General features: G+C 36.2%; 2 protein-coding genes and 3 pseudogenes across 5 annotated transcripts; 2 read left to right on the top strand and 3 right to left on the bottom strand.

Annotated features, from left to right (window-relative positions):
• The first annotated feature begins 24,033 nt into the window (after nt 1-24,033).
• Nucleotides 24,034-98,608, top strand: LOC306654138 (AP-1 complex-associated regulatory protein-like; annotated as a pseudogene). The gene is made up of 2 exons: nt 24,034-24,691; nt 97,767-98,608. The product of its transcript is annotated as an AP-1 complex-associated regulatory protein-like (transcript).
• Nucleotides 98,609-112,018: 13,410 nt separating this feature from the next.
• LOC306643785 (PHD finger protein 12-like) lies at nt 112,019-116,168 on the bottom strand. Its single transcript, XM_079110083.1, is given in 7 exon segments — nt 112,019-112,813; nt 112,815-112,987; nt 112,990-113,404; nt 113,406-114,393; nt 114,395-114,695; nt 114,698-115,263; nt 115,487-116,168. Coding segments are annotated over 7 exon segments (3,060 nt in total). The 5' UTR covers nt 115,729-116,168; the 3' UTR covers nt 112,019-112,438.
• Nucleotides 116,169-124,967: 8,799 nt separating this feature from the next.
• Nucleotides 124,968-126,744, bottom strand: LOC306654145 (putative RNA-binding protein 18; annotated as a pseudogene). Its single transcript has 3 exons — nt 126,721-126,744; nt 125,392-125,525; nt 124,968-125,301 (listed from the first exon to the last, which is right to left on the bottom strand). The product of its transcript is annotated as a putative RNA-binding protein 18 (transcript).
• Nucleotides 126,745-130,317: 3,573 nt separating this feature from the next.
• Nucleotides 130,318-135,561, bottom strand: LOC306654148 (DNA excision repair protein ERCC-6-like; annotated as a pseudogene). The gene is made up of 5 exons: nt 135,417-135,561; nt 133,778-135,277; nt 132,589-133,328; nt 131,882-132,512; nt 130,318-131,093 (listed from the first exon to the last, which is right to left on the bottom strand). The product of its transcript is annotated as a DNA excision repair protein ERCC-6-like (transcript).
• A 6,270-nt stretch (nt 135,562-141,831) lies between these two features.
• LOC306660673 (protein tyrosine phosphatase type IVA 2-like) lies at nt 141,832-143,640 on the top strand. The gene has a single exon (XM_079139032.1). The coding sequence runs from the start codon at nt 142,514-142,516 to the stop codon at nt 142,871-142,873; it is 360 nt and encodes a 119-aa protein (XP_078995158.1). The 5' UTR covers nt 141,832-142,513; the 3' UTR covers nt 142,874-143,640.
• Nucleotides 143,641-144,179: the final 539 nt, after the last annotated feature.

The following is a 144,179-nucleotide window of genomic DNA, read 5'->3' on the forward strand; positions in this document are numbered from 1 at the left end:
AATGGGATGGTATCAAACTGAAAAGCTTCTTTGCAGCAAAGGAAACAATCAGGAATGTGAACAGTGATCCTACAAACTGGGAGAAACTCTTTACTACCTGCACCTCAGATAAGGCATTAATTTCCAGGATATACAAAGAATTCAAAAAACTAACACCAGAAAAATAAATAACCCAGTCTATAAATGAACACAGGAACAGAAAAAACACTTCACAGAAGAAATACAAATATTTGACATAGAAAAATTGTTGAACATCTACAGCAATTAGTGGAATGCAAATTAAAACTACCTTGAGATTCCTTCTCACTCCAGTCAGAATGGCAATTATCAAGGATACAAATAACAATAAATGTAGGCAAGGATGTGGGGAGAGAGTTGCTCTCATTCACTGCCGATGGGACTGAAAATTGGTGCAACTACCATGAAAAGCAGTACAGAGATTCCTTAGAAACTTGGAACAACCATTTGACCAAGTTATCACACTCCTTGGTCTATACCCAAAGGACTTAAAACCAACATACTACAGTAATGCAGCCACATCATTGTTTATAACTCACAATAGCCAAGCTATGGAATCAATTTACTTATCCTTCAGTGGATGAATGGACAAAGAAAATGGGGCATATATATACACTATGGAATATTACTCAGCCATAAAGAATAATGGAATAATGGCATTAGCAAGTAAATGGATGGAACTGGAAAGTATCATACGAAGTGAAATAAACCAGTCCCAAAAATCTAAAGGCCAAATGTTCTCTCTGATATGCAGATGCTAATACACAATAAGATGGGTAGTGGACAATGGAAGTTCATTGGATTAGATGAAGGGGAATGAAAGGAAGGGGAGAGAGAGGGGAATAGAAAAAGGAAAAGGAATTCTACCATGTGGTTTTAGCAAATTACACCAAAAAACGTTTCCTCAACTCCATCCACAATTTTCTCAACCTATCACCACTGAGTATCCTTGAATCATTAATGGTGGTGGTGTGGGTAGGTAGAGTTATAATGAGGTAGAAAAAGTTCAGTTTCAAAACACAGAAACAAAAACTACCCAGGAATTAGGCTGAAAATACTGTAAGTGCTAGAAGAAGACTTCAACACCCCAACATATTGTGTAGGTCCTGATTTAATGACTATGACTCTTCAAACAAGAATAAAAACAAGAATCAATAATTTGGATGGTTTCAAATTAAAAACTTCTGTACAGAAAGGGAAAAAAGGGAATGAAAAGAAAGCATATGGAATGGGAGAAAAATCTTTGCCAGCTACTATTCTAACAGAAAACTAATGTCCACAATATATAAAGAACTAAAAAAAAGGAACACCAAAGAGGGAAAAAACAATCAATAAAAGGGGCAACAAACTGAAACAGATATCTTTCAAAAGAGGAAATAAAAAGTGCCAACAAATACTTGAAAAACATATTGAACGTTATTAGCAATCAGGAAGAATGCCAATCAAAACTTCATAGTAATTTCCTCTCACTTTAGTTAGAATGGAAATCATAAAGAATAAAAATAACAACAAATGCTGGTCAGGATGAGGTGGATAAGGAATGCTTATGCATTGATGATAGGACAGAATGAGTACAAGTGTTTTGGAAAGTCGTATGGAGATTCCTCAAAAGAGTGGACTACAATTTGACACTGATATCTACTTCTTATTATTTAACCGAATGAACTAAAATCAGTAAACTATAGTCTTGCTTTCATACCAATGTTTATAATAGCACCATTCACAATAATAAAGTTATGGAACTGGCCCTGGTTCCTCAATAAATGAAGGGATACAGAAAATGTGGTGTACACACACAATGGAATTTTACTCAGTCATAAGGAAGAGTGCAATTATTCATTTGCTAGTAAATGGGTGGAAATGAAGTTCATCATGTTATATGAACTGAGTCAAGACATTAAAAATTAAGTGTTCAATATTTTCTCTCCTATGGGAAGTTAGAGAGAAATTATATAGATCTATACATATACATATATGCGTATGTATATACTATTTTTTAAAAGGGAGTATCTCATGTAAATAGGAAAACAGTGGAATAAGGTAAGGAAGTTGAGGTGACAGGAAGAGTGATGGGAAAGGGGAGGAACTACAGAATGACATTAACCTAATTGCACTACAATTAATTCTGCTTTCATGTATCACTATAATGCACCAATTAAAAAAACAATGAATTAAGCCGGGCTCAGGAGGCTGAGGCAGAAGGATTTTGAGTTCAAAGCCAGGCTCAGAAAACATGAGGCACTAAGCAACTCAGTGAGACCCTGTCTCTAAATAAAATACAAAATAGGGCTGGGGATGTGGCTCACTGGTCAAGTGCCCCTGAGTTTAATCCCTTATATCCCCAAAATAAGAAAACAAACTAATACAAGGGAGACCAATATAGGAATCACAGGTAGGGAAGAGGGACAGGAAGACAGTAGTACTGGGTATTGAAATGGGGCTAATTATGTTGTGTGCATTCATGAATATGTCAAAATTAATCCCACGAGTATGCAAAATTATAACACACTAATAAAAACATGATTTTTTAAGAATTCACTATAGAAAGTTGAATTAATGTAAGATGTAGTACCCTAAAATACAGAAGAAAATCTTTTTGAATATAATGAAATAAAATTATTAATGATAGTAGTGTCTAAAATAAATAGATCAATTAAAATATATAGGGAAATTAGGAGTATTTATGTCATTTTGTACATAAGGGGACATAAAATAGAATTGTTTTTAATGAAAACAAATCATTGGGATAAATTTCAAATTATATGAAAAGAAAACTTAAGAATAAATTTAATTTTATGATTTATTAATATGTTACTGGAAGTGGATATAAGAAGTAAAATTAAGAGTAAATTGAACTAATGAGGAAGTGTTAATTTTTAATAATGTGATCTCTTTGAAGAAACCAAGAATTAAGATAGACTGCAGAGTTTTTATTTATTAATTTTTTATTATTGGAAAAAATAAATTTGACACACTGATTATCCTACATATAATATGTCTTTTTATTTGACAAACTCAGAAAAAGTTAGTACACTTATAATAGTCACTCATCAATTATAAAAAGGAAATAACTATCCATCATAATTACTTAATAGTATGGTTTGGATGTGAGGTGTTCCCAAAAGCTCACGTGTGAGACAATACAAGCAGGCTCAGAGAAGACATGATTGGGTTATGAGAACCTTAACCCAATAGATGAATTAACCACTTGATGGGATTAAGTGGTAACTGAAGGCAGGTGCAGTGTAGCTGTAGGAGGTAGGCATTGCGAGTGTGGCCTTGGAGTACATATTTGTATCAGGCAAGTGGAGACTCTCTGTTTTCTGATCATCATGCAAGCTGCTTCCCTCCTCCATACTGTGATGCTCAGTAACTGCCTTGAGCCCTGAGGAATGGAGCCTGCTGTCTATCTACTGAGACCTCTGAAACCATGAGCCCCCAAATAAACTTCTCCTCCTCTGCAATTGTTCTGTTCAGGTCTTTAAGTCACAGCACCAAAAATCTGCCTAAAATACTTAGATAATATCAATGCAAGTTACCTTGATTTTGCCTACTTTTTATCAAGAAAATCACATATATTTAATAGAATTTATATAGGAAATCTGGTACTGCATTTTAATGAAGTTAACAAATAGCTTCCGAACTCATGTCAACAGAGTGTACTGGTTTAGGCACACTGTTCAACATAAATTATACTTTGAGTCTTGGTAGAGCTAATCAAGATGAAAATCAAGTGCAGGGAGTACTAATCTCCCAGGGGCTGCTAGAGATTGTTCTTAAGAAAACATTGAGTCTGAGGAAAGGCTATGAAATATAGAAAATAAGGGTTAAAATAAATGGATCAGGAAGAGAAAAATATAAAGAGACTAGTTTGATCTAAATAATTTTAAGAACATGCAATTAGGCAAAGTGAGATTATTTTGAAGATAAAATTAATAGAAGGCATTTTAAAAGTCATTTCAAAGTACAATGTTAGAAATAAAGTATTATTTAATTATTATATACATTTATTTTCCTCCCCTCTTCACTTATAAGGGTAATACTGTGATGTTATTCAATATTTCTGTTACTTCCATGGTACCTTAGAATACAAAGGTTGCCCAGAAAAACCTGTCTGTTGTATTAGAATTTGAAATAGTAAAAGGATAATTTTGAAGATTCACCTCCAGTCTCTTGCAGAAGGATTTGGCAGAACTGAGTCAATCATCATTCTTTGCGAGAGTCACTTAAAACACACACACGATACCACATTTTCTTAATAAGGAAAAGGGGGAGGAAGGAAGGAAGGACTTACAAAAGGAAGAAAAAAGTAAAAGAAAAAGAAATTTTACCCTCTCTATATTACTTTTGATGATGTCTACAGTTTATAATATCTCTAATGTTTGTCAGAGAAAAAAGGAACTGGACCAGTTGGAATAGTGGTCGAGGGTAAGACAACAAGTGAAAGACTCTGGCCTCAGTGCCACTGAGCCAGACTTTAAAAGGTAGTGGAAAAGTTCTGGGTTGGCACTGGGAGAGAAGCTGGTCAATGCAATCAGGCCCTATGTTTCTGATTGACACTTTTGAAGATAGTTTCTTACACTTCTTTAAACACTGGGAGGTAGGAGAATTAGCCTTCATTATTGATTGATTGAATTAATATTTTTCAAACAATATAGTAGAAACTACACACATTGATGAGTTACAATGGGAACAACTTATCATTTCTTGGTAATGAAAACATTCAGACTCTTTCCTTGTATCTTTTTGAAGTATGCAATATTGCTTTATTATCCATAGTCTCCATACTAGGCAATCGTACATCAGAACTTCTTACTCCTATCTTTAACGTAGTACTCATTGATGACTTTTACCAATCCCTTCCCACTCCTTCTCTCCCCAGCCTCTGGTAATCATCACTCTGCTCTCCGCTTCTAGAAGAACATGTATGAACGAGATCATGCAGTTCTTTTCTTTCTATGCCTGTCCCATTTCTTTTAACATACTGATCTCCAGTTCCATCCATGTGGCCACAAATGACAGGATTTTATTCTTTGTTATGGCTGAGCAGCATTCCACTGTGTACACATACCATATTTTCTTTATCAAGTTAAGGACAATGAGGGGTTTTCCATTTTATTGCTGTTGTGAATAGTGCTGCAATAAACATGGTAGTGCAGATTTCTTAACATTTAATTTCATTTCCTTTGTGCAAAAACCACAGTCCCCTTGTTAATTTTAAAAGAAACCCCTCATAACCACTTTTCATGACTACACTAAATTGCATTCCTATAATCAGTATTAATTTTATGTCTTTTTTATAATAGCCTTTCTTACTGAAGTGAGGTATTAGCTCATTGTGATTTTGATATGCATTTCATTGATGATTAGTGATTATACCCATTGGTTATTTGGAAGTCTATCTCTTAGATAGTGTCCAAATTAAATCAGATTTTTTTTTTTTTTTTTTTTTTTTTTTTTTTTGCTATTGGGTTTTTGTATTTCCTTAAATATTGTGGCTATCAGCCCTTATCAGATGTATGGTTGGCAAATATTCTCTTCCCTTCTGTAGGTTATCTCTTCACTCTATGAGGACTTTACTGTGAAAAAGCTTTTTGGTTTAATATAAAAGCATGTAAACTAATTAAACAGAGAAAAGTGCCTTGAAGGAAATCCATGGTCTGCAGTCAATGAATTTTCAATAAAGGTTCTGGTAACATGATTGGGGAAAGGACAGGTGTGTTTTGTTTTGTTTCGTTTTAATAAGTGATGCTAGGGGGAAAAAATGAATCCACGTACAGAGTAATGAAACCTGGTCCCCACCTCTCACTAGTTGGAGAAATCAACTCAAGATGAATTCAAGACAAAATATAAGCCATGAAATGATGAATCTAATAGAAAAAATACTTTAGGATCTTGCAATAGACAGGATGATTTGAACAAGTGGCCAAAAGCACTGGAAATAGAAGCAGACACAGGCAAATGGTCACTCCAAATCTTAATGTAATTGACTAGATCCTGAGAAGAAAAATACATTTAAAAGGGGTATAGATAATAAATTGAAATGAAATAAATAACAATATCATGTGTATATGCTCTGTGAAGAGAGAGTCTGGGGCCTGTAATCAGGAAAATATCCATATATAAGTTAGTAAAACAAAGCAATTTAAATTAACAGGTTGCTTTTGTCAGTTTTATACATTCTTTCCTCTTTGAAAATATTCTATTAAATGTACTCATTCCATTTGTGTTATTTTCCCTCTTCTTCATAATTTTTTTCTTGCTTTCATAATGTCTGTCCCTATGATTTCTCTTTTTTGATGAATTTGTTTTCTTCTCACTCTTTCCTTTCTATGTGTGTTCCATTTTAGGTTAGTCTTTCCCTATTAGGTTCTATTAGGCATGTAACTATCATCTATTCTTTTCGATAAATTGCTTAACTGAACTGCTATTTTCTTCACTGACAAGGGCTATTATCAAAACCTTTATACAGGCAAGAAAAAATCAAATATGTTGAAATAACCTTAAAACAGACATTATTACCTCATATATTTATGACTGCATGACCAATGTGATCCTACAGTGTGTAAACTCAGAAAATGAGAGATTACACTCCATTTATATATATCAAAATGTATAAATGCATTCCACTGTCATGCACAACATATTAAATAAAAAATTTAAATAAAAAGATAAGGCATTAAAAAACTATAAAAACAACTGAACTAGGAATCCAAACTTTTAAAAAGTTTATTAGTCATTTTTAGTTATAAATGACAGAAGAATCCATTGGGATATAATTATACAAGCATGGAATCTGTCTTATTCTAGTTAGAAGCTCATTCTTATGGCAGCATTCACTGTGTTCTTTTCATATATGTACTTGGGAAAATTATGTCAGATTCATTCCCCTGTCTTTCCTTTTCCTATCCCCCAACCCTACCCTACATTCCGCATTTTTCAGTCTACTAAATTTCTATTTTTTCCATCACCTCTTCCCCTTGTTGTGTGTTAGCATCTGCCTATTAGGAAGAACACGTGACCTTTAGGTTTGGGGGATTGGCTTATTTCACTTATCATGATATTATCCACTTCTGTTCATTTACCAGCAAATGCCATACTTTCATTCTTCTTTATTCCATGCTCTCTGTATAGATTTTTTTTTTATCTATTCATCTGTTGAAGGGCACCTAGGTTGGTTCCATATGTTAGATATTGTGAATTGAACTGCTATAAACATTGATGTGGCCATATCATTATAGTATGCTGATTTTATGTCCTTTGGGTATATACCAAGTAGTGGGAAAACTGGGTCAAATGGTAGTTCCATTCCAACCTTTCTGAGAAATCTCCCTACTGTTTTCCAGAGTAGTTACATCAATTTACAGTCCCACTAGCAATGTATGAGTTTACCTTTTTCCACATATCCTTGCCAAAATTTATTGTTACTTATATTCTTGATAATTGCCATTATGGCTGGAATGAGCAAGAACCTCAGTGTAGTTTTAATTTGCATTTTTTCATTTATTTTTTGACCATTTGTATTTCTTCTTCAGTGAAGTGTCTCTTCAGTATTTTAAGCCTATTTATTGATTGGGTTACTGTGTGTTTTTGAGTTCTTTATATACCCTAGAGATTGATGTTCTATCTGAGATACAGGTGGCAAAGATTTTCTCCCATTTCATAGGCTCTTTCTACATGTTCTTGAATTTTTCCTTTGATTATAAGAAGCTTTTTAGTTAATGCCATTCCAGTTATTGAATATTGATTTTACTTCTTGCAGTTTAGGAGTCTTGTTAAGGAAGTAAGTTTCTGAGCTGATATATTGGAGTGTTGGGCCTACATTTTCATCTGGTATATGCAGGGCTTCTGGTCTAATACATAGGCAATTGATCTACTTTGGGTTTTGTGCACAGTGAGAGATACAGATTAAATTTTATTCTGCTACATATGAATTTCCAGGTTTCCCAGCATGATTTGTTGAAGAGTCTATCTTTTCTCCAATGTATGATTTTGGCATCTTTGCCCAGTACAACTAATTTTGTGGGTTTGTCTCTGTGTCTTCTATTCTGGTCCTCTGGTCTTCTTGCTTGTTTTGATGCCAATGTCATGCTGGTTTGGGGAGGATTGTGTTGTAGTACATCCAGATTGAACCAGGAGGAGGTAGAAAATTTACACAGATAAACTTCAAATTATGAGATTGAATAAGATATTAAAACCCTCCAACAAAGAAAAACCCAGGATCAGAATGATTCTCTGCCGAGTTCTACAGACCCTTAAAAAGTAACTAATACCAATCTTTCACAAATTATTCCATGAAATAGAAAATGAGGGAACTCTTCCAAACTCATTCTACGAAGTCAATATCACTCTGATACCAAAACCAAAGACACACCAAAGAAAGAAAACTTCAGACCAATATGCTTGACAAACATGGATGCAAAAATTCTCAATAAAATACTGGCAAATTACATACAAAAATATATTAAAAGGATAGTGCGCCATGATCAAGTGGGTTTTATTCCAGAGATGCAAGGTTGGTTCAACAGAAGGAAATCAATAAATATAATTTATTACATCAATAGACTTAAAGACAAGAATCACATGATTATCTTAATAGATGCAGAAAAGGCATTTGACAAAATACAACATCTATTCATGATTAAGACACCAGAAAAAAACAGGGACAAAAGAATCACACCTCAACTTTGTAAAAGTTATGTATGACAAACCCAAGGTTGATGTAATTCTAAACAGTGAAAAACTGAAAGCATTTTCTCTAAAAACAGGAACAAGACAGGAAATGCCATCTTTAACCACATTTATGCAACATAGTCCTCCAATCACTAGCCAGAGCATTTGGGCAAAAGACAGAAATTAAAATAATATGAATAGGAAAAAAGGAGCCGAAGCTTACTCTGCTTGCTGACAATATGATCCTATATTTAGAAGACTCCAAAATTCCACCAGAAAACTTCTAGAATTCATAAATGGATTTGACAAATTAGCAGAATACAAAATTAACATTCATAAATTAATTGTGTTCCTATACTTCAATGACAAATCAGCTGAAAGAAAAATTATTCCATTCACAATACCTTAAAAAAAAAAAACTTAGAAATCAATCTAACAAAAGAGGTGAAAGACCTCTACAATGAAAACTACAGAAGACTAAAGAAAGAAAGTGAGGGAGAACTTAGAAGATGGAAAGACCTCCCATTTCTTGGATAGGAAGAATTAATATTATCAAAATGACCATACTATCAAAAGAGTTATAAAGATTCAATGCAATTCCCATCAAAATTCCAGTGACATTCTTCATGGAAGTAGAAAAAAGCAGTCATGAAATTCATTTGAATAAATAAGAAATCCAGAAGAGCAAAATTAATCCTTAGAGAAAAAGGCAAAACAGGAGACATCACAATAGCAGACCTAATATTTTACTAAAGAACACAAAATTTTAAGGGCTGTCATCTCCTCCTTGACAGGAGATCATATTCTGGGATATAGTTTTCAGTGAAATGTCTTCACAACCAGATTGTTAAATATTTTAAGCATTAAAGTACTTTGAATATACCCTTCCATTTAGCCAAACTTGTGTTTTAAGGACATGTATCAAATAATAAATTAAAACTACTTATGTAACTATATTTAGTCATTCATAGATCAAAGATATACAGTTAAGTATTTTGCAGCATATATATGTTTGCATATGGATAAAATGAGATTTATGTTTTTAATGTACATTACTATTGTAGTAACATAGGTTATATTTATATTAGATAGATACAGTTAAATGTATTAAGTTAATGAATATGTTAACACTTATCTCAGAACCTATATCACAAATATTTTTAACACTCTATTGTGTGTCCATAATAGACTCAGTGAGACTTTCAAAGACTACATTTTTACTTATTGAGCAGTGAGGGAGGGGGACATCTAATATGTCCGTGTTCTCCCCAGGCCTCTCTCAAAGGTTACAGGCTGTTTCTGTTATTGGAGTTTTATAGAAATAAATACCTGTGCTTCTTGCAAAGATCTGGATAGATAAGTGTGAATCAGATTCTAGTCAGACTCTGGCAGAATAAAGCATGACACATTCTTTCAATACATGGCCTTTCTTTCTTTTCTTTTCTTTTTTCTCACCTTTAATATTCCTCATGTGAAGTCTGGCTAAAAACTGAATGAACATTCAGAACTTCCAATGACAGTGGCATGGTCTGTAACAGAAAAATACAACTATTTCACACTCCAATGTTTGCACATAGTCAGGAAGCCAAGCACTTATTCCATAATCTTCTTATTCCAGAACAGTGGTTCTCAAATTAATGTCTAAGAATTTTTTTTTTAAATCTTGATCAACCAGGTTTTAAGTTAAAAATATAACTATGACCCCACTAGACTTCTGAAAAACCTTTAGAATTGAGCTTAATTATTAGTAATTATCTATTAAAAGCCTGGTATTGGGATTTTGTGTATTTATTTTTTTTAATGTATTTATCATGGACTGAGGAAGTCGCTCAGTGGTAGAGCACTTGCCTAGCATCCATAAGGCCCTGGGGTTCTGTCCCCAGTATAGTAAATATATTACATGCAATATAATATAGTTTTACACTTACACTTTTCAGTCCTCTCCATTGCTATATGACCATCAATGTTCATATTAAGAATTGATTTGTTTCAGCTGTTTATATGTTGGCGAGTCTGTGAGATATTTTTAAACTCTATATCTTAAATTCTAAAAATAAATTATTTATTGTATTTTAATTTCTGATAAAAGATCTACTATATACAATGACTAAAATACAGATTGATAATAATTGTTGAATAAAGTTAATCTGATCTATCTAAATGCACATAGGGTTAAAACCTTTTTTTTTCTTTTCTTAAACTACTGTTAAAAGAGCACAACTTTTAAAATCCAGCAAAAGAAAAACAGGTAATTAAATTTCATCCTGATGTATTAAAAATTTCAGCTTAGGCAATTCTTTGAACCTCTCTAAACATCAATAGAAGTGGAAATTATATGACAAAATTGAACTGTTAATGAAATATTTGAATGAATAGCAGAGAATAAAAATACATAAAATGCATATATTAATAACGCACTAATTTACTTACTGAGTAATGAAAATTGCTTTCTTAAATTTCATAATTCATGGTAGAATTAAAAGATGTAAAGGGTTCCAAGTTGAGCTATACTACACACACACACACACACACACACAGTATTCTTCTGAGGCTGCAAGGGCTATAGGTGCATAGAGTGGATGTCAAGTGGAAATAGAATGATAAAATTCATTTTCTGAAATAAGTCACATTTGGACTCACAATTAAAGCCGGTATTTGAACCAAGCATTAAGAACTTGAAAGATAGAAACAATGGGAAGTAGAAGGATGAAAAAAGCAAGATAAGCTGAAACACAAGATTTGAACAAATGCATAGTGCCTAAGAGAAAAGCCAAGTGGTTAAGTAGAATTGCCACAAAACAAAAACAAACAAAAGCAGACCCTGATAGGGAGTCACAGAAACAACTACAGGTGATGTATCATTATGGGGATATTTTGCTTAAGAGTATAGGAAAATTTTGGAATAACAATCTTAGCAGTATTTTAGAATTACAACTATGGTTCTTGTGGGAAAGATGGTCGACAATGTGGAATACTAAAGGTAGACATAGAGTTTCAAACTAAGTTATTTGGTGCTCAAAGGGCACTTTGTTGCAGGCCTGGAATCCCAGTGTCTCAGGAGGCCAAGGCAGGAGGATTGCTAGTTCAAAGCCAGCCTCAGCAACTCAGCAAAGACCCTGTCTCCAAACAAAATATAAAAAAGTGTTGGAGACATGGCTTTGTGGTTAAGTGCCCCCATATTCAATCTCTGGTACCATAAAAAAAAAAAACAAATAAAGAAACAAAACTAAATTCTGGAAACTTCCTATAGTATTACTTCCCCATCCATGTTCTGCTGATTTTAACTTTTAAAGAAACTCATAATTTTTCAATCGTTCCTTCTTCCCATGCCCTGCCAAGCTAATCTAAGTTAGGATAAATCTTTTGAACATAACCAATTTGATTTACCAGTTAAATATTTGTTGTATGCATTAGCCTCTTCCACGCTTAGTCCATTCCTATTCGACAAATGTAAACTGTTTATCTGTCATGCAAAATTAATCATATTTCATATATTCACTATCATCTACAACTGTATACTCACAGGAAGCACCTATTTGAAAATAATTCATGGTTTCTACTGTTAATTTGATCTATAAAAATCTTAATGTACTGATCTGTCATTCCAATGTTCAATAATCTGAGGAGTTTGCCTCTTAGGTACGTCAGACTTCCCCTTGAGGTGTTCTATCTGCTCCCTCCTCTAGTTTTTTGGCTTCCCAAATACCACATCCTTCTTTGCTAGGGTAATTATAGTCATGATGTTCCCTTGCTAAGAAATGTTTATCATTTATCATTTTATTTTCACTTGGTTGACTCTAATATTCCCATCTCAACTAAATTTTAACTTTCTCAGGAAAGGCTTTTTTGCCCACTTGCTAAGTCAAATACTTCATTATAAACTTTGACATCCCTCTTTTGTAGTGCTCCCCTCTATAGTGAGGTGCCATTTATATATGTAATCTCTCCCATACTAAACTAAAACTGTTATGAACATTGTATTCAGCCACTTTTGTATGCTAATACTAGCATAGTGCCTGTCACACAAGGCATCAACAAATAATTATTAAAGTGAGAAGACAGTGCAATTAAAAAGTAGATTAGAAATTCACTGTATATCTTATTTGTTTTATTTTTTTAATTTTACAGACTGTATTTTGATTCATTGTACACAAATGGGGTACATAATTTTATTTTTATGGCTGTGCGCAATGTAGATTCGTACCATTCATGTAATCGTACATGTACAACAACATTAAAAGGGAGAAAAGGAGCTTATACAAGTAAATCGAGAAATTAATGTAATTTCTAACACTGAAGATAAAAGAAGTTCTACTTTAGAAATGCATTTTTATTGAAAAAGTTATAGACCACTGAGATACAGGTTAACAACATTGAAATCATTATACATACATGCATACAGGAATTGAAAATTATGTAAACAGTGAAAGTTTTGACAGGTGCAGTGAGAAGTTACAAATAATCAGGGAAGGAAGCTAGAACAACCTATGTTGTAGTGAATTAGATTTGGAGACATCAGTATGAACCATTGTTTAGCTTAATGTACATACATAGGCATATCTACAGGGCTACATTTATACAAAGGTTAGTCCACACTAATCATTATCCTCCTTCCGTCAGTTGAGGTCACTTAGAAGCAATGGCAAACCAAGCACAATGGACACATATAGCAACCATATTTTGGATACTAATACCATTCATTATCTATTGAGAGGAACCAGAGATACATGTGGAAAGGGATAATTCTATGAATCAGAAACCATGTATAAGAAACTGTGAAAGATGAGTCTGCAGAAACCTTTGGTGCAAGAATATCAGAAGTTATTAGGAGAAAAAGCAATACCTCAATGATGGAGTATGTCTAAGGGACACAGAAGCCAACAGAAAGAGCTCCATTGACTAAAGCCAGAATATTTGAGCAAAAAATTAAGTAATAACTGGGTCAATTAATAGTTCATTCCAAGCTTTCTGAGGACTCTCCATACTGAATTCCATAGTGGTTGCAACAATATACAGTCCCACCAGCAATGCATGAGTGAACCTTTTCCCCACATCCTCACCAACTTTCACTTTGATTCTTGTTACTTGTATTCTTGAAAATTGCCATTCTGACTGGAGTTAGATGGAATCTCAGTGTAGTTTTAATTTCCAATCCTTTAATTCCTAGAGACATTGAACATTTTTTCATACATTTGTTGGCCAATCACAATTATTCTTCTGCAAAGTGCCTGTTCGGTTCCTTTGACAATTCATTTACGTATTTATTTTTTATTAAGTTTTTGAGTTCTTTGTACAAGCCTGGAGATTAATGATCTATCTGAAGTGAAGGTGGCAAAGTTTTTCTCCCATTGTGTAGGCTCTTTCTTCACATTCTTGATCGTTCCTTTTGCCCTGAAGAAGCTTATTAGTTTGATACCATCCCACTTATTGATTCTTGATTTTACTACTCACACTTTTAGGCATCTTATTAGAGAAATAGGTTCCTAAGCCAACATGATGGATAGTTGGGCCTACATTATTTTCTAGTATGTACACGGTCTCTGGTGTAATGCATAGGTCCTTGATCCACTATGAGTTTTCTGTAGGGTGAGAGGTAGGGGTTCAATTTAATTCTACTACATATGGATTTCCAGTTTTCCCAGCACCATTTTTTGAATACCACTCTTTAGTTTATACCCAAAGGACTTAAAATCAGCATTCTACAACCATGCAGCCACATATAAATATTGATTTATAGCAGTTCAATTCGCAATAGCCAAGCTACGGAACCAACCTAGGTGTCCTTCAGCAGATGAATGGATAAAGAAAATATGATATATAATGAATATTACTCAGTCATAAAGAGGAATGAAATTATGGCATTTGCTGTTAAATGGAAGGAACTAGAGAATATCATGCCAAGTGAAATAAGACAGTCCCAACAATCCAAAGGTCAAATGTTCTCTCTGATGTGTGGATGCTAACCTACAACAAGGGAGGATAGAGACAGGGAGAATAGAAGGTCATTGGATTAGACAAAGGAGAATGAAGGGAAGGGAGGGAGAGGGGAATAGGAAAGACAGGAGAATGAATGAACACACAACCAGGGTAACTACACATCATGTACAACCACAAGAATAGGATACTATACTATTAGAGTAAGTTACACTCCCTATATTCACAATATGATATAACACACTTACTGTCATGGATATCTAAACAGAACAAATAAATATATATAAATAATTACATAATAATTGATTATGATCTAAATATACAACATCTCTTAGTGAATTCATATTGATGTATCTAAATGATTGAATAAAAACAAATGGGGGAATGAGACATAATTCATGAAAAAATTCTCTCTCACATTGCGGAGCATAATGCCAGTTTTAAGTGTGGGTTGCTCATAGTTCTGCTTTACAAAAAGGGCAGTAGGTACAGGGAAGGAAAATAAGTAACTTCACGATGGACCAACTTGACAGACGCTTCCTCACCAGGTCAACATCAAACGGTGGTAAGTCCTGTTGATAGTATGTGTCCTTGACATGATGTAATGAAAACATCACGTCTGTGTTTTTCCTTTTTAAAGCACAGGGCTCTATGATGACCATGAGAAAAATATCAGACAAATCTCAATAGAAAATATTCTATAAAATTCCTGAGCAGAACTCCTCAAAAACATCCACGTTATGAGAAAGAAAAAAAGATGGAAAACTTAGAAACTGTCACAGCCAAAACTAAGAAGATATGAAAGTTATAAATAACATATTACCCAGGAAGGGATCCTAAACCATAAAAATAAACCAGGTAAAAATGTAGAATTCTGAATAAAACAAGGATTTTAGTTAATAATTATGAATGAATTTTGATTCATTTGCTATAAGTAGTGTACCAACCCAGTGCATGATATTAATGATAGGAGAAGCTGGGTATAGGATATATATGAACTCCATACATTTCTAAATATTTTTAATATCTAAAACTGTCGTGAGGTTTTCAAGATGGCGGCCTAGAGGGTGGCTGCATTTCATGTTGCTCCAGGACTCAGGATTCAAAAGAGGAGATATTGAGACGCTTGGGACCAACTCAAAGCAGCCGGGTGACTCTCACCCCCTGGGGGGGCATCCCGGATGGGACGGTGGTCCCGGAACGCAGGAAACTTTGTGAAGTAGAACTGCCGGCGAGACGCCCCTCCCCCCGCTGGAGCAGTGAACTCGGACAGCTGGGAGCGCCGTAAAGGAGGCCGCTCAGCACAGCGCTGGGACTCGGAGCAGCCACTGGGGCTCCGGCGGCTGCCCAGGGGAAGAGTGGCGAGGAGAACTGTGTGGACTCAGGACACCGGGGCCTGCCCTGAGGAGGAGGAGAGGAGCGTGGCCACTTGGATTCGGAGAGACTGCACCAGAGCTACAGGCGGTTGCCAGAGGAGAAGCTGCGCGGCGAGCTGTTTGGACTCAGAACGACGCTTCTGAACACCGGGGCCTGCCCTGAGGACGAGGAGGAAGAGGAGCGGCCGCTTGGATTCGGGCGACTACACTAGAGCTACAGGCGGTTGCCAGAGAAGGGGCTGCGTGGCGAGCTGTTTGGACTCTGACCACTTCTGAACCCCGGGGCCTGCCCAGAGGAGTAGGAGAAGGAGGAGAAGGAGCGCGGCGGGTCCTTTGGACTCGCAGTGACTGCATTAGCGCTCCAGGCGGCTGCTCAGAGGAGAAGGCGAGTGGTGAGTTGTTTGGTCTTAAAGTGACAGCTCCTGAACACAGGGGGGCTGCCTGGAGGAGAAGCGTGGTGGGACGCATGGTCCTGAGTGGCCACACCTGAGCTCCAGGTGGTGCCCAGAGGACCCGTGCAGCGGGTCACGTGGATTCAGAGCCACTCAGAGGGACTGCTCCTGAACACCCGGGGGGTTATCTGGAGAAGGAGGAGGAACGGGGAGGGTCACTTCGACTCGGAGTGATTGATTGCCCCGAGCTATGGGTGGTTGGTGGGAGGAGGAGGCACGAAGTGAGTTTCTTGGACTCCTAGTGACCGCACCGGCATACTGGGTGGCTGTCTGGAGGAAGAGGCCTGTGGCGGGACTCTGGGACTCAGAGCGATTGTTCGGGGCCACAGGTGGCTGCTCAGAGGAGGGGCCACGCAGCCAGGCGATTAGGTGCAGAACAGGGTCCCAGGATCGAGGAGGCTTCTGGGTGGAAGAGCCGCACAGAGACAGGCTTAGGGCGGAGCGAAGGTTCCAGGCCTGTGGGCAAATTCTCTGAGGAGGGGCAGTGTAAGGAGATTCATCTGCGAAGGGTGAGGCTCCCAGGCCCAGGAGGTAGAGCCGGGACCCTGGAAACTTTGCAGAGGAAGGCAGCCCAGCCCAGGCAGTAGCTGTAAATTGAGGGGAACCTCTAGGAGGGAACTGACCAGCGAGACCTCCCCACTGGGTGAGTCTTCCCTGCTGGGTGAGGTTTCCCCACAAGGACGGTAAAACCAGAGACACAGGCCCAAACAGGCCTTGCCTCAGCCCACAGCCTAGGTCCCCTTTGGATGACCATTGGTCAACAAGTGGAGGCACCTCTGCCCACTAGCAGGGAATATACCCCACCTGAAGGCCACCACTCCTAGAGAGGCAGCTTCCTTGTGGAGCACCGCATTATCAACTTCCTCCAAGACTTCAGCCTACTGAAGGCTAAGAGGGGATATATATAGAAATCTTCAGGGACATTGTAAATCAACAGAGGAAATCTGCAATATCTCAGCGGTCCACTGATATCTGAACAATATGAGAAAACAAGGAAAGAAAATGCTGCAAACAAATCTAGATGTTACATCAATAAAACCCAATGACAGCATGGCAGAAGAAATGACAGAAAAGGAGTTCAGAATGTACATAATTAAAATGATCAGAGAAGCAAACGATGAGATGAAAGAGCAAATGCAAGCATTGAATGATCGCACCAATCGACAGTTAAAAGAGCAAATACAGGAAGCAAAAGAGCATTTCAATAAAGAGTTAGAGATATTGAAAAAAAAACAAACAGAAATCCTTGACATGAAGGAAACAATAAACCAAATTAAGAACTCCATAGAAAGCATATCCAATAGGATAGAACACCTGGAAGACAGAACCTCAGACATTGAAGACAAAATATTTAACCTTGAAAACAAAGTTGAACAAACAGAGAAGATGGTAAGAAATCATGAACAGAATCTACAAGAACTATGGGATATCATGAAAAGGCCAAATTTAAGAATTATTGGGATTGAGGAAGGTCTGGAGAAACAAGCCAAAGGAATGAACAATCTATTCAATGAAATAATATTAGAAAATTTCCCAAATCTGAAGAATGAAATGGAAAATCAAGTTCAAGAGGCTTATAGGACTCCAAATACACAAAATTACAACAGACCCACACCAAGGCATATTATAATGAAAATACCTAACATACAAAATAAAGACAGAATTTTAAAGGCTGTGAGAGAAAAGAACCAAATTACATTCAGGGGGAAACCAATACGCATATCAGCAGATTTTTCAATCCAGACCCTAAAAGCTAGAAGGTCCTGGAACAACATTTTTCAAGCCCTGAAAGAAAATGGATGCCAACCAAGAATCTTATACCCAGCAAAACTTACCTTCAAATTTGACGATGAAATAAAATCCTTCCATGATAAACAAAAGCTAAAAGAATTTACAAAAAGAAAGCCAGCATTACAGAACATTCTCAACAAAATAGTCCATGAGGAAGAGATGAAAAACAAAGAAGCAAATCAGCAAAGGGAGGAATTATCCTAAAGGAATTGTCAAATAAAGGAGGAAACAAGTTGTGTCAAACAAATAAATAAACAAAATTTTAAAAATGAACCAAATGACCGGGAAACCAAATCATTTCTCTATAATAACCCTGAATGTTAATGGCCTGAATTCATCAATCAAAAGACATAGACTGGCAGACTGGATTAAAAAGAAAGATCCAACAATATGTTGCCTGCAAGAGACTCACCTCATAGAAAAAGATACCCATAGATTAAAGGTGAAAGGATGGGGAAAAACATACCATGCACATGGACTCAGCAAAAAAGCTGGAGTATCCAACCTCATTTCCGATAATGTGGACTTCAAGCCAAAGTTAGTCAGAAGGGATAAAGAAGGTCATTTCATACTGCTTAAGGGAAGCATAAATCAGCAAGATATAACAATCATAAACATCTATGCCCCAAACAGTGGCTCATCTATGTATGTCAAACAAATCCTTCTCAATTTCAGAAACCAAATAGACCACAACACAATAATACTAGGTGATTTTAACACGCCGCTCTCACCACTGGACAGATCTTCCAGACAAAAATTGAATAAAGAAACCATAGATCTCAATAACACAATCAATAATTTAGACTTAACGGACATTTATAGAATATAACATCCAACCAAGAGCGAATACACTTTCTTCTCAGCAGCACATGGATCCTTCTCTAAAATAGACCATCTATTATGCCACAAAGCTAATGTTAGCAAATACAAGAAGATAGAGACACTAGCATGTATTCTATCAGATCATAATGGATTGAAGTTAGAAATAAATGAAAGAGTAAAACACAGAAACAATTCCAACATCTGGAGATTAAACAATATGCTATTATATGATGAATGGATAACAGAAGATATTAGGAAGGAAATTAAAAAATTCTTAGAGGTAAATGAGAACAAAGAAACATCATATCAAAATCTCTGGGACACTATGAAAGCAGTACTTAGAGGGAAATTTATTTCATGGAGCGCATTTAATAAAAGAAGTAAAACTCAACAAATGAACAACCTAACACTACAGCTCAAAGCCCTAGAAAAAGAAGAACAGAACAGCACCAAAAGTAGTAGAAGACAGGAAATAGTTAAACTCAGAGCTGAAATCAATGAAATTGAAACAAAAGAAACAATACAAAAAATTGACAAAATAAATAGTTGGTTCTTCGAAAAAATAAACAAAATTGATAAACCTTTAGCCACACTAACAAAGAGAAGACGAGAGAAAACCCAAATCACTAAAATTCGGAATGAACAAGGAAATATCACAACAGACAGGATGGAAATACAAAACATAATTAGAAGCTATTTTGAAAATCTATACTCCAACAAAATAGAAAATTTCAAAGACATCAACAGGTTTCTAGAGACATATGAATTGCCTAAACTGAATGAGGAGGACATAAACAATTTAAATAGACCAATTTCAAGTACTGAAATAGAAGAAGTCATCAAAAGCCTACCAACAAAGAAAAGTCCGGGACCAGATGGGTTCTCAGCCGAGTTCTACAAAACCTTTAAGGAAGAGCTCATTCCAATACTTCTCAAAGTATTCCATAAAATAGAAGAGGAGGGAACCCTCCCAAACTCATTCTATGAAGCCAATATCACACTGATACCTAAACCAGACAGAGACTCATCAAGGAAAGAAAATTTCAGACCAATATCCTTAATGAACATCGATGCAAAAATTCTCAACAAAATTTTAGCAAATCGCATACAAAAACATATTAAAAAGATAGTGCACCATGATCAAGTGGGTTTCATCCCAGGGATGCAAGGTTGGTTCAACATCAGGAAATCAATAAACGTAATTCACCATATTAATAGACTTAAAGTCAAGAATCACATGATTATTTCAATAGATGCAGAAAAAGCATTTGATAAAATACAGCACCCCTTCATGCTCAAAACACTAGAAAAAATAGGGATAGTGGGAACATTCCTTAACATTGTAAAGGCCATTTATGCTAAGCCCATGGCTAATATCATTCTAAATGGTGAAAAACTGAAAGTATTCCCCCTAAAAACTGGAACAAGGCAGGGATGCCCTCTTTCACCACTTCTATTCAACATCGTTCTTGAGACTCTGGCCAGAGCAATTAGACAAACCAAAGAAATTAAAGGGATACGAATTGGAAAAGAAGAACTCAAACTATCCCTGTTCGCTGATGACATGATTATATATTTAGAGGAACCTGGAAATTCCACCAGAAAACTCTTAGAACTCATAAGTGATTTCAGTAAAGTAGCAGGTTACAAGATCAATGCCCATAAGTCCAACGCATTTTTATACATAAGTGATGAATCTTCAGAAAGAGAAATTAGGAAAACTACCCCATTCACAATAGCCTCGAAAAAAATAAAATACTTGGGAATCAATCTCACAAAAGAGGTGAAAGACCTCTACAATGAGAACTATACAACACTAAAGAAAGAAATTAAAGAACACCTTAGAAGATGGAAAGATCTTCCATGTTCTTGGATAGGAAGAATTAATATTGTCAAAATGGCCATACTACCTAAAGTGCTATACAAATTCAATGCAATTCCAATTAAAATCCCAATTGTGTACCTTACAGAAATAGAGCAAGCAATTATGAAATTCATCTGGAAGAATAAGAAACCCAGAATAGCTAAAGCAATCCTTAGCAGGAAGAGTGAAACAGGGGGTGTTGCAATACCAGATCTTCAACTCTACTACAAAGCAATAGTAACAAAAACGGCATGGTATTGGTACCAAAATAGAAAGGTAGATCAATGGTACAGAATAGAGGACACGGACACAAACCCAAATAAATACAATTTTCTCATACTAGACAAAGGGGCCAAAAATATGCAATGGAGAAAAGATAGCCTCTTCAACAAATGGTGCTGGGAGAATTGGAAATCCATATGCAACAGAATGAAACTAAACCCATATCTCTCACCATGCACGAAACTAAACTCAAAATGGATTAAGGACCTCGGAATCAGACCAGAGACCCTGCAGATTATAGAAGAAAAAGTAGGTCCAAATCTTCACCTTGTTGGTCTAGGACCAGACTTCCTTAACAGGACTCCCATAGCACAAGAAATAAAAGCTAGAATCAACCACTGGGATAGATTCAAACTAAAAAGCTTTCTCTCAGCAAAGGAAACTATCAGCAATGCAAAGAAAGAGCCTACAGAGTGGGAGAATATCTTTGCCAATCATACTTCAGATAGAGCACTAATCTCCAGAATCTATAAAGAACTCAAAAAACTCTACTCCAAGAATTCAAATAGTCCAGTCAACAAATGGGCTAAGGAAATGAATAGACACTTCACAGAAGAAGATCTACAAGCAATCAACAAACATATGGAAAAATGTTCAACATCTCTAGTAATAAGAGAAATGCAAATCAAAACCACCCTAAGATTCCGTCTCACCCCAATTAGAATGGCGATTATCAAGAATACGAGCAACAACAGGTGTTGGCGAGGATGTGGGGAGAAAGGTACACTCATACACTGCTGGTGGGGCTGCAAATTAGTGCAGCCACTCTGGAAAGCAGTGTGGAGATTCCTTAGAAAACTTGGAATGGACCCTCCATTTGACCCAGCTATCCCACTCCTTGGCCTATACCCAAAGGACTTAAAATCTGCATACTACAGAAATACAGCCACATCAATGTTCATAGCTGCTCAATTCACAATAGCCAGACTGTGGAACCAACCTAGATGCCCTTCAATTGATGAGTGGATAAAGAAACTGTGGTATATATATACAATGGAATATTACTCAGCCATAAAGAATGATAAAATTATGACATTTGCAGGCAAATGGATGAAATTGGAGAATATCATGCTAAATGAGATAGGCCGATCTCAAAAAGCCAAAGGACGAATGATATCGCTGATAAGTGGAGGATGACACATAATGGGGGGGAGGGAAGGGTTAGAGTTAGGGTTAGGGACGGGGGCAAGTATGGAGGAAGGAACTACTGTATAGAGGGTAAAGAGGGGTGGGAGTGGTGGGGGGAAGGGAAAAAATAACAGAATGAATCAAACAACATTGCTCTATGTCAATTTATGATTACACAAATGGTATGCCTTTACGCCATGTACAAACAGAGAAACAACATGTATCCCATTTGTTTACAATAAAAAAAATAAAAATAAAAATAAAACTGTCGTGAAAAGTGAAGTTGGTCTTCATGTAATTTCCAGTTCCTTAGTCTGTTAATCAGATCAGTGGACAGGAAGAATGAAGTTTCCTGCAATGTTAGAGACTCACATTTCCAAGAAAACATTTCAGTCGTTCATTAATTTCTCTCTAATTTTATACAAACAGTTTTAGTAATAGCAAACACAATACTAGTACATATTCTCAGACTTTTTATTCACTTTAGTTGTCACATTTGACTAGAAACCTACACCGGACTGTAAAGGAAAGTTGAGTGACTGCACTTGTATGTCATGAGAGTGGTTTTCAATTCTTATTCTCCATTACTGCACTTGTACCTACATAATCAGTAACAGCATTTTGCTGCTTGGACCCAGTTCCTGGAACTGACTTAGAGTAGCACTGTTTTAGATGATGAAACTTGATCCACAGCATCTAAGTATGCATGACTTCTTTACCTAGAACAGATTTTCACTGACTCATTGAGGGCCAACAACATTTCAGTCAAGTAATCAATCATTTACAGAGTTGCTACTTACTCAATAGTTCTGTAATAAAACAGAGATAAACTGAAGAATCAATATAGTGATATATATTAAATGGTAAGGCAATACAAAGGAAGTTTTCAAGTAAGAAGGTGTCCCTATTTGTGTACCTGTCATATTAAAGGATTTCAGCTAAACCTATTAACAAGAGATACGTAACAGATGGACCACCATACATTTTACATAGGGGTCATACATTGAGGGTATGCTTCAAAGTAATTTCCTAGTATTCCTGATAAAAGAAAACCTATCTGACAACATCCACAGGAAGTTTTAGGTACTGGACTATTGTGTAACCCTTTGATTTCTTATTGAAACTCATATTAATACGATGAATAAATAAGTAGAAAATACTTTGAAAACAAGCAACCTGTCACAGTGACAGTTACTTCACTTATAATTTGTCACATAAAATGATAACTGAGATTCTGTTTCAGAGTACTACATTTTTGGTAATGCAATTTGTGACTCGATAAATACTGTCATAAAATCTACTTTTTCTAGTGAAAACAAAATGTGAATTGAGCATTAAAAACACTATTTAGTTAATCCAACTCACACTCAACAAAGTTGCTATGACCTTAAAACATTCAATAATATACCATAAGAGAGCTTTCCATGGACTTCAAGCTTTTTGATTTTATTTTCTGTTTGTTTTAATGACATGAATCAAATTATTCACTAGTGATTTTTCCCCTTTAGGTAAACTGTGTTCTTTGAAAAGTGAATATGCCATATTAAAATGGAATTTCCAGTGCTCAGAACCCGGTGACAACTTCTTTATGTAACAATGGGGCGGGGCCTTCCGATGACTCCCACTGGTGTCCAGATTAGTGGGTGAGTTCATTGTTTCCAGAGCCATAGGCCTGGTAACAACGCTCACCCTCATGGATTCGCAGGAGGAGGACTTTAGCCTTTCAGGCACTTGGATCCTCCTCTACTTTGGATGCATGGGGCTATGTTCTGTGCTAACAATCTGCTGCATGGTGTTTCTCCATTGGAGGAAGAAGGTGCGGCGGGAGAGGCGTGCCCAGCAGTGGGCAGAGGTGATGAAGGCTGCCAGCTTCACGTACTGTCCACACCTCTATTGGATAAACAAGAGGCGGCGTTGCGGTTTGAATGCGGCTATAACCATAGCCCCTCCGGAGGCTGCTACCAACCCTGACTTTAAAGTGGACATTCCGGATTCGATGTGGGGGTCAGACACCTCTGAAGGCGACGGTTATGCCTCCAGAGGAAGAAGCCCCTACACGGAGTCCCCTGGTCTGCATCAACCTGCTCTGGTGGTCCCAGAGCAGCCCCTGTTTAATAGGACGCCACAGCGCCGGATCAGATCCCCACTCCCGATTCCCACCTTTTGGGAGAGACCCGTTACCCCACCCCTCCGCAACCTAGCTCCGCGGCTTCACCACTCTGCCTCCTACCTGTTGGACGTGTGTCCTCAAAGGAACGTGCACTTCTATTCCCTTCCCACGCTGGACTATGGGGTGAACTGTTTCGATGAGAAGCCTTTTGCGCCAGACCCTCAGCTTCCTCCCTCCGAAGGTGGGAGCTGCAGGGAAGAAGACTATTAGTAGAAAATGGGGAATGAGAGCCCATTTGTATGTTATGTTATTAAAGGTTTGTGAAAAGTAAAAAAATAAATAAATAAAACTTTTCTTTGAAAAACTGCAGTGTAATATTTAAAAACTTATGTATTTTCTTTATTCTTGGTGCTTTTTAAACTTACAGTGCTGTCCATGCTCCTTACCTAGTCATTTTGTGGCAGCATATTTCTAGGAATAAAAATCAATATGTACAATAAATGAGGCTAGGGACTGAGTTTTCACAAAGAACAATGTCCAGCATAAACATTGCTCAATGAATATTTGTTGAGTGACTAATGAATGGGTTTGAATACTGGTTCTATTGCTGAGTAGTAATAGTAATATCTGTCTTATCAAGACATTTTGGAAAGCTCTTGCATATATAACTCCATCCATCATACTCCCTTTGGTATTCCTTTAGATAATTATTCTTTAAAGTTGCATTTTCTGCCTGTTACCACCTGTGGTACTTTCAACTATCATTTTTTATCTGTTATACATCTTTGTCTGAGTCTGTGAACTTCATTTAATTAGTTTACTATTTCCAAGATTCTTCAAAGAAGTCTCTTTGCACTTGGTCCTTAGTTGATCCAAGGCAGTTTTGTGCTTTTTAGAATCCCATACCTAAAAAGGTGTGTGTGTGTGTGTGTGTGTGTGTGTGTGTAGGTGTGTGTGTGTGATCTATCTTTATATACCACTACCTCATATATAGCGATATATTAACATAGATATAAGAAAATAAATATTGATTGAGGAAAAATGTGGTTTTCTTTAAGCAAGGGATAGAATGAACCATACCCTAATCTTGAATTTTACTATCTTTAGAGACATGAAATTTGAGTATAGCCAACTCATTCAAGTCCATTTTTTAGTAATAAAATCAAATAATTTGTATAGAAGTTAAAAAACAAAATGGGGTTACCTTGTGGGAATTAAACATGCAATATTTTCATGATGATTCAAAGATCCACTTGAGATGAAAACAACGGTGTTGCTGAAAATGTAGTGGACAAATTCAGAATCCTGCTTCTGTTATGATATTTTAGTACAATATTTTTAAATCCTTTAAAAAGTATCAGTAATTAAATATAATCAATTATAGTCTAGATTACTGATTCAAATGAAAAAAAAAGTAGGGTGACTGGAGGAAGAAATGCCTGAAGAAAAATGTGACTCTACAACACACACGCACTGCTATGGCTCAAGATGAATTTATTCTGCTTCTAGAGAAAGGACATAAATGTTAACATAAGAAATAATTATTTATGGTAACTGTTCCTTTCTAGACATCTTGTAATCCTGCCATGTCCTAAGTTCATTTATTTCTGCAGTCTTAATTTAAAGTATTCAAAAACAGGGATCTTTTAAGTATGCCTCACTGAAACTTTGAAGATATATACACAATATGTGAAGCAAACTGTAAAGATTTATGTTGTTCAGTGGTATTGCTGAATCAAGGTGACATCTTGATAAATTAAAGGTTTCACAACAGCTCAGTTATCACTCTTAATGAACTTTGTATCCAAGAGACTCATGTAATTCATACCTTCTTGGAGTACCTGACAGAGGAGGAAAGAAGGCATTGGGACCATCACAATTCACATTGCAAGGTTTTGTTTAGTTTTTACCAATTTTTTCTTGCTACAAATTAACAGATATTTATTGAGGTCTCATTATATTCCTAGGTTCCATGCTGAGGGCTTTATATACATTCTCTCACTTAAGAAAGTTAAAATTCTGAAGATAAAAGTGTTGGACGAAACTAAGTCTATATATTTTTTAATTTTATTTTTTTATTTTTTATTATTACAGACTACATTTTGATTCACTATGCACAAATGGGGTACATCATTTCGTTTCTATTTTTGTGCACAATGTAGATTCATACCATTTTTGTAATCATACAAGTACATAGGCTAATGATGTCTGTCTCATTTCACCATTTTTCATACCCCTTTCGTTTCCCTCTGTATAACCTAATGGTCCTCTATTCTTCTCTCAACCCCTATCTCCCCACCCCCATTATATATCATCAACCAGTTATCATGGAAAATATTTGGCCTTTGATTTTATGGGACTGATTTATTTCACTAAGCATGATATTCTCCAATTCCATCCACGTTTATCAGCAAATGCCATAATATCATTCTCCTTTAAGGCTAATAATATTCCATTGTGTATATATACCACAGTTTCTTTGTCTATTCATCTGTTGAAGGGCATCTAGGTTGGTTCTACAATCTAGCTATTGTGAATTGAGTTGCTATAAACATTGATGTGGCAGTGTTACTATAGTATGCTAATTTTAAGTCCTTTGGGTATAAACTAAGGAGTGGGATAACTGGGTCAAAAGTTGGGTCCATTCCAAGTTTTCTGAGGATTCTCCACACTGCTTTCCAGAGTGGCTGCACCAAATTTGCAACTCCACTGGCAAAGTAAAAGTGTGCGTTTTCCCCACATCTACACCAACATCTATTATTGTTTGCGTTCTTCATAATAGCCATTCTAATTGGAATAAAACAAAATCTTAGAGCTATTTTAATTTGCATTCCTCTAATTGCTAGAGATGTTGAACATTTTTTCATTTATTTATTAATCATCTGTATATCTTCTTCTGTAAAGTATCTGTCCAGTTCCTTGGCCCATTTATTGATTGGGTTATTTGTACTTTTGGTGTAAAGTTTTATAAGTTCTTTATAAATTTTGGATATTAGTGCTCTGTCTGAGGTACATGTGGAAAAGATTTTCTACCTCTATTCAGACTTTCTTTTCACATTCTTGATTATATCCTTTGCCTAGATAAATCCATCCCATTGATTGATTCTCGTTTTGATTTCTTTTGCTTTGGGAGTCTTGTTAAGGAAGTCTGATCCTAAGCCAACATCATGAAGATTTGGACCTAGTTTGTTTTCTATTTGGTGCAGAATCTCTGGTCTAATTCCTAAGTTCTTGATCCATTTTGAGTTGAGTTTCGTGCAGGGTGAGAGGTAGAAGTTTAATTTCATTTTACTTCCTATGATTTTCCAGTTTTCCCAGCACCATTTGTTGAATAGGCTATCTTTTCTCCATTGTAGTTTTGTGGCACCTCTGTCTAGTATGAGGTAACTCTATTTATATGGGTCTGTCTCTGTGTCTTCTATTCTGTACCATTGATCTGCCTGTCTATTTTGGTGTCAATACCATGATGTTTTTGTTACTATTGCTCTGGAGTATAGTTTAGGGTCTAGTATTGTGATACCCACTTTACTTTTCCTGTTCAGGATGGTTTTGGCTATTTGAGGTCTTTTATTCTTCCAAATGAAGTTCATGATTGCTTTTTCTATTTCTGTGAGGAATGTCATTGGGATTCTATTTGGAATTGCATTGAATCTGTATATCACCATTGGTAGAATGGCCATTTTGAAAATATTAATTCTGCCTATCCAAGAACATGGGCGATCTTTCCATCTTCTAATGTTTTCTGCAATTTCTTCTTTAGTGTTCCGTAGTTTTCATTTTAGACATCTTTCAACTCTTTTGTTAGATTGATTCCCAAGTATTTTTTTTTTTTTGAAGCTATTGTGAATGGAGTGACTTTCCTAATTTCTCTTTCAGAGGATTCATCACTTATGAATAGAAGTGCATTAGATTTATGTATATTGATTTTATATCCTTCTACTTTGCTGAATTCATTTATGAGTTCTAGAAGTTTTCCACTCGAGTTTTTTTGGTTCATCTAAATATAGAATCATGTCATCAGCAAATACTGACAGCTTGAGTTCCTCTTTTTCCATTCATATCCCTTTAATTTCTTTGGTCTGTCTAATTGCTATGGCTAGTGTTTCAAGGAAGATGCTGAATAGAAATGGTGGAAGAGGGCATCCTTGTCTTGTTCCAGTTTTTAGAGGGAATGCTTTCAGTTTTTCTCCATTTAGAATGATGTTGGCTGTGTGCTTAGCTTAGATAGCCTTTATAATGTTGAGGTAGGTTCATACTATCCCTATTTTTTCTAGCGTTTTGAGCATGAACTGGCGCTGTGTTTTATCAAATGCTTTCTTAGCATCTATTGAAATAATCATGTGGTTCTTAACTTTAAGTCTATTTATATGATGAATTACATTTATTAATTTCTGGATGTTGAACCAAACTTACTTCCCTGGGGTGAACCCCACTTGATCACAGTGCACTACCTTTTTGATACATTTTTGTGTGCAATTTGCCAGAATTTTGTTAAGGATTTTTGTGTCTATGTTCTTCAGGGATACTGGTCTAAAGTTTTCTTTCCTTGTTGCATCTTTGTCTGGTTTTGGGATCAGGGTGATACTAGCTTCATAGAATGAATTTGGAAGTGTTCCCTCCTTTTCTATTTTCTGGAATACCTTGAGGAGTATTGGTATTAGTTCTTCTTTAAGGTCTTGTAGAATTCAGCTGAGAATCCATCTAGATCTGGACTTTTCTTGGTTGGTAACCTTTTGATGGTTTCTTCTATTTCAGTGGTTGAAATTGATCTGTCTAAATTGTGTATGTCTTCCTGATTCAGTTTGGGAAGATCATATGTCCCTAAAAATTTGTCAAAGTTTTTGATATCTATTTTGTTGGTGTATAGATTTTCAAAGTAGCTTCTAATCATGTTGTGTATTTCAATGGTGTCTGTCGTGATCTTTCCTTTTTCATCTCAAATTCTAGTAATTTGAGTTTTCTCTCTTTTTCACTTCATTAGTGTGGCTAAGGGTTTATCAATTTTGTTTACTTTTTCAAAGAACCAACTTTTTGTCTTGTCAATTGTTTGAATTGTTTCTCTTGTTTCAAATTCATTGATTATAGTTCTGATTTTAATTATTTCCTGTCCTCTACTATTTTTGTTGTTGATCTATTCTTTTTCTAGGACTTTGAGGTGTAATGTTAGGTCATTTAGTTGTTGACTTTATTTTTTTAATGTATGAGCTCAATGCAATGAACCTTTCTCTTAGTACTACTTTCAGAGTGTCCCAGAGATTTCAATATGCTGTGTTGTTGTTCTCATTTACCTCTAAGAATTTTTTTATGTCTTCCCTGATATCTTCTGTTATCATTGCATCATTCAGTACCATATTATTTAGTCTCCAGATGTAGGAGTAGTATTTCATCATTGATTTCTAATTATATTCCATTATGCTCTGATAGAATACAAGGTAGTATTTCTATTTTTATATTTCTAATGGCTTCTTTCTGGCATAGCATATTGTCTATTTTGGAGAAGGATCCATGAACTGCTAAGAAGAATATATAGTCACACGATGATGGATGAAATAATCTGTATATGTCCATTAAGCCTCTATCATGGATTGTATTATTTATTTCTATAGTTTCTCTGTTCAATTTTTGTTTGGAGGATCTATGCATTGGTGAGAGCAATGTGTTAAAGTCTTTCACTATTATTGTGTTTTGGTTTATTTGATTCTTAACATTGAGAAGGGTTTGTTTGATGTACATAGATGCTCCATTATTTGGGGCATAAATATTTAAAATCATTATGTCTTGCTGGTTTATGGTTCCCTGGAGCAGTATGAAACATCATTCTTTATCCCTTCTGACTAACTTAGGTTTGAAGTCCACTTTATCTGAAGATGGAGACCCCTGCTTTTTTACCGAATCCATGTGCATGGTATGTTTTTCCCCCATCCTTTCACCTTTAGTCTGTGGATGTATTTTTCTATGAGATGAGTCTCTTGAAGGCAGAATATTGTTGGGTCTTTCTTTCTAATCCAATGTGCCAGTCTGTGTCTTTTGATTAATGAGTTTAAGCCATTAACATTAAGGGTTATTATTGAGATACGATTTGTATTACTGGTCATTTGGGCTTATTTTTGGTTTTTAACTTGATTTGGTTTCTCCTTTGATTGGCTTTTCCTTCAGGATAGTTCCTTCCTTTATTGAATTGCATTGTTGTTTTTCACTTTCTCTTCATGAAATATTTTGCTGAGAATGTTCTGTAGTGCATGCTTTCTATTTGTAAATTCTTTTAACTTTTGTTTATCATGGAAAGATTTTATTTCATCGTCAAATCTGAAGGTTAGTTTTGTTGGGTATAGGATTCTTGGTTGGTATCCACGTTCTTTCAGACTTTGAATTATATCATTCTAGGCCCTTCTAGTTTTTATGTTCTGGGCTGATAAATATGCCAATTTTCATATTGGTTTCTCCTTACAAGTAGTCTGGTGCTTTTTTCTCTCTGTCTTTAAAATCCTATCTTTATTTTTGTATGTTAGTTATTTTTATTATAATGTGCCTTGGTGCAGATATGTTGTAATTTTGTGAATTTGGTGTTCTGTAAGCCTCTTATATTTGACTTTCCATTTCATTTTTCAGGTTTGGGAAATTTTTTGTATTATTTTATTGAACAGGTTGTTCATTCCTTTGGTTTGTATCTCTGTGCCTTTCTCAATCCCAGTAGTCCTTAAATTTGGTCTTTTCATTATGTTCCATAATTCCTGGAGGTTCCGCTCATGATTTCTTACCATTGTCTCAGTTTGGTCAACTTTATTTTGAAGATTAAATATTTTGTCTTCATTGTCTGAGATTCTGTCTTCCACGAGATCTTTTCTGTTGTTGATTCTTTCTATTGAGTTTTTAATTTGACTTATTGTTTCTTTCATCTGAAGTATTCTTGTCTGTTTTTTTTTTTTTTTCAGAATCTCCATCTTTTTATCGAAATGCTCTTTTGTTTCCTGAATTTGCTCTTTTAACTATTTATTGGAGTGATCATGCATAGCCTGCATTTGCTCATCTTTTGCTTCAGGGATCATTTTAATTATGCAGATTCTAACCTCTTTTTCTGTCATTTCTACTGTCATGCTGTCATTGGATTCCATCAAAATAACATCTGGGTTTGTTAGGGACATTTTCTTCTCCTGTTTTTTTCATATTGTTTTTGTATATTCCCCTCTAGTAGTGAAGATCTGAAGTACTGCAGCTTCCCCCCTGTAGGCTTATTGTGATCCAGCAGGTTTCCAGTACCTCTCCTTTGAGGGGGAGATCAACATTTGCAGCACCCTATAAAAACAAGTATGCAGCCCTAAACCAGATAGCCCCTATGAAGACTTTAACATTATTGTAATAAACAGGATGAGTTCAATAATTTTCTACAGTATTTCTAGTTTTGGATGAAGAGGATGGGGAGGGTTGTAAGATGTAAGTGAATAAATAGTGGTACCTGATCAAGGGAAGAGTGAGAGTAGGGTCAAAAGAAGTTGGTCTTTAGCATTAGAAAAGGGAGAAAGAGACTCCAAGGGAATAGCAAATAAAAGGAAAATAGAGTGAAGAAAAAAAAAGAAGAAATAAAAAATTAAAAATTAAAACAACAACAACAAAAATCTATGGTTCACAGTCATCCACCACTCAAACCTCCCACTCCTCAGTATCTTGATGCTAGTGTGGTACCTGTCAAATGGTCTCCAGTCTCCTGTAGGTGTCTCAGGAAAGGAGCTGCCCCTCCAATCATGGTGGCCACACCCTCAGGAATAATGTAAAATGTCTGCACCAGCCTCCAGAGAAGCGGGGTAGCCACATTGCAGGTGTGCCAGGTTGGTGCAGGGGCAGCAGGCATGGTCCCTGGTGTCAGTCTGTGGGGGAGGCATCAGTCTGTACAGGGGGTGGGCAGGCAGGCACCTCACTGCATATTTTAAGGGAGAAAAAATATGATCTGAACAGGACCTTTATTGTAATCATGGGAAATGTGAATAAGGGGACCAATATACATAGGTCATAGTGATTGCTCAGACACCAAGGTGGCAGCTGCCTTTTGGTGTCATTTCTTGAGTTCAGAATACCATTTGTTCATAGTTAATTGCCTTTTGTTGATCATTTGATTTAAAATTTAAATGAATGTGGCCATTTATTTTATTTATTTTTTCCTTTGATTTTTTATAGCAGTTGCCTAAAGTCATTAAAGAAATATAACATGAACCTGGCTACTATACATTTCTAATGCTAAATCATTATTATGCTTAAGTGATAACCAATAATGGTTGCCTAGTTTCCTAGTTGTATTTCACTAGTAGATCTATTAAACTTTTGCATTTCTTCTCACTCAAATCCGTATTCTTCCACTTAAAAAGATCACTTTTACATTTCTGTTCACCATTTTTAATAATCTTGACTGATATCCATTTTTATTATTATCCTTTTTTACTGGAGAAGGCTATTCTCTTGCCTGGGTCCTGGCTGTTTATTGTATCTCCTCATTAGTAAGATTTCCCTGACATGTTTTTCTGACATAAATGCTATTATTTTTCTTTTATAACATCCTGTAACTATTACTACAATAATGCTTATCATATTATAATCTAATAATTGCCAGGTTTCTCTTCTAATTTTGTGAAAAAAAAATAGTTATCTCTTACTGTTTGAATTTTGCCAACAAATAGCCCAGTGTTTGGCACACTGTGGGCACCTAACAAATGATTATGAAATGATTGGATAATATGAATACAATACAATGAATTTATCTGAGAGAAAATGTATATTATGAAATATAATATGGTTTAGAAATAACTGAAGTGTTGCTAAGTGACCAACTAATGAAATCAATGGAAGTTAAGCATTGAATATGAATGCTTCTTTAAGGACAAATATAGTTTTAAAACTTACCTATGCTCATGCTTTTAATGGACGAGTCTTCCGAAGCAAGTAAAGATAATATTTACATCAGAAGGTGAGTCTAATCCCTGGGCACAGATTTTTCACAATAGATATAAGTGTTGGATACTTCATGCATTAATTAATATAGTCATTCAGTAGGTACTTGTTACACATTTGACATTTTTTTGTTAATGAACTTGATAATGATTAACAGAACTAAATTCATTCCTTCTATGATACATTCATCTTAGTGAATAGTTGGACATAAATCCAATAATTATAAAAATAGATATACGGACTATATCTAGTATTATGGAGAAAGTGTACATAATGTTATAAGACTATGTCACAAGATAGCATGAATGAGAGTCCTTTAGCTATCATTCATCAAAAGGTAGGGAGTTTCCTGGAAAGCAACATTGGGTTGAAATCTTTAAAACCAAAGAAACTAAACTCAAAATGGATTAAGGACCTCGGAATCAGACCAGAGACCCTGCAGATTATAGAAGAAAAAGTAGGTCCAAATCTTCACCTTGTTGGTCTAGGACCAGACTTCCTTAACAGGACTCCCATAGCACAAGAAATAAAAGCTAGAATCAACCACTGGGATAGATTCAAACTAAAAAGCTTTCTCTCAGCAAAGGAAACTATCAGCAATACGAAGAAAGAGCCTACAGAGTGGGAGAATATCTTTGCCAATCATACTTCAGATAGAGCACTAATCTCCAGAATCTATAAAGAACTCAAAAAACTCTACTCCAAGAATTCAAATAATCCAGTCGACAAATGGGCTAAGGAAATGAATAGACACTTCACAGAAGAAGATCTACAAGCAATCAACAAACATATGGAAAAATGCTCAACATCTCTAGTAATAAGAGAAATGCAAATCAAAACCACCCTAAGATTCCATCTCACCCCAATTAGAATGGCGATTATCAAGAATACGAGCAACAACAGGTGTTGGCGAGGATGTGGGGAGAAAGGTACACTCATACACTGCTGGTGGGGCTGCAAATTAGTGCAGCCACTCTGGAAAGCAGTGTGGAGATTCCTTAGAAAACTTGGAATGGACCCTCCATTTGACCCAGCTATCCCACTCCTTGGCCTATACCCAAAGGACTTAAAATCTGCATACTACAGAGATACAGCCACATCAATGTTCATAGCTGCTCAATTCACAATAGCCAGACTGTGGAACCAACCTAGATGCCCTTCAATTGATGAGTGGATAAAGAAACTGTGGTATATATATACAATGGAATATTACTCAGCCATAAAGAATGATAAAATTATGGCATTTGCAGGCAAATGGATGAAATTGGAGAATATCATGCTAAGTGAGATAAGCCAATCTCAAAAAGCCAAAGGACGAATGATATCACTAATAAGTGGAGGATGACACATAATGGGGGGGAGGGAAGGGTTAGTGTTAGGGTTAGAGTTAGGGTTAGGGAGGGGGGCAAGTATGGAGGAAGGAAGTACTGTATAGAGGGTAAAGAGGGGTCGGAGTGGTGGGGGGAAGGGAAAAAATAACAGAATGAATCAAACAACATTACTCTATGTAAATTTATGATTACACAAATGGTATGACTTTACGCCATGTACAAACAGAGAAACAACATGTATCCCATTTGTTTACAATAAAAAAAAAAATATTCCCTATCCTCTTTAAATTTGTTGACTAACCATTGTTTTAGCATCCAAAATCTACCTGTTACCTTCAGATCTCTGTATCTTGGGAGACAGAAACCAATTATCACACAATTATCAAAAAAGTCAGAAATGTTTGTGTAATGTTTTTTATTTTGTTTATTTAACTGAGAGTGATGGTAGCTTGTAGATTTTTTTCCCTTATTGCCCAATACTATATTAGAGAAGAGGAAATACTATGGAGTTAAAAGATAAATTTTTTTCCTCTATTATATTGCTATTTCTAGTAATATACTTATCTTGTATACACTGCTTTCTACAATAATTTGAGTAATTTTAACAGCAAAAAAATAAAAAACAAAACCAAAGGTTACTTTTATCAAATCAAAAGAGAAGACTAAAGATAAGTGAGATACTGTCAAGAAAGAGCTTATTTACTTATCTCCAAGTTAGATCTTGGTTTCTTGTTATTGTAATCACATAAAGCAAATGGTAGTTTTGTTTCTTTAATCATTTTCTTTACTTTTAATTATTCAGAAATAACACAGTATCTTTGATCAAATGATCTTACTACTCCACAAATAGCTCCAAGTCAATTGTCCAAAAATATTCAAATACATACTACTCTAACTCAAAATGCCAAATAAAATCCATTCTGTATAATTTCTTTTAATACTATTCCTTAAAGAAAAAGTATATATTTAGTTCCTGAATAATATTTTGTATAATTACATATCATAATAAAAGTGAAAAAACATTATTTTGGGTTCCTCAAAAACATGCACAATTATAAAATTAATTTACATCAGGAGCTTTTAAACAGATTCAATATCTTGCTATGTGGCATTCATAGGTCTCAAAAATAATATTGAATGTTAGGTTTGACATTTTACAAGCAACCACAAAACTAGAAACACTTAAAAATAAATTGTATGTAAGAGGAAAGGGAAGGACACAATTAAATACTCCCTATTTTGGTTTATTGTTGGAAGGCAATTTTCAAATTTTATTTCTAAAATATCACAGTAGTCCAATGATGTACCTTTTCATTGTGTATTGAATTTGATAGCATTAGGCTTCTGAAAAGCAGTAAAAGGGCAATTCTTACAGTTGAAGATGAACTTTATTCCATTTTTTCCTAAGTCCCTTTTCCCAAGATTGCCAAGCAAAAGAGGAAAAAAATTAGGAAGCAGTTACTAGCAGAATTGAGCTCTTTTTCTTTGTTTTTCTACTTTAAACAGTATTTATCACTATGCATTCATCTAATTGATTTTTTTCAATGATATGCAAAGAAAAGTAATTCGCCAGTGTTCATTCTGTCATGGTGACTAATCAGTTTTCTGTGTTCTGTGTTTTCCAGCTCTTGGAAAATGTTGTCAGTGATAACCTTCATTAACACGTTAAGCACATGTCAAATGTTCCACATTAATGGTTAGATAATGCTTGTATAAATGGAAATAGTTCCACTAAGTTGCTTAATAAGAAATAATAATCAATGAGAAAAGCATTACATAAAAATGCATTTTCTTTTACAAATGAGTTTCTGAGTTAGGATATACAAGGGTAAACATCTGGATTTCTGTAACACCAACTTACCCAGAAAGCACATATTTTTGATCATTTGAGTTCATTTATACCAGTCACTTTAATGTAACTATAAAATTCCAGATCATGGAGCAAGGGTAATAGAGATTTTTGTATCATGTGATGTACAAGTGAGTAAGGAAGTGACTGAGTCAGACTAGTGTGTGCTCTTGTGTAAGTTAACTGGCAAAATGTGTGAAGTACTGATTTTGCTGCAACAGGCAGCAAAAGACAATGAAGGAGAAGGTGGAAATCCAATGAGGGGAACCCAAGTTTTCCCTAGGTTACTGTCTCCAGTTCACACTGCAGAGTACAGCATGTCCATAGAGAGATCAGTGGACTTTTCACTTGTGGAGCTGAGCCTGAGAGACAAGGTAAATCGAGGCTGGTATAATTTAGAAGGCAGAGTATGAGAGAGAAATGATCTACACAGAGATGAATCTCTGTAGACCCGGAGAGGGCCAATTTGATTTTTATGCTAAGTACTGACCACTAAATCCTTGTGAGAAAACTACCTGAGGCTGAAGAAAGAACATTTCTACGAATTAGAAGGTACTATTCTCAAAATTAAAAGAAGACTTGCTGTTTCTACCTTCAGAGAAAGAGAAAGAGAACAGGAGGTATGGTGGGGGTAGGACGGGATCAGGTAGAATACTAGTAATGATTTTGTCTCAGAACTGGAAAACTTTGTAGTAAATTTTAGTCCGGCTTTGCCTAATAAAGCTTAAAATAAACTCCAAAAGTGTCTTGTTCAAATATATTAACTGAATATTAGATTAAAGTGAGTGCATAAAATAAATTTAAAATAAAAAGTAGTCAGCACTCAAGTTACCCAAAAATTCACAATATCTAATGCTTACTTGAAAATTACCATAAATAAAATGAAGTACAAAAATACATAAAGAAGAGAAAATAAAATCTACAATAATAGCAATTGAAGAATGAAATAGATGGTACATTTATTGAAAAGGTAATTAAAAAAGTGATTATAGCTATATACAAAGAGTCAAGGAGATCAAAGGAAGACTAATCATATTTAAGAAGAGACACTGAAGTTAAAAAAAAATATCCAATACAAACATCTAGAGATAAAGACGGTTATGTCTGTGGATGGGAATTTCATGGGATGAAACCAACAGCCAAGAGATACTCATAAGTGAGATTTGGTACAACTTTTAGTAGCTCACTGTACAAATTATTGGAACTTCTGAGAAGAGAGAAAGAGAGAGAGAGAGAGAGAGAAAGCATGTGAGACAGGAAAAAAATGCACTTATAAATAAAAGCATTAGCCAACTTGAAGAAATCTAGACCAACATTGACATTAAGCCCTAGAAAGGCAAGGAAAACTGCACCTAGGCTTATTGTGTTTAAATGGCTTAAAATTTGTGCTAAAAAACTTAAAAGCTGACCAAAAGGAAAACAAACAAACAAACAAACAAGAAAAAAACAGAATACCACATTAGGTACAGAAGAACAGAGAAAACAGATTCCTCCATGGGCAACAAAACATAAATCAGTATTCACACATCCAAAAGCAGAAAGAATTGACATCTAGAAAAACTTTATTATAGGAAACATTAAAGGAAGTTCATCAGGTAAAAACAAATGGCATTCTAAGGAAATGTAAATCCATACAAAGGAATATGCTATTTCACTTGTTGAGTGAAATATAATTGACTGTTCATAGGGAAAAACTTGGAACACATCCAACCCTCACCAATATTCAGACCTTTATTTTAATCATATTCTACTCCCCAGCAGTTTCTATTGTCCATATTGGCAGTAGCAAAATTCACAAGTCTTCCTAATTTGAGCACATAAGGCACACCATTTAGAGTTTTCCAGTGTTAAGGCATTACCATAAGCAAAGAAAAATTGATGTCTGCGAAAATCTGAGTCCTGAATATTCAATGACAGAAATGTGCACATATTTTCAAATCCATATGTAGATTTTCATGTGATTATAAAGTGCATGGCCTTGTTGGGACTCACACCACAGCCTCTCTAGACTGTTCTAAGGACACTACTGTTCTACCATCAAAGTACATGTTGGTCTTAACATAAACTGTCTTCTGAACATAGGAGAATACAATACAGCGCCTACAAAGATCATAGCTATAATAAGAGTATTTAGCATATCCATAGGTCATTGGTTATTAAGTTAGAGCTAACTTACAAACTTATCTCCATTTTGACTACTTATAATGTTCCTAAATTTAGAAAATTAATTAATAATTTTATAAATTCTTCATTTGGATAACATTTTACCTATATTGCTGTTCTTTTTTTTTTTTTTTTCAATTTTTACCCCACTCTATCCTTAGCTTTTATTGATATCTTGATAACTGCCACATAACTATTGTTCTTAACATTCACCATGACACACCTTCGATATACTGGGATGCTAGTAAATTTTAAATGATCACTTTGTGAAAAGAAAAGGCCACCTTTGGCAATATCTGTCGTGTGAATAATGTTACAAGATACCTATTTCAAGATACCCTCAAAAATGCCAATAAAGGACAACTTGGAAGAGATGATAAAAATGGCTCTCGATGGCTGATACAAGCCAGCTCCAGCACACCACCAATTATCCATTGTGCATAATTTCATCAAACAAATCTATCATGTATCTTACTTGAGTGTACGTTTTTTTCTTTTTTATAACAACAATAGTGCTTTAGGCCACCTGAATAATAGCTGGTCTAAAGGACAAATGGAAAATCTCACAGATGAAAGCACTATATACTTCCTTTGAGGTGAGTGGTTCTGAAATGTGGCAAAGAGCATATTCTTCTGTAATTCCAAGGCAGAGTGAAATGAACCAGATTATAAAAATATTAATATTTAAAGTATATTTTTCTTTTCTGTGAATCTGTTTCTTCATTTTTTTAGTCTGAAAAACGAAAATACTAATTCTTAACTTACAATTTTACTGTAAAAATTAATGTTGAAAGAAAATTTATTTCTACCTTATAAGTTGCATGTATTAAGATTCTATATCAGCAGGTAAAACTGCCTATCCTGAGATATGTCTGATGTTACTAGCATTAATCGATATGGTAGTATTTGTGCCTATGTAATGTGACAGGCAGGAAAACCAGGTGATTTAAACAGGAAGAGTTAAATGACTCCTGAATAGTTTCATTATGTCATTCAGCATTTGAGAGGGTCATTAGCAGATCCACCAATAGTTATCAGGAAAAGTTTCCAGTCAAGAACTCCAGTTCTGAAGATATGTATGGATAAGAACAAGACAATTAAAATATCTATGGAGCAATAACATACAGACAAAAATAATTTAAATGTATTATTCAGAAGTTCCATTACCAAACATAGAAACAATATGAAAATGTTTAAATAACAGGGTCTGGGGGGAGGAAAAGACATAGTATAGATCTATTGTAAAGCTTACTGTCTCTCAGCAAAGCCCCAACCTGCAAGCCCAGCACATGTTAAAGTAGAACTGTGGACTCAGGCTGAGCCCAAAACCGGTGAAATGAGTGGCTATAGATGAAAGAGAAAAAGAGTACATCATAAAACTTAGTTTGTAGTTTTCTAGCACTTGCTTATCCATTCCGAATACACCCATGCATTTCAAACTCTGTTATTACTCCAGAGATATGACTTTTCCTTTCATTTTGCCTATTTCTTTTTTATTATTTGTTGTTTTAGGTATGCATGAGAGTAGAGTATATTTAGACATACAAACAGCATATATCTTATTCTCATTAGGATCCCAGTCTTGTGGTCATTTTGCCTGTCTCTCACTATCTTTAAGGTACAGTGTAAGCATCACCTCCTCTGTGAAGCTTGATATGTCCATGTGCATGGATCTCTCTCTTCTCAAGATTTCTATTGCATATTGCATTTCACAGAAGTGGCATAATATATTTTTTGTATATGGTGATACCCTTTTACCTTATAATTTAATTCACAGCAATGAATATCTTAGTTTATAAAATACAGAGAGGAACTAATGGTAAGTGTAAATAGTGAGTTTTGATTAATCCTTTTCCTCTAATCCTATTTATTCTACAAGATGGCCTTATAAATCTAGTAAATTCTGTCTAGAGGGTGCTTTCGAAAACTACATTAAGAATATTTTGTATATACACTCTCCTTTAAAATATGAAACACACATATATGGGGTGCAAATGGTATGGTAAATTGATTTATATAAACGTATGGTATAATAAAAAATGTATGAATTTTACAGTTAGATTAGATTATAGATTCAAATCACATACTATGTATTAATAGCTCATTGATCTAGACATATTTGTTTATCTGTAAATTAGGGGTAATTTTTTGCATAAGGATTAATTTCTACATCATAAATAATCTAACACACTAATAAAAACAATGAGTGCCCATGAAGTATATCACATCATTTTTCTCCTTTTGTCTCTCTTCTTTTTAACACTTTTTCACTCAAAACATGTCATAAATTATAGAGTTCATCTTTGATAGAGTTGAAAAATCAAGTGGTGTGACACCATGTATAGTGTTCATTAAACAAATATAGATTGGGTTTGATCCACCCTGCTTCAGCAGAAACTGCTGTGTCTGTAACCTCCTTAATGACCAATTAATCCAAAGAGCATAAAAATTGTTCTTTGCCCTGAAATTTAAAACTCTATTCATGGACTACACAAATAAAAGACAGACTATGACTTAGACATAGCATGGTTAAACAGTTAGCCTGCTGAATATTCAATATTTTGTTCCTAGTGTTATTTTACTGGTCTTAACATTTTTACTTGGAAAAAAATGTTATCTTTAGGCCCATTAATATTCATGATCAAATTTAATGTAAGAAGAACTACTCTGTTTAAAGTAAATGCTTAGTTGTGTGTTTAGAAAGGCATTACTATTGATCATTTAGCAGACTCCAAACACCATACCCAACACCAGCTCTGGATTGTCTGCCTTGAAGAAGAGTTGCAGCTGGGCAGGATATTTTCTTTCAGAAGACAGGCAGGGAATAGTGACTGAAATGCTAATGATATGGAATCTACTCTGACTTAGTAGAAGCAGTCTCTCATTATGAAGATCTTGATGGACCATATTAAAAAATAAGTGAATATTCCCTACTACCCATTAGGATCTAAGTTTTCTGATACAAAACAAAATGTTATTATTATGTACATCTGTCCACTTCTCTTTTCACCTTTTGGAGTAGTTGTTGTGACTTTAAAAATGATTTTGCAAAATACTTAGCATTCCTTTTATGAAAAATATTCCTAGTTTCCTAGTAGTTCAAGGATATCCAGTGTTTTTTCCCACTACATCCTCTTCACACTACCAACTACATTGATTTTTAAATGAAATTTATTTTAATATATAATTAATAATAAAAATAAAATAAAGGTACATAAAACAGCATACTGGATTTTTATAAAAAATATTAAACTTGCTACTTACATTTCCTTTCACCCATCTTGGATGATTACTTGCAAGCTTTTTCATGTGATGGTCCCACTGTTTGGAGCATTCTTTCACTCCCTGTCGTATCTGACTAACTCCATGGTTTTAGTTCTTCCTTAAGGTTATTTATTCTAGAATGTCTGGACTTGTTCAAAATTTAGTATATTAGGTGTTTGAATTCTGAAAATCTGTCTCAGAAAGTATCAAAACATTAGCATAATAATATTTGCTACTAGATTATAAGGTTTGGCATAAAATGTAGGCTCAAAAATGAGTAATGGAGATTTATTATTCCTATAACACGTCATAAACTCATCCCTCCCCACTTCACCCTATGAAGTGAACCCAGAATCTTGGTAAACAGACAAGAAAATACAAATTTGAAAAGGAGTAGAAAGAAAGATGCAGATCTTTCTTTCCAGAAAGATCTTTCCAGAAAGATCCTTCCAGATCTGGAAAACAACAACATGGGTTTCCTACAACTTCCCGTCCAACTGAAAAATCACACTGAGTTTGATGTTTCCATACTCAACTGGCGAGCAAAGGAACATATGCAGTTTTCTTCCTTTGTCCCCTCACTACCGCTCAAGATCACATGAGTCCATCTGACAACACCAAATAAGCCAGGAAGAGTTGAAAAGATCAACCAGAAAATATACTAATAAAAGGTCACTTGGAGAAATAGTCTCCTTTCTTATTAAGTCTAATATTTCCTTCATAACCAGAGAAACAAGGGTCAGTAGCAACCATGAGGGAGATCCTGCTACAATGATTCCATACATATGAAGTACTCCTTGTCCCCATGGGTGGAGATTCCATTCTTCTATCAGGGTTATTAGCACCTCAACCTAGTGAAACTTTTTCCATTTCCTCCAGCAATACTGCAAGGAACTAAAAAGCCCTCTGGCATGAAATACACAAAGCAGAAAATAATACCTAAAAAACTTAGTGACATTGTGATTGGAACAATAGCCAATAAAATGGCCAAGACCTAAAGAGGATGCTGACTGGCTCAAGAAATGCTTTAAATAATCTAAAATCTCCTTCCATATTAGATAAAATATCTAGGGTACAATAAAAATATCACCTTTCTTTGATCCAAAGAAACAAAATTTAAATAAGAAAGAGCAATCAACTTATGCCAACAAGAAGATCAATCAAGTGATCTGACAAAGATTTTAAAGCAGGCATCATAAACATGATTCAATAGACAATTATATATTCTCTTTAAACAAATTTTTTTAAAAAACTGAAAAATTGAGCAGAGACAAATTATTAAAAAATGAAATTATATAACTGAAAGAAACTACAATATCAAAAATTTGAACAAACTTGATGGATTGTCTGAAGAATAGTGTACAGAAAATAGAAGATAGAGTCAATGAACAGAAGAAAAATAAATGTTTACCTGGTCTAAATAACAGAGATACAATGAACTGGAAAAAGAAATACATAAAAGCAGCATAGTCTCAAGGACCTGTGAAACAATGAAAGAAAACCAGACATCCATATGAGTCCAAAGAGACAAGGGAAGAGTGGAACTGATAGAATAGTCTAAGAAATAATTGCTTAAAATATTCCAAATATTGCCAAAAAAAATGAAGTACCAGATTACAAGTACTGAGCGAATCTCAATAGGACAACCAAAAGAAATATATACTATGATACATCATAATTTAGCATCCTAAGGCTGCAAAGTCAACACTTTAAAGGAACCAGAGAGAAATGATACTATACTCACAGAGAAATTATTTGAATGTGAGCGACTTTCTTGTTTGAAGCCATGTAGAGAAAGTGGCACATTTACCAAGTGTACAAAGAAAAAAAAAAGATCTATCATAAATTTTATTTATTCATTTTTATTTGTTCTAATTAGTTATACATGATAGTAGAATGTATTTTGCCATATTATACATAATGTCTGATTCATTCTACTATCTTTTCTATTCCTACTCCCCCTCCATTCTCTTCTTTCCCATTTGTCTAATCCAAAGTACTCCTATCCTTCCCTAACTGCCCCACACACACCTTAATATGAATGAGCATCACGTATCAGAGAAAACATCTAGCCTTTTGTTTTGGGGGATTGACTTACTTCACTTAGTATTATAGTCTCCAGTTCCATCCATTTACCAGCAAATTACATAATTTTGTTCTATTTTAATGGATGAGAAATATTTCATGCTGTATATATACCACATTTTCTTTACCCATTCATCTGTTGAAGGGCATCTAGGTTGGTTCCATAATTTAGCATTGTGAATTGAACTGCTATAAACTTTGATGTATCCACATCACTATAATATGCTGATTTTAAGTCCTTTGAGTATAAACTGAGGAATGGCATAACTGGGTCAAATGGTACTTCCATTCCAGGTTTTCTGAGGACTCTCCATACTGCTTTCTAGAGTGGTTCCAAATTTTTCCAATTTGCAGACCTACTCACATGTGTGTGTGTGTACATTTTCCCCACATCCTCGCCAACATTTATTGTTGCTTTTATTCTTGATGATTGCCATTCTGACTGGAGCGAGATGAAATCTCATTGTAGTTTTAATTTGCATTTCTGCAATTGCTAGAGATGTTTGACGTTATTCACATGTTTCTTGACCATTTGTATTTCTTCTGTGAAGTGTCTGTGCAGCTCCTTAGCCCATTATTGATTGGGTTATTTGGTTTTTGGTGTCAAGTTTTCTGAGTTATTTGTATATCCTGGAAATTGAGGCTGTATCTGAGATGCAGGTGGCAAAGACTCTCCCATTCAGTAGGCTCTCTCTTTCCGTTCTTAATCGTTTCCTCTGCTGTGTAGAAGGATTTTTGATTGACTCAACCCCATTAATTGATTTTCCTTCTTGTGCTTTAGGAGTCCAGTTAAGGAATTCAGTTCCTAAGACTGCATGATACATATTTGGGCCTACTTTTTCCTCTAGTAGGCTCAGGGTCTCTGTTCTAATGCCTAAGTCCTTGATCCACTTTGAGCTGAGTTTTGTGCAGGGTGAGAGATAGGAGTTTAATTTCATTTTACTGAATATGGATTTCCAGTTTTCTCCACACCATTTTTTTGAATAAGCTATCTTTTCTCTAATGTATATTTTTGGCACCTTTGTCTAGTATGAAATAACTGTATTTATGTGGATGTGTCTCTCTGTCTTCTATTCTATACCATTGGTCTACCTTTTTTTGTGTGAATACTCATAAATTTATATATTCAGCAGGACTATTTTTTTTTCATGAATGATGAGGAAATACCTTTTCACATGGTTGTAGCTCAGTGGTAGAAGCACCTCCTAGAATATGCGAGGCACTGTGTTCCATCCTCAGCACCAAATAAAAATAAAATATATTTTTTTTTTGGTGTCAGAGATTGAACCCAGGGTCACTTAACCACTGAGTTATATCCCCAGCCATTTTAAATATTTTATTTAGAGACAGGGCCTCACTGAATTACTAAGGGCCTTGTTAAGTTTCTGAGGCTGGCTTTGAACTTGCCATCCTCCTGCCTCAGCCTCCTGAGTCACTGAGATTACAAGCATGCACCACCATTTCCAGCAGCAAAATCTTGTTTTAATTGCCATCCTATCAGCTTTAAAATTTTACATCAGTGTTCTATTTGTGAGAAATAAAATATGAAATAATTGCAATTAAGAATGAAAAAATATAAATAAAGAATAATGGAAATCCTAAGAATAGCTAACACTTATGTGGGAAATATAGTAATTTCCCACAGAACTCTTAACTCTCCAGATCAATGACTACATGTTATGATCTGATTAAATTTGTTGCATTTAACTAATTGCGAGCTGAAAGAGCACAATTAGTGCTAATAATAATATTAACTAATACTAATAATATATTATTATTTTTCTGATTAATGAAGAAATCTGACATATGATATTGTGTATGTTTTCTGTCACTTAAGAAAACAAATGTACATTATTTTAGAGATAATTTCTTGAAGTTATACTGTCATTCTACCCTGATATCTTCATATGGCAATTGTGAGTAGAGATCATATTTGTCTTTCTTAAATGAGTGACATTTAAATCAAAGTACAAAACACTGAAGAACTAAAAGCAGTAGCTCAAAATAACATCCTTTACCAAGTGATGCTTTTGTCAACCATTTTGTATATTTTAGCACACTTATTGTATTTTTCTTTCTGTATTAACAGACAGCATTTGTTATTTTATTATTCATTCCCATAAACTTCCTACAAGATAATAAAGTGATAAAGTGATAGTTATAGTTAAATTCTACAGGAGTTTGTGAATAAAAGTATTTTAGTCATAGTCTAATGCACACATCAAGAAATAAGTTACAAACATAATATTGACCCTCTGCTTTCTGCCCCTGAGGTTTGTCTTATCTACATATTTCATTTTATATGACATCAGGCTATAGGTGATCTTTTGGAGCTGACTTTTTTCACTTAAAACCATAATGGTAAGTTTGTCTACTTTGACATTTACCTGAAATTTCTTCTATTTTATTTTCAAGTATTAATATTTTGTATTGATAGATCCCATGATTTTCTTTCAAATTTTGGGGCTCTTATAAATAATGCTATATAGATGTTCACATTTCAATCTTTGTGATACATGCACTGTTATTTTTTTCCTGTTTTCCTTTTCTTTTTCTTTTCTTTCTTTCTTTTTCATTTTTCTTTCTTTTTTTTTTATTCGATGGATAAAAGGAGGAAACTTTTAGTAAGCTACCTAGGAATAAACCTCTAATGACTTATTTAACACATTTTTTAAAAACTCTCCAAATATTTACAAAGTAGCTGCACTAATTCAGGCTCCATCAATCAATACATTAGATTTCCAGTTTCTTCTTCTCAACAACACCAGTTCTTGCCTGTCTTTTTTATTATACCTATTCTAGTGGGTAAGAAATGATTCTAAAAGTGTAGTCAGTGTAGATAGAATCAAAGTGCATTATTTGTCATTGGTCTCTATTTTTTTTCTTTTTTATTATTATTTTTTTTATTTTTAAAGACTGCATTTTTATTCATTGTACACATATGGGATACAACTTTTCATTTTTATGGTTGTGCATGATGTAGATTCATACTATTCATGTAATCATACATGCACATAGGGAACTGACATCTATCTCATTCCACCATTTTTCATACCTCCACCCCCTCCTCCCTCTCATTTCTCTCTACTAAAGTTCCTCCATTCTTCTTTCATCCCCATTCTCCCACCCCCATTATATATCATCATCCACTTATCAGGGAAAACATTTGGCCTTTGGTTTTTTGGGATTGGCTTATTTTACTTAGCATGATATTTTCCAATTCCATCTATTTATCTGCAAATGCCATAATATTATTATTCTTTATGGCTGAATAATATTCCACTGTGTATATATACACCACAGTTTCTTTATCCATTCATCTGGTGAAGGGCGTTTTTTCTCAGTAAAGGATACAATGTGAAAAGAGAGCCTACAGAGGGAGAGAAAATCTTTTCCACACACACTTCAGATAGAGCACTAATCTTCAAAATATATAAAGAACTTACAAAACTTTACACCAAAAGTACAAAGAACCCAATCAATAAATGGGCCAAGGAACTGGACAATTTACAGAAGAAGATATAGAGGTGATTAATAAATATATGAAAAAGTGTTCAACATCTCTAGTAATTAGAGGAATGTGAATTACAACAGCTCTAACATTTCATCTTACTCCAATTAGAATGGCTACTATCCAGAACACAAGCAATAATAGATGTTGGTGTGGATTAGGGGAAAAAGGCACCCTTGTACATTGCTGGTAGAGTTGCAAATTGGTGCAGCCACTCTAGAAAACAGTATGGAGATCCCTCAGAAAACTTGAAATGAACCCATATTTTGACCCAGTTATCCCACTCCTTGATTTATACCCAAAGGACTTAAAATCAGCCTACTATAGTAATGCAATCACATCAATGTTTATAGCAGCGCAATTTACAATAGATTGTGGAACCAACCTAGATACCCTTCAACAGATTGGTCTCTATTTTATACCTTGCATTTACTTTTTAATGGGAAAATGTTTTCCATCTTAATGCCTTTCACCCTTAACTTCTCTATCTATACTAGAAGATATTCAGAGAACAATGTCAAAAATATGCTTTGCTCAAAACACTTTGGTTATTTGATAACTACACATCAGGCCGCTATCTCTCTCTTTTGCTATGTAAAACACATAGGCTGTGTTCTGATCACTTTGCAGGTATGACAGTACACTAGGGTCAGATGGATAGCAATGCAGGGGACAAATACTTTTCATAAGAAGATACAGGTAATTGTGATGTTAGTGAAGTATTTTACGCAACTGGAGTTAAGTCTCTGCTATGTTCCTCCAGACTTGGTGTCTCAAATTTTATATATCTAAACCCTTAACTTTTAAAAAGTTTTTCAATAACTCTATAATTTTTTTTTCCTACAGGAATTGAACAATGTCTATATTCATGAACTGCTGGCAATGGACATGTTTTCATAGTTAGTATATGTACTCTGTATATACAGTTGCTTATGAGGATGGCCTGGCCTCTTTAGGGATACTTGATGAATAAATCTATAACATTTACCTTTTATTTGTTTAAGACTACTGTTTGTATAAGATGAGAGATGGAAGCTAATTTTTTAACATAGACTACTCTAACATAATCCATGCTTAGTATTTTCTTCAAAGATTCAAAAGGAATTTCAAATACCTTTCAATTTTATTTGATATTTAAGTGCTCTACATTGGTCTCACATAGGTCAACATTTTTGTGAAGTTATTGTGGTATTTCAGGTATAAGATATTTTGACTGATATGAGGATGGTAAAAATGGGAATGTTAACAACATCCAGAATAGAGGTATATTCATGGTGATAAAATATCCTGTAATTACTGAATTTGAAACTTGGGGAAAGGAAAGCCTAATGTGTAGAAAGATAACACACACTTATGATCTATGTCGTAGAATCTACTTGGAGAGACTACAGAACAGTACTTAGTCATATAAAGGAATACAAGATTTAAAAAGTGATTTGAAAGAAACAATTCAGTAATAAATGTAGGACTTCCTACAAATGAGTGTTTTTCTTAGAAAATTCAAAAATTCTGGGAAATTTTCAAGGATCAATACATAGGTATGTCTGACTTTGTAAATCGTGGGCCATACTTGTAAAGTAAAAACCATCATGATGAAAGTCTGATCATTCACTTATCTTAGCAATCAGTTTATGATGCAGATATGTCAGAAGGTGAGCACTGTGTTTCTTTATGAAAGCTAGTAATGGTCTGTTTTTGTATAATACATGCCAAATGTTAAAATGTTACCAGAAAGAAAAAAAAAGATCCTCTTCCATCTACTAAGTTGTAAGCTCTTGTAAGTTAGATGGTACAAAATGTCTTTTTCACATGTAATCTAAAATTTATTGTGATATTTTTAAAATTTAGTGAGAACTTATTAGTTAAGTGAAATATTAAGCATCTGTTTCTTTTTAATTCTTCAGAAATTGTTTGCTGTCCACCACCTTTCATACTACATTATAATGTCAAGAGGAAGCTGAAATGATCCAACATATGAAGATCATTTATGAATAACTTTTCAGTGTGTACCCATGAGGTATCTGTTTATATACACTTTAAATTTATTTTACCACTTTAAGCTGCATCATTTCCATTGAAAGAAAGCACAATATTTTATTGTTCTGCAGCCTAACTCTTCCTGATTTTCAGTAAACAAAATAGTTAATGAAGAAAATACACTCTTATTAAATAGAAACCTTATTTCAAAGAAAATTGATGAAGATCATACTGTAAGGCACTTTATTTCTGACAAAAAAAACAACATACACACCTCAAAGAAGAGGCAGATGTCAGACATTAATGATAACCAGTGTGCATTTCCATGGTCCAGTAGTTGTTGGTACTAATTTCAACAAAACCATTTTCTTCCCACAACCTTTCAGCATGTCTGTGTAAACGTGACAGTAATTTTAAATCTTTTTCTTATTCATTTTTATTGTAAACAAATGGGATATAGCTTTAAATCTTGTTGACAACTACTTCCCTTATCTTTCAGCAGGCAGTCAGTTGCAGTTCAAATAGTATCACATGGAGAAGTAATTCCCAATTTTTCTCCCATTCTCTAAACTCAAGTATAGTCATTTGGGACAAAGCCAAATGTTGGGTCCAGAAATGCTAAAGCATCCCAGAGGACATTAAATCAGCTGAACAATTAGAAATTCGATTGAAAACACTGAGTCAGTTTTATTTTTAACACAAGGATCACCTTGACTTCTGAACTGTTCCAGCATTGTTGTTTGATAGTAGAGAAGGAATTGCTTTTCTAATAGGAGTGTAAAATGAGATTATACAATCAGAGGCCAAATGAAGACAAATGGAGCAAGTTAGGTAAAGCTTTACTCTAAGAATGGGTGTGACATGTGATTTTTAATATTCAGGGAATTGCTTTTTGCTACTGTTTTGCAAAGAACTCCAAAGGCCAAAAATGCAAATGTGTATGTACATAACTGCTTAGTGAAGTAAATGAGTACTGTGTGTGTGATTTCATCAAAATAAATAAAATTTTAGTGTATTACTATTACCTTGATAAATGTCATACTAATTGTTTAATCTGTGCACATAAATCAGAGTTCAGTCTGGACAGCTACAGAAGTAGGTGTTATAGCTTAATGTATTTGTTAAAAAAGAGTTTTGAGTCCTTAGTTTTCAATTCATTGGATATATAATCTTGGTTAATTCTCATAAATGTTTTGAATTTGAGATTTAAAATGAGCAAGTACTACCCAGGCTTTGATTATGTCAGTCACACATTAAAAAATGCAGAAGAGTTCAAAGATAGAAACTTAATGATACCGTAGTACTAATAGTTTCTCATACTACTAGTATGTATTGTCGTTCCAAACATTTCAACATGTGCTCATGCTCTTTTTATAATCTGCATTATATTTCTTTTCCTCTCATTCTTTAAAAATTCCTCTGGAACTATTTCATTGTGTGGCACTGGGAAATTTTCACTTCCATTATGTTACTATAGCACCCCATGGAAATCTATTATAATTCTACTTACCATTCATATGAATACCACCCATTAATGTGTCATTCCTCAAATGAAACACACTTATCATGTCTCATTCACATTTTTATCTCTAGAATTCAACAGTAAAATCTAGCATTCTAAAGTACCCTCTTAATGTTAACAAAGCAAAATTCTAGGAATGAAAGTCCAGAGTGAAAGGAATAATTAATTGTTGAATTGCCTTTCTAATTTCATGTATTTTCCTCTGTCTTTAAAAGAATTGTTTTTTTTTAATACTTTCACCTTAATTTTATTGCTAATTTAAGAAAGAGAAATTTTCGGATTAACACAGAGATCATGCTGGGCATGGTGACGAACACCTGTAATCCCAGCAGCTCTGGAGGCTGTGGCAGGAGAATCACAAGTTCAAAGGCAGCCACAGCAAAAGTGAGGCTATAAGCAACTCAATGAGACCCTGTCTCTAAATAAAATACAAAAAGGACTGGGGATGTGGCTCAGTAGTTGAGTGCCCTTGAGTTCAATCCCCAGTACCCAAAACACACATATGCACACACATCACACACACACACACATACACACCACACACACAAAGATCAGATCTATATTCAGGAACGTAATGAATAATGCCTTAATATTTAATTTTATTTTCTTTGAGATCTCTACAGAACTCAAATACAGTCATTCAATTTATAGAAAAAGAAAACAAATTATTATAAACTGTTGTGACAGAAAGTTTGAAATGTATTTGTTATTTTTCATTTGATATTATAACATAACATAGACACAACATAAACTCTTATAATTATGACATTTAAAAATGAAGTATTTATTGCTTTTAAAGTTTATAACTTATAATTTGAAATAAATTATTTAGTTGAAAAGATATTAAGACCTTACTCACTTGATACTGAAATGTTATCTTACATCTTATAAAATGACATAAAAGACCCCCCCCAAAATATCACAGATATGACCTAGATAGACTAGTTTCTTCTGCTACCTTGCACCAGCTGAATTTTAGGATTCAGACCCATTAATCAAGTTTAGGTATAACAGAGTAAATACCTATATGCTTCTTTAGAGAGGACAGCTTTGTTGAAAAATTGGCACATTCATAATTGCATTGCATGTCTTGGCAAAAAGTTCCACTTTGTATGAGAATTTTGGCAATATTCACTGGAATGTATTAAACTAAATCAAGAAATCAGCATTGGCAATTAGATTACAGGAAGAGTTTGGTTTTGCTAAATATGACAGTGTAAACCAGAGACCACATAAAACAAATAGATGAAGCAGGTGTGAGACAGACCCACAATTGGGACACTGCCAACTGATCAGCTCCACCAAGTTTCTGTTATCTAACCAGAAACACATTTTGTTGATATTTAGAATTTTTCCCCCTAGATTAACTTCTGCCAACTGGATACAGATCAGTGAGCATAATTACCACAACCATTCCAGATTCAGGTAACTGATTGGCACTACAATCTAGTCTGTACCTGCAGTTTGTTCTGCTTGCATACAAAGATACTGATATAACAATACAACTTCAACTATTTCTCAGAGTCGTCATAACAAAATAATCTACAAATGTATGCCTGTGCTTCATTCACATCAGAACTTATTTATGTAAACAATTGAGATGATAATCAGATACATAAAATGTAATCATTAAATCATTTGTCCTGAAGTACTGAGTGCAAACTGACAAGTTGATAGAGCTATGTCTATGAAAATGTCATGGATTATAAGAGGTGATAGATGTGTAAAGGACAGGAATTATAATTATACAAGAAACCATACAACTATGTTGACTGTGCTCATTTATAATTCTGAATTGGATAAAAATAACTTTCCATAGCTTTTTATATCATGATATATTCAGCAAATGTATTCAAATATTCACAGTCATGCCTATTTTCCAAGTCATAACAAGACTTATGGTACTGTTCATGTATACAGGTTACTTGATTCACTCATAATGCTGAAGCATTTTGCAATTATTTCTTTTTCCCTTCCTTACAATAGAGAAATCTTTATGCAGAATCATTTTGAACAAAAATGAAAGGCAAAAAATGGGAAACGAAATAATTTTTGATCAAGAAAAAATAATAAATTAGACAATATTTTCCTTATATATTGGGTTGGCCTTCCAATAGTCATTTTTAAAAACAAATAAATTACATTGACTAGAAATGACATTAGACATAATGCACCTGCTAAAAGTATATGGTTCATTAATTTTTGACAAATGTACATATTCTGAAAATCTCATCCAAGCTATGCATTCTGAAAAGCTTCCTCTTATTACTCTATAGAAATGCCTTCTAACATGCCTGGTCTACGCAACCACTGATCTGACATCTGCCAATAAACTTTAGATTTACTATTGTAGCACTCTCTCTATATTTATATGGAATCATAGAGAATGTACTGTTTTTAGGTCAATTTTCTTTCACACTTCTTAATGCTTTGCAAACTCATTATTTTTGTTTTTATCAGGAAGTTTTTCATTCTTTTGTTGAGAATCATTCCATTTTCTCAATATTTCAAAATTTGTTTAGTCTCAAATGTTGATGAATATTTGTTTTTCCTCATATTGTATCATAAATAACATTCATCAGAATATTGTTTACAAGTATCTATATGGGTACACATTTACATGTCTCTTAGGTCTTTGAGAGTTTAATGGCTAAGTCATAATAAATACATGTTTTAAGATATTATCAAATGCTTTTCAAAGCAGTTATAAAATGTCACACTCTCACTATTAATGTCTCATTTTGCTTTACATCTTCATTAACATTTGGTACTGTATGGGATTTTAGTTTTGGCCATTCTATAGTGTATAACAAGATGTCTCACTATAATTTTAGTTTCAAGTTTTCTGATGACTAGAGATATTGAGCATTTATTTGTATATTTATTGAATGAGTACATATATTTGATTATTTGTGTGTTTAATGTTTTCCCTTTCTATTGAGATATATGTATTACTAACTTTTTTCTATTGAGATATATGTATATTTTTATTTAGTTTTTTTTAATTCGACTGATATATAATAACTAAAAAAGGTACATATGACTGGGAAGCCATTTATTATTTCAATATATTTATCATTGTATAAGTTTAAATCAGATTAAACATACCTAACTCCTCAAGCAGTTATCATATATTTATAGTAAACACATTCGAAATTCCTCTATCATTTATAAATATACAGTACATACTAGTTAAGAACATCTTCTGCTGGGCACAGTGGTGCACACCTGTAATCCTAGTGGCTCGGAGGTTGAGGCAGGAGGATCGGGAGTTCAAAGCCAACCTCAGCAAAAGTGAGGCTCTATGAGGCTCAATGTTCAAATGCCCCTGAGTTCAAACCCCAATACCCTCCTCCCTCTGAAAAAAGAACATCTTCCTTCCACCTAAATGTAACTTTGTAAGCATTAACCAACCTTTCTCCATCCTCCCTCTACACTATTTTCCAGTCTCTATAACAATTATATTCTCAACTCCTAGAAGATCATCATCTTTAGATTCCACAATAGTGGTATCATGTAGTACCTGCTTTTTTCCGTGCTTGATTTATTAAATTTAATATATTGACCTCAAGTTCTATTCATGTTGTTAGGAATGACAGCATTTCATTTTCCTTTATCAATTTTGTTTATTTTTTCGAAGAACCAACTATTTATTTTGTCAATTTTTTGTATTGTTTCTTTTGTTTCAATTTCATTGATTTCAGCTCTGAGTTTAACTATTTCCTGTCTTCTACTACTTTTGGTGCTCTTCTGTTCTTCTTTTTCTAGGGCTTTGAGCTGTAGTGTTTGTTGAGTTTTACTTCTTTTATTAAATGCGCTCCATGAAATAAATTTCCCTCTAAGTACTTTCATAGTGTCCCCGAGATTTTGATATGATGTTTCTTTGTTCTCATTTACCTCTAAGAATTTTTTAATTTCCTTCCTAATATCTTCTGTTATCCATTCATCATATAATAGCATATTGTTTAATCTCCAGATGTTGGAATAGTTTCTGTGTTTTACTCTTTCATTTATTTCTAACTTCAATCCATTATGATCTGATAGAATACATGCTAGTGTCTCTATCTTCTTGTATTTGCTAACATTAGCTTTGTGGCATAATATATGGTGTATTTTAGAGAAGGATCCATGTGCTGCTGAGAAGAAAGTGTATTCACTCTTGGTTGGATGGTATATTCTATAAATGTCTGTTAAGTCTAAATTATTGATTGTGTTGTTGAGATCTATGGTTTCTTTGTTCAATTTTTGTCTGGAAGATCTGTCCAGTGGTGAGAGAGGCGTGTTAAAATCACCTAGTATTATTGTGTTATGGTCTATTTGGTTTCTGAAATTGAGAAGGATTTGTTTGACATACATGGATGAGCCACTGTTTGGGGCATAGATGTTTATGATTGTTATATCTTGCTGATTTATGCTTCCCTTAAGCAGTATGAAATGACCTTCTTTATCCCTTCTCACTAACTTTGGCTTGAAGTCCACATTATCTGAAATGAGGATGGATACTCCAGCTTTTTTGCTGAGTCCATGTGCATGGTATGTTTTTCCCCATCCTTTCACCTTTAGTCTATGGGTATCTTTTTCTATGAGGTGAGTCTCTTGCAGGCAACATATTGTTGGTTCTTTCTTTTTAATCCAATCTGCCAGTCTATGTCTTTTGATTGATGAATTCAGGCCATTAACATTCAGGGTTATTATAGAGATATGATTTGGTTTCCCGGTCATTTGGTTCATTTTTTAAATTTTGTTTATTTATTTGTTTGACACAACTTGTTTCCTCCTTTATTTGACAATTCCTTTAGGATAATTCCTCCCTTTGCTGATTTGCTTCTTTGTTTTTCATCTCTTCCTCATGGAATATTTTGCTGAGAATGTTCTGTAATGCTGGCTTTCTTTTTGTAAATTCTTTTAGCTTTTGTTTATCATGGAAGGATTTTATTTCATCGTCAAATTTGAAGGTAAGTTTTGCTGGGTATAAGATTCTTGGTTGGCATCCATTTTCTTTCAGGGCTTGAAAAATGTTGTTCCAGGCCCTTCTAGCTTTTAGGGTCTGGATTGAAAAATCTGCTGATATCCGTATTGGTTTCCCCCTGAATGTAATTTGGTTCTTTTCTCTCACAGCCTTTAAAATTCTGTCTTTATTTTGTATGTTCGGTATTTTCATTATAATGTGCCTTGGTGTGGGTCTGTTGTAATTTTGTGTATTTGGAGTCCTATAAGCCTCTTGAACTTGATTTTCCATTTCATTCTTCAGATTTGGGAAATTTTCTGATATTATTTCATTGAATAGGTTGTTCATTCCTTTGGCTTGTTTCTCTTAAATTTGGCCTTTTCATGATATCCCATAGTTCTTGTAGATTCTGTTCATGATTTATTACCATCTTCTCTGTTTGTTCAACGTTGTTTTCAAGGTTAAATATTTTGTCTTCAATGTCTGAGGTTCTGTCTTCCAGGTGTTCTATCCTATTGAATATGATTTCTATGGAGTTCTTAATTTGATTTATTGTTTCCTTCATGTTAAGGATTTCTGTTTGTTTTTTTTTCAATATCTCTAACTCTTTATTGAAATGCTCTTTTGCTTCCTGTATTTGCTCTTTTAACTGTCGATTGGTGCGATCATTCAATGCTTGCATTTGCTCTTTCATCTCATCGTTTGCTTCTCTGATCATTTTAATTATGTACATTCTGAACTCCTTTTCTGTCATTTCTTCTGCCATGCTGTCATTGGGTTTTATTGATGTAACATCTAGATTTGTTTGCAGCATTTTCTTTCCTTGTTTTCTCATATTGTTCAGGTATCAGAGGACCGCTGAGATATTGCAGATTTCCTCTGTTGACTTACAATGTCCCTGAAGATTTCTATATATATCCCCCCTTAGCCTTCAGTAGGCTGAAGTCTTGGAGGAAGTTGATAATGCGGTGCTCCACAAGGAAGCTGCCTCTCTAGGAGTGGTGGCCTTCAGGTGGGGTATATTCCCTGCTAGTGGGCAGAGGTGCCTCCACTTGTTGACCAATGGTCATCCAAAGGGGACCTAGGCTGCGGGCTGAGGCAAGGCCTGTTTGGGCCTGTGTCTCTGGTTTTACCGTCCTTGTGGGGAAACCTCACCTGGCAGGGAAGACTCACCCGGTGGGGAGGTCTCGCTGGTCAGTTCCCTCCTAGAGGTTCCCCTCAATTTACAGCTACCGCCTGGGCTGGGCTGCCTTCCTCTGCAAAGTTCCCAGGGGCCCGGCCCTACCTCCTGGGCCTGGGAGCCTCACCCTTCGCAGATGAATCTCCTTAGGCTGCCCCTCCTCAGAGAATCTGCCCGCAGGCCTGGAACCTTCGCTCCGCCCTAAACCTGTCTCTGTGCGGCTCTTCCACCAAGAAGCCTCCTAGATCCTGGGACCCTGCTCTGCACCTAATCACCTGGCTATGCAGCTCCTCCTCTGAGCAGCCACCTGGGGCCCCGAACAATCACTCTGAGTCCCAGAGACCCGCCACACGCCTCTTCCTCCAGACAGCCACCCAGTATTCCGGTGCGGTCACTAGGAGTCCAAGAAACTCACTTCGTGCCTCCTCCCACCAACCACCCGTAGCCCTGGGCAATCAATCACTCCAAGTCGAAGTGACGCTCCCCGTTCCTCCTCCTTCTCCAGATAACCCCCCGGGTGTTCAGGAGCAGTCGCTCTGAGTGGCTCTGAATCCACGTGACCCGCTGCATGGGTCCTCTGGGCAACCGCCGGGAGCTCTGGTGCGGCCACTCAAGAACAAGCAACCCACCACGCTTCTCCTCCAGGCAGCCCCGCTGTGTTCAGGAGCTGTCACTTTAAGTCCAAACAACTCACCACTCGCCTTCTCCTCTGAGCAGCCGCCTGGAGCGCTAGTGCAGTCACTGCGAGTCCAAACGACCCGCCGTGCTCCCCCTCCTCCTCCTCCTCCTCCTCCTCCTCCTCCTCCTCCTCCGGGCAGGCCCCGGCATTCAGAAGTGGTCTGAGTCCAAACAGCTCACCACGCAGCCCCTCCTCTGGCAACCGCCTGTAGCTCTGGTGTAGTCACCCCGAATCCAAGCGGCCGCGCTCCTCTTCCTCCTCCTCATCCTCAGGGCAGGCCCCGGTGTTCAGAAGCAGTCGTTCTGAGTCCAAACAGCTCGCCACGGAGCTTCTCCTCTGGCAAACGCCTGTAGCTCTGGTGCAGTCACTCCGAATCCAAGTGGCCACGTTCCTCCTCCTCCTCCTCAGGGCAGGCCCCGGTGTTCTGAGTCCACACAGCTCTCCTCGCCACTCCTCCCCTGGGCAGCCACCAGAGCCTCAGTGGTTGCTCCGAGTCCCAGTGCTGTGCCTAGCGGCCTCCTTTACAGCGCTCCCAGTTGTCCGCGTTCACTGCTCCAGCGGGGGGAGGGGCGTCTCGCCGGCAGCTCTACTTCACAAAGTTTCCTGCGTTCCGGGACCACCGTCCCATCCGGGATGCCTTCCCAACGGGTGAGAGTCACCCGGCTGCTTTGAGTTGGTCCCAAGTGTCTCAATATCTCCTTTTTTGAATCCTGAGTCCTGGAGCAACATGAAATGCAGCCACCTTCTAGGCCGCCATCCTCATTTTCCTTAAGTCTAAATAGTATCCCATTGTTTATATATATATATCACTTTTTCTGTATTCATCAACTGATGAATAGTTAAGTTGATTTTAACTCTTGGATATTGAAATAGTACTGCAATAAACATATCAATACAGATGTCTCTCCAACATACCAATTTCATTTCTTTTGGATAAATATCCAAGAGTGGAATAAAATTTTTAATCAATTTTTGAGTTGTTTTGGGAAGCTGATGAAAGAGAGGTATCAGTTTTATTCTTTTAATTATGTGGAATCACACTTAGCCAGCATCATTTATTGAAAAGTTATCAAACAAACATGAGAAGAAACAGAAAATCTGATGAGGTTATCTCCAATCCTCCAACACATACTCTTTGTACCTTTCTCAAAATTTTTCATTGCTTTTGATTTTTTCTATGGTTCAAATTTGGAAAATAGTCATCTTAACAACATTGAGACTTTTAATCCTTGAGCATAATCTATCTACTTTTATGCATATTTATAATACTTTTAATAATGTTTTATAACATTTAGTAAGCATATGTCAAATTATTTTGCTAATTTTTTTTTTGGGGGGGTGGTTTGCAGCAACATATATTTTGCTGAAAACCAAGGAGGCAATCCTGGAAAAATCCTTTCAGATCCTGGAAAAATATACTGAGCAGTACTAGACAAAGTTACAGATAACTACTGAAGTGTTACAGATTTCTTCACCAGGATATAATCTTTAAAATTTGTTCTTATGTATATTATTTTCTGATACTATTGCAAATGGAAATCATTAAAATTTTATTTAATTATTTAGTTCAATACTATTCATTTTTTTATCTTGACCTCATATTTTTAAACTTGCTAAATTAATATATTAATTACAGATCTTCATAGAATATTTATAATGTCTATTTAAATGGTTATATTGTTCAAAAATAAAAAGGGAAATATATCTAATTTTGCTACAATCTTTAAATTTTTTTCTTGCCCTTTTGTACTGACTAAAACCTCCATTAAAAATGGAAGTGATGAGAGCAAATAACTTTGCCTTGTTTGTCATTTAAGGAGTAAATCAGTCTTTCACCTTTAAATTATTGTATTAACTGCAGGTTTTTTAGAGGCACTCTTCAGGAGGTCAAGCAAATCTCTTCTATTACTTTCCTGAAAGTTCTACCAAGCATGAATGGTAAGTCTTTAAAAAAATGTTTTATGTTCATCTACTGAGATTAGCATTTAATTTGCCTTTTTTGGTTTACTAATAAGGTTAAGTATATTTTTGATATTAAAATAACTATTCAAATAAACCAATTCCAAGTGTAATAATTTATCATTTTCACTAAATACAATTCCTGAATTCAGTTGGTTAAATTTTTGTTTAAAATATTTACATTAATATTCATGAAATATATTAGTGTTTTCTTATAAATACTTTGTTTAATTTTTTTGGATAATCTTGACCTTATATAATTAATTAGAAAGTGTACACTCTTCTGAGACAATTTATATAACATTCATATTATTTATTTTTTAAATATTTGGAAGAATTCTCCAGTGATGCCATTTGTGCCAGTTTTTAAAGGACAACTTTTAATGCATAATTAAATTTATTAATTCTCATAAACATGTTCAGATTTTTTTGTTTCATCTCTGTTTTGTAACATAAATTTCTTAAATTTATCCATTTCCTCTGAGTTTTAAAATGTATTTGAATAAAATTTGTTCATTATTTTATCCTTTTGAAATCTTTTGCAAATATATGATGTCTCCATTTTTATTCCTAAAGCTAGCGACTTGGATTCTTTTCATTTTTTCACTGATGAAACCAGACCTTCATAAATTTCATTCATCTTTCATAAAAGTCAGTTTCATTTCTGTTTATTTTATTTTAGTATATTCTCTATTCTAGGCAAATATATAATATATCAAATGAACACACATTTCCCCTCACATGGAAATACACATGGTCCTAAAAAGACCTTTCATGCCTTTAGGGACATAAATTTCTAAGAGAACATTCTGTCAAATTATCCCTAGATAGTGGTATGTGTACACATGGTTGTAACCTTATCAGAGTTTCTGGAGAAATTTTCTGTGTGGATTTGTAAAACTCTGTTCTTTTTGCTCCTTCCATTTAACAGAATTATTTAATCAGATATACATATATGCTTACTTTTATGAAAGCTATTATCAGTCAGGGTACTACAGAAAAAAAAGAACCTTAAAATATGTGGATATAGATGGACATGGATGTTTACTATTAAGACTTGGCTCACATGACTACAGAAGTTACCAACTTTAAATTTCAGAATCAATGTCCCAGAATACACAGGCTAGAAGCTACTGTAATACCAGTAAAAATGTATGTTCTAGAGGGTGTCAAAATATAGGATTCTCCTATTTGGGAGAGGATATCCTTTTGTTGTACTCAGGTCATGAACTGATTGGATGATGCTCAAACTCATTAGGAATCCAAAGGATATCTACTTTACTCAATCTACTAATTTAAAACTTAATATCATCCCAAAATCACCCTCACAAAATACCTGGAGTAATTTTTCATTCAAGTATCTGAGTACTTCATTGCCCAATAAAGTCAGTATATAAAATTTACCATCACAGAGCCAAAGTGGGTAAATGAAAAGAAAAACTAGTTCTTAATTAGACATTATATTTTATTTAACAAGTTGAAGACATTTATCCCTGTATTCTCTACAACTTGTATTCCACCGGGTAAATCCATCTGTGAGAATTAGGTGATTAAGTCTTAACACAATCTGAAGGAGTTGTGCTCCAGTAATAGAGCAGGGTGGAGAAACCTGTAATTTGGAGGCAGATTCAACCAAGATTCAGTCATGCCCCAAATATGCTCTCTTTGGCATAGTGCACTCTGCATAACTTCTCCCACTTATAGATAAACTTCTTTAATAATACCTAATAAAAATGCCAGAAGACTTTGAGGTAGGTTGAACAACCACTTGGTACCATGAACATGACACAGTGGCATATTGCAGACCACTTGAGAATCACAGTGATGTCCTGCATCAGTTCATGTGCCTCAACAAGACATTTTCAAAGCACAACAGCAGCAGTTTTAAGGCACTCATCACATCATACAATTATTCTGCTTCCATACAATGACCTTCAATCTAATAAAATCACATCCTTGCCTCAATTGTAAAATTCAATGTCATCTGATCCTGTCCATTAAAGAAGTTTGAAGTAGCTGATGTCTCTACTGATCATGTTCTTTCCCCATTTCTGTGTGGCTGCCTCTTTCTTGTCATTCAGGTCTCACCTCAAATACCATCTTCTCAAAATTTTCCTTCATCATGATTCTACAGAAGCAGGTGTCACTGCCTGATGTTTTCCTTAATTTCTCTGCCTAATTCACCAGTACATTCCCTCTTCACTAAAACAGTGCCTTGCACAGGGAGGCACAATATGTACTTTTGAATGAAAGAAAAAATCATTTCAGATCACCTCAAACTCTCCCACTTTTCTGTGCTTTCCTCCTCCCAGTCTGTTAACATTCCTGTGTACAAAGTCACAAAGTTCTATTGATTCACAATGCTAAAGAGAAGTAAACTTATTCTTTTTTTAAAGTTAAAAATCTCCAGACTTTAAGAATAAGCTGTAGAGCTATTGAATCTCTTTAATCTTAAGAGAAAGCAAATGCATTTGCCAGCATTATACTTTCAAATTATTGGTTTAACTACCTGTGGCCATTTTGTTGAATTACAATGTTTTCTTTTCTAAGATTTTTTTCTCTTTGTTCAGATGAATGGTTGAACTCATGTGTGTCTCTTAATTTAGAACTCCTAGCTTTGGCCACTGTAATCAATCAACTGCCATGCACAGTTCCCTAAATATTTATTTTTCTTGCCTCAATAGGTATTTAAATTTCCCATTAGAAATCACTAGGGTAAAATGTTAAAACGTACCTTAGCAACTTCAGAAGGTTACATAAATAATATTTTAATATTTTAAAATACATGATAGAAACAGGATATTTAACCAAAAAGTTGCTTTTTATGGTTTCAAAGTTGGAGCTTTGAAGTTAGAAATGGAAAATATATTTTAAGCCAGGATTCCTATTTTTCTTGCCCCCACGAGAAAAGAGCTCAGTTCTCTTTTAAATTAATTCTGTGATACAATTTCCCATTAGAAATTTCAGGTTTGACTTTTTCTTAGATTTCCTCTAAGCTCTGGTAGTTATGTTTTCTTAATTACAAAGGGAAATAAAAATATATTTAAATAAGGTGTTTTAATACCTTTGCTGAGGTCTTTATCTGAGAGCACCTTTTTACGTGAGCCATGAATACCATGTCTGATTATCAACTATTAGAACAGTAACATCAATTCCTTTTCTGTGTTTAATTCAGAACTTTGCTTCTTCTGAACAGCTATTCTGCCTGTCCATGACTGTGTATGGGATGCCTCTCTGTAGTTCTAAGAAAGATGGCTCTGAAAGTATTATTGAGCAAAGTAAAATTTACTTATTTTAAAAGGGAGAGAAGGTAGACATTTTTGTCATGACCAGCAGGACCAAATTGTCAGTTCGGTAAGTGGCAAAGGGGGATTGGAAAATAAAGATTCACAGACACAGATCTTGAAGATTAAGCTGGGATCAGGTGGAGCCTGTTCTCTGATAGAGATGCAGGTCTAAAGGGTTATGCCAGCAATCTTTATTTATATATGTCACATTATTAGGTTGAAGACTATGCAACTATTTTTCTTTGTATTCAGGAAAGTTACAGAAACTAGGACATCCTATGTAGCTTTTCCACAGTTGCAATCCATAGTTGCAAAGTGTAATGTTAGGAGCTTTGTGTAGCTCTCAAGAAAGTTTATTGTTTAAAGTTACTGTAAGGCAGGCAGGAACCAGAGAAGCAGAGCTGGTGAAACATTGTGATTAACAAGAATTCCTTTCTTCCTGGGAGCTGTGTGCCTGAGATGAAGGTTGGAACTTATAGGGCTCTTGCACAGAGTCTCCTCATGCACAGCATTGCTACAGTAGCTAGGCATCCTGTGCACTTGTACAGAAAACATTCCCAGGACAGAAACATTTCCAGGAACTGGCATGCCACAGCCATGAGGGCATCAGAGACCCCTGATCTCAGTAACTGCTCTTCTGTCCTCTGTCATGGCACTCAACAAATTTCTATCACTTTGTTTGTCCCATTCAACCATACACTCTACTTAGGATTTATTTTTTTCCCTAAATTTCTCTGGGACTTTGGATCCAGAAGATTTCAAGGGTCAAAGATATTAATCAAGAGCATGTTGGTGAGAGTAGCAGCAATCCTTGCTCTTTCCCTTATACATTAGATATTCCTCATGAGCACAGTATTTCCTAAAGTAGCTTCTGCAGAAGATGACTTTGTTGAGACATTAATTTAGATTATATTTTTAGTGTTGAGATACACCTGGTTAAACACCTTTTTTTCTTTTTGTAATGGTGAAATTTTCAGTGTTGAATAAGTAAATATGCATTGTAAATCTTTAAGATGGAAATATAGCATTAGAAACTCAGCAAAATAATTTATTAATACAGCATATAGGATTTACTGCATAAACTTTATTCAAATATTTTGTATGACTGAGATGTACACCCTTCTGATTGTCTACCTGTAGGTCAGAGATGCATATGATCTATGCAAAAGAAAATGATTGCTAATTTTGCCAAATGATTTTTCACTGCATTTTGTCACTGCTTAATATGGATCTCATTCTATCTAGACTCTTATATCTGCAATCTTATACCAATTACCTAAACACTAAATAGTGTTCACATATTTTTGTTATGCTAAAATGTATTATGCTATTAATCAGTATATGCTAAGCTATGATGTAGTAACAAATGTTGCAGTAACAATGATAAAAATCTTAGTGATTTAATCACATAAGATTTACTTTCTCATTTACACCAAAGTTCTATTTGAGTCAATCTGCTCTTTATGGCAGCTCCTAGCCAAGTGATAGTTCAAGATATTCTTGTCTAGAATGGTCTGCCATTTCATTCCCTAACCTGTAGTAAACATGTATCATTCTATGTAGCATTACATTTGAACTTACTTCTTAACTGAGAATCCCCCTTTTTCTATGTTGTTGGGATAAACTTGTTTTCCACCCTAAATTATAAAAATAGTAAATACTCATTTTTCCAGGTCTTCTTCATACATTTACCCAGGATCCACTAGTAGTAATCTGACTCACCCTTACATGACCATGGAATCAAAGAATCAAGAATATAAGTAGCATGTCTGGTAAAACAGCAAGTTGAATCAAGACAGTCCACAGGCAGTGAAGGCAGGTGTCCATGCTAGCGGCAACATTCGGTCTTACCTGCTAATCATGTCAAGTGGTTCACAGCAGTAGTTAGTGCTTGCAAGATCACGACAGATTACCACATGAAATAGTTCTGAGTGTTAATCTCTGCATCATTTCTTCTTGTTATGCTTTCTTTAAACTCCTTCAGGGTTCCATAAACTGTAAAGTCCCATCAATTGTTCAATGTCATTTTAATTAATTTCTTGTCTACCAGAATCAGTCAGAGATACTTTTGTTTTGCTTATAAATGAACTCTGATACACTCTTGTAACATGAGTCTAAATACTGAGTTTTAAATACTTCTCTCTTCAGATGTGAATAAGTGAGCATCAGAAAATCATATAGTTTAAAGGTAAAGTTGTGTTATGATGGGACTAATGAGTTACTATAATGGCATTCTATGACCCACTTCTGAAAACAGAAGAGTTATTTATGCAGTTTCCTGACTTTAGGACCAAGCAAGGAAGTTTAAGGTTTGGGTACAAGGAAGGGCTACACCAAGTACCTTCAACATCTGTTCTACTATAAATGGCCTTCTATTTAAGAGCACAGACCTCATGAATTCTTAATTTAATGAGTCCCATGAAGTTAACCTTGTAAGAATGACATCAAAAATTTTGGCCTACATCAGAGAATTAACCAAACTAAGACCATTCTGGAATAAAATACTGGGTTTTTTTCCCCATGTCTAAGTATTTTTCCCATGTCTAATTATTGATCATATATTCAATGAATTAAAAAAGGAAAAATAGTGATAAAATAGTTTCTAAGAATTTTAATGAATGAGGCAGAGTTCCAGTTACAAACATCTCTCAAGAAAAATTTATGGAAATAAAGACCCAAATCACTCAGTCAGTATAAGATTGCAAATATGTTCTTTCTATGTGTCAAGCATAGCAAACATGTATTACTAACCAGATGTATTACAAATGTAGGAAGAGGGGCTAAGGAAAGATGTTAATGGAAAATAGTGCAAAAGCTTCAAAAAGAATGGTTTAAAAATTAGATTTTAAAAACAAGTGCTTTGGACTGGGGTTGTGGCTCCATGGTAAAGCACTTGCCTAGCATGTATGAGGCACTGGGTCAGATTTTCAGCACCACATATAAATAAATGAATAAAATAAAGGTCAACCAACATCTAAAAAAATTTATTTTAAAAAAGTGTTTGAATTGTATGTGCAAAACACATTTTCTTATAAAAATTTAGACTTGCATGAAATTTAGACTTAAGCAATACATATTATAAACAACAGGTAAAAAATGGAGAATGAAACATTATCTTATAATTATTAATAGACTTAAGAATATAATACAAATCTTTAAATTTCCTTTTCAATAAAGTTTCCAATGTGAATTTCAGGTTAATAGAAATGGAATAACATACAATCAAAAATCAAGAATGTGAAATATGGAAGTAAAGATTTTTTGAGATGCTATATTTAGGTTTAAAGAAAGAGGTAAAAGGAATTATGAAAGTTTGAATGTCTAGGTGCTCTTAGTGTGTTATACATTTCCATTTAAATGACAGTTGTATTAACTGATAAATTATATTGTTTGTAATATACAAAAATAATAGTGATGCTTATTCATCTGACAGTATAAAAGGGGTGAAAATAAATTGCACAATCTTATGAGTCTATCATTTTCTTAAAAGTTCTAAAAAAATCTATTATGTATATTGGATAAAAGATAGTCTTTTTAACAAATGGTGCTGGGGAAACTGGATATTCATATGTAGAAGTATGAAACTAGATTCATATTGCTCAACTAGCACCAAAGTCAAATCAAACTGGATGAAAACCCTAGAAATTAGACCAGAAACCTTGCAACTGCTGCAAGAAAATATGGTCAGCACACTTTCACATTGTATCAGACACCAGTTTCCTTAACATGAACCCAAATGTTCCAGAAATAAAACCCAGAATCAGTAAGTGGGATGCCAACGAATTAAAAAATCTTCTGCACAGCAAAGGAATGATCAGTGAACAGAAAGCCTACAGAATGGGAAAACATCTTTGCCATCTATGACTCTGATGGGGGATTAATATTCAGGATATATAAACAACTCAAAAATACTTAACAAATCAAAAAATCCAAATAACCCAATAAATAAAATGGGCGTAAAAAACTAAACAGACACTTCTCAAAAGAAGAAACATGAGTATCCAACAAATGTACAAAAAAAAAAATTGTTCAATATCTCTAGCTATCAAGGTTATACTAAGATTTCATTGCACTCCAGTCAGAATGGGAGTTATCAAGAATTCAAATAATAAATGCTGATAAGAATATGGGGGGGAAAGTATACTCATACATCTTTTGATGGATCTGCAATTAGTAAAACCACTCTGGAAAGCAGTATGTAGGTTTCTCAAAAACCTAGGAATGGAACCACCATATGACCTAACTATCCCACTCCTTGGTATTTATCCAAAAGAACTATAATTAGCATACTACAGTGACACAGGCACATCAATATTTATAGCATGCAATTCACAATATCCAAGTTATGGAACCAGTACAAATGCTCATCAATAGATGAATGGATTAAGAATTTGTGGTATATATACAAAAATGGAGTTTTACTCTGCCATTAAAGAAGAATGAAATTAAAGCATTTGCAGGAATATGGATAGAAAAGGGGACCCTCATGCTAAGTGAAATAAATGATACTCTGAAAATTAAGGGTCAAATGTTTTTTCTCATATGTGGAAACTAGAGCAAAATAAGGGATAAAAGGGGAGATCATATATCACATATATATATATGTATAAAACACTAATGTTTTATATATATATATATATAAAACATTAGTGGAATAGAAAGAAGAGATCATAGGGAAGGAGGACGGACAGGCAAGGGAAGGAAATGCAGAATGAATTGAATAAAATCACATATATAAATATGTCACAGGGAATTCCACTCATATGTATATATAGGAAGCAACAATCAAAAGTAAATACATAATTGAGTGAAAGGAAGCTCAATAAAGGAAGGATGATGGGGGAGGGAGGAGGGAAAGTAAAGGTATAGGGAACGGGGACTGAAATGAAGTATATCAAATTTCTTGCATGTATGATTTTGTCAAAATGAACCTAACTACTATGTGTAACTATAATGCTCTGATAAATATCATATATATATATAATTTACTCCTATAATTTTGCATAGGAATACATGCTTAAATTATTTACCCCTATATAAATCGTACTAATTTCTTTTTTAATGTAGCTAGTGTTTTTCTTGTTAAGTATTTACTTGTATATTCTCCTTTATAAGGGAGTTTCACCTCTATAAATCAAAAGATATTTTCATTAATTAATAATACAACTCCATAATAACCACTGTAAGTGTAAAATTCATGTCCAAAAAGATTAATTGTTTTAATAAGACATCGTTTGGTCATGATTACCAACAAAAAAGCAAACACTTGAGATAAAGTATATAATTGCTTAAAACATAAGGTACTGTATTTGAATACTAACTCAGCTGAGATGAAATACTGATTCAAGTGACATGAAAATAATCTCTTTTGGTCTCAGTCTCTCCCATACATGTGCAAGCAAGCAGACAGACAGACAGACAGACACACACACACACACATGAATGCCAAGATTACAATGCACAATTGTTCTTTTTGTGTGATTGAAATTATGATGCACAACAAACAAACATGAGTCACGTTTTTGTATTTCAATATTTTCATTCAATTTAAATAGTCTTGGAATATCACAATCAACTTCTAAAATTAAAATTTTATGAAATTGGTAAACCATAAGGAACCTGTGTTCAAGCAAACAAGAAGGATTCTAGCATTTCTAGGTCAAAACACATTAAGAAATTGCAAATAAAATGTCACAATAAAAAGCAAAGATGTGCAGTCATTTTGTTTTAACTAGAAATTCAAAATTACTGAATAAGAATTCTCTGATGCTAAATATTGTCCTTTGCAATTATAAACTCAGCTGATTTGCCATCTGCAGAAATAAATCTAGGCTATTACAAAAGATTATAAATGTGAAGTACCCTAATTGCATATGTCGGCCAGCAGATGTCACTCTTGCTAAAACACTGCCAGTAATCATTTATGAAGGGTAATTGTCTGCTATGGTTATGGGCAGAATTTCAACATCTGAAAGAGTTAACCCTGACCCACTTTTCACCTTACCACCTACTTTACACTAATGACAACAGGATCAGTAAATTAAAAGCATCAGCTGCCCCACCATCAGATTCCAAAGCTGTCGGTAACCATAATTTATGGTCAATTGTTATATAAACAGCATTGCCAGATCTGTGTAATTATTAAAAATGTTACCACAGAGAATAAATGCTGCAGCTAAACCAAGCTCTAACATTACCATAACTAGGCTGATGAGTCATAGCATTTTTTCCTCCTAAAACATATCTAGAGTAGCTAAAAAATTACACTTCAAATTTTGAAATTATGGATTTTTTTTCTTTTATTAAACTAGACTTTGGTCATTTCAGAATGGATGAAATCTAATACTCCATCACCCAAAACTTCTCAAAGTGCTTATAATTGAAGAATGGGAATTTTTGAAAGATCAATGGTATGAGATATTTTTATGATGTAAAAAAATTAAAAGCATATATTTCCAGAAATAAGGCATATTATCTGGAATATATACATACTTAATGTATATAATACACATGTGTATGTTTAATATATATATTTAATGTTTCCAAAAATAAAATAAATGATAGTGTATCTACATGTTTACTCATGTCTTTGTGATCTCCTCCATAAGAATATGTGTGAGTGTGTGTGTGTGTGTGTGTGTGTGTGTGTGTATGTGTATAAGATTTTTTATTCCCTTGGCTATATTACTTGTCATATAGGAAATAAAATTCTAAATTCTATCAGGACTCTTGTTTAGGTAAAGTCATTATTATGATAAATGACTTATTATATTAATGGATTGTTCGCAGCTTCCTTGGCCACAACTATGAGTAAGACTAAAAATATTTGAGAAATCCTGAAATCAAATACCAGTTCTACAGGTTTTGGGGTTTGTATAAATTGCTTCACTTTTCATCTGAAAATCAGACAATACCAAAACCTTAGATCCTTTGTATCAGTTAGATAAAATAATGTAAATAACAGAATGTCTGATGTACTTGTAGGATTTCAAGGGGCTTAGCTCTCATACTTAGTAACTTTAAGTTCCCAAAGTAAACAATGATATTAACAAATATTTCATTTCCTGATCATTCAAAACAAATACTAGATAACATTAGATTCTTCAAATGGAAGATGTCCTCATTCTGTTTCCCCAACTCATGTAAAATCATTTGCTAGTTTACATGCTTTAATATTTTAAGAAAATGGAATTCAGACACTGAATATTTCCACAATACTGCCTCACAAGATAGCTCTTCTTATTTTTGACAAAAATGGTTTGATATTTCTTAGTTAACATTAGTGACTTAAAATCTTTTCAATTGCTACATCAATTTGATGTTATACATGAACTCAGTAGATACAAAAATATATTTCCACTGTAGAACACTTTGGTTACCATTTTATAACAGCAATAATTTTATGACAACATATTTCTATTTTTTCAATATTTCTCTATATTAATATTGTGGTATTTTTAATACTACTTACCTTATAGTTTCATTTTGAGGGTTTAATAAGAGGCTGCTTGTAAAAAAAAATCCTAGTGCCTCACATATAATAAGCACGCCATAAATTAACATTATTTTCCACACCTATCATTCTACGTGCTTGCTCATAAAGATGAAATACATTTCCTTACCTTATATCTTAGCATAATGTTACTAAACCGGGCTATCATTTCTCAGTTTCCTTATATTCTATTAGTTTTATATTTTATTACTGTTTTAGGATATGCATCATAATATTAGCTCAGTCTGAGTTGCCTTAAACAAAAATTCTTCCATGATTTAGAAATACTTTACTTATAATTAACAGAAAACATAAATGACATTAAGAATACTGATTTTGACTCATTTAACTAAAATGTAAATCTTAATTCTGATTCAGAATGATTGAGAACTACAAATGGGTTTGCAAGACCTAGTCTCCCTTCCCTTTCTCATTCTACATGATCCAGTTATATGAGAGATTTCTTTCTTTTCATCCTTAAGGCAAAATCTATTTTAAGTGGAATTAAATTGAAAAATCAGTGTGTTTGCATGTGTGTGAGAGAGACAGAGAGACAGAGATGGAGAGAGGGAGAGAGATAATTACCTGTATTTTTGTGTACTTTTTAAATTTTTTTCTTTTCTACAGACTGCATTTTGATTCATTGTACATAAATGGAGTACAACTTTTCGTTTCTATGATTGTACACGACGTAGATTCACACCAAGATATTTTGAGATTTCTGTAGCCATCCTGATTACTAACCTGCTATGAGAACCTAATTTTTTCCACTTTCTGGAGTTAATTAAGGACTTATTTTTTGCTCTAAACATATTTTGTTTTGTAATATAATGTTTTATTGGTCTATCTTTGTAAATTATGATGCATCTAAGAAGGTCCTTCCAATTTGAAAACTCATATGCTTCATTTATTTTAAAAAACTTGAAAGAAAATTTTATTTCATTGGTTATTACATTGCCTTTATTTTCTCTCTATTATTCTTATGTTAATTCCTCTGGAGTGGACCCCTAATTGTCTTTTCTCTTTTCTCTTATTTTTTTTCCTATTTTATGTTTTATTTGTCTACTATTGGAGTGATGTGGTTGTCAACTGTATCTTCTAATCCTTTCAGAAATGGAAAGAAAAATGCTTCAAATGGTTATTTGAAAAAGAGTTTGGGTGAATAAATTGCAACTATGGAAGAAAGAATATGTGTGAAGCTCTGGATCAGGAATGTGCCACATTCTAGAGAGCATCCTATTTAGTAACATGAATAAGACTTCAATAAACTATTTCACCAACCTACCACAGGGGCAAGCTACTTAATTCTTTATAATAAAGAATATGGTAAACCAATAATTTCAGTGGGGTAAACCCTAAACTGCATTTCATTTTATGTGATTTTAGTTCTTGTACAAACTCAACATATTGCCTTCTACCAGGATATCAATGACTGAAAGCGCAGGGCAAGCAAATCCATACCCATCTTAAGAAGTTCTTTCAACAAAAACAAATCATGGATTTCTCCAGGATAAAATGGGTCATTGTAATCAACCTGCTGTCAGGTAAATGTCTGATCTTCCCAGAAAAGAAAGTCATATTTTGAATAAAAATTGATCTATGCTATTGAAAGCTAGGGACTCAGCAATAATGACAGTCAGGTCAATCACAGTCAAACAAAGTTCATGTAGTGGAGCTCAGATGTGATCTTTTTCACTTTCCGCAAGTGGCCATGAAATATGCACCATTCCTTCCCTCCTTACTTTGGGCAACATTGCTAGCAAGAGCAGAGTCACTTCTGTGGTTAAACTGCTCACAATACAGCCTTTTCTTTTATAAATCCAACTTTTTCCAACCAGCAACTTGTTATATCTACAGCTCCAACTGAGTGATTTAAAATCTATATACTAGCATTCAACAATTAGAAAGTGAAACAAATTTCAAGAAAGTAAAACATCTTATGATAGCCTAAATACTAGAAAGAAAGTTAAAAATACTGTAAGAATCTCACATTGAGAAGTGCACAGTATTGTCATAGAAATTTTAAAAGACTCAAAAAATATACTAAATAAATATACTGTTTCCTTTATTTTGAAGCTGAGATATACCTTGAAGATGTGTTGAAAATTTTGTCCCCAGTCTGTGACACCATTGGGAAGTGGAGGAAACTTTAGGAGGTTGATTAGGACCTAGTAGAAGGAGGTTAGATCATTGGGAATGGATCCTTTGGAGACTTGTTATTTATGATGTATTTAATTTTGTGTTCATATCATGCTATATTGTTTACTATAAATTTATGTAGTAATATATCTCGAATCGCACATCTTAGGGTTAGGTTATACAATTTCAAGACATGGTGCTATTATAGCAAAATAAAAATCCAGTATAAGACCACATGTAAAAGTTAATTGATTTTTAAAGAGCAAAGTACAAAAATTCAATGAAGAAAGCCAAGTGGTATTTTAGCAACTGAAGATTTTAATATATAGCAATGTTTATTTCAAATAACAGTCAAAGCATTACCTTGAAATATACCATAAGCCTTAAAACTAAAATTAAGACTATGAAAACTCTAGAAGAAAATCAAAGTAAAATCCTTAAAGTAGGCAAAATATTTTTACATAGAACTCAAACCTACCAACCATACAAAAATATTGTTATTGCTCTATATCAAGATTAAAACCCTGCTTTTTGCTATTTGAAAAATGACACAATATGACAGACATCCCTAGAATATATGAAGAATCTTGCAACTCATTAATGAGAATAAAAATAATCTCACAAATAGACAAAATGTCGAAAGTCATAAAAGAAAATAACCAATAAACCACATAAGAAAGCTCAATTTCTTTAGTTTGCAGGTACATATTACATAGAATTAAAATTGAAATTGAAAAATACCATAATATTCTAAGAGAATGCTATATAAGCTTATTAGTTCAAGTACTTTTTTGAATGCTTCAGATTTTCTATAAATGTGATTATATTGTCTGTGAAGAAAATTTTACTTTTTAATTTCCAATTTGTAAGCATTTTATTTATTTTTCAGTCCTATTCCATTGCTTAGGTATCTGCTATACTGTTGAATAGAAATGTGCATAGATTTTAGGGAAGAGGCATTTTGTCATTTATGGTAATGTCCATTTATGGTAATGTCTCCTGGTTTTCCATAGATAATCTATTATAAGTTAAGCTACATATTTGCTTTTTGTAATTTTATTATTGTTTAACCTTGAATACTTACTGAATTATGTCAAATGGTGAAAAAGTGTATTTTGCTTTTATTCTCTTAATGAGGTGAAATTCATTTACTGGCTTTTTAGTTTGAAATAAATCTCGTATAACTGGAATGATGATGGTGATGATGATAATGATGATGATGATAAGGATTTTTATTCTTTTTCATTTTGTGAATATATTCAATTCACATTTTCTATTTTTAATTCCATGTAACGAATATTCTTGAACATTTCTACTATTGCAGGTTTGCTAGAAACACATTCTCTCAGCTTTTGTTGTTGAAAAATAGAAATCATTGCTTTATATTGACAGATATTTTTACTTAGTATAGAATTTTAGGGTCTTTTTCCTTTCCCCTTATTTTAAGGATGTTATTTCATTGTCTTCTAGCTTTAAGGGTTCAAGATAAGAAGTCCGCATTCATTTATTTTTGTCCCTCTGCAAGTGATGTGTCCTTTTTAAATCTGGTTTAACTTTTTTTCTTATAATATTGGTTTTCATACACTTAGCTACCATATGAACTGATGTGATTTGAATTTGTTTGAATTCTTCCTGTTTGTAATTCATTTTATTTACAGGTTTTTAACTTATAATATTGGAGAAAGTTTTATTATTTTTTCATTTGTTTCTTTAAAAATTATGGGATCCTTTTTTGTTATTCTTCCTTTTGTCATTTTTCTAACTCTGCTATATAAACTGAAAATTTTAAACATTAAATGTATGTGCCTTTTTACTGTATTAAATAGAACTTAGGCTGATCTTTGAATTAAGATTTAACTAGAATTTTAGTGTCAACTTCTAAATTTTATTAGGTATCATATTATTGCTATGTGTACTATGAACCCAGTGGAGTATACTGGGCATGAACCATTCCTGTGACATGTGACAATCTCAGAAGACATGAGAAATGGAAGTATATTATGAGAGCTGCCTTATAGAACCAGGGAGTAGAAAAGTGTTGAGAGGGAAGTGTCTGGTCTGAGAGTGATGGAGGTTATAGGAAGACCACCTGTGAAATAAAACTACTTGATCCAAACTGAATGTACACTGAATCTTGCTCTTATAAGTAATAGGCTGGAAGCAGCCCAGCCCCCTCCGGTGGGAAGCGCCTCTCTAGGCTAGCTTCCCGGGGCAGACCGCCCAGTGAGAGCCTCTTGACGCAGAGCCAGCCACAAGACCCCAAGCCAGCGGAGACATCCGATACACAAGTGGCTTCTGGGACCAGGGCTGGGCAGCCAGAGACCTCTCCGGGCAGCATTGTCCCCCTCCAGCTGCAGGCTTTTTCCACAGGGCAATCCAAGATGGCGGACTAGAGGGTGACTGCGTCTCCAGTTGCCCCAGAACCCAAGATTCAAGAAGGGGAGGCATTGAGAGTCTCGGACTAAAATAGAACCACGGGGTGAGTCTCCCCCACCCAGTGAAGCTCAGCTGGGTGGCAGGCCAGGATTCGAGTGGCTTTTTAGAGTAGGACAGGGCAGATAGTGTCTCCCCCAGGCAGCTCTGTGCAGTCTCACGGTGGGCTCCGCCCACAGGGACAGATCCTCCAGCCTCTCGGAACAGGCCCCCAGTGAGAGCCCTTCTGCACAGAAGCAGCACGGCCAGCTCCGGCCCGCCCGGCCAGCTCCGGCCCACTCCACTGCCAGCTCCAGCCCGCCCGCAGGTTGCTTCAGTGAACAGCACAGGGCGCCAGGGACTTCCCCAAGCAGCCCAGCCCCCCTCCAGCGGAAAGCGCCTCTCTAGGCTAGCTTCTCAGGGCAAATCGCCCAGTGAGAGCCTGTCTACACAGAGCCAGCCACAAGTTCCCAAGCCAGTGGAGACCTCCGACCTACAACCAGCCTCTGGAACCAGGGCTGTGCAACAAGAGACCTCTCCAGGTCTCTCTCCCTGGAACCAGTAGCGGGCTAGGGGCAGCGTTCTTCAGAAGCACTGCGTTATCAAATTAATCCAAGACTTCTGGCTACTGAAGGCTGGTAGGTGATACACTGGAAATCTACAGGGACACTATAAGCCAATAGAGGAAATCTACAATATCACAGAGTCCCATTGACATCTGACCAATATGAGAAAACAAGGAAAGAAAATGTCCCAAACAAACCTAGATACTATATCAATAAAACCCAATGACAGCACAGCAGAAGAAATGTCTGAAAGGGAGTTCAGAATGTACATAATTAAAACAATCAGGGAAGCAAACGAGGAGATGAAAGAACAAATGCAGGCATAAAATGAACGCACTAATCAACAGTTAAAAGAGCAAATAACGGAAGCAAAACAGCATTTGAAGAAAAAGCTACAGATAATGAAAAAAAAACAAATGGAAATCCTTGAAATGAACAATAAAACAATAAAACAAGTTAAAAACGCCATAGAAAGCATAAACAATAGGATAGATAACCTGGAAGACAGAACCTCTGATATTGAAGACAAAATATTTAATCTTGAAAACAAGGTTGAGCAAACAGAGAAGATGGTAAGAAATCATGAACAGAATCTACAAGAATTATGGGATATCATGAAGAGGCCAAATTTAAGAATAATTGGGATTGAGGAAGGCTTAGAGAAACAAACCAAAGGAATGAACAATCTATTCAATGAAATAATATCAGAAAATTTCCCAAATCTGAAGAATGAAATGGAAAACCAAGTACAAGAAGTTTATAGGATTCCAAATATGCAAAATTACGACAGACCTACACCATGGCACATTATTATGAAAATACCTAACATTCAAAATAAAGACAGAATTTTAAAGGCCGCGAGAGAAAAGAATCAGATTACATTCAGGGGGAAACCAATAAGAATACCAGAAGATTTTTCAATCCAGACCCTAAAAGCTAGAAGGGCCTGGAACAATATTTACCAAGCCCTGAAAGAAAATGGATGCCAACCAAGAATTTTACCCAGCAAAACTTACTTTCAGATTTGACAATGAGATAAAATCCTTCCACGATAAACAAAAGCTAAAGGACTTTACTAAAAGAAAGCCGGCATTACAGAACATTCTCAGCAAAATATTCCATGAGGAAGAGATGAAAAGCAACGATGTAAATCAGCAACGGGAGGAACTAGCCTAAAGGAATAGCCAAATAAAGGAGAAACCAAATCATGTCAAAAAACAAAAATGAGTCCAATGACTAAGAATACAAATCATATCACAATAATAACGGTGAATGTTAATGGCCTGAACTCACCAATCAAAAGACATAGACTGGCAGATTGGATTAAAAAGAAAAATCCAACAATATGCTGCCTGCAAGAGACCCATCTCATAGAAAGAGATACTCATAGCCTAAAGGTGAAAGGATGGGAGAAAACATACCATGCACACGGACGCAGCAAAAAAGCTGGAGTATCCATCCTCATTTCACATAATGTGCACTTTAAGCCAAAACTAGTCAGAAGGGATAAAGAAGGACATTACATACTGCTTAAGGGAAGCATAAATCAGCAAGACATAACAATCATAAATATCTATGCCCCGAACATTGGCTCATCCATGTACGTCAAACAAATCCTTCTCAATTCCAGAAATCAAATAGAACACAACACAATAATACTAGGTGATTTTAACACACCTCTCTCACCACTGCATAGATCGTCCAAACAAAAATTGAATAAAGAAACCATAGATCTCAACAAAACAATCAACAATTTAGACTTAAACGACTTATATAGAATATACCATCAAACAAAGAACGAATGCACTTTCTTCTCAACAGCACATGGATCCTTCTGTAAAATAGACCATGTTTTATGCTACAAAGCTACTGTTAGCAAATACAAGAAGGTGGAGATACTACCTTGTACTCTATCAGATCATAATGGACTGAAATTAGAAATAAATGACAGAATAAAAAAACAGAAACTTCTCCAATACTTGGAGATAAAGTAATACACTATTATACGATGAATGGATAACAGAAGACATCAGGAGGGAAATTAAAAAATTCTTAGAAGTAAATGAGAACAAAGACACATCATATCAAAATCTCTGGGACACTATGAAAGCAGTACTGAGAGGAAGATTTATTTCATGGGGCGCATTCAACAAAAGAAGTAGAAATCAACAAATAAATGACTTAACACTACAGCTCAAAGCCCTAGAAAAAGAAAAGCAGACCAACACCAAAAGTAGTAGAAGACAGGAAATAGTTAAAAGCAGAGCCGAAATCAACAAAATTGAAACAAAAGAAACAATCGGAAAAATTAACAAAATAAATAGTTGGTTCTTTGAAAAAATAAACAAAATTGATAAACCCTTAGCCACGCTAACAAAGAGAAAAAGGGAGAAAACTCAAATTACTAAAATTCGGAATGAACAAGGAAATATCACAACAGACACGAGTGAAATACAAAACATAATTAGAAGCTATTTTGAAAATCTATACTCCTACAAAACAGAAAACGTCGAAGACATCAACAAGTTTCTAGAGACATATGAATTACCTAAACTGAACGAGGAAGACATACACAACTTAAATAAATCAATTTCAAGCAATGAAATACAAGAGGTCATCAAAAGCCTACCAAAAAGAAAAGTCCAGGACCAGATGGGTTCTCAGCCGAGTTCTACAAAACCTTTAAAGAAGAGCTCATTCCAATACATCTCAAAGTATTCTATAAAATAGAAGAGGAGGGAACCCTCCCAAACTCATTCTATGAAGCCAATATCACCCTGATACCTAAACCAGAGATACATCGAGGAAAGAAAATTTCAGACCAATATCCTTAATGAACATCGATGCAAAAATTCTCAACAAAATTTTAGCAAATTGCATACAAAAATATATTAAAAAGATAGTGCACCACGATCAAGTGGGTTTTATCCCAGGGATGCAAGGTTGGTTCAACATCTGGAAATCAATAAATGTCATTCACCATATCAAGAGATTAAAGTTAAGAATCACATGATTATTTCAATAGATGCAGAAAAAGCATTCGATAAAATACAGCATCCCTTCATGCTCAAAACACTAGAAAAAATTGGGGTAGTGGGATCATTCCTTAACATTGTGAAGGCCATCTATGCTAAGGCCATGGCCAATATCATTCTAAATGGTGAAAAACTGAAAGCATTCCCCCTAAAAACTGGAACAAGGCAGGGATGCCCTCTTTCACCACTTCTATTCAACATTGTCCTTGAGACTCTAGCCAGAGCAATTAGAAAAACCAAAGAAATTAAAGGGATACGAATTGGAAAAGAGGAACTCAAACTATCCCTCTTCACTGATGACATGATTATATATTTAGAGGAACCTGGAAATTCCACCAGAAAACTCTTAGAACTCATAAGTGAATTCAGTAAAGTAGCAGGTTACAAGATCAATGCTCATAAATCCAATGCATTTTTATACATAAGTGATGAATCTTCAGAAAGAGAAATTAGGAATACTACCCCATTCACAATAGCATCAAAAAAATAAAATACTTGGGAATCAATCTCACAAAAGAGGTGAAAGACCTCTACAATGACAACTACAGAACACTAAAGAAAAAAATTAAAGAACACCTTAGAAGATGGAAAGATCTCCCATGTTCATGGATAGGAAGAATTAATATTGTCAAAATGGCCATACTACCAAAAGTGCTATATAGATTCAATGCAATTCCAATTAAAATCCCACCTTACAGAAATAGAGCAAGCAATTATGAAATTCATCTGGAAGAATAAGAAACCCAGAATAGCTAAAGCAATCCTCAGTAGAAAGAGTGAAGCAGGGGGTATCGCTATACCAGATCTTCAACTCTATTACAAAACAATAGTAACAAAAACGGCATAGTATTGGTACCAAAATAGACAGGTAGATCAATGGTACAGAATAGAGGACATGGACACAAACCCAAATAAATACAATTTTCTCATACTAGACAAAGGAGCCAAAAATATGCAATGGAGAAAAGATAGCCTCTTCAACAAATGGTGCTGGGAAAACTGGAAAACCATATGCAACAGAATGAAATTAAACCCCTATCTCTCACCCTGCACCAATCTCAACTCACAATGGATCAATGACCTTGGAATCAGACCAGGGACCCTGTATCTTACAGAAGAAAAAGTAGGCCCAAACCTTCAACTTGTTGGCTTAGGAGCAGACTTCCTTAACAGGACTCCCATAGCCCAAGAAATAAAAGCAAGAATCAACAACTGGGATAGATTCAAACTAAAAAGCTTTCTGTCAGCAAAGGAAACTATCAGTAATATGAAGAGAGAGCCGACAGAGTGGGAGAATATCTTTGCCAATCCTACTTCCGATAGAGCGCTAATATCCTGAATCTATAAAGAACTCAAAAAACTCTACACCAAGAATACAAATAATCCAATCAACAAATGGGCTAAGGAAATGAACAGACACTTCACAGAAGATGTACAAGCAATCAACAGATATATGAAAAAATGTTCAACATCTCTAGTAATAAGAGAAATGCAAATCAAAGCTACCCTACGATTTCATCTCACCCCAATTAGAATGGCGATTATCAAGAACATAAGCAACAATAGGTGTTGGCGAGGATGTGGGGAAAAAGGTACACTCATATATTGCTGGTGGGGTTGCAAACTAATGCAGCCACTCTGGAAAGCAGTATGGAGATTCCTCAGAAAGCTTTGAATGGAACCACCATTTGACCCAGCTATCCCACTCCTTGGCCTATACCCAAAGGACTTAAAATCAGCACACTACAGAGATACAGCCACATCAATGTTCATAGCTGCTCAATTCACTATAGCCAGATTGTGGAACCAACCCAGATGCCCTTCAATTGATGAATGGATAAAGAAACGGTGGCATATATATACAATGGAATATTACTCCGCCATGAGGAATGATAAAATTATTGCATTCGCAGGCAAATGGATGAAATTGGAGGATATCATGCTAAGCAAGATAAGCCAATCTCAAAAAACTAAAGGACGAGTGATCTCGCTGATAAGTGGATGAGGACATACAGGGGGGTAGGAGGGTTAGTGTTAGGGTTAGGGTTAGGGTTAGGGTTAGGGTTAGGGATAAGGAGGGTGGTAAGAATGAGGAAGAAAGGAATGTATAGAGGGAAAAAAGGGGTGGGAGGGGAGGGGGGAAGGGAAAAAAAATAACAAAATGAATCAAACTATATTGCCCTATGTAAATTTATGATTTTTAATTAAAATTAAAAAAATGTAATAGGCTGTATCTGAGCTTAAATATGAATAATTAATTTTTTATCACAAATTGTTAAAGATCTCTAAATGGATAAATAAAATTTAAAGTGAGTCACCAACAAATAGGTAGAGAGAGAAAGTGTGTCTGTACCTACATTTGCCTGAATTTGTTTTTGCTTAATATAGATGGAGTGCAGTGAAGAAAAAGGAAATAATATCAGCTTAACTTTTAGTTAAGTGACTATTAAACACTGGAAGGGTGAGATATGAAGATGGGAAGTCTTTCTGGGTCAGGTGGAATATGTACAGTGCCATTTCCTTTTCCTCTGTAGTTTCCCATGTACTATCTCAAGGGTGCATACTGTATCATGCCCAAGAATTCTGTGGTAATGATTGTTAACACTTTACAATACAAAGTGCTTTATAGTGTTTTATGTAAACCAAGCATTTGCGACAAAAAAAAAAAAAATAATTAAGCAGTGCTTTGATGATGACAGTGGTCAAATATTTCTCCATTTCCTTTTCTATATGATGATGATAACACAGACTTCATAGAGTCAGTATCAGATTCAGTGAGGATACTCAGCCACAAATTCCCATCAGTAAGGAAACAATCCCCATATTTGTGATTATTTTGCCCCAAATGGGAAAAGTACTAAATGTGTGTTGAGTGCTCATGAAATATTTGCTAAGAAAAATATTAAAAAGAGAACAGGTATACATGTTATGTAACAAAATTTCTAAATATTTTATTCCCCTTCATTGCTGTATTTTTAATTTGAGAAATAAATACAAACTGTTCTACTTACATAATTAAGAAATATTCTGTGCTAAATTTAAGAAAATATTAAAATAATGCAGTTATTAAAAATTCACATTTGATTTTATTTTTGGTATTTCATTCATGCTCTCATAGTATGTATTTAATTTAAAATTTTTGAACAAAAATAATAATTAATCACTTATACTTGTAAAGAACAAACTACAAATATGCTTGCAATCTAATTTTGTATTCCAATATTGGAGATTACACATGTAATTGAGAATGAGTAAATGTATAGGTATATATAAGTCATATAAAATAAAGTCATTTCAAATATTGAACTTGGTCAGCATATACATAGTGTTTTCTTTGACTATAATTTCAACAATAGTTCTGGTTTTATGGAAATAAAATTCGTTGAGATAATTACACTACTGTTTCAAGTCAAAATGAAATAATTTTATATTGAAATGTAAGTTTTTAGTCAAATAAAAGAGTTATTTTTTACCAAATACATACATAATTTGAGCAGGACATTTCAGTGTTGTACAATGAAAAAATTAGTTTTTGAGAAATTAAGTAATGTTTAACGGAAGCTTCATCTACCTGACTTTATAGGTGGCTGGTGTGGGGCTAGCCATTCCACCACAAATTAAATCAAATTAAATAAATGTGAATCAAATACAGAAGATAACTCTTTGCAGACACCATAAACAACTTGAGATTATAATCTCTGAAAAAGAGAAACTCAAAGGTGAGCCACACAATTACATGTCTGTACCTAGGGACAGTTTTCCACTTTGTTTCAGACAGCTCCAGCACATGAGAAATACTCAGATCCAGCTGAGCTGAGAAAGCAGTGAATGCAGTGTGCTGCATGTGAAGCAGCTGGAATGTAAGATCTATGATGTCAAGGTGCAAGACCGAGGGAGTTAAGAAGAATTAGACTGTGCAAAACTTATTTTTGAACCCTTAACTGAAAGCTGACCTGCACATATTCAAGTAGGGGCTCAATTATTATAAGGAAGAAAGCAGGAGAGAAGCAATAGGATTTGAGCCATGCGGGGAGATAGGAGAGTTCTGGCCCAGGAGGAGTGGAAACTGATATGCTCAGCATTGAGCTCAAATAATAAAATGATTATTCATTAGGAGGAAGGTCCATTTCTAGAGTAAGGTGAACTCTAGAGTAGCCACAAAAATTCATCAAAACAAGCCTAATAAAAACCTTATTTCTAATGTTTGACTCTAAACTTTAGATTATTTAATAATGTAGAATCTGTTTGAAGATCAAAGATTTCTAAGAAAGTAGTTGAAGCATAGTCTAGCATATGGGTGGTATGACTCTACCACCATTTACCATATTTTAAATGAGGAGACATGGGTAAAAGGCCAAGAGTTTGGGAAGGTTTTAAAGAGTTTTATGTTTTATGTAATAATATTTGGCTTACATTTATACAACAGAATATGTATTCTTTTGGGACAGAGGAATTTATGTCTACTTTGTTCTAATGTAATTAAACCCTTAAAATAAGCCAGTAGGTGTAGGCATTTCAATAAGTCATTACACCAAGGAAAATATTTGGGGCAAGAAATAAAATAACTTGAAAACTCAGTAAAGAAATACCTTTTAAGCTGAGGCATGAGAATCACATTTTTGAAGACAGTCTCAGTAACTAAGTAGGCTATAAGCAACCTAGTGAGACCCTGTCTTGAAATTTAAAAAAAAAAAAAATCTAAAATAAAAAGAGATGGGGAGGTGGCTCAGGGGTTAAGCACTCTCTTGAGTTCAATCCCTACTACAAAAAAAAAAAAGAAAAGAAAAAAGAAATACATTTTGATTTTCTTCAAATTGGAGCTAGTATGTTACTCAGTGTTAATAAATTTCCAGTGAATGGAAATGGGAGAGATTTTGGAGCATCAGAGAGTTTTTGAAACCCAGAGATAAAATTCAACCAGAAAAATTACAGCAATATGAGTGGTGTTGTTATGGTCAAGATATGAGGTATCACCCCAAAATTCTTGCTTAAGACAACACAAAAAATAAGTTTAGAGGTGAAATGATTGGGTTATTATAGCTTACCCTAATTAGTATATTAATCCACTGATAAGGATTACTGGGCACTAACTGTAGGCAGGTGGGGAGGGGCTGAAGAAGGTGAGTTACAGGGGTCTTGCCTTTGGGGTTTACATTTTGTTCCAGAGCTCTCTCTGATTCCTTTTGCCCTGTCCTGGGCTGCTTTCTTCTGTCATGCTCTTCTGCCGTGATGTTCTGCCTCTCCTTGAACCCAGAGCTATGGAGCCCACCGTCTATGAACTGAGACCTTTGAAACCACAAACCCCAAATCAACTCTTCCTCCCCTGCATTTTCTCATCAGGTCTTTTGGTCACAGCAACGAAAAAGCTGACTAAAACAAATGTCAGTAAGAATTGTGTAACAATTATATTGCTGGGTTATATTCTAAATTATTTATGTCACTTCACTTATTAACTCTTTTGACACATATTTTCCACGCATGTGTAATCCAGATCACAGAGAAGTCAAGTAATCTATCCAGGTTCTTACTAACTACAGAACCAACTCCAGAATGTGAACTTTAACTAAAGTGCTATAGAACATGACATCAAATTTTACCGAGAACCACTGCTTGCCCCAGGGCTGCTTCAAGCGGTTCCAGTTACAGAGGAAAACCGCGGCTTCTTTGCCTGGCTTGCTCCAAGCGGTTCAGCACAGCTTTTGGCTCTTTTTGCTTATCTAAAACCGCTGCTTCTCGTGCTTACAGCCTGACCAGCAGGACAGAAGACACGTACACTTCAAAAGTTCATCAAGCAGCTTCCCATTTATTCAAATAACACCCTCAATATATAAGCAGACTCATGCATAAGCAATTGTAACCGGATATGTCCATCCAATCCTGTTAAAGGTCAAGCAATCACTCGCTCGAGCATACATATAAAGTATATCTGTCCAAGCGCTAGGCAGCTGAACTGATTATAATACAGCCAAATGTAAACGCGTTCTGCCTTTCTCCATGCATAATCAGAATGCCGTTTGCTCTCTGCCATTTGCCATCTTTGGATGCACATGGCGTAACCCTGGGCCCCAGGTTCCGCCCACCACAACTCCCCCTTTCTGTTTATAAAAGGGACCATGCCTGTCTTAGGTTGTCCACGGCAGAGCAACATCCTAAATGTCATTGGACAATGAGGCTCTAGCCCTCATTTCCAATCTTAGGTTGGTATGAGCTCCCCATGAATCTTACCTGTCATTGGCTACCGGTCCAGCATAATAAACCAAATTTGGGGAGATGGGCCAGCAACAATTGCAATGAGAACTTGGCAAATAATGGCTGTTTTTCGGTGTGGATGTATATGCATTTTGTATATGCACAGGACAGATACAACACACAAGAGACATCCCCTGGACAAAAACTTAAACCATTCTTTTCCCCATAGAACAGCAGACTGCAGAAATGTGGCCAAATGTTGTAAAGTTAGGAGGATATAGAATAGAGGAGTTGGTAATGGGTACAGGATACAGCCACATCTTCACTATCCCCCATAGTTCACGCAAGTCTCCTCCGTTAATTTGGTGAGAATTTGCCAGCACCATCAGTGGGAGAAGTCTTCTCATCTTCTTCCTGGTTTTGGGGTCTCTGTTGAGGCCTTGACCAATCTCTCTGGCACCCAAATCGGCAATTGCGCATCCTGTGCGAAAACACAAAGAGACCCTCGGGTCCAGATTAATACCAGATCTGGGCCTTTCCATTGTCCTGATAGAATGTCCTTCCAGAGCACTTGAGGTAGATGCTTTTTATTAGGCTCTGAATGACGGTCAACAGCCGATCGGCCCTCAGAATCAAGATTTAAAGAATTTAAAATGAACAACAGACAATTTGTCTTTTGGGGATCTGAATGATGCCCCTATTCCCCCTTTTTGTTTATAAAGCATGTTTTTAAGCATTAAATGGGCACACTCAACAATGCTTTGTCCAGTAGGATTATAGGGAATTCCTGTGACCTATTGAATACCAAAGGTGGAACAAAATTGTTTAAAGGCCTGGGACAAATATCCAGGACATTATCTGCTTTAATTTGTTTGGGAACTCCTAGGATGGAGAAAGAGTGTAAACAGTGTGTTATTACATCTTTGGTTTTTTTCTCCAGTAAGAGCAGAGGCCATAATCAATCCTGAAAAGGTATCAATAGACACATGAATGAATTGTAGTTTTCCAAATTCTGAATAATGAGTTACACCATTTGCCAAATATGATTGGGCTGAAGCCCTTTTGGATTTACTCCTAATGAGGGATTAGGAATAAATGTAACACATTTAGCTCAAGACTTGACTATGTCTCGAGCTGTTGCCTTAGTAATTTTATAGCATGTGCATAGAGTGGAAGCATTTATGTGAAATTTGGAATGAAAAGTTTTTGCATTTCCAAGCATATTAAAGATGTGTGGGTCTCTGGTGGCCATGTCTGTTAAATCATTGTGTAAACTTAAAGGACCTGGAAGGCCAGTATGAGCCTGAACATGTCCAATAAAAAAAGAATTTTTTCTGTCCCAAATAAGTTTTTGTAAACTTTGCAAATATTTAGTAATAGTGGAGGTGAGGGAAATCAGACCAGTTAATTCTAAATTTTGAACAGCATTAACAATGTATTTGCTATCAGAGAATAGGTTAAAAGGTTCATGGTGGGTTTTGAATACTTCTATAGTTACTAATAGTTCCGTTTGTTGTGCAGATAGAGTATTAAACAACAATGTTTCTGTAACATTATCTATAGTAATAGCACCCGTACCATTTTTTGATCCATCAGTAAATATAAGGGTAGCTCCTGTAATAGGTTCTTTTCAGGTGACTTTAGGAAAAATTATAGGATGTTGACTCCAAAATTGGAGAAGAAGATCAGATGGCAAATGATTGTCAAACACAGCAGAAGTACTAGTAAAGACTACAGCCCATGAATTTGAATTATTAATAAGATATTGTATCTGATCAGTAGTATATGGAGTAGTGATAAGTCAAGGGATGTGATCCAAAGGTGGAAAGGGATACTTTTAATGCCTTAAGGATTAATCCTGCCACAGATTCAGTAAACAAGGCTAAGACCTTGTTAGGAGCATAATTCATGTGAACCCATAGAATAGGACCCTTTTGCCAAAACACTCCTGTGGGTAACTTATTTGTGGCCAAGACAATGAATGATAAAGGCTTAGTTAAGTCAATACAATCAAGATGAGCCTTTTCCATAGCTGTTTCAACAAGCTTGAGAGCTGTTCGAGCCTTAGGGGTAAACACTTGCTTAGAAAGAGGGTCAGAATCACCTTTAAGAATATCAAACAGGGGGCCCAAACTTGAAGTGGGTAAATGAAGGTAAGGTCTAATCCAATTAATATCACCCAAAAGTTTTTGAAAATCATTTAAAGTTTTAAGCTCGTCCACCTGAACGGTAATTTTTGTGGGTTTAACCATAGTTGGATTTATGATAGATCCCAGGAAGTTTTTGGTGTCTGTGATTTGTATTTTATCCATAGCAATATGTAAGCCCCATCTTTCAAGTGACTTTAGTAAGGAACTATAACATTGCTCTAAGACAGGTTTTCCCTTATGAGCTAGCAAAATATCATCCATATAATGATAGACTAAAAGTTGAGGGTTAATTTGTTGATACACACCAGGGTGGAAATTAATCGGATTACCTTGCCTTTCATATGGTCCTTGGCTTGTCAGCATGTTTAGATTCCATTGAGGATTGCCCGCAACTGCATTATGTCGGGCAGTATCAGAACATAACTCCTGGTTAGCCACCTTCCATTTTAATATGGCTGCGTATTTGTTAGGATTGGAAGCCATACTCAATCCCCTTAAAGTCTGATCTGCCTGTTGAAGTGGCGAGGCTTTGGGCCATTCTGTAATTTTGATAATACTTTTGTCAGCCCCAGTATCTAATAAGCCCTCAAAACTTTTGCCTTCTATCACTAACTTTGTCATAGGCCTATCTTTTAAACCCCATGTTAACATGACCTTATTTTGGCCAGTAGAACCTAACCCTTTATTTCCCCTAATAATATTTTTTGATGGATATTGATCATAGGAACAGGGTGAGATCAACAATTGTGCTATGAGATCACCCTGAGCTATTATTGCTACACCTCTTGGTGAAGAAGCAAGGATTTTTATTTCTCCTGTAAAATCAGGGTCTATAACTTCAGGGACAATATTTAATCCTTTTAAAGCCGAAGAACTCTTCCCCAGAACTAGTCCTACTGTTCCTTTAGGTAATGGGCCGACAGCCAAAGTAGGTATTGGCTGTACTCCCATCTCTGGAGTTAATACTGTTCTGGCAGAGGCACAGAGGTCTATATCTAATATTTGATGATATCTCTGATCGTTTTGATCTTCAAATACTGGGAGTATTGGGAACACTGATTGAGATTCTACATCAGCCCACTGTCTGGGGGCCTCCCCTGTCAGCAATTACATGCGCCCTTACACTTGAAAAAGAGTGATGATCTGGATTATATGCCGGAGGGCGTGGCGTGGTAGGGGTTAAATGCCACTGAGATAACTTCTTTTCCGGCTCTGTCTCAGATTACTCCTGTTCCTCAGCATCTGAATATCTACTTTCTCTTTCAGAAGCTTGATTTGATTGTTCTTTTTCTACAATTTCTAATATCTTTTCCCCTTCTCTTAACTGTTTTTGAGATTTTGGTTTTTTGGAAGTCAGACAAAAATGAACTAATGTACACAACACTATAACAACAACAAACAGAAACCAAACAAGAAAAGGTAACACAAACAGCAATTTACACATATTTGTTATGTGATGTCCTTTGCTGTCTCTTGGGACAGTCTTTCAATATATTATCTCTCTAGGAGAATCTTCTGTTAATATTCCCTCTCTAGGGGACTCTTCAGTTAAAACCTTAAGGTAAACGTTTCCTCAAATAGGGAAACCTTCTCGTTAATTACGCTAGCGAAACTGTTTTTTATATACCTGAGCGCTCAAGCTTTTCCCAGTTCGATCCTCGTTTGATCACAGTCCAATCCACCAATTACCGAGAACCGCTGCTTGCCCTAGGGCTGCTTCAAGTGGCTCCAGTTATGGAGGAAAACCGTGGCTTCTTTGCCTGGCTTGCTCCAAGCGGTTTGGCGCGGCTTCTTGCTCTTTTCGCTTACCTAAAACCACCGCTTCTCGCGCTTACAGCCCGACCAGCGGGACAGAAGACACGTACATTTCAAAAGTTCATCAAGCAGCTTCCCATTTATTCAAATAACACCCTCAATATATAAGCAGACTCATGCATAAGCAATTGTAACCGGATATGTCCATCCAATCCTGTTAAAGGTCAAGCAATCACTCGCTCGAGCATACATGTAAAGTATATCTGTCCACGCGCTAGGCAGCTGAACTGATTATAATACAGCCAATTGTAAATGCATTCTGCCTTTCTCCATGCATAATCAGAACGCCGTTTGCTCTCTGCCAGTTGCCATCTTTGGATGCACGTGGCATAACCCTGGGCCCCGGGTTCCGCCTGCCACAAAACTTTATATATACATGATGCTGCTCAATCTCTAAAACCAGCATAAATAATGTCCAATGCCCAAATTCTTAAAAGTAATTAAAGAAAAATTAGAACATTATCATAATAATTTTGCTGAATAAGAATAATATGAATGATATTTTTGGTCATAACTACCCAATTTTACTACAAGGGAAGTTCTTGGATTCTAAGTACAGTTACTAAAGGGGAATAAGAAATGTAAATATGAGGGACTTTATAGCCCTTTTGAAACATAGAAAAAAGTGATTGTTAATGAAGTCACTGGTGGATGAAGAGAACAGTTGTGTATTAAAAATTTCCAAAATCTATATGTAGAGCCAGGCTTTGATTTCTGACCCTGAAATATCCATGAGATTTTCTGTTGTGTGGATGGGTGTGTACCTGTTCATACCTTTTCACTTGACTTGAAAAACAAAATAATATACTATGTTCAGTCTTTCCTCTGCCAATAGCTTATTGAGAACTCAAGATATTATTTAACTTATGGGTCTTCATTTCATTTATTTAACCACGTTTTACTTGTGTCATAGAATTTTTTTTTATTAACAGATAAAGAATTATGACTAAGTATTCTGGAAGTTATTCTTTAAAGGATTATATGGATAACAAAAAAAATTGACATATGCTTTTTTATAGGTATGAGCAGAAAATTATGAAACTAGACTTATGGCTTATAGTCATTTTTGTTTCTTGAAGAGATGTGAAAAATTTCATTAATGGGTAGTAAGTTATAGTTAAAGTAAGCGTTCTGGAGTGCTGTTGCACAGTAGGGTGATTACAGATAATACCAATGTACTGTACATTTCAAAAAGCTAGAGGAAAGAATTTTAAATATTTTCACTATAAAGTAAGGATAAATGTTTGAGGGTCTAGACATGATTAACCTGACTTAAACATTACACAATGTACATATGCATCAAACATCGCATGGTACCCCTAATTTTTTTTGTTTTTATCAATTAAAATTAATTTTTATATAATTTTAAAATATTCATGTGACAAAAATGCCTAAAGTAACTGAATTTAATTCTTATACTCAATATGCCATGGAGAGAGAGAATAGGGATAATCAGGTGTATAGTTTGGGGACATTTTATGATAAATAAAACAGTAAGCGATCATTTTCACAGCTCTTTTTGAAACTACAAGGTTTTTCTAAGCTATAAATTTATTAAAGATATTAATTCAAAAGGGAGTGCCATTCACATTTGAAAAAGTAATCATGAGTTATAATACTGTTTTTCTCCTGGTTAAAATTTAAGATGTTTATATGTGTATTATACTTTCATGCTGCATATCATAGTATCCTTATTTAATTGCATCTTATTTCCAGTGTTTCAGTTATTTGAAAATATTTACAAGAGACAATGCTAAAATATTATGGGAAAATTATGTATAGGAACTACATAAATTTCAAAAATTATTTTCATCTTCTCTATGAGTAACTAGGATTACTCCTACATCCTTTGTTGTATTTCTTATTGTGTCTTCTGTTGGGTACCTTGTCATAACTATCAAGAGTATTTTAATAGTGTATAACTTCTACCTATGCCTCGTATTGCTTACCATCTAAGGGACCAAGCTACCAATCAGTTCAAGTAGATGGCAGATAGCAGAGTGGAGGACTAAGAACACACCTCTAGGTCGCAGATCACAGATCGCAGTACACGGGATGCACCACTAGGAAGCACCTCTGATAGACAGCACCTTTAGCACGCACCTCTAACATGCACCTTTAGTTCGTAGGATGCAGGACGCACCTCTAAGAAGAAGTAGCAGAACTCTAAGAAGAAAGAGATCTCTGAAAGCTAGCAAGCCTCTTTCTCTAAAACTCCCTCTCAAAGCCTTTCTTCCTCTAAAATCAAGCAAGTCTCTTTTCCTCTATGAGCTAGAGAATAAGCAAGCAAGCAAGGAAGCAGCACAGGCATAGAAGTAGTTTATTTCCAGTCCACCTCCGATAAATGCCTGCGAGATTGTTGCTGCAAGCAGTAACAAATATCCGCGAGATTGTTGCTGTGGGCAGCGACATTTGTCTAATATGAGAAAACTGTACATATTTGGGTTTGTGTCCATGTCCTCTATTCTGTACCATTGATCTACCTGTCTATTTTGGTACCAATACCATGCCATTTTTGTTACTATTGCTCTGTAGTATAGTTGAAGATCTGATATTACGATACCCCCTGCTTTGCTCTTTCTGCTAAGGATTGCTTTAGCTATTCTGGGTTTCTTATTCTTCCAGATGAATTTCATAATTGCTTGTTCTATTTCTGTAAGGTACATCATTGGGATTTTAATTGGAATTGCATTGAATCTGTATAGCACTTTTGGTAGTATGGCCATTTTGGCCAACCTTGCATCCCTGGGATAAAACCCACTTGATCGTGGTGCACTATCTTTTTAATATATTTTTGTATGCAATTTGCCAAAATTTTGTTGAGAATTCATGTTCATTCATGTTTGTTGATGTTCATTAAGGATATTGGTCTGAAATGTTCTTTCCTTGATGTGTCTCTGTCTGGTTTAGGTATCAGGATGATATTGGCTTCATAGAATGAGTTTGGGAGGCTTCCCTCCTCCTCTATTTCATGGAATACTTTGAGGAGCATTGGAATGAGCTCTTCTTTAAAGGTTTTGTAGAACTTGGCTGAGAACCCCTCTGGTTGCAGAATTTTCTTTGTTGGTAAGCTTTTTATGACCTCTCTATTTCATTGCTTGAAACTGATTTATATAAGTTGTGTATGTCCTCCTGGTTCAGTTTAGGTAATTCATATGTCTCTAAAAACTTCTTGATGTCTTCAAGGTTTTCTGTTTTTTTGGAGTATAGATTTTCAAAATAGCTTCTAATTATGTTTTGTATTTCACTCATGTGTGTAGGGATATTTCCTTGTTCATTCCGAATTTTAGTAATTTGAGATCTCTCTCTCTGTTAGTGTGGCTAAGGGTTTATCAATTTTGTTTGTTTTTTCAAAGAACCTACTCTTTATTTTGTTAATTTTTTTGATTGTTTCTTTTGTTTCTATTTTGTTTCTATTTTGTTGATTTCAGCTCTGATTTTAACTATTTCCTGTCTTCTACTACTTTTGGTATTTGTCTGCTCTTCTTTTTCTAGGGCTTTGAGCTGTAGTGTTAAGTCGTTTATTTGTTGATTTTTACTTCATTTGTTGAATGCACTCCATGAAGTAAATCTTCTTCTAAGTACTGCTTTCACAGTGTCCCAGAGATTTTGACATGTTGTGTCTTTGTTCTCGTTTACTTCTAAGAATTTTTTTTATTTCCCTGCTGATGTCTTCTGTTATCCGTTCATCACACAATAGTGTATTATTTAATCTCCAGGTATTGGAGAAGTTACTGTTTTTTATTCTGTCATATATTTCTAATTTCAATCCATATTATCTGATAGAATACAAGAATGTGGTCTATTTTAGAGAAGGATCCATGTGCTGCTGAGAAGAAAGTGTATTTGTTCTTTGTTGGATGATATATTCTATATATGTCCATTAAGTCTAAATTGTTGATTATGTTATTGAGATCTATGGTTTCTTTTTTTTAATTTTTGTTTGGAAGATCTATCCAGTGGTGAGAGAGGCATGTTAAAATCCCCTAGTATTATTGTGTTGTGTTCTATTTGATTTCTGGAATTGAGAACGATTTGTTTGATGTACATGGGTGAGCCAATGTTCGGGCCATGCCGGGGTCCAGCCCTAGCAGGAGTTCATGGGTTCCACACTGGTAAACGGGATGCGGGAGACAGCATCGGCGATGGATGGAGATGAAAAACACAGACTCTAGTTCTGGTGCAATCAATCCCACTTTATTCTGGGGAAGGCTGGGTTTATATACATTTTTCTTCAGGCTATGATAACAGGCTTATGATTAATAAAATCAAAGAAGTTTCCAAAGCATAGGCAGAAATTGTTTTTACCGAAAGATTACGAGAAAACAGTAACCTTACAGATTATCCTTACTAAATCACAATTATTTTAAAAATATCTAACTGTGTCAATGAGCTAATACAATGTTTATTTCCTTAATATCTAAACTCTATATGACCTAAGACTATTTTTATTACTTTTTGCGGTAAAGCAATAGACAAATAGTGTCATGTGACCATCTCTACTAGGTCCTTCTGGTTAATATCTAAATCGCTGAATTAAGGGTTACAGGAGGGCAGTGGTCCCAATGGTTATTATGTACCAACGTTTATTATAGGGGTGACATATTTTTTGTAGGAAGGAAGAAATGTTGTGAAAACTTATTCTTTTACCTTACCACCACACATAAACAAAACCATCATCTGGATTAAACCACCCTGTAGGAGACAGGGGGAGATCTATATCTACCTTCTCTAATTGCTTGCCTTTAGGGGGGTACCAGGACTTGCCATTGATAAAATAAGCTAGTTCATATCTTGTAGCTACTGTGGGAGATGCTTTGTGTTTAGAACTTGGGGAAACATTGTTATCTATAAGTTTCTGTGCCCCAACAGGTTCTGGCTGTGCCAGTAAATGCAGTGTTTGATTTTTAACATAATAAGAACATTCTCCGGTAGTGAGGTTAACATCACAGGGTTTCAACATGTGTTTTTGTCTCCATGATGTTTTTCTGGAAATTTGTAGAATTATTCCCATCACCTCTAGCAAGATCCTCTGACAGAAGTGAGTAATATATTATTAGGAAAACTTCACAGAATAACATCCAAGGTAGGGAGGCATACATCTGGCCACAATCCTTTTAGGATGAGTCTCTGTAATCATCCTTGAGTAGAACTCTTTCAAGCACTGCAAGGAGAGCCAGGTGCCCCCACAGGGCCATAGATATTTATGATTGTTATGTCTTGCTGATTTATGCTTCCCTTAAGCAGTATGTAATGTCTTTCTTTATCCCTTCTGACTAGTTTTGGCTTCAAGTCCACATTATCTGAAACGAGGATGGATACTCCAGCTTTTTTGCTGTGTCCATGTGCATGGTATGTTTTCTCCCATCCTTTCACCTTTAGTCTATGGGTATCTCTTTCTATGAGATGAGTCTCTTGCAGGCAGCAAATTGTTGGATTTTTCTTTTTAATCCAATCTGCCAGTCTATGTCTTCTGATTGATGAGTTCAGGCCATTAACATTCAGGGTTATTATTGTGATATGATTTGCATTCCCAATCATTTGACTCATTTTTATTTTGTGACATGATTTGGTTTCTCCTTTATTTGGCTATTCCTTTAGGCTAGTTCCTCCCATTGCTGATTTGCATCGTTGTTTTTCATCTCTTCTCATGGAATATATTGCTGAGAATGTTCTGTAATGCCAGCTTTCTTTTTCTAAATTCCTTTAGCTTTTGTTTATCATGGAAAGATCTTATTTCATCATCAAATCTGAAAGTAAGTTTTGCTGGGTATAAGATTCTTGGTTGGCATCCATTTTCTTTCAGGGCTTGGTAAATGTTGTTCCAGGCCCTTCTAGCTTTTAGGGTCTGGATTGAAAAATCTGCTGATATTCTTTTTGGTTTCCCCCTGAATGTAATTTGATTCTTTTCTCTCGCAGCCTTTAAAATTCTGTCTTTATATTGTATGTTAGATATTTTCGTAATAATGTGCCTTGCTGTGGGTTTGTTGTCATTTTGTATATTTGGAGCCCTATAAGCCTCTTGTACTTGGTTTTCCATTTCATTCTTCAGATCTGGGAAATTATCTGATATTATTTCATTGAATATATTGTTCATTCCTTTGGTTTGTTTTTCTAAGCCTTCCTCAATCCCAATAATTCTTAAATTTGGCCTTTTCATGATATCCCACAATTCTTGTAGATTCTCTTCATGATATCTTACCATCTTCTCTGTTTGGTCAATTTTGTTTTCAAGATTAAATATTTTGTCTTCAGTGTCTGAGGTTCTGTCTTCCAGGTGTTCTATCCTATTGGTTATCCTTTCTATGGTGTTTTTAACTTGGTTTATTGTTTCCTTCATTTCAAGGATTTTGGTTTTTGGTTTTTTTTTTTTTTTTTCAGTATCTCTAACTCTTTATTGAAATGATCTCTTGCTTCCCATATTTGCTCTTTTAACTGTTGATTGGTGCGATCATTTAATGCCTGCATTTGCTCTTTCATTTCCTCATTTGCTTCCCTGATTGTTTTAATTATGTACATTCTGAACTCTGTTTCTGACATTTCTTCTGCTGTGCTGTCATTGGGTTTTATTGATATAGTATCTAGGTTTGTTTGGGACATTTTCTTCCCTTGTTTTCTCAAATTGCTCAGATATCAGTGGGATTCTGAGATATTGCAGATTTCCTCTATTGGCTTATAGTGTCCCTGTAGATTTCCAGTATATCACCTCCCAGCCTTCAGTAGCCTGAAGTCTTGGAGGAACTTGATAATGCAGTCCTTCCATAAAAAGCTGCCCCTAGCCAGCTTATGGGTCCAGGGCTTGGGGCTGGTTCTGCATGGAAATCCTCTCATTGGGCGGTCCTGCTCCTAGAAGTTGGCTATAGACAGGGCCTGCCTCTGCCTGAGGGAGACAGGCTGCTTGGGGAAAGCCTCTCCCTGACCTTCCTTGGTCCCAGAAGCCATTTGCAAGCTGGCCCGCTGATGGGTTCAGGGCTTGGGGTTGGCTCTGTGCGGAAAAGCTCTCACTGGGCGGACCTACTCTGCGAACCTGGCTGTGGACCGGGCCTGCCATGGGAGGGAGCAGGGCTTCGGGAAAGTCTCTTGCTTTTCTGCCCTGGTTCCAGAAGCTGCCTGCTGGCTGAGACCCACTACTGGGTTCAGGGCTGGGGGTTGGCTCTATGTGGAGAAGCTCTCACTGGGCAGACCTGCTCCGAGAAGCTGGCTGTGGATCACACCTGCTGCCAGAGGGAGTAGGGCTGCTTGGGGAAGTCTCTCGCTGCCCTGCCCTGCTGTGAGAAGCTGCCCTTGTCCGGGCCTGCCACCTGGCCGAGCTTCACCTGGTGGGAGAGACTCACCACGCTGCTCTACGTTGGTCCAAGTCTCTCAATAGCTCCCCTTCTTGAATCCTGAGTTCTGGAGTGACGGGAGATGCAGTCACCCTCTAGTCCGCCATCTTGGATCTTTATTACATTCTTAAGAAATGTCCTCCATGGGCAAGGAATCACACAGTATCAGATAACAAAACCATTTTCACTCAGATTTAACAGACACATTTAAATTTACATGTAGTATAAATGAATATAACTATGTTTGAGTTCCTATATCAAAAGTCCTTAGCACAGTATATGTGATAGTAGTTCATTTTTACCTTACTTTACATTTAATTCAATGTTTACTTCTTTAGAGTTACCTATTTTGATTATCTTTGCTTCATAATAAAATTCTGAGGCAAAGATTTTATTAAAAGTTAGTGTTTCAAGGGAATTTTTCCCTATATTCTCCTTATCAGTTTCTATAACATATTCCAGTTATTCAAAACAATGAGTATTTTCAGTTTTTTCATATGTGGAAAAATATCGGTAGGCACTGATATTATACCAAATTTTTACCCCCATTCTCCTGTCAGCACATTAAGGATATCATCTGTGCCAATATAGATTAATTAAGTCATTCTTTTTCCATTGTCTTGAACTATCACATTACTGTATATTAAGTTCTTGTAAACATGGAAATCTATTTAGAGACTTGTAATTCTCTTTATTTCCTATTCAGACTTTTAATTTAAATATAATGGTATAGCATTTTAAGACTAGTTGTGTCATAGTCATACTTATATTTTTATATCTACTGTCAAATATCTCTCATAGACACAAAAATAAAGAGTACATAAAACAAAAACCATGAGTCCATAATCCAGATAATTTTTTTTTCCATCCTATGGCTTCCATGGCTACTCTTCGCAGATTTTTCTCTCATCCTGCTACCTGGTTGATTAATCATTTCATCACTATTGCATTATCCAACTCATTTGAAAATTGCTAATTCTATTTATAATCTTTCACGGAGAATCTATAAAATTTTCATCTGTACTCTTAGGTTGAAATCCAAAGCTCATTAAATTTACCTTCCCTTCCAGAATGAACCATTCAGGAATTTGGGAGCCCTTAAATTCTGATGTCACTCTCCACATCTTTCATATGTTTTCATTATGACATTGTTATTCTGCTTTGATTTTAATTGTCTACCCTTAATTAAACTTTTATTAACATTGTTTTAAACTAAAATGCTTATTTAGATTTTATTCACAGGTTTTCCAGTCTTCTGGGTTTCATTTTTCTTTCGTTGAACTAATACATCAGAAGTTCTGGGAATGAACACCTAGAAACAGTTAAATCTCTTAGCCTTCCTCTGAAAAACATATGTGTTTGTCATTACTCATGAATGATGGTAAGCATTAGTGCAGGGTTTTCTGGACTCAAAGCTCTGAGAATGCTGCTGTATGGTTTCTCTCTGGAAGCAAACCTCATACTTCTTTCTCCCTCTGCCTTCTTCCCTTCCGCTCTGCAGCATGTAGGAGCCAAGTATTTAGAACGTGTTCAAGAGGTGAGCACTTAACTATAGAGTTTGAGAATCTAGTAGAAAGTGATGAAGGGGAGAGCCCAGGAAGCTGTCATAGGCCTCTTACGGAGGAAGAAATTGTCGACCTACGAGAGCAACATTATGATTCTATTGCTGAAAAACAGAAAGATCTTGATATGAAAATGCAAAAAGAGTTAGCCTTACAAGAAGAGACTTTTAGACTAGAAGAAGTTTTATCCGCTGCACAGTGTGAAGCAGCCAGGGCAGCAAAGCAGCGAAAGCTCTTGGAGCAAGAAAGGTTGAGAGTTGTGCAGTGATATCCTTCCAGCAATGGAGACTATCAAAGTTCAGGACCAGAAGATGACTTTGAATCTTCTATGAGAAATGTGAAGTCACAATATGAAGTTTTCCGAAGCAGCAGACTCTCATCCGATGCCACAGTATTGACACCAAATACAGAAAGCAGCTGTGACTTCATGACCAAACCTAAATCAACTAGTGGAAATGAGGACAGCACATCCTTAGATCTAGGATGGGAAGATGAAGAAGGCATGAATAGAGCGCCTCCGATGAGTGAGCCTTCCAAAACAGGAGGACATTCCCGGGGCCTCACTTGAGTGCAGCAGCAAGAACACTGGAAGGAACCCCACGCCAGCCTCCGAGGACGCCAACGGACTGGAGTGCTAGAATGGTTTTCTCGGTTCCAAAATGGGTGATAATGGCAATTCTGAGTATTCTGGATTTGAAAATCCTGTATTAGAACTGTCTGATTCTGGCATGAAGCAGTCTGATATACAGGTCAACAAATCCGAGAGGGTGAAATTGTGTAACCTGCGTATCACTTGTGACCGAATGTTAAGACCAAGTAGAATGCATAAATGGTTGTGTTGAGCCTCTTTTGTAAGGGGGAGGTTAGAAACCATGTTGTAAATGATTGTTATGTTAGAATGGAGTAGGAATGATAGATCAGAATTGCTCCAGAATGAAGTGCAATCTTATCATCTGCCATCTGCTTTTTGAGACCAACTTAATGGTCTTGTCATGTTATCAATTACATTTACTTCAACTCTCTGTAGCACTCCTGTTCACTCTTATAGATGTACAGATTTTTTTAAAAGTTCATTACTTTTACTTCAAATGCTTTACTAAGCCCATTCCATTATCGGACTGTGAAAATATTAAAAGTATATTTTGTTAATTCTCAGCAGATGTGAAGGGAGCATGAGCAGGGATTGTCAGATTTAAAACAGTATCCCTTTTCCAGCATTATTTACTTCCTTGGCTTCTTTGGATTTTATTAACTAGTATTAAGCATGATTAATTTGCATAGATGACCCTAAGAAATGCTGAAGTATCAGTTTCTTTCTATATTCATTCTATAATCTAATATGATGATGTTGACTCAATCTGGACAAAAGATAATAAGATGAAAACAAACTTTAGAGTTTAGACATTTAATTTGGTAATAAAAAATGATAATGAAAATAAAGATAAAGTGCATTAGGAATATAACCTTTGTTTCTTGCTCTTTGTTCTGTGAGAACATGATACCTAGTTCTACAGCAGCCATCCTGTGACCATGAGTTGACAGTGACAGCATGTTTAAAATGACAAAATGGAAAGATAGGAAAGTTGCTCCCAAATTCCAAAATAGCAACAGCAATAATGACAACCACCACAGTAAAAGAACCATGGGATCCTTACTTCTGGAATTTTTGTAAAGTAAAACCAAATGTTTATTCTACTGTTATTCAGGATTTCTGTTACTTGCAGTTTAACACAACCAAACTGGGCAAAAGTTTCACTTCAGTTTCTAAACCTCATATTTAACACATTTTTTTTCAAACTATCAATTTTACTATCATCTTCAGTTTAGATTTAACTATGCATTGTAAAATGTAAAAGTAAAGTTCAAATTCTTCAAAGAAATTTTGTAACTACAGAGTCTGGGTGAGCTGCTCTGTGCCTTTAATAAATTAATTAGCACATGACTTGTTTATGGTTTTTAGACACCTCACACACCCTAAAGAAACTTTCATTTTCTACTTCATTATTCCCTTTGAGAACAAGCCTAAAATTCACATTTTAGGCTAGAGGAAACTGTCCTTCCAAAGAGGCATTTAAAAAGATGATTTTTAGGAAGATGAAATTAGGAACAGTATTCCATATTCCCCAAGTTTAAAATTCTTATTTGTAATGCCCATTTTAAAGAATTTAGAAACACCATCTTCTTTTATAGATGATTTATGTTTTACATCATAACTTGAAAGGATAAGTAAACATAGAAAAAAATAGAACAAATTTTTTAAAATTTAAAAATTCTGCAAGCAGAGTTTATAGTACAAACTCAAAATTTAAGACTATAATCCATGAATATCTTTCATATTATTGGCTACTGTATGTTGTAGTATTTGATTACACTGAGTGGGAAGACAAAAATTTTTCCAAATTTTGTTTAATTTGCACCAAATGAATGTGTTCACTTATAAAATATGTGAATGAAATTTTAAGTCTGAAACTACAAGATCAATTTTTTGAAGTGCTGGGGATTAAGCCAGGGCATTGTGCATGTGAGGTAAGCATTACCAACTGAACTATATCCCCAGCCCACAAGACCTGTTTTTAAAAATGAAAAAAAAAAAAAAAAACAAACTCAAGTATATAAACTTCTTTGCTCATTTAAATACACCACAAAATTACATATCCATAAAATTTGTCCATTTTGAATTAAAACAGCAATGTGATATTTCACATGTAATATTCCTCATACTGAATTTCACAAAATGGTGCTTCTCAAACATTATTAATGTTCATCAGAATTATTTGGAGAGCATTGAAGCAGATTGCCAGGTGCCACCACAGTTTCTGATTCAGTATTTCTATTTTCATTTTAAAGAACTTCCCAGGATGCTATATTCTGCTAGCCCAAGGAACACACTTTTGTAACCATTGTTCTAGATAAAGGTCTTCTTGACTCACTTGGAATACACATCTAATCTCTTAAAAAAACAATGGCAAACTTAGTTGTTCACATCTTGGTTTTAACTTTTTAAGGGACAAGAAGCAGTGTGGCTTCTTACTGTTTCCTTCTCCAAGTTTTATAAAGGAAATATACAGGGGTGGATTCCTCTATGAACTTCAGGTGAATGTTCAGTCTTGAGCTGAAGCAGTGTGTTTCACTGACAAAGATGCTCTATAAAGTAGAATCACCCTTACCCCATGACAGACTGTGATGAGTGATCTGCAGAATGGATAAAAGCAAAGTAGCTGCCGTGTGACATTTGCTTCTATTACTGTAAATGATATATCATGTGTTTGCATTCACTTTAAAGTTGATCAATGCACAGAAGACAGTGTTGACAGATCCTGAAAAGTGTTAACCTTTCCTTTTATCTTTTTTGCTCATGTGTATCTTGTATCATAGGGCTTCTTAGATAGTTTTATTAGCTCATAGATGAAATTTTGTACAAAATACTCACACAAAGAATATTATTGTTGGAAAGAATTGTGTGTAACTCTATAAATTATATAGTCAAACTGATTGGTTCATGTATGGTAACACCAGACATTTTAAATAAATACAATGTTTTTTTAAAAAGTGAATTGCTTAATCAAAATTGATTTTTGAATGCATATTGAATTTATTTTAACTCATTGATTCCAGAGTTGTAGACAATTGATTTATGCTATATATGAGAACTATTTTAAAGAAATCTAAATCAGTTGGTCTATTTGAATTGAGTTTGCAGTTTTTTCTTAAACTTGGCATTAAAATATTTTAAAATATTATATTATCATTTTGTTTCCTATAAATTTTTGAGCTAAGTGATCCTCATATAGAGCAGGTATTGTAGACCTCCCTTAAAGAAGATGAAAGAATTCTGCTTTATCCCAGGATGCTAATATAAGGAATCTTTTACTATAAAAAGACACATCCATATCATCATATAAACTTTATTTTAATTTAATGAAGTGGAACAAACTTTTACAACTATCAAAATGGAGCATATTACTTTTCCTTATATTGCTGTTGCCTTGCAACTTCAAATCTGAAACCAGAAATACACAAGACAAGAGATGTTAATTGTTTGGTTATTTTAGCAAATACGTGAAGGAAACTTATTATTGTCCTGAGAGTATTTTATATTCCATTTATTTATTTTCCTCCTTCATGCCGAGTAAAACTGGTGGGTCTACCATGGGGCTCCTCACTGAGGAAAAGAAATTAATTTCTACCAGAACTTGAATAGAACAACATAGTCAAGGGAAAGATAGGAAATAAGGTAGGCATTATCTTTTGTAGCAATACCTAGAGCTGAGCGAGGTCAGGTCAGTTAGAGCTCCTGGCCACAGTTAAGCCAAAACAGACAAGCAAACAAAACCACAGCAAAAGCTAAACCCACAACCAAATCTGTCACAGAAAGACAAAATCCCATAGCAAGGGAACAGAAGGCAACTGGGGACACAATGATCTCATGGTTATTTCTGACTCTCTGCTCTAGTTCCCCATAATTCCATATTTTAGAGAAGAGAGAAAAGATAGAATAGAAATTGAGTGATTATCCTAAAAGATTGGACAAATTATCCATTGGATTGAGGTTTAAAACCAGATTTGTTTTAGCTTACTATCTAGTTTGGGAAGAGGTGAACATATACCTAGTGTGGGATCTAGGCTTTTGTTTATTGTCTCAACATCAAATGTGATTTGTCTCATTTATAATTTCTGATAGATATTATTAGTCTAAATAAGGTCAAATAATGGGATAAATGGGATAATGTCCAACTTCTGTGGGTATCATTTAATGGTAATATGAGATACATGTACAATGAATGGAATTCTTACTGGAACTTATAGTTAAAACTTAATAAACCAACTCTTTTCTTTCAGACCTTTGCAGGAACCCTATAAGTACAACAGATTTGTTAAGAATATATGATAAACATTACTCTGGGATACTTTATTCTTCTGGTATTGGGTGATGACAGGGAGAGGTATTTGATGCTCTCCACAACTTGTGCCTTGACTCCTGTGGCATCCTGAGGGATCCACAGATCTGCAAGTACATGTGAAATATGCTCAAGAGATACAGTCTGACCTGTCAGCAGCAGAGAGTGAGGAGAAGGTCATTTTCCATTTATCAGGTGGTATAAATCTAGTTATTTATCTTACCATTTGGTACTTTTAATGTGATACCTTAAAATAACAATGGAAAAATTAAAAATTAATCAATTGAAAATCAGTAAAGATTTTCCATGCCTCAAAAAAATCTGACAATGAATATGTAATTGCTTAACACATTTGTTCATACTCTTTAGATGCTGTGTAAATCTTATGGATACCAATAATGCACTAAAGTGGAAGATGTGCATCATTTGAAGAAAATTCAGTGTCTATTTAAAATTTCTCCATTTTGATAGGAAGATTGTACAAGTTGTTTTAAATGTACTCTGATAACTAGGAGTTTATGTTTGGATCAAATAACTAATCTAAATCAATTTCACCAATCATTTTAAATTTCAGCATTTCAAATAAAGAAGTAATCACTGTTAATGTTCATTTATGAGTACAAAAAAAAAAACCTCTCAAACAGTACAACAACAGTAGTTTTCTATCAGTGTCAGCTACTGCTAAAGGTAGAAATTTTAAATATGGTTCATTTTTCCCATTAATTTGTTTGAATCAAAGTAAAGTATGTGGAACTTCATTTTGTCAAAAATAAAACATCTGGGAGGTTTCAAGATGGCGGCCTAGAGGGTGGCTGCATTTCATGTTGCTCCAGGACTCAGGATTCAAAAGAGGAGATATTGAGACGCTTGGGACCAACTCAAAGCAGCCGGGTGACTCTCACCCCCTGGGGAGGCATCCCAGATGGGACGGTGGTCCCGGAACGCAGGAAACTTTGTGAAGTAGAACTGCCGGCGAGACACGCCTCCCCCCGCTGGAGCAGTGAACTCGGACAGCTGGGAGCGCCGTAAAGGAGGCCGCTAAGCACAGCGCTGGGACTTGGAGCAACCACTGGGGCTCCGGCGGCTGCCCAGGGGAAGAGTGGCGAGGAGAGCTGTGTGGACTCAGGACACTGGGGCCTGCCCTGAGGAGGAGGAGGAGGAGCGTGGCCACTTGGATTTGGAGTGACTGCACCAGAGCTACAGGCGGTTGCCAGAGGAGAAGCTGCGCGGCGAGCTGTTTGGACTCAGAACGACTCTTCTGAACACCGGGGCCTTGCCCTGAGGACAAAAAGGAGGAAGAGGAGCGGGGCCGGCTTGGATTCGGGGTGACTACACCAGAGCTACAGGCGGTTGCCAGAGAAGGGGCTTGCGTGACGAGCTGTTTGGACTCAGACCACGTCTGAACCCCGGGGCCTGCCCAGAGGAGGAGGAGGGAGGAGGAGGATGGAGGAGCGCGGTGGGTCCTTTGGACGCGCAGTGACTGCATTAGTGCTCCAGGCGGCTGCTCAGAGGAGAAGGTGAGTGGTGAGGTGTTGGACTTAAGTGACAGCTCCTGAACACAGGGGGGCTGCCTGGAGGAGAAGCATGGTGGGACGCTTGGTCTTGAGTGGCCGCACCAGAGCTCCGGGCGGTTGCCCAGAGGACCCGTGCTGCGGGTCACGAGGACTCAGAGTCACTCAGAGGGACCGCTCCTGAACACCCCGGGGGTTATCTGAAGAAAGAGGAGGAACGGGGAGGGTCACTTCGACTCGGAGTGATCGATTGCCCAGGGCTACGGGTGGTTGGTGGAGGTGGAGGCACGCAGTGAGTTTCTTGGACACCTAGTGACCCCACCGGAATACTGGGTGGCTGTCTGGAGGAAGAGGCGTGTGGCGGGTCTCTGGATTCAGAGCGATTGTACAGGGCCCCAGGTGGCTGCTCAGAGGTGGGGCCGCATAGCCAGGCAATTAGGTGCAGAGCAGGGTCCCAGGATCTAGGAGGCTTCTTGGTGGAAGAGCCGCACAGAGACAGGCTTAGGGCGGAGCGAAGGTTCCAGGCCTGCGGGCACATTCTCTGAGGAAGGGCAGCCTAAGGAGAGTCATCTACAAAGGGTGAGGCTCCCAGGCCCAGGAAGTAGGGCCGGGCCCCTGGGAACTTTGCAGAGGAAGGCAGCCCAGCCCAGGCGGTAGCTGTAAATTGAGGGGAACCTCTAGGAGGGAAATGACCAGCGAGACCTCCCCACCAGGTGAGTCTTCCCTGCTGGGTGAGGTTTTCCCACAAGGACGGTAAAACCAGAGACTCAGGCCTAAACAGGCCTTGCCTCAGCCCACAGACTAGGTCCCCTTTGGATGACCATTGGTCAACAAGTGGAGGCACCTCTGCCCACTAGCAGGGAATATACCCCACCTGAAGGCCACCACTCCTAGAGAGGCAGGTTTCTTGTGGAGCACCGCATTATCAACTTCCTCCAAGACTTCAGCCTACTGAAGGCTAAGGGGGGATATATATAGAAATCTTCAGGGACATTGTAAGTCAATAGAGGAAATCTGCAATATCTCAGCGGTCCACTGATACCTGAACAATATGAGAAAACAAGGAAAGAAAATGCTGCAAACAAATCTAGATGTTACATCAATAAAACACAATGACAGCATGGCAGAAGAAATGACAGAAAAGGAGTTCAGAATGTACATAATTAAAATGATCAGAGAAGCAAACAATGAGATGAAGAGCAATGCACGCACTGAAGGATGAGATGAAAGAGCAAATGCAAGCATTGATTGATCGCACCAATCGACAGTTAAAAGAGCAAATACAGGAAGCAAAAGAGCATTTCAATAAAGAGTTAGAGATATTGAAAAAAAAAACAAACAGAAATCCTTGACATGAAGAAACAATAAACCAAATTAAAAACTCCATAGAAAGCATATCCAATAGGATAGAACACCTGGAAGACAGAACCTCAGACATTGAAGACAAAATATTTAACCTTGAAACAAAGTTGAACAAACAGAGAAGATGGTAAGAAATCATGAACAGAATCTACAAGAACTATGGGATATCATGAAAAGGCCAAATTTAAGAATTATTGGGATTGAGGAAGGCCTAGAGAAACAAGCCAAAGGAATGAACACCTATTCAATGAAATAATATCAGAAAATTTCCCAAATCTGAAGAATGAAATGGAAAATCAAGTTCAAGAGACTTATAGGACTCCAAATACACAAAATTACAACAGACCCACACAAGACACATTATAATGAAAATACCGAACATACAAAAATAAAGACAGAATTTAAAGGCTGTGAGAGAAAAGAACCAAATTACATTCAGGGGGAACCAATAAGAATATCAGCAGATTTTTCAATCCAGACCCTAAAAGCTAGAAGGGCCTGGAACAACATTTTCAAGCCCTGAAAGAAATGGATGCCAACCAAGAATCTTATACCCAGCAAAACTTACCTTCAAATTTGACGATGAAATAAAATCCTTCCATGATAAACAAAAAGCTGAAAGAATTTACAAAAAGAAAGCCAGCATTACAGAACATTCTCAGCAAAATATTCCATGAGGAAGAGATGAAAACCAAAGAAGCAAATCAGCAAAGGGAGGAATTATCCTAAAGGAATTGTCAAATAAAGGAGGAAACAAGTTGTGTCAAACAAATAAATAAACAAAATTTTAAAAATGAACCAAATGACCAGGAAACCAAATCATTTCTCTATAATACCCTGAACGTTAATGGCCTGAATTCATCAATCAAAAGACATAGACTGGCAGACTGCATTAAAAAGAAAGATCCAACAATAGGTTGCCTGCAAGAGACTCACCTCATAGAAAAAGATACCCATAGACTAAAGGTGAAAGGATGGGGAAAAACATACCATGCACATGGACTCAGCAAAAAAGCTGGAGTATCCATCCTCATTTCCGATAATGTGGACTTCAAGCCAAAGTTAGTCAGAAGGGATAAAGAAGGTCATTTCATACTGCTTAAGGGAAGCATAAATCAGCAGATATAACAATCATAAACATCTATGCCCCAAACAGTGGCTCATCCATGTATGTCAAACAAATCCTTCTCAATTTCAGAAACCAAATAGACCATAACACAATAATATTAGGTGATTTTAACACGCCTCTCTCACCACTGGACAGATCTTCCAGACAAAAATTGAACAAAGAAACCATAGATCTCAATAACACAATCAATAATTTAGACTTAACGGACATTTATAGAATATACCATCCAAACAAGAGCAAATACACTTTCTTCTCAGCAGCACATGGATCCTTCTCTAAAATAGACCATATATTATGCCACAAAACTAATGTTAACAAATACAAGAAGATAGAGACACTAGCATGTATTCTATCAGATCATAATGGATTGAAGTTAGAAATAAATGAAAGAGTAAAACACAGAAACTATTCCAACATCTGGAGATTAAACAATATGCTATTATATGATGAATGGATAACAGAAGATATTAGGAAGGAAATTAAAAAATTCTTAGAGGTAAATGAGAACAAAGAAACATCATATCAAAATCTCTGGGACACTATGAAAACAGTACTTAGAGGGAAATTTATTTCATGGAGCGCATTTAATAAAAGAAGTAAAACTCAACAAATAAACGACCTAACACTACAGCTCAAAGCCCTAGAAAAAGAAGAACAGAACAGCACCAAAAGTAGTAGAAGACAGGAAATTGTTAAACTCAGAGCTGAAATCAATGAAATTGAAACAAAAGAAACAATACAAAAAATTGACAAAATAAATAGTTGGTTCTTCGAAAAATAAACAAAATTGATAAACCTTTAGCCACACTAACAAAGAGAAGACGAGAGAAAACCCAATCACTAAAATTCGGAATGAACAAGGAAATATCACAACAGACAGGATTGAAATACAAAACATAATTAGAAGCTATTTTGAAAATCTATACTCCAACAAAATAGAAAATTTCGAAGACATCAACAGGTTTCTAGAGACATATGAATTGCCTAAACTGAACGAGGAGGACATAAACAATTTAAATAGACCAATTTCAAGTACTGAAATAGAAGAAGTCATCAAAAGCCTACCAACAAAGAAAAGTCCGGGACCAGATGGGTTCTCAGCCAAGTTCTACAAAACCTTTAAAGAAGAGCTCATTCCAATACTTCTCAAAGTATTCCATAAAATAGAAGAGGAGCGAACCCTCCCAAACTCATTCTATGAAGCCAATATCACCCTGATACCTAAACCAGACAGAGACTCATCAAGGAAAGAAAATTTCAGACCAATATCCTTAAATGACATCGACGCAAAAATTCTCAACAAAATTTTAGCAAATCGCATACAAAAACAGATTAAAAAGATAGTGCACCATGATCAAGTGGGTTTCATCCCAGGATACAAGGTTGGTTCAACATCAGGAAATCAATAAACGTAATTCACCAGATTAATAGACTTAAAGTCAAGAATCACATGATTATTTCAATAGATGCAGAAAAAGCATTTGATAAAAACAGCACCCCTTCATGCTCAAAACACTAGAAAAATAGGGATAGTGGGAACATTCCTTAACATTGTAAAGGCCATCTATGCTAAGGCCATGGCCAATATCATTCTAAATGGTGAAAAACCTGAAAGCATTCCCCCTAAAAAACTGGAACAAGGCAGGGATGCCCTCTTTCACACCACTTCTATTCAACATCGTTCTTGAGACTCTGGCCAGAGCAATTAGACAAACCAAAGAGATTAAAGGGATACGAATTGGAAAAGAAGAACTCAAACTATCCCTGTTCACTGATGACATGATTATATATTTAGAGGAACCTGGAAATTCCACCAGAAAACTCTTAGAACTCATGAGTGAATTCAGTAAAGTAGCAGGTTACAAGATCAATGCCCATAAATCCAACGCATTTTTATACATAAGTGATGAATCTTCAGAAAGAGAAATTAGGAAAACTACCCCATTCACAATAGCATCGAAAAAAATAAAATACTTGGGAATCAATCTCACAAAAGAGGTGAAAGAACTCTACAATGAGAACTATACAACACTAAAGAAAGAAATTAAAGAACACCTTAGAAGATGGAAAGATCTTCCATGTTCTTGGATAGGAAGAATTAATATTGTCAAAATGGCCATACTACCTAAAGTGCTATACAAATTCATGCAATTCCAATTAAAATCCCAATGATGTACCTTACAGAAATAGAGCAAGCAATTATGAAATTCATCTGGAAGAATAAGAAACCCAGAATAGCTAAAGCAATCCTTAGCAGGAAGAGTGAAACAGGGGGTATTGCAATACCAGATCTTCAACTCTACTACAAAGCAATAGTAACAAAAACGGCATGGTATTGGTACCAAAATAGAAAGGTAGATCAATGGTAGAAATAGAGGACACGGACACAAACCCAAATAAATACAATTTTCTCATACTAGACAAAGGTGCCAAAAATATGCAATGGAGAAAAGATAGCCTCTTCAACAAATGGTGCTGGGAGAATTGGAAATCCATATGCAACAGAATGAAACTAAACCCATATCTCTCACCATGCACGAAACTAAACTCAAAATGGATTAAGGACCTCGGAATCAGACCAGAGACCCTGCAGATTATAGAAGAAAAAGTAGGTCCAAAACTTCACCTTGTTGGTCTAGGATCAGACTTCCTTAACAGGACTCCCATAGCACAAGAAATAAAAGCTAGAATCAACCACTGGGATAGATTCAAACTAAAAAGCTTTCTCTCAGCAAAGGAAACTATCAGCAATGCGAAGAAAGAGCCTACAGAATGGAGAAAATCTTTGCCAATCATACTTCAGATAGAGCACTAATCTCCAGAATCTATAAAGAACTCAAAAAACTCTACTCCAAGAATTCAAATAATCCAGTCGACAAATGGGCTAAGGAAATGAATAGACACTTCACAGAAGAAGATCTACAAGCAATCAACAAACATATGGAAAAATGTTCAACATCTCTAGTAATAAGACAAATGCAAATCAAAACCACCCTAAGATTCCATCTGACCCCAATTAGAATGGCGATTATCAAGAATACGAGCAACAACAGGTGTTGGAGAGGATGTGGGGAGAAAGGTACACTCATACATTGCTGGTGGGCTGCAAATTAGTGCAGCCACTCTGGAAAGCAGTGTGGAGATTCCTTAGAAAACTTGGAATGGACCCGCCATTTGACCCAGCTATCCCACTCCTTGGCCTATACCCAAAGGACTTAAAATCAGCATACTACAGAGACACAGCCACATCAATGTTCATAGCTGCTCAATTCACAATAGCCAGACTGTGGAACCAACCTAGATGCCCTTCAATTGATGAGTGGATAAAGAAACTGTGGTATATATATACAATGGAATATTACTCAGCCATAATGAATGATAAAATTATGGCATTTGCAGGCAAATGGATGAAATTGGAGAATATCATGCTAAGTGAGATAAGCCAATCTCAAAAAGCCAAGGACGAATGATATCGCTAATAAGTGGCGGATGACACATAATGGGGGGGAGGGAAGGGTTAGTGTTAGGGTTAGAGTTAGGGTTAGGGAGGGGGGCAAGTATGGAGGAAGGAAGTACTGTATAGAGGGTAAAGAGGGGTGGGAGGGGTGGGGGGAAGGGAAAAAATAACAGAATGAATCAAACAACATTACTCTATGTAAATTTATGATTACACAAATGGTATACCTTTACGCCATGTACAGAGAAACAACATGTATCCCATTTGTTTACAATTAAAAAAAAAGCAATAAAGTTTCTTTTTCCTTTAAAAAAAATAAAACATCTGATATTATTGGGTATGCCATGATTTATGCATTCAATTAAATATTTCAACAATAGAGATTTTTAATATTGTTTTATGATAATATGAATAAAATATGGTGACAGTATTATAGAGAAATAATGAATTTGGTAAGTTAAAAATATAAAAGGATTGTGGTTATAAATGCACTCACTAGTTTTATATAAGTAACTTATGCAATATAACAATAGAGCAGTATTGTACAAATTAAAATATGTAATTATTCAAATTATTTAATTTCTTGTAGAACTAACAACAAGCAGAATAACTTTTAGGCTATCAATTTAATTATTAGTCACAAGGCAGACTTTATGTTAGATTAATAGATGCTGGGGAAACAAATTATTTTGACAACAAATTATTTTGCACTATGATTTTTCCTTTCGAAGGAATAATTACCCCCAAAAAGCAATATAGTAGTATACAGAAGAAATAGGGGTGAAGAAAAGTTTTCAGAAGGTCTCTTGAGTTCTGAATTCTTAGAAATTCAGTCATTGAAGACATAGAAACAGTATCTGTAATGTATTTTGAAAGACTGGGATTCAAATTAAGTCCAACCAAAACATGAGCTGGTCTTTGGGAAGTAAAAGATAGCTTAATTAATTATTGGAACCCCAGACATGAAGCCATCCTGATCACTAAAACTTAACTGAACCAAGGTACATGGACCATATTTATATCTACATCACAATGATATGCCAAACTATATGGCTTCTCCCCATTTTAGTATTCTAATGTAAAGGCAAAAGTTCTCAGATAATCACAGCTAGAATACAGCTTCTTCCTCATGTTAGAGGTTTGAAAGAAGGATGAACACTCTGCTTTACATAATTTCTGAGACACGTTCATGATTTACAAACGTGCAGGGAGAGCAGGCTAATTAAATTTTGTAAATCAATTTATTGGGGAAGAAACAATTCAGCAGCTTATAGAAATTCCAGAAGTAACTTTGATCGTGGGTGTTTTCCACAAAATTCTGATACCTTTCTGTTTTCTCATTATGGGTATTGATGAATAGGTTTGTGGTTTTCTTTGTCAATAGAGACATGAGTAATAAGATGTATGTAGCTATCAGCCAAGATTATATCACATGCAATATTATTGACCTCTCAATATGTTAACAGTAGAGGATTTTGATTCATAAGACATGGAAAGAAAAAAACCAAAGATCCTGCAAGATCTGTGTATGAACATGTTAAGTAGATAGAAAAACAAAGAATACTGAAATCTAAATGTAATTTGAAATTCTTTCTAAGTAATTTTACAGGCACAGATTCCTTCTATTTACTCATTTACCCTTTTATGTGAAAATGCATTATATACAGAGTTCCAGATGTGAAAGAAAACCTCAGGTCAGATAATCACATTGCTACCATAATAATAATAGAGAACAGGTCTGTGAGAATTATTTAAATAAGATCACATATTTCTAGTAATGACAATTCTAGACCCAGAAACTGGCTTTTTTTTTTTTTTTTTTTTTTTTTGTATGAAAACTGTATTTTTTCTTTTAATATAAAACTAATGTCACTGCCACAAAATAGAACAAGTTTCTGATTATTTTACAACGGCGGGCAAGGGGGAAGGAGCAGGAAGTGGGGGAAGGGTTTGTGTTGGAGGAAGTGTCCAGGTCATGGATCTTCCCCTCCCTGCCCACGCTGTTTCTCAGCTCGGGTCTGCCGCTTTCCCATGAAATGTTGAGTACAAATATATGTGCAAATGCCCCCTAGAACTTGAGAAAAGAAAAAGGATTTTTTAAAAAAGTCAAAAGGTTTTCTTCATTTCATGCAAAGATTGTAGTTGAAGGGTTTCTGGTAGAGTATAGAAAACACCCGGGCTTGGTTTGTGTACATTTTTGCGTCGCAGGAGTCTTGGGTGGGTGTACAGATTGGTGAAAGGTTAGTCACCAGCCCTAAGGAACGGAGTTGGAGCGCAGCACAGGGCCCTGGTGGGGCTTGAGAGACAGCTTTTCCGCCAAGACCCCATCCTGCAGCAGGCTGGCATCGCCTTTGGGCTGTTTGGTCGCAAACTCAGTGATGCTGAAGACAAATTGCAGGCAGCCCAGCTTGATGTACCTGCCATGGTGCAGTAAGGCCGTGCCCTCCCAGCCGGCCCCACTGCCCCGAATCAAGCTTGAGCTGCTGGCTTTGCAATTGCAGGGTCTCCGTGGTGGCCCCTGGGCCTGGGAACTCATCATGGCTGCCTCCTCACTTGGCTCTTCATCCTGTTTCTGGTGGCGGCGGCGCCTGATGACACCCTGCACTTTGGCAACAATACTGCTTGGGGGGGGTTGGCGGGGTCTTCTCAGAGAAGTCACACGAATACAGCACATTGTCCACCGTTGTCCCATGCTCACTGTAGTTTAACAGCTCATAATGTTTGGTATTCTCATCGTAAAATATGCAGGCATGTTTCCCGGACACGTAGTTACAGTGACCATAGTTTGTAAGGCACACATCATGTCAGCTCCTGTCCCGATGTAGAGGGTTCGATAGCACATGTTCACAGCTCCTCCCAACCCTAAGAGGGGGTAGAACACAGCTCGGGCCTGTACCTCCTTTCTTTGCACTTCTGTGTGGTGCCCTCCGGAAGTCAGTGGATGTGTCCCAACACTGCCCGGTGAAGCCTGGACCCGGGAGGGGAAAAGCTGATGTATTCTCTGCAAGGCCAGAAACTTGATCAGCTTCTCGTCCAGCATATTTATCTCGATTTCTCCATTGACATCCATAAATGCTTGAAGTGAGTTGGTGAGGTCCACCATGGCAGTAGAGTTGGCTGCGAAAGAGGGTACGGTTAAAGCGCTTCCTATGGATAACGTGCCGGGGCTGACCTTGCCATCCAAGGTGATGTTCCCTTCTTGTTTCTCAACCCATAGGCTCTGGAACTCCTAGAGCTGATGATGGCGCTGGTGAGCAGAATCGCTGGTTGGCTCCTGTAGCCAAGATACCATCTCCTGCTGCTTGTGGGGGAGTGAGCACCCGGGTGGCATTTGGGGGTGAGCCCAGTGGCCTTGAATCTGTCAATGGAGGTCCTATCTGTGATTGGACAGTCTTTCTTTGCAAAGTGCTGGTGTTCTCGATGCTGGCACAAGAGCTGGGAATGGAAGGGGGCAGGCTTGGGACAGGAACCAAACTCCTCTGGGGGCAAGAGCTGGGACCAGTGGCATTCTCTGTCTTCACAATGATGCCTACGGTGTGATTCTGAAGCCCCCCAGCCGCTGGTGGCGTGAGGGGCCGAGGCCAGCCTTGCCGATGTGAAAGGCCAGGTAGAGGGGTGTTGGCGCCTGGAAGTCGCCGGGGGTCCGTGGAATCAGTGGGGCTGCTGTAGAGGTGGGGGCCATTGGCTTTCACCTCTGTGTTCACTGGCCCGTTGGCAGTCCCACAAGGGGCTTTCTTGGATTTTTCCGCACAAGAACTGCAGCTGATGTCCTCTAGGGCTGGGGGCTGGTGGGGTGGAGAGCAGCTCAGGGAATTCTGGGTGCTAATCCCTGAGGGGCAGGACAAGGGGTAGTGGGAAGGTGTAGGTGCCTTGTCAGCGGTTTGCAGGGATGTGATGATTGAGCTCTCAGTCACAATAACAGGCTTAATATCAGCCTTCTCTGTCTGTTCAGAGTCCCAATGCGAAGGCATCTGCTTAGCAGATAAATGTTTCAATATGCTGCACTGGAGCGCAACAACACTACAGAGCCACTCTTGCTGTTCTGCCTGGGTGGCTAAGTGCTCAGAGTTCAAAAGGTGCGTCTGTGATTCCTCGGGAATCCCATTGCAGATCAGTTCCCCGTCCCGAATGGCCGCGGGTGCAATGAGAGGGGGTGGAAACTGGTACTGAGATTTTATAGCATCAGGAACCTTCAGGCTTCTTCTTTTGTGACTGGAGCACGCGGCGGTTAGGAGGGTGCTTCTTATGGATTCGGTTCAGGAAGTCCACTTTAACGACATGCTGTGAAATGGTGTCCTGGAAACGATCAAACACCTGGCACCGATTGCTCAGTGTCATATTCTTCTGGTTCAGCACCACATGTTCGATGTGATTCGGACACATCCATCTGCCCAGGGGCATGGCAGTGAGCGGTGGCTCGAGGCAGTCCATATGAAACAGGAGGGGGCAATAGTCACACTGGATGAGAGGGGCCACACGGCAGCTCCTGTTACATGTGAAGCAGACTTTGAGGGTAAGGGAACAAGACCATTGTGATCTAACTCATGTTGTGTCTTCTTAACATTTTTCCCTGTGGTTTCCTCCTTTCTTCTCCTCTTGCTAGAACCTGGTAGTGCAGTGGTACAAGTCAGTTCATTGGGTAACTGAAATTGGGTGGGGTTCCGCTCCATAGCGGCAGCAATGAGCAGCTCAAAAGGCCGCCTCAGCTGGGGCTGCACATAGTCCGGCTCTGCTGCTACTGGCTCCTCATCCACGTCAATGATGTCCTCATCAACGTAGTTCTGCTCAGAGGTGGGGGTCTCTGTGCTGGCGTTGGATGTGGGGGTGCCAGGCCGGCTGGCTCTCCTTTCCAGTATCCGGGCATGGGCAATGGCCTTGAGTTCAGTTTTGCTAGCTGATCTGTCCAACAAGTCAGTGTCACTGCTGGGTGATGTAGTCCTTTTGCCAGTTTTTTCCACCAGTCCATTGACATGGCCCAGCTCCTTTTTCTGCTCTCGTTTCTTTCGGTGAACAGTGCACCGGTGACACATCCACTCCCCAGGAGGCAACATCTCTTCACTCAGTGGAGGGTTACTCTGCCTGGCCTGGAGCTAAAATGATGTCTTCATGCTGTGGTTAGTCAAACCCCAAGGAGAATCCTCTATTGCTCTCTCAAGCTCATTTCAAAAGAAGTTTCATGCCGAGTCCAGATCAGTGGGAAAGATGACACTAGGTTCTGGCATGGAGTTTTTCCCGGCTTTTACTCTTAAGTGTTTCTTGTTCTGTCAAAACTGGGAGATATTTCCTGGGAGATATCCAGCACTGGAAGTGGAAGGCGGCCGGGCAGTGGTCGCAGCACAGGAGATCTCCACCTTCCTTGCAGCTATCGCAGCTGTCGTGGTTGGTGGCCCTGCCGCTTCTCCGGGGCTCCTTCTCCGGCTTCCGACTCCGCTTTTTTGCCTCATCGGACTTGGGGGGAGCCAGCAGAGCTTGGATTTGCTCCATCAGCCCCCTCGACGTATCCAAGTCATACACGATCGTCTTGGTCTCCATTTTCTCCCACATTCATCCAACTCGGGCTGGGCGCTCTCTGCTTCGGCCCCCCCAACCCCGGGGGGAGGGGGGATTTCGGGGAAGGGGGCGCTCCTGACCCCGGTTCCCCTTCTTTTTTCCCAACACGGGTCCCGACTTCCTCGTCCTGGCTCCCCCCCACCCCCCGGCCCCCAGTTCCTGGGACGGCAGCGTCCTCCCCACGGGCCGTGAGCGGGGAGCGGCCCCTCAGCCTCGGCCTGGCGGCTGACTGCACAGTGGGTCCCGGCTCCGGGGGTCAGGCCTTGGGCCTAGTCCCACAGGCTAAAGCCGGCGCTGGCGACCGCTGGTCCGGTCGGGAAGACTGGCGGGCGCTGCCATCCCGGGGTTGGGGGGATCGGAGGAGGGGTGAGAGGTTAGGTGAGGTTGTGGTACGTGAGGTGACTGGGGGGAGGGGGATGGGGGGTGGTCCCCGGGCTCCGCCTCTCGCCGCCGCTGCCATCTGCAGAAACTGGCTTTTCTGAATTCCTGTTATTTTTATTTCAGTTACCATATATTTCTATAACTACACTAATGACTGTGTTGAGGATGAGCAGATCAATCATTTGTAAGAGTAGTCAATGTGAAGTAATCAAAGATTATCACTACAGTCATTGCGATATGGCATCTAGGTTACTTACTTTGTTGGACTTTTTAACTGTTTAACTCCTATGTAGTCATAGCTAAAAAACAGTTTCCTTATGTTTGGAGTTTAAAGAAAATACTGAACGAACTATGTCACATAATTCTTTAATCAGATTACTTATAAAATGAATGGCTGGGAATATGACTAGACATGTTTTTTAAATTAGGTTTTGAAGAGAAATAATGGGTTGAAGATTAAGTTATGCAATGATAGAGGACAACATACATTTCCTCTGACTTTTCCTTTGAACTGCTGCCTTTGTGGTACTAGCCTTCAAGTGACTCCCCAATGACATAATCAAACTACATCCACATACTTCTTACATTTTATCCTTTGACCCTCCTGACATGATGTCTGTTCAACTGTTCACTATATCTTGCTCCCTTCTCTGGTATAATCTGTTGCTTTTCCTTTCTTGGGATATTCTTATTACTAGTTCCCATTTCATCTTTGAGGGAGCATTCTTTGATTTGGGGAAGAGGGCATGTGTGTGTATTTCCACATGAAGAGCAGACGCCAATTTGGATTCCAGAAAGGCTAGTCCGAGCAGTTAAGACGGTTCGGCAAGATGCAGCCGAGCCCTCTGGGTAACCTGCTGCTACTGATGATGGTGGTGAGTTTTGTCCAGGGTGAACAGTTCTGGACAATAGTCAGGGTATTGCCTTGACTGGTTCCAGTCTCTCAAGGTGGTGCAATCTTTCCTCAGTTCTTTTCCATTAATTAATCTACTGGGCCAGTTACCCTTAGGTACACACCACCATTGGTCTCCAAGTTTGCCCTGAATTTATCACTAGAGAATGCATTATGCCTCACCTTTGGCAGTGGCACACCTTGTGTGCAGTTGATCAATCGTACTTTGACAGATATTACCTTAAATGAAGAAAACAACTCCAATACAAATGTCACCGGTTATATGCCCAAAGCTATTAATAATATCCATTTGGTCCTTATGCGGGCCTAAGGCATGTATGGATATATAAGCCCCTGACTTTTGTAAAAGGAGGGTCTATAAGTAAAGTGCACTGATCAAAAGGTTAATGGTGTTAATACTGAAATATGTATAGAGAGTGAAATAATTACTTTTTCATATACTCCTGTGTGTCTAACTCTCCCTTTCCATTTTATGACTTCTAATGAGAACTTCTGTAGACAGTTATTTTCGCAGATCACACAACAATGGACAGATGGATTCGACCAGCTGTAACAAGTCTTCGACGGCAGATCCTCGCCATGAATGCCACTAAGGTGGAGGTCAAACCGGGAAGGCTTATCACGGGAGCATTAGATAAACTAACAATTTGGCACCAAATTTGGGGGACTCTTAAGTCCTACACTAATAAGCTTGGGTATGCTTGTGTTAATTCTATTCTACATCTACAAACGCCTCAAAGCCAGTCAACAGGCTCATAATGTGATAATAAAATAGGCCAAGGCCGCCCTTGAAGCGGGATAATCTCCCAGTATATGGCTTAGTATGCTGGATCAGAAGTCAAAGATGGGTAACCACAGGAAAACGCTGTACCAACCTAAGACAGAAGGGCCAACCCCGCTTTGGTATCCTTTGATGATGGGTAAGGACAGGATGTTGATTCCCGGGACCTAAGACAGACACGACCCCTGCCAGCTTCCTTTCCGGTTCATATAAGGAAGGGGGAGATGTTGGGGGCTATGCCATGTGGACTGTGCAGGGATGGCGCCTGGCAGCCAGCCAGAGGTTGCTTTGATCACATTGGAGGTGAGAAGGTTGATTAACATAAGCACACCCAGGTGATTTGTCATTGGCCATATCCAATTAAGTCCACGCACACAATGCGTGCACAGGTGTTCCCGAGTGCTCCTGATCATGCCTGCTCGTTTTCACCTTTACCATGATTGGGCAGCTAGCTCCTTGCCTAATCTTTGCATAATTGGCATCAGCCCTACCCTTCAATCCTGCGGGGGATATAAGCCGGCTCTCCTCAAGCGCCAGGGTTTGAGGTTCAAGGTTCAAGGTTCGAGGTTCGAGGTTCAAGGTTCAAGGTTCGAGGTTTGAGGTTCGAGGCCCCAGGTTCAAGGTTGGAGGTTCCAGACTCGAGGTTCCCAGGTTTGCTGATTCATCAATAAACCATTCCAAATTCAAGAGCCTCGCTACTCATTTGTCTCCCGTGCCAAATTAACTCCGCTGGATGGTGTCACATTCATACTAAATTTCTAATTATGGTGGGAGAAAAAGACATAAGACTAAAGACTGAGGTTTCTTCTTGGCCCAATCTTTCACAATGAATGAAGTAGAAAACAATGCGATGAATTGTTTTACTTTTTTAAAGCTTCCTTGCAAAAGTGACTAATTGTGTTTCCACTTTCACTTCTTCAGAAAGATTAAAATGAGTAGATGTACCTAATTTCAAATGGGGATTTGAAGGTAAATGTAAGTTTTCTCTTTGCCTGGAGAGCAAACTAGAACATTTATGATAAAGGGTCAGGTTCTATGTACTTAAACCTTAAATTCCATTCTGTTTCTGTTTTTATCATAATATTTTTTAGGAATATAATTTGAAAGTCAGTAATAGGAATGAGGATAAGAACTTTTTTCTTCTTTTTTCTTTTCCATCTTCAATCAATCAAATAAAGCATGTTGTCAACAGCCTTCACCACTGATAACTCCTCATGCACGCTCAGGGAATGGTTGACTCATAATTGAATTATATTTTCACATGAGCAACATTATAACTATGGAAGGTGGAAACTTTCACGTTTTAAAAATAATTTTAGATGTTAATAGACCTTTATTTTATTCATTTATTTTTATGTGGTGCAGAAAATCAAACCCAGTGCCTCACATATGCTAGACAAGTGCTCTACCACTGATCTACAATCCCAGCCTAAATCTTTCACTTTTGCAGTCTAAGCATTATCATTCTTGTGAACAAAGGACTCTTGATAATATTGCTTCCAGTCTGTGGCTGTTTACTACCAGAAAATTAGGAAGTAAAAGTGATCAGTTACTAATTCAATTGTATATATTTTCAAAATTATATTCACCTTTAAATACACATTAATTTCAATTATATTTTAAAATTTAATACCTGAAAATGTCATCTATGTAACTTCGATTTAACAAAAAATAATAAATTTCAAAAGTTAGAACAAGTTTTGAAATAAATTGAATCTAGAATTTCTCTTCCTTATTGTTATTTTAGGCATTTTGATAGAGAAAATGCAACGTGTGACATTCTTCATGATTATTTATATTATAATAAATATTAACTTCATGGAAAACTAGTTCTGATATTATGGATTTTTTTGGTTAAATGTCATCTGTTATTAAAATTTTTGAAAATTAGAATACAGTTTCTCATTTAGAGTCATCACACTGCCATTGAACTAAGTAAAATTGGCTTCATTTAAGATATTATTCTTAAATTAAAATTGCATACATAAGAGTCAACTGAAGCATAATCATTTTACTTGTAGTTAAAAATGCAATAGATGCTGTATAATTTCTGTTAAGGGACAGCATGAAATTGAAGGTTATTTGTGGGAGTAACAGCATTATTTTTTAAACAATATTTAGGAGAAATCCTAATTTGTAGATCAATGTTTAAAAATTTTAGTCATGAAGTATGCCAATGCTAGTTTTAGATCCTCCCAAAAAAGAAAAATAAAATAATCCCCCCCAAAATACATTTAATCTCTAGTAATTGCACAGTTCATGATGTTTCAAACAAAAATGTTAACTTTGGTACTAGATACTGCACCCTAGGAGAATTTTGCCAGCACTCCTGACAAAGTAGCCACTTGCATCCTATGGTACAATGAATATATGTTCTACTCTGGGAGTGAATTTCAGTGTTTCAAAGGTTTTTGATTTTTCGTTTCCTCCAAAATTTAACAATATCAAAGCAGTGTCAGAGTCTAACAAGAATGCTGTTTGATGTTCACAGTTTTCAAAAATACATTTTTCCATCAAGTGGAACAATGTTTTTGGTCATACAAAAGTTATGCCATGTAGAAGACTGTGATAGGACTTTGAGGTTCAAATAGCAAAATGCAAAACTTAGTACAAGAGAATAGTACTAATATGCATTATGGGCATATTTAAAATAATTTTATAGTGGATCATTTCATTTATTGGAGAGCATTTTGACCAGTAAGTAATATGAATAGATGCCTTATTAGCCAAGTTGCACAGACCAAACTAGGGGTTTTTTTCATACTATTTTTTCTTCCAGTTTTATTCAATTTCCTTACATACATTATTTCTTTCTCTAATAAGTTAAGGATCACATCTGTTATGTGTATAAAAGGAAACTGCATCTTAGGCAAATTAGACGTATTTGGGTAAATTGATTTATTTATTCAGGCATAGTTAAATTATTTATCTAGTCAGGATTTTGAATTTTAACTGGCATAATAATCATACATGTTTATGGGGTAGAGAATGAAACTTACATGTATACAATATATGATGATCAAATCAGTCTAATTAGCATATACATTACCTCAAGTACTTATTAATTGAGCTGAGAACATTCACAGTCTTCCAGCTATTGTGAAATACCCATGAAATTTTGATGCTTTGATGATCTATGCCCTATGTGCCCTGCATGCAGGGTATGGTGCCAGGTGCTGAAAAATCCTGGCAATGGTCTAAATCTGGTAAACAGCAATACAAAAATCATGAACAAAGAAACACTTTCTCAGATACCAAAGCACCCTATGTATTATGAAGAATAGGCTAAGTTGAAGTTTCAGTTTAGAATAACTCTGCTTAAACCATAGCCATCTTTGAAATCTATTAAAAATCTCAATAGCCCACATCCCACTTTGATGAACCAAACAAGATTTTGTGCTTCTGACCAGTGGAATGTGTTCTTTCTATTTCGAATCCTTTGATCTTATTATCATGGGTTATGGTATTTTGGGACTGAGTTAGCCTGTCATAGTGTTACTTTGATAAAGGTGTTACTCCTGTAACACTAAAATTGCTTGCCCTCTCCCATATGGTTAGTCACAAACCATCTCTGTGGTCACTGTTATGAAACCAGAGGTGTGAAGGATTCACTGAAGCGCAGGGACCCTTGAGGACAACAAGATCTCTTCTGAATCAATGTAAATGGACTGTTCCAAAGTGGAACTACAAACCTGTCAAAAGATACAAACACGATTTTATATTAAAATAAAAATATATTGCATTATAAAAGGCAATTTCTATGAATATGACGGCTAAATAACTGTTATTTCTAGGTTGAGGAGTTGTGACAAACAGCTGCAGCATTTTTGATAATGTGATTGGCACATAAACAATGCCATGATATGAAGCAAAACATATTTTTTAAAGTATCAAAATAACAAATGCTTTAATATAATACAGATTTTAATGCATCATAAAAGGAGTGATGTGATAATATATTTAACTAAAGAGTTTAGCAGTGGGAGTAAAAGTCAATTAAGGTCAGACTCATTAACATTTAATTTCATTTGAACCTTTATTGCTTGTAATTCTATAGTTTCTTAACTTTATCCTTTATCCTCACTTATAATTCAAGTGAGAATTACATATTTCATGGATGACAGTTTTTCTTTATGAAACTCTCACAGAAAAATCTTCCATTTAATGAAGAAGCACCAACTAATTTAAGAGAACATGAGCTAGTAGGGAATTAGATCCTTTTACTAGGTAAGATTCAAGTGACTTGAGATAATTGAAGGAAAATGGGATTTTGGCATATGCCAGTGGTATAGTGCACATGGAATAAAGAACATCTGTAGTTTAGAAATAGGGAGAAACCAGTGGATTTGAAGTAAATCTAAGATTTGTAGACATCTGTAAGATGGCCTGACATTCTCTTGGAACTGGTTATTTTAAAGCTGGAAATTGAAAAATATTGGAGAAACAAAGCATAACAGTAATTGTATGGATATTGTATAGAGAAAGATTGCATTACTGTATTACTCTAGCAATTTGATCAAGAAAAACATGTTCCCATATTCCATAGATAAAATGGTATTATTTTGGACTTATTGAAAAATTAATTATAACAAATGTAAGCACACAGAAGAGTCTGGGAATAGGGATGTGGTTCAGTGATCAGAGTGCTTGCCTAGCATGGAGGGTCCTATCCCCAGCATTTAAAAAAAAAAAAAAAAAAGTTAAAACTTAACATTAAAAAGACTGATGTCACCACTGAAAAAGATAGAGTTTTTGTTTCTTTGTGTATTGTGAACTGTAGACATTCTGGACAGAAAAGGTCTGCTCTGAAGTCTCTTATGATATGATGTTATGTTATGTTATACCTGTCCCTCCACAGCATATTTATTGCTCTTGTTAACTTTCAGGTAGGTCCATTCTGAAGTTTGAAGATCAAAAACTCAGATTGGTTATTCTATACGGATAACCAATATTTTATTTTTCTGAGTACATTATTTTTGTGATAAACAAATTTATATAAGTTTAGATCAAATATATTATTAATATAAAAATTTTTGTATTTACTCTGTTTTTCTTTTGATATTTTCCATTCCCCTTGGTCTTCCATTGGAATGAACATTTTTTTTAATTTTTTTATTGATATCTTAAAGTACAAAGACATTCCAAGAGAACTAGTTTAATAGTTACACGTAAATTTTTAAATATAAATATATAAACATGGTAAAGTTAATGACACAAATACAGAGTTTTATATGCATACTTCAATAATACAATGACTCAGTTTCTTTCATCTATTTTTCAAGTTATCATCTTCTTGTTTAGAACTCAAAAAAATCAGTGTTGGTTTGTTTTATTTATTTATTTATCTTCTTTTTGGAGCAGTATATATATACTTAAATGTTTTTTTTTTTTCATTGTCTAGCATTTATTCACATGCAAGGGTAAGAACTGGTACAAACAATAAAGAGTGCTTTAAATACAAAAAAATAGTTCTGGTTTCTAAAGAAAAGAATTCTATATAAGTTAAGTATGTTCTAAATTCCTATTAAAAATAGAAGGCTATTTGCATTAAGTTATACTCCACCATAACCTTTTGAGGACACAAGGATAAAATGGTGAATTCTATACTCCAAGAAGTTACTAGAAAGATGGGAGATAGTCCATCCACCTCCCTGAACAATATTCCCTAACTGGAAAGAGAATTACTTGCATCATAGATTACATAGCTAATAAATGCAGAAATCATTTGCTGTCTAAAAATATCTAAAAACACTGACCTTGGGAAAAAGTGATACGAATTTCTGTGAACCAGTTCTGTGGATTCTGAAACTTCACTGCACTGAAGTTTTGATTCCGATGTCTTAAATCCATTTAAACTCATAGAAGACTCAAGTTCCGGTAATGAAAGCTTCCTCTTGGAGGAACGATGGTGGTAAACAGTCTGTAATCACCATGAATGGCACCTGGAGTGAGTAACGGAGTGATTTACCTACTAAAGAAGCAAGAGTGCTGCCCAATAAAACAGTGGCCAAGCCTGGTATCAAAGTGACCACAACCGTGAAGGAACGAACAGCAGACCTGTCAGTCTATATCTCTCTAAGTTGTTATATTTCGAATGTTCAAAGTGGCAAAAATATCTAGGGTAAAGTATGCTCCATGAATGAAGGATCATTTTCAAGTCATACAGTTTTTAAAAACTGCATAAAACAGGAGGTGATTGCGATCTTGGTGCCAGAATGGTGCCGGCTCCACTGACTTTCTGCCCGAGATCATCTGACCTCTTCTACTCAGACCTCTACGTGATTATTAGAAAACAATATATTTGATAATGACCAACATAGCAATGTTAGGTTTTCCTAAACATTTTGCTTTTCTATTTAGATTGAGCATGATACAATTCCAAATAGAACAATCTCATGCAATAAGTGCAATTTTAAAAGTCCCGTGTTAATAACATTTGGTATTATAGAAGGCAAGATTATTTAGATTTAAAAAATGATCATTATAGAACTTTCCAAACAAAACTTCCATTGTGATATTGAATGCTAACTTTGATTCTGTAGTCTGTTGATGCAAACGATTTTAAGAACTACACAACATTTTCCTAATTGTAATTTTGAAATAATAAGCATGATTCTTAAGAAGATTACTACAATGTTTGCTCAGAGAACAAGCTCCCTTTTGCCAAGAACTCACTTTTTTTAGTTTAGTTGGAGGAATTTCCATTATAAATTCTCAAACAGCAGTTCTAAACTGATTTAAAATGTCTTCCTTTCCTCCCTGTCTCTTAACTTTTTCTTAATGTTGTAAAGACATGTGCACAGAAAGATGTTCTTTGATGGAGGTTAATATTTGGGTTCCTGATTAAATAATAACATTTTGTATGTTTGACTTTCTCTCTGGCATACTGTACAACGTTTTCGTAGTTACGAATCCAAACAAACCAGCCAACTAGAGCATCCAGTGTTCAAATCAAAATTTTGTGCACAATCCTATTTATTCTGGATGATGCTGAATTCTACACATAGTTCAGGGAAGACACATCCATAAGAACATCCAAAAACATTACGTTACCAAACTCTAACTTGTGATTGTGCTCTGTTGAATGGTACCATCCACATTCATAAAGTACAAGGCAGAGGAGTGAGGTGTGGAGACTAATTTTCTTTTGCTGCCACAGTAATTCACAACCATCGTCTTCTAGATTTCCAAGCTGTTCCAGAATAAGAAGTAATCCTATTTTTATCTGGTGGCTTAAAATAGGAATAAACAGGTGCTGCTGGACACTCTGCATCAGGATTTTCTGCCATCCTTTTCAGCTTTGCTCCAATGGCTTTAATCTTTAGGCAGACTGATTAGGCTCAGTGCTTGAGGAAGGTTCAAGACTGATTAGAAGAATCCTGTCATTCTTGTTATGATGGGATCTCTTTACTTGAGTGTGTGCCCATCTTACCACCAGCTTCTTAGATAGTGCCGGCTTGCCTTTGAGACACTGGATGGCTTGTTCTGCTTCCTGCTTAGTTTCAAAGTTCACAAAATGGTACCCTCGAGGGTGTCCCTCCAAAGCACCTGACTTGTGGAAGAGGAAGTCGAATTGCTTCACCTTATCAAACTTCTGGAACAGCTTGAGGAGGTGGTATTCTGTTTTTTGGGGTCCAGGTTGCCAATCCATAATCTGCACCCTTCCTGTAGAGGGCCCTCTGAAAGGATGGATGTGTTCTCCAAGGGAAGAGGTTTCTGCTTCCATCAATCTCTATGAAATACTGGTAGCCTCACGTTGTGCTCTCAACTCCTGCCCCGAAAGCAGATCCTAACTCCAGGTCTGACCGCTTCAGACTGTCTGAAGACTCCAGCTGTGTCCGCTTCAACAAAGCCCACTGCCAGGCCGCCAGTCTATACTTAATGTTTTAACCACGTACTTGCTCACACAGTTTCTTTCATCTCTATCTCTTTTTTTTAGTAAGTTGTTTTGTTTTGTTTTTTTACCCCTTTGCTGAGGTATGTCCTTTTGCCATTTTTTTTTTCACTGAAAGTCTGAAATGTAAACTTTCTGCCTTTTTGTATTTGAAAGTATCCATTCAGATGCATTTATGTTAGTATGGATTAACAACTACTTTTTGCTAAACATTTTTAGTATATTATTACTTTCTATATTGGTTTCACATATTTTCTTCAGAACTCTGAACTAAATTTGATTATCTTTCTTTTGAAGACAACCTCTTTCTTTTCTTTGATACTTTTTAAAAGTGTTTCGTCTCACATCTTCTTTCTTTTCAGTATAACAAACATACATGGGTTTATTATATACATATATCTCACTTGGTTTTCTGTATTCTCTTCATTCTGAGGACACTTTTCTTCTACATTCTCTCTCCTGAAATCATAAAAGTATTTTCTTTCAATTTGCATTTTTCAATTATAAAGTCTTTAAAAATATACTCTAGTTCTTTTGGAACTTCTATTAGTTTTATGTTGAAACTTTTAAATCTATCTCTAATGCATAATATATACTATATATTTTACAAGCTCTTATTTATTTGTGCTATATTTTCAGTTTTTCTGAAAATACCTTTCCATTAGGTAATTCTTCCTTCAATTGTGTCTACTTAACCTATAGAAACTATTAGTGCATTTTCATTAATATCAATGAGTGTATTGCTCAATATATAATTTTTCTTTTTTCCCCTCAAATGAACTACTTTCCTATATGGATTATAGTTATTTCAGTCCCTGCAAAGGCAGTGAATTTTCTGTATATATTTAATTAAGTAACATGATTTGATAGCCCATATCTACAGATGGTACAGCTTGGAGCCCCAGCTTCTCCTGGATGTTTCCTTTTGTCCTCTCATAAGATTAGAAGTTAAATAGCAAACTTCTTTAGAAAATCCTTCTGGAAAATGGAAAAAAATGTCTCTTAGAATGGTTTTACAGTAAGGCAGATCTGAGAGTTCATGTCACCTTCCAGGTGATACTACTTAATAAAGATTCTAATAATATATGTCATAAATCTCATTTAGTACTGTAAGGAACAAGGCTGCAGCTGTTTCTCCCCTGATTCTGCCCCCTCCCCACACACCATATTATAATCTAGATTTTTAACTTCCTTGTCAGTCATACAATTAGCCCATGGGCTTTCACTATTTAAGGGTAAATCTCCTGCTGTTTGCTCTTTTCTCTCTTTCACTCTCACTCTCTCTCTCTCTCTCTCCCTTTCTCTTTTGCCCTTAAGGGCAGACACTCTGTTCATCTGTTTATTAAAGTCTTGTGTGAGTTCCCACTTTCAGAGTGATTTCTGAGTGATTTCAAGAACCTCGCAGAATTCCCAGTCTTAAATCATGTCAAGGGGCTGTCCCTTTCTCTTTTTAAGTTTATATTTTATTTGAGAATTGAGAGATTGTTGGCATTAGCTTAGTAGATTGTAGAGAAAAGTCTTATTTTGAACTTTAAACTTTTTACTGGAGCTGATGCATGTTAAAATTTCTGCTTTGAATTATTTAATTTATTTCATAATTCAAAATACTTCCTCAAAAATTGTCTTTGTGTTTTTAATATCTAGTTTATATCTTTATAAAAGACTTTACAATATATGACAGGGAAATGAAAATTTCCAAACTTACAAAAAATAGGCACCGTGTGTTGTTGAATTTGCATTAACATTTGAAAATAGACATATCATGTTTATATATGTCTATATACTTTTCATTTTAAGTGCACTTAAAAATATGTTTAAAAATTGATATCAAAATAAAAGCATGAAGCAAATAGGCAAATATCAACAAATAAATAAAGTCTTTTGTATTTAATTATTTGTTAAAGTTCATAATGTTAGCAGGTTTGGACCTAGTTTTAGATTCGTTTCAAACATCTGATTCAGATTTTAGTATTTTGGGCAGATTTTAAAGTAATGTTTTAATAAAGTATTTGACTTTAAAAACCTAAATGCACAATCTTAATTTTATCTTTAAGTATAATACCAATTAAGTGACCACATACTCACTGAATATAAAATTTTGATATCATAAGAAAATAAAACTTATGTTTGAACTCATTTTCTATTTGTTGATTATATTGTAGATAATGTTTCTTTTACTGATTAATTGCTTACTCAGGTAGTATTTCCTTCTATCAGCTTGTGTACTTTGCTTTCTCAAAATTCGGGTTATTCGATTTCTGTTTAAAGTTTACTTTTTCCTGGATGCAGGGGCACATACTCATAACCCCAGCAACTCCAGAGTTTGAGGCAGAAGTATTGCAAGTTCAAGGCCAGCCTCAACAACTTAGGCCCCTAAGTAATTTCAATACTGTCTCAAAAAAGGAAATAAATAAATAAATAAGGACTGGGAATATAGCTCAGTGGTTTATTTCAGTGGTTCATTTCTCAGTACCAAAAAGAAGAATAGATAGGAAGAAAGGAAGAAAGAAAGAAAGAGAGAGAGGGGGGGGGGGGGAAGAAAGAAAGAAAGAAAGAAAGAAAGAAAGAAAGAAAGAAAGAAAGAAAGAAAGAAAGAAAGAAAGAAAGAAGTTAACTTAGTTTACAGGTCAATGGGAAGTGAAAGATTAGTCTTCTATTTTCTATCAGTTGGGAAAAGATATTAGTTATAAGAGAAAAAGTGAATACAGAAACACAAATTGAAACTAGATAGTTCCTAACTTCAGGTGTTTATATTTGCAATGTTTTGAAAAGAATCTGAGAGGTATAAACACAAGTACTAGCACATTTAAGACCTTTCATATTTTCAAGTAAATAAATTTGCCTATTTTCATTTTTGTCATAGATTACAATCATTAATTTGAATCAAATTGTCCATGCCCACAAATCAGAATAAAAATTAAATTATATACAATTCTCAATAGCAGTATTAAATACTAGTCATATGAATGAGCTTGATTTTAGCATGTTAATTGCTAACTACATTATTTCATCAGTAGTTGTTGAGCCCTAGCACATGTTAGACAGGGTCAGGTGCTGAGTGTGCAGCAGTAAAGAAGACTTGGCTTTGGCCCTGTGGTGCATGCTGGTAATTCCAGTGACTCCAGAGGTTGAGGCAGGAGGATCCTGAGTTCAAAGCCAGCCTCAGCAATTTAGAAAGTCCCTAAGCAATTTAGCTAGACCCTGTCTCAAAATAAAATATAAAAAGAGCTGGGGATTTGCTTAAAAGTTAAGTGCCCCTGGTTCAAATCCCGATACCAAAAAAAAAAAAAAAAAAAATACACTTGGTTTTGTCCTTAACTGTACTATATCTCAGACTGGGGCCTGAGAGTGACCTGCCCCAGAATTCTTTCAAAGTGCAGAGTGCTAGACATCACAATTTCTGAAAGATGGGATCCTTGAATCTTTCTAGTCTGAGATTCATTGATCAAATGTATCCAAATATATGAGGCAGTATCACTATAGCATGCTAATTTTAAGTCCTTTGAGTACATACAACAGAATGGGATAACTGTGTCAAATGGTGGTTCCATATATGTTCACTAAATATTTGTCAAATTAGTGGATGAGCATAGTATTTTTGCTACTTAATTTTAATCAGTTTTAATTGTTACTTAGCTGCTTATCACCCCAGAAAAACTGGACACACGGACATTAGAAATGTATCTTCATTTTCTCCATTCCCAATATCTAACAGAATGTCAGATATAATGTGAGCTCCACACACAGATTTTTTGGATCACTGAGGAACAAATGAATCAGCAAATTACTTGTTATAAAAATGGAACAAAATCAGGAAACAGAAATCTGTCTGATTTCACTGGCTAGAGTTTCAAAGATGATATTTAAAAGAACTAGTGAGAAGTCAAAAGGAAAAAATTAAAGGGTACAAATAGGAAAAGACAAACTCAAGCCACTGAAATTCTTAATTGATCCTTTATAGGGCATCAAATTTCATATTGCAAATGTGTTAGGAATATATTCTTTTGTACACACACAGTAGCATAAGAAATATCATATCTATTTTTTTCAATAAGCTGGAATGAAAATCTAACCCATATTTTACTTTTTGTAGTTTTAGCAATTGATAACTGCATTATATCCATGGTTTAGTATTATACTTAAATTCACCTCACAGTACAATGAGATAATTTTCTAATTCTGACTGAATTAATTTAAAAGCAAAATAATCAAAGTCAAAGAAATTCTTCAAGATCATTTTTTGAGAAAAAATCATTTTAAATTTCTTATGTGAACTAATATGCAAAGGAGATCCCTTTCAGTATAAAGTAGCAGAATAGTTTTGCAAAACTTCTCTAGAAAGTTTCAATTAATAAAACAAAAAAAACACAAACAGTTAAAATTATAGATGCCTAAAATAAAAATAAAACAATATAGTTAAGTGAGGAAATATTATATTCATGATCAGAAACCAGAATATATGTATGGGGGGCAGAGTAAGAGCCAGGGAGGAAAAGCAAAAGTTGCTTTTTGAGATTTTTCTTAAGCATAAAAGCTTCATAATCCCAAAGAACCCAATGATGGAACAACAAAAATTATCTCATATTCACTTTCACTTTGACAGGTATGACATTCTCAAGTGTTATTAAGTTGCTCTTACAAACCCAAAGTCATCAGCATGACTTCAGGATCTGCACTCTTTATGTCAAGTGCTTTAACAAAGCAGTTTAGGGCCTCCTGTATTTTTCCACATTCTTTTAGTTCTTTTCTATGAGTTACAAGATTCTCATAGTCATCTGCAGCCTCCACTGACTTGTCCTGGGGCGAATCAACCAGCACTTCATCTGACAAAGGCTTGGGGACACTAATAGAGGTCTGTGAGCTAGAGTCTAGTGGTTTGGACACAGTTAGCCCAATGAACTTATTTTCTGAAGACAGCATTTCTCTAGAAGGACCCTCTTCTGTATGCTCTGAGGCTTCATCACTTTCTTTTTCTTCCAGATCATCTTTAGCACCATCTGTTTCACTGCTGCTGTCAAATCTTCCTCCATATCCTTCACATGGTCTACAACCACATTAATCGGAGACCTCCTAGAAGCCAGGGAATCTCCTTGAGTTTATAGACTTATTTACACTGTCAGGTATTTTGGGTGAAAAGAACCTTCCAGATAGATGGCTGTCATTTTGGGGAGTTGAAGCATCAAATTGTTTCACAGATGAAAACTGAAAGGAAGATGTGCTGAATGAACTCATGTTTGAAGTACCTTCAAAACAATCATCCTCATCCTCATCAACTGAAATAATCCTTCTCTCTTTCCTTCTGGATTTAACATTAACTACTACTTCTTCTGGTTCATCATCTTTCTTATTAGAATGATCCAAATTGAGATGTGTTTTGCTACTCACAGACCCTGTTGCTGGCTCTTTGCGGTACCAAATCTGGGATATTTGTTACCGCTTGCAGCAACAATTTGCATGGGTCTTATGGGCGGTGGAGTGGAAACTGAGCTACTTCTATCTTTCTCTTTAGTGCACTGCTTTCTTGCTTGTTTGTTTATAGAGGATAGAAGAAATGAGGCTTACTTGCTTTGAGAGGAGAGAGAGAGAGAGACTTTGCTTATCAGAGAGAAAGAGACTTTGTTTAAGAGAGAGACTTTGAGAGAAGGACAGGCTTTACTTAGATCTTAGAGGAAGAGAGACTTGCTGCGCCTTACTTAAGGTCTGCTGCTTCTTACTGGTGCGTCCTGCATCCTGTGAACTAAGGGTGCGTCTACCTAAGGTGCTTTAGTGATGCGTCTCAGTTCTCCGCTCTGCAATCTGCCTTCCACCGCTTTCTGCTAGCTGCTGTTCCACTTCTTTCTACTAGCTGCTGCTCTGCTGTCTTTCTACTAGCTGCTGCTTCTGCTTCCTTTCTGCTAATGGCTTCTCTGCGCTTCTTTCTGCTAGCTGCTGTGTCCCGCTGTCTCGCTCCTCCTACGCTTATATCACCTCCAGGAGGCGGAGAGCAGGGCCACACCTCTTACGCAAAGATTAGCGAGACGCTAGATGTCCGAGCAGACACAATTAGGAGTGCTTGAGAACACATGCGCATACATTGTGTGCGTGGACGATAAATCACTGAGGGTGCTTATGTCAATTATCCACCTCCCTGCCGCTGCCGATGTGATCAGGCACCATTCTGGCACCGTCAACGTGGCACAGCCCCCAACAGACCCTGCTCTGGAATTAACTACAAAGTCACACAAGCTATTTTTTTTCCCAACGTGCTCCAAAGACTGACTATTCTGTCTATTGTCTCCAGAGTCTTCCAGAATAAGATTGAAATCACATGCATATTGTGTTGTAGATGATAAAGTTTCCCCTTCTGACTTGGCCTCATTTACTTGAGTATTCTGCAGTGCACAACTGGATACCACCAAGTCATCAGATATTTCAATAACAGATGCATTTGATTCTGTAATTTTATTTTCACTTGTTATGGGCCAGGGATTATAGTCATGTAAAATCTCATCATCCTGTAGATCTAGATTTGGCCGAAGATCAGTTATGATGGGTTGGCTAAGTAAATAATTAAAACTTCCCAGGGGGCTCTCTTGCAGTGCCTCTTGCTTAGGCACTTGTGATGCCTCCATTTGCACAGCCTCATTTTCTGTTGTAATGCTTTTTGCTGTTCCCAATGAGTCAGTACAAGTTCCTTCAACACTTCCCAACTCTTTGGGTAATATAACTGCAGAGTCAGCATCAAATGTACTTTCATGTGGGTTCTTACTATCTTGCAGCATGGAAAGATAGTAAGCATGGTTTAGTACTATACTTAAATTCACCTCACACTACAATGAGATAATTTTCCAATTCTGACTGAATTAATTTAAAAGTAAAATAATCAGAGTCAAAAAAATTCTTTACATTGGAAAGATCTTGCGGCTCACTCCCTTTGGACTGATCATTAATGCTTATATTTGCTGTTTGAAAACTGATATCTTCTTCCTGGGTAGAATGAACAGTTAGAAGAGAAAGCTGAGGGTGTAGTTTGTTCAATTCAGGGCATTTCTTCTTTGTTTGAGAAGGAAACATAGGTGCTCTTACCCAGGCCCCCTCATTTCCAGTTTTTTTGTTGTTCCATCATATTTTGAGACTCAAATTCAATAAGGAATTGAGCTTTCTGAACTCTTTGTTGAATATACTGAGATTCTTCTATTGCATCAAACACCTCTTTATCAGACAGATCACATGTGTACATCAAATCATAGTCTGAGATTCCAGCTCTCCCCAGAGAGTGCAGGTAGGCAATGTGTTCATCTAGTTTTGTATCAGATCTCCTCTGAGCAGCATGCAGAAACTGAAGCTGCAGCTGGGTTGCAGAGTTCTGAAAATCCTCAATCTTAAAGAGCTCTCTTAATTCTTGTTTACTGAAATAGCAGAATGGGTTCTTCTTATCACCAATTGTTTGTCTAATCAATGAGTCCTTGAAAACCTGTCATCTGTATATTTTTTCCTCTACAGTCCCACAAGTGATTAACCTATAAACCACAATATTTTATTTTTGTCCAATTCGGTAAACTCTACCCACAGCTTGAGCATCAGTTGCAGGGTTCCAGCTTGGATGACCACTCTAGTAGCTGCAGTTAATGTTAAGATAACACCACCTGTTAGGGGAAAAAATGCAGCTCAGGTTGGGATCCCGTTGAACTGCCGCTCGCTTGCTTGGCTTGGTTGTGGCTCACCAATATCTCCCAGAAAAGATGCTCTGCAGACACGAGGTCTCACGCAAGAGACTTTATTTATGCAGATGATTGGCACGTCACTCAGGGCGAAAAGAAGGGGCAAAAGAGAGAAAGATGGCGTGTGGCTTCTCCCAGATATTGGAATCTCGCGGGCTGGAAGGAACCAATAGCAGAGGAGAATTCTTGCAAGCTGACTAATGAACCAATAGCATGTTAGGACATAATGCGGGAAGCAGGAAAATGGTGACAGCCGTAAGCCGGAAATTCCTGTAAGGGAAGAGGCAGGTGGAGCGCAGATTGATAGGTGGTGGGGAGGCAGGCAAAATGGCTGTACCTGGTGGGCGGGGGAGCGGCTTTATATATTACACCACCTACTTGAGTGGTAAGTAGAAAAACAGAGTAATCTTTATTTTGCTGGAAGAGGTTAATTCTTTTTTCTTGTTCCAAAAGATGAGTAACTGTACCATAAATACACAATGTCTTAAAGTGCACATTCTTTAAAAGGCATTCAATGATGTTTAAAAGTTGTCTTGACTGGGAAAATATCAGAGTTTGATGCCCTTCATTTCACAGTCTCTTCAGGAGGTCCATTAAGAATATCATTTTTCTGGATTCTTGCATCAGTGTATCATCAGTTACATGATGAATGTGTTCCACATCTGAGGAATCCTCTTCCTCATTGCCATCTTGAACAGAAAATTTGACATCCCCTAGATTGAGCAAATGACTAGCCCGTGCAGACAGAAGCCTAGGATGATCACGCAGCTTCTTCAGGATACCTAGCTCAGCTGGAGGTGAGTGTGTCTCTGTTAACAACTCCTTGATGTGATCTAAAGACATGAATTTCCTGTATATTTCTTCTTGTAAAGGTACAAGACGTATCAAAATGACTAACTCATTTTTCCTGGAAAGGGAAGGCATTTCTTGGATGGCATCAACACTTGGATTCTTCTCACCAAGTCTCACCTCTGGGTCGCTTGACTTTTTTTTCTGTTCTTCTTTAGTCCTCCTGAGAAAATAGTGTTTTATAATTGCCATTAAGTTTTCAGATATTTTACATCTCAAGGCTTTTTCTCCCAGGGTAGTATCCTTTTCTCTTGCTCTAATAATAGGATTTTCATATTCCATTTTAAATGTTTCTAATGTTCCTAGCAGGGACCCTTGGCAAGCAAAATCAAATAGAGACCATAGTTCTTGTAAATTATTGTGGATTGGAGTTCCTGTGAGGAGGAGGCGATTATGTGCAGGGACAGCACGAGCACATATTGCTGATTTAGTAGATGAACTTTTAATTTTATGTGCTTCATCAAGGATGACATAGTCCCACACAAACTTTTAGCCATTAAAGCTTGAAAGCTGCTGCCAATTATTGATTAACATTTGGCATGTAGTAATTATGACACCATTCCTTTGCTGAATCCTATTGAGGCTTCTGGTGTGTACATCCTTGCTAGGGCCAGGAAAAGTTTTGACTCTCATTCCTGGAGTCCACTTGCAAGTTCTTTTACCCATGTGCTAATAAGATTGGTTGGCATGATTCACAAGTGAAGCATCAAACATACCAGAAAGGAAAGCAATGATTTGAACAGTCTTCCCCAGTCCCATATCATCTGCCAAGATACCCCCTTTCCTTTGAGCTACAGAGGAAAGCTACACCTTCCTTTTGGTGCTCAAAGAGTTCGTTGTGCCACTCTCCATAAAGCATCAGACCAGAGTTGCACACATCTTCACGTTCTGCCAACTCCTCCAAGGCTTCCTGTAGTTTTCTGGATTCTGCTCATCACCTTTTTATTGAGAAAAATGTCCTTTGACAAATTGAAAAGCTTAAATGCTTCTTCCCAGATCTCCATTTTTAGTCGCTTCTTTGACCTCTTTCACATATCATTAGCCATCTGGTGAAGGCTTATGCATTTTTCTACACAGCTGAGGTGTTTCCCTCTTCTGGTGAGAGCGTCCCTCTCAGATAATGGATAGCCTGCTCTGGGCTCAAGGTCTCAACTTCCGCCAAACCTTGGGAGGACTGTATGACCCTCGGAATAGATCCCAGGTATCTCCGATGGAGCCTGAATTTTGCGCTCTCCCACCCCGCGCAAGCTCGGTGCATATGCGTGTGGGGCCAGCCAACCGTTGGCCTCGCGCTTAAGCCCCGCTCCATCAAGATCATTTATTTAATTCATGGGGGAAATTACACTCAGAAGAGTTAGTAGCATAGAGTAAAAAGGATTGAGAGTTAGAGTCGAACAGCTGTGAAACTGAATGCTGATTCTGCCACTTACTAGACACTAATGTCTGACCTTTGGAAAATGAGTGTTTTCATTTTTAAAATGGGACAAGGGGAATCAATATAGACAGGCATTGGGTTAGTGTTTGAAAATATCTTTACGATAGGAGAACAAATTGACCACAATGGGGGACAAGATAACTCTTGGGGGTTGAAAATATTCTATATCTTAACTTGGCAATATGATAAAACTCTAAACTGTATGCCTAATAAGGTTACTATCTGAAAATTTCAACAAAATGAACCTCAATTAAAAGATATAAAGGTGAAATCTTAGGGTAGTTTTGATTTACATTTTTCTTATTACTAGAGATGTTGAATATTTTTTCATATATCTGTTGATTTCTTGTAGATCTTCTGTGAAGTGTCTACTCAGTTCCTTAGCCCATTTGGTGATTGGGTTACTTGTATTCTTGGTGTAAAGTTTTTTGAGTACTTTATAGATTTTGGAGATTAGTGCTCTATCTGAAGTATGTGTGGCAAATAATTTCTCCCATTCTGCAGGCTCTCTCCTTACATTGCTGATAGTTTCCTTTGCTGAGAAAAGGATTTTTAGTTTGAATCTATCCCAATGATTGATTCCTGCTTCTATCTCTTGTGCCTTGGAAGTCATGTTAAGGAAGTCTGATTCTAAGCTGATATGATGAAGATTTGGACCTACTTTTTCTTCTATAAGGTGCAGGGTCTCTGGTCTGATTCCAAGGTCCTTGATCCATTTTGAGTTGAGTTTTGTGCAGGGCAAGAGATAGGGGTTTAGTTTCATTCTGCTGCAAACCTACCCTAAGATTTCACCTCACCCCAATTAGAATGGCGATTATCAAGAATACAAGCAACAATAGCTGTTGGTGAGGATGTGGGGGAAAAGGTACACTCATATGTTGCCGGTGGGGATGCAAATTAGTGCAGCCACTCTGGAAAGCAGTGTGGAGATTCCTTAGAAAACTTGGAATGGAATCACCATTTGACCCTTGGGGTCTTCTTGGCCCATACCCAAAGGACTCAACATCAGCATACTACAGTGATGCAGCCACATCAATGTTCATAGCTGCTCAATTCACAATAGTTAGTTTGTGGAAACAAACTAGATGCCCTTCAATTGCTAAATGGATAAAGAAACTGTGATATATATATATACACACAATGGAATATTACTCAGTCATAAAGAAAAATAAAGTTATGGCATTTGCAGGCAAATGGATGAAATTGGAGAGTATCATACTAAGTGAGATAAGTCAATCCCAAGAAACCAAAGAAGGAATGATCTCTCTGATAAGCGGATGATGATACATAATGGGAGGTGGGAGGGAGGCAAGAATGGAGGAAAGATGGATTGTATAGAGGAAGAGGGGTGGGAAGGGTGTGGGAAGAAAAAATAATAGATCAAGACAAACATCATTTCCCTATGTACATATATGATTACACAAATGGTATGACACTACCAGAGAAATAAGTTTAACCCCATTTGTGAATAATCAATCAAAATAAATAAATAATTTTTAAAAAGATATGGAATGACTTTTTCTTAGGGAGGTGACACTAGAGATTATTTAATAGATATTAACTCATGATTAATTTTATCTTTTATGATTAATTTTACTTAGGAATGTCATAAGACATAACAGTTTCCTTAGAGACATGTGTAAGTTATTGGTTCCATACCACACCAATGTACATAGTTTGGGGGAAATGGGATAGAACATGTTGGAAATATTCCCAAGTCTCACAGATCTATAAATATGGAGAACTGATTTGACTGACTGTGGTATTGAGAGTGTTTCAAAGAAGATAGAAGAGAAAAGCAAGAAAAGAAACATAATTAGCTCATCAAGCACCTTCTTTGCTAAACTATGTGAATGACTTGTGACTTCCCTGCCACTGGACTTTGGGGAAGTTGACCTCTGTCACCTATTCTTCTACAATGGTTTCTTTTGAATGACCCAGTTAACTTGCCTCACAGATTAAAACCAGAAATGCAGAGCTTTCTTACATAACAATTGTGAAAGAAAAAAGGAATGAGATACTACTGTTATACTAAACCACTTATCCAGAATTTAATTGATATGTGTAATTTCAATGTTACAGAATACATATTCAATGCTCATGAAATTTTAGAGCTTTTTGATAACTTTCTATGAAATTAGTATGTTTATTTGTGATTCAGTTCCATTTATTGAAACAATAAAAATGTATAACCACCTTTGGTAGGAATCAAATCATTTTTTCAATAGCTTAGGACCTCTTAATTTATACTGACTAATTATGATAGAAATGCTTTCTGACCACTATCACTACATGGCATGTCATTTAAGACACAACTGTGAAATCTGATTTCCCTCCCTGTGGGCGAGGGAAAGGGTTCCTGTTGAAGGGATGGGCTGACTGTGAAATAACAGCTAAGAAATTTAGTTATCAGAAAAAAGGACTGGAGACAGAATTATCTTTAGAATAGGGGCATGACAAGCGGGGTCTGTCCAGAAGGGTCTGGCTCTAACAATGAAGGACCCTCCCCTTCTTTATTTATGGTACAGATCAAAAAGAGACCCAGAGGAGCTTCTTCAAGAAAAACAGGATGGGGGTGGAAGTGAGCAAGCAAGCCATTTGACTCTAGCCAGGCATTCCCACATTCAGGCCCTGCATTCAAACTTCAGGGGTGAACCAACCACAGGGTGACTACATGCTTCAGGCAATTTTGAACAATTCTTCATAACTGTGAGTTCCTAAAGTCAGATTTCCCTTTTAGTCCAACCGAGTTTGGTTTTCCTGCAGCCCACGGGTGGCAGCACCCTGCAACTGATCTAAAATATTTATAATAGATCTATGTACTTATACGATGAGAAATAAAGACTATTCTTTTTAAAAAATCATCACATTAATATTCTTTCTCAAATCTCAAACCTTCTAACTCTTGTCTGGTGGCTCACTGCAGCTTTTAGGCTTAAATCTATTTTCTACTGAGGGAAGAATCTGTGATACGGTTTTTAAATGTCACCTCAGTTGAAATGTTCACCAGAATTCAGGTCCTCATATAGGAAATTTGTCCTCTCCTTTAGTATTTCTCATTCTGCTTTATGTGCCTGGAGAAGTCTCCAAAACCTGTTCTATACATAAGGGCTTTCGTGGCCTCAGTAAAAACTGTAAGTGGTTACCACTGAAGTATTTGTTTATGTTAAAGATATTGGTGAATTGTTATGACATAAGAATAATAAAATAGGAAACCTTCAAGCAAAGAGATGCTAATTAGTGTTATATTTTTACTCAAATATTTAAAGATTACCTATGATGTGTTATTTTGAGAGACTATAAAATTTCCTTTTTCTACTGATTCATAATTTGAAGCATTGAACTAAGTGACTAAAATGGTAAACTTATAAAGTATGTCACAGTTATTACAGTCTGATCAGAGAACATATTGGGTTAAGAAAATGAGTTTCTATCTTTGAGATTGTCACATAGTGAATGTTCAATAAATCTCAGTTCACATTTATCATTGCATAAATGATAATTGTACTGCAATACAAAACATGATGATAGTAGACCACACTTTTAACTTGCAATTGTCCCACAGTAACTGATTTTTTCTTTAATAATTCTATTTACTAACAGAGGGAAAAAGATTCTTCCAAGTATTAAAAAGTGAAAAATATTCATTTTACACAAATAAAATTTTTGAAATAGTTATTTTCATATTAATTTCAGAATCACAGATAGAAGGCTAATTAATCCAAGTGATACATTAGCCAAATTTGTCAAGACATTGTTTTCAAATCTTATCATTCTGCCATTTATATATTTTAGAATTGAAACTATCATTGGGAAATTCAATTGGCATAAATCAATAGAAACAAAGACTAAGTGTGTCACTGCAAGTTAGGGATATATTTCCTTTATTTCATATGTGCAAAACCTTCTCATTGCCAGTGTCCACACTGGAGGTTGGATGGAAGAGAGCTTCAATTTACACAACAGTATTATATTTTACTAATTTAAAGGATGACCCTTGATTCACTTCATGAAACTCGTTGTGACACAAATAGGAAGCTAAGGGAATGCCATGAATTTTAAATTTAACTTTAGTTTATAGTACAAAATTAAACGTTTCCCCACTAATTATTAGATATTAATAACTATGATTTCCTTTCCTAAACTGAGCATGATCAAATAGGGATTTTATTTTTATCATCTATTACACATTTAGCAGAGCCTCTGCTGTTTGCATAATGTCATAAATATCTTCTAGGTAGGATAAAAATTGTAGAGAATCAGCAAAGACTGATCCACAGACTTTGTAGGTAGTCCACAAAGATCTGTTACTTTACTTATAAGCAAAATGGCAGAAGAAAAATGCAAATGATTACTTTTAAACTGACACATTTCTTAGTCTGGATGTAGACAAAAGTAATATATTTTTCCATTAGCATTTTTATTCATTGATATCTACATTACATGATACTTTGCAGCAGAATTTGGAATTTAGAAAAGCTAAAATACTTTAATAATTGTCTGTATAAATTTCTCCTTAAAATCAGCAGTTATTAAAAAAATTCAAAATCCTCTATTTGTAAATGTAGTATTCAAAAAACAGATAATGTCCAGAAAATATTCTAATATTGAGTATCACCAATAACTAAAGTTTAATGCTATAGAATATTATTAAGTAAGAAAAGTAGGACACGGAGATGTGGAAAACATGAACAAGATAAACAAAACTTAAATATTTGACATATCTGGGACAAGATGTTTTTGATGGACCATTGTCAGCTTGTTTGCTGACCCACATAGTGCATATCAATCAGCGCGTTTTCTAATTAAGGCCCCCGTTTATGAGATTTTCTCCCCAGTGGTCTGTCAATGGTAAGGAACACTTTGATTTATTCACTGAATGTTATTAGCAATTCTATCATTCTTTTGCCTGTTAGAAACACTTATGTGGTGTATCTACAAATATAAATTTAAAATTGCAAATAAGGTTTGAAATTAGTGGCCTTGCTATGGATATATACTCTGTTTAGATGCATTCTCCTGGCAAGAATTGTTTTCACAGCAATTCAGCATAAAAGTACTATAAATATAGATTTATAGGAATTCTGATGTAAGACAGATAACTTATGGTTCACAGGACATCTGATACTAATTGTGTGAGATAATGATGAAATGCTAAACAAGTAGATTTCACTTATATTGAACATTTGGATTTGCCAAGATAATTTTTAGAATATTCCTATTATTGTGGATATTTTAATGTCATTTGAATATACTCTATAAAGTATTGTTAATCCTAGACACTATCTAATTGAAGCCTATGTGATACAGAGTTCATAAAAATGATAAAATATCAATAAATTATCAGTTATATTGTTTAAATAAATATAAGCATACAAATCTTATAAGAATTGATTTAATAGTTTTATTTTTAAAAATCCTAGTTGATATTTAATATTAATTACTAAATTTATATCAAATTTCTATAGCAGATATTTTGAAAGACAAAAATTGAACAGTAGGTATTTAGAACTATTTTCATTAAGGTATTCAATGAGCTTTAATTATTTTTAATTAGATTATCACTGAAATGCTATAAATGAAGAATAAGTATTTTTCTTTTAAATACTTCCCTTCCTGTAGATAAGTTTTTATGTATCAACATTACCAGCAAAGAAAATCCTGAAGGATGAGTTTTCTGTGTCTTGTTTCATAGATTCCCTTTAACTTCAACATGAAAGGCCAGAATTGCATCTATTACACATGACTTGACAAGAAAACAAAACATTGGTAATGATTTTATTTGTGATTCCATTTCCTGTATTACATTAGAAGAAACATAAACCTTTTACAGAAAACATCAAAAGTGCTTTATTTCGTCCGGCTGCGCGCGCAGCGGTGGTGGCGGCGGCGCGATCGGCCGGGCTGTAACCGTCGTCTGTCCGGGAGCGGCTGAAGCGGCAGCGGCGGTCGGGCTCGGCGCGAGGCGACGCTACAGGGCAGCGGCGGCAGCGGCGGCAGCAGGAGACGCATCGGCGGCCGCAGCAGCAGCAGCAAGACGGACTCGTGGACACGCGCCGCCGCAGCCGCCAGGCCGGGCCGGGTGTCGCGCGCCGAGGCTGGGGGGAGTCGTCGCCGCCGCCGCCACCGCTACTGCCGCCGCCGCGGAGGTGACTGAGGAGAGAGGCGCCTCCTCGCTCCCGCCCCCGCCGGACTTCAATGCCCAGTCCCCAGCTCGCCAGCGTTTTTCGTTGGAATATACGTTGCACATTTATGGCGATTCTGAGTGTGAGGGCAGACTTCTGCCGGGCTCAGCACAGCGTTTTCGCTGACAAGTGAGCTTGGGGGTTCTATGTGCCATAATTAACATTGCCTTGAAGACTCTGGACACCGAGACTGGCCTCAGAAATAGTTGACTTTTTTTTTTTTTTTTAATTGCAAGCATATTTCTTTTAATGACTCCAGTAAATTAAGCATCAAGTAAACAAAAGTGGAAAACGACCTACACTTTTAATGTGTCTCACTAGTGCCTAAATGTAGTAAAGGCTGCTTATGTTTTGTATGTAGTTGGATTTTTTTGGACTCCGAAGGAATCCATCTGCAGACATTGAGGCCCAAGTTGAATTTGGATTGGCGTGGATTCTAAATACTTCTGCTTATCTTGAAGAAAAAAGCTTCATAAAGAACAAACAAGTTGAATAGAGAAAATACTGATTGATAATAGGCATTTTAGTGGTCTTTTTAATGTTTTCTGCTGTGAAACATTTCAAGATTTATTGATTTCCCCCACACACATTTTCCCCATCATACTCACACACACGCACGCTCACACTTTTTATTTGCCATAATGAACCGCCCAGCCCCTGTGGAGATCTATGAGAACATGCGTTTTCTGATAACTCATAACCCTACCAATGCAACTCTGAACAAGTTCACAGAGGAACTTAAGAAGTATGGAGTGACAACTTTGGTTCGAGTTTGTGATGCTACATATGATAAAGCTCCAGTTGAAAAAGAAGGAATCTACGTTCTAGATTGGCCATTTGATGATGGAGCACCACCCCCTAATCAGATAGTAGATGATTGGCTGAACCTGTTAACCAAATTCCCTGAAGAGCCAGGTTGCTGTATTGCAGTGCATTGTGTTGCAGGATTGGGAAGGGCACCTGTGCTGGTTGCACTTGCTTTGATTGAATGTGGAATGTAGTATGAAGATGCAGTTCAGTTTATAAGACAAAAAAGAAGGGGAGCATTCAATTCCAAACAGCTGCTTTACTTGGAGAAATACCGACCTAAGATGCGATTACGCTTCAGAGATACCAATGGGCATTGCTGTGTTCAGTAGAAAAAAATACAAACGAAGGCTTATGCGATTGTGGCATTTAGAGGGAACTCTTGGTACCTGGAAATGTGAATCTGGATTTACCTGTGTCATCGAAGTAGTGATGGATTCAGTACTCCTCAACCACTCTTCTTAATGATTAGGAAAAAGTAAACAAATAAGAAATCCCTCTACAACATGAATAAAATGTTTAAGAAAAGAAAAAAATGAAAGAAAAAAGGGATTAATTTAGTGAAGGATGATTTTTCTCCTAGTTTTGGAGTTTTAATTTCTGTCAGGATTGAATTATTTTAATATCTCCTGTCCTTTTTTTTTTTTTTTTAACTTTTTTTCAAAATAGGTCTCTAAGGAAAACCAGCAGAATATTAGCCTGTGTAGAACCACCTGTTTGGGGAGCACGTTCTTTCATTATGCTTGGCACATAGATATCCCTGTGGTGGGATTTTTAGGGGGAGGAAAGGGGTGCATTTTTCCCCTCTTTGCTTTCTCTTGTCCCCTCTTTTCCTCTGATATACATTGTAGATGGAATAGGAGAAGCCCTTATTGCTGTAGATTTGCGTGCAGTCTGGCAGCCTTAAGCCCACCTGGGCACTTTTAGAGGAAAAACAAACAAACAAACAAACAAAAAACCACCCCCCCCCCAAAAAAAAAGGGGCATGCAGGTGGTTTTAGTCTTTACTGAAGGAGCCATGTTAGTTTCTTATCAGTACCAATATGCCTGCCCAAGTTGAGAACCGCATTACTGGTTCTATGTGAGGAGAAGGGTATATAAAAACATGAAACATTAGCCCTTATTTTATTTTAAATTACAGACTAATGTTAATTGTTCTCAGAACTGGATTTTTTTTCCCCTCAAAATTAAAACTTTTTTTCTTTGGATTTAATGAAGTATTGCTAACTGAAGCCAGTTTGACATGGTGAGAGATGTCAGACTGATCAAAGGTGTGCAGCCTGATTTAAAACCAAACCCTGAACCCTTTTAAAGAACAATAAAACATATTTTACACATTCAAAAAAAAAAGTGCTTTATTTCAACAATTACATTTTTAAAGAAATAAAGCACTCCCAGAATGAAAACTGATCAGACTTCCAAGATATTTCATCTACCTGAAATATTTGCATCTCCTGACTGAGTAGTTTTGCCAATCAATTTACATCTTGAGGCTGTAGT

The sequence above is a fragment of the Sciurus vulgaris genome (genome assembly GCF_902686455.1).
Source record: "Sciurus vulgaris genome assembly, chromosome: 1".
NCBI lineage: Eukaryota > Metazoa > Chordata > Mammalia > Rodentia > Sciuridae > Sciurus > Sciurus vulgaris.

Bases quoted from the DNA above. Each gene is read 5' to 3' on its own strand.
- LOC306660673 (XM_079139032.1), top strand. From the start codon at position 142,514: ATGAACCGCCCAGCCCCTGTGGAGATCTATGAGAACATGCGTTTTCTG.